The 144,179-nt window shown below is 45.1% G+C and overlaps 1 protein-coding gene across 3 annotated transcripts; it reads left to right on the top strand.

Annotated features, from left to right (window-relative positions):
* The first annotated feature begins 47,817 nt into the window (after positions 1-47,817).
* LOC140722043 (uncharacterized) lies at positions 47,818-117,758 on the top strand. 3 transcript variants are annotated; one of them, XM_073036854.1, is made up of 9 exons: positions 47,818-47,990; positions 97,129-97,203; positions 100,595-100,660; positions 101,162-101,207; positions 105,275-105,386; positions 109,437-109,558; positions 110,145-110,293; positions 112,489-112,521; positions 116,918-117,758. In XM_073036854.1, the coding sequence occupies exons 1-9, from the start codon at positions 47,986-47,988 to the stop codon at positions 116,967-116,969; spliced, it is 660 nt and encodes a 219-aa protein (XP_072892955.1). In that variant the 5' UTR covers positions 47,818-47,985; the 3' UTR covers positions 116,970-117,758. The 3 variants fall into 3 exon arrangements, with proteins under 3 accessions (XP_072892955.1, XP_072892954.1, XP_072892956.1); XM_073036853.1 differs by lacking the exon at positions 97,129-97,203 and adding an exon at positions 60,296-60,385; XM_073036855.1 differs by lacking the exon at positions 97,129-97,203.
* The last annotated feature ends 26,421 nt before the right edge of the window (positions 117,759-144,179 follow it).

The raw sequence follows: 144,179 nt of genomic DNA, 5'->3' as shown, positions 1-144,179 counted from the left end.
CCCACTGCAGAACTCCACACAAATATGCCCTGAACCTGTACCCTGCATAACCTCCCTGTCTCCCTGGAACGCACCAATGCCGATCTCCACTCAAATATGCCCTGAACCTGTACCCTGCATAACCTCCCTGTCCCACTGGAACGTACCATTGCAGAACACCACACAAACATCCCCTGAACCTGTACCCCTCCATAACCACCCTGTCTCACTGGAAAGTACCAATGCAGAACTCCACACAAATATGCCCTGAAACTGTACCCGTCCATAAACTCCCTATCTCACTGGAACGTACCAATGCAGAACTCCACACAAAAATGCCCAGAAACTATACCCGTCCATAACCTCCCTGTCTCATTGGAACGCACCAATGCCGAACTCGCCTCAAATATGCCTGAACCTGTACCCTGCATAACCTCCCTGTCTCAGTGGAACGTACCATTGCAGAACACCACACAAATATGCCCTGAACCTGTACCCCTCCATAACCACCCTGTCTCACTGGAACGTACCAATGCAGAACTCCACACAAATATGCACTGAACCTGAAACCTGCATAAACTCCCTGTCTCACTGGTACGTACCATTGCAGAACATCACACAAATATGCCCTGAACCTGTACCCCTCCATAACCACCTTGTCTCACTGGAACGTACCAATGCAGAACTCCACACAAATATGCCCTGAAACTGTACCCGTCCGTAACCTCTCTGTCTCACTGGAACGCACCAATGCCGAACTCCACTCAAATATGCCCTGAACCTGTACCCTGCAAAACCTCCCTGTCTCACTGGAACGTACCATTGCAGAACTCCACACAAATATGCCCTGAAACTGTACCCGTACATAACCTCCCTGTCTCACTGGAACGTACCAATGCAGAACTCCACACTAATATGCCCTGAACATGTACCCGTCCATATTCTCCCTGTCTCACTGGAACGTACCACTGCAGAACTCCACACAAATATGCCCTGAACATGTACCCGTCCATATTCTCCCTGTCTCAGTGGAACGTCCCACTGCAGAATTCCACAAAAATATGCCCTGAACCTGTACCCTCCATAACCTCCCTGTCTCACTGGAGCGTACCAATACAGAACTCCACACAAATATGCCCTGAACCTGTACACCTCCATAAACACCCTGTCTCACTGGAACGTACCAATGCAGAACTCCACACAAATATGCCCTGAACATGTACCCGTCCATATTCTCCCAGTCTCAGTGGAACGTCCCACTGCAGAACTCCACACAAATATGCATTGAACCTGTACCCTCCATAACCTCCCTGTCTCACTGGAAAGTCCCAATGCAGAACTCCAAACAAATATGCCCTGAACCTGCACCCGTCCATTGCCTCCCTGTCTCACTGAAACGTACCACTGCAGAACTCAACAAAAATATGCCCTGATGCTGTACCCTCCATAACCTCCCGGTCTCACTGGAATGTACCAATGCAGAACTCCACACAAATATGCCCTGAACCTGTACCCCTCCATAACTTCCCTGTCTCACTGGAACGTACCAATGCAGAACTCCACACAAATATGCCCTGAACCTGTACCCGTCCATAACCTCCCTGTCTCCCTGGAACGCACCAATGCCGATCTCCACTCAAATATGCCCTGAACCTGTACCCTGCATAACCTCCCTGTCCCACTGGAACGTACCATTGCAGAACACCACACAAACATCCCCTGAACCTGTACCCCTCCATAACCACCCTGTCTCACTGGAAAGTACCAATGCAGAACTCCACACAAATATGCCCTGAAACTGTACCCGTCCATAAACTCCCTATCTCACTGGAACGTACCAATGCAGAACTCCACACAAAAATGCCCAGAAACTATACCCGTCCATAACCTCCCTGTCTCATTGGAACGCACCAATGCCGAACTCGACTCAAATATGCCTGAACCTGTACCCTGCATAACCTCCCTGTCTCAGTGGAACGTACCATTGCAGAACACCACACAAATATGCCCTGAACCTGTACCCGTCAATAATCGCTCTGTCTCACTGGAACGTACCAATGCAGAACTCCACACAAATATGCCCTGAACATGTACACGTCCATATTCTCCCTGTCTCAGTGGAACGTCCCACTGCAGAACTCCACACAAATATACATTGAACCTGTACCCGTCCATTACCTCCCTGTCTCACTGGAACATACCACTGCAGAACTCAACACAAATATGCCCTGATGCTGTATCCTCCATAACCTCCCTGACTCACTGGAATGTACCAATGCAGAACTACACACAAATATGCCCTAAACCTGTACCCCTCCATAACCGCTCTGTCTCACTGGAACGTACCAATGCAGAACTCCACACTAATATGCCCTGAACATGTACCCGTCAATATTCTCCCTGTCTCACTGGAACGTACCACTGCAGAACTCCACACAAATATGCCCTGAACATGTACCCGTCCATATTCTCCCTGTCTCAGTGGAACGTCCCACTGCAGAATTCCACAAAAATATGCCCTGAACCTGTACCCTCCACAACCTCCCTGTCTCACTGGAGCGTACCAATACAGAACTCCACACAAATATGCCCTGAACCTGTACACCTCCATAAACACCCTGTCTCACTGGAACGTACCAATGCAGAACTCCACACAAATATGCCCTGAACATGTACCCGTCCATATTCTCCCAGTCTCAGTGGAACGTCCCACTGCAGAACTCCACACAAATATGCATTGAACCTGTACCCTCCATAACCTCCCTGTCTCACTGGAAAGTCCCAATGCAGAACTCCAAACAAATATGCCCTGAACCTGCACCCGTCCATTGCCTCCCTGTCTCACTGAAACGTACCACTGCAGAACTCAACAAAAATATGCCCTGATGCTGTACCCTCCATAACCTCCCGGTCTCACTGGAATGTACCAATGCAGAACTCCACACAAATATGCCCTGAACCTGTACCCCTCCATAACTTCCCTGTCTCACTGGAACGTACCAATGCAGAACTCCACACAAATATGCATTGAACCTGTACCCTCCATAACCTCCCTGTCTCACTGGAAAGTCCCAATGCAGAACTCCAAACAAATATGCCCTGAACCTGCACCCGTCCATTGCCTCCCTGTCTCACTGAAACGTACCACTGCAGAACTCAACAAAAATATGCCCTGATGCTGTACCCTCCATAACCTCCCGGTCTCACTGGAATGTACCAATGCAGAACTCCACACAAATATGCCCTGAACCTGTACCCCTCCATAACTTCCCTGTCTCACTGGAACGTACCAATGCAGAACTCCACACAAATATGCCCTGAACCTGTACCCGTCCATAACCTCCCTGTCTCCCTGGAACGCACCAATGCCGATCTCCACTCAAATATGCCCTGAACCTGTACCCTGCATAACCTCCCTGTCCCACTGGAACGTACCATTGCAGAACACCACACAAACATCCCCTGAACCTGTACCCCTCCATAACCACCCTGTCTCACTGGAAAGTACCAATGCAGAACTCCACACAAATATGCCCTGAAACGGTACCCGTCCATAAACTCCCTATCTCACTGGAACGTACCAATGCAGAACTCCACACAAAAATGCCCAGAAACTATACCCGTCCATAACCTCCCTGTCTCATTGGAACGCACCAATGCCGAACTCGACTCAAATATGCCTGAACCTGTACCCTGCATAACCTCCCTGTCTCAGTGGAACGTACCATTGCAGAACACCACACAAATATGCCCTGAACCTGTACCCGTCAATAATCGCTCTGTCTCACTGGAACGTACCAATGCAGAACTCCACACAAATATGCCCTGAACATGTACACGTCCATATTCTCCCTGTCTCAGTGGAACGTCCCACTGCAGAACTCCACACAAATATACATTGAACCTGTACCCGTCCATTACCTCCCTGTCTCACTGGAACATACCACTGCAGAACTCAACACAAATATGCCCTGATGCTGTATCCTCCATAACCTCCCTGACTCACTGGAATGTACCAATGCAGAACTACACACAAATATGCCCTAAACCTGTACCCCTCCATAACCGCTCTGTCTCACTGGAACGTACCAATGCAGAACTCCACACTAATATGCCCTGAACATGTACCCGTCCATATTCTCCCTGTCTCACTGGAACGTACCACTGCAGAACTCCACACAAATATGCCCTGAACATGTACCCGTCCATATTCTCCCTGTCTCAGTGGAACGTCCCACTGCAGAATTCCACAAAAATATGCCCTGAACCTGTACCCTCCACAACCTCCCTGTCTCACTGGAGCGTACCAATACAGAACTCCACACAAATATGCCCTGAACCTGTACACCTCCATAAACACCCTGTCTCACTGGAACGTACCAATGCAGAACTCCACACAAATATGCCCTGAACATGTACCCGTCCATATTCTCCCAGTCTCAGTGGAACGTCCCACTGCAGAACTCCACACAAATATGCATTGAACCTGTACCCTCCATAACCTCCCTGTCTCACTGGAAAGTCCCAATGCAGAACTCCAAACAAATATGCCCTGAACCTGCACCCGTCCATTGCCTCCCTGTCTCACTGAAACGTACCACTGCAGAACTCAACAAAAATATGCCCTGATGCTGTACCCTCCATAACCTCCCGGTCTCACTGGAATGTACCAATGCAGAACTCCACACAAATATGCCCTGAACCTGTACCCCTCCATAACTTCCCTGTCTCACTGGAACGTACCAATGCAGAACTCCACACAAATATGCCCTGAACCTGTACCCGTCCATAACCTCCCTGTCTCACTGGAACGTCCCACTGCAGAACTCCACACAAATATGCCCTGAACCTGTACCCTGCATAACCTCCCTGTCTCCCTGGAACGCACCAATGCCGATCTCCACTCAAATATGCCCTGAACCTGTACCCTGCATAACCTCCCTGTCCCACTGGAACGTACCATTGCAGAACACCACACAAACATCCCCTGAACCTGTACCCCTCCATAACCACCCTGTCTCACTGGAAAGTACCAATGCAGAACTCCACACAAATATGCCCTGAAACTGTACCCGTCCATAAACTCCCTATCTCACTGGAACGTACCAATGCAGAACTCCACACAAAAATGCCCAGAAACTATACCCGTCCATAACCTCCCTGTCTCATTGGAACGCACCAATGCCGAACTCGCCTCAAATATGCCTGAACCTGTACCCTGCATAACCTCCCTGTCTCAGTGGAACGTACCATTGCAGAACACCACACAAATATGCCCTGAACCTGTACCCCTCCATAACCACCCTGTCTCACTGGAACGTACCAATGCAGAACTCCACACAAATATGCACTGAACCTGAAACCTGCATAAACTCCCTGTCTCACTGGTACGTACCATTGCAGAACATCACACAAATATGCCCTGAACCTGTACCCCTCCATAACCACCTTGTCTCACTGGAACGTACCAATGCAGAACTCCACACAAATATGCCCTGAAACTGTACCCGTCCGTAACCTCTCTGTCTCACTGGAACGCACCAATGCCGAACTCCACTCAAATATGCCCTGAACCTGTACCCTGCAAAACCTCCCTGTCTCACTGGAACGTACCATTGCAGAACTCCACACAAATATGCCCTGAAACTGTACCCGTACATAACCTCCCTGTCTCACTGGAACGTACCAATGCAGAACTCCACACTAATATGCCCTGAACATGTACCCGTCCATATTCTCCCTGTCTCACTGGAACGTACCACTGCAGAACTCCACACAAATATGCCCTGAACATGTACCCGTCCATATTCTCCCTGTCTCAGTGGAACGTCCCACTGCAGAATTCCACAAAAATATGCCCTGAACCTGTACACCTCCATAAACACCCTGTCTCACTGGAACGTACCAATGCAGAACTCCACACAAATATGCCCTGAACATGTACCCGTCCATATTCTCCCAGTCTCAGTGGAACGTCCCACTGCAGAACTCCACACAAATATGCATTGAACCTGTACCCTCCATAACCTCCCTGTCTCACTGGAAAGTCCCAATGCAGAACTCCAAACAAATATGCCCTGAACCTGCACCCGTCCATTGCCTCCTTGTCTCACTGAAACGTACCACTGCAGAACTCAACAAAAATATGCCCTGATGCTGTACCCTCCATAACCTCCCGGTCTCACTGGAATGTACCAATGCAGAACTCCACACAAATATGCCCTGAACCTGTACCCCTCCATAACTTCCCTGTCTCACTGGAACGTACCAATGCAGAACTCCACACAAATATGCCCTGAACCTGTACCCGTCCATAACCTCCCTGTCTCCCTGGAACGCACCAATGCCGATCTCCACTCAAATATGCCCTGAACCTGTACCCTGCATAACCTCCCTGTCCCACTGGAACGTACCATTGCAGAACACCACACAAACATCCCCTGAACCTGTACCCCTCCATAACCACCCTGTCTCACTGGAAAGTACCAATGCAGAACTCCACACAAATATGCCCTGAAACTGTACCCGTCCATAAACTCCCTATCTCACTGGAACGTACCAATGCAGAACTCCACACAAAAATGCCCAGAAACTATACCCGTCCATAACCTCCCTGTCTCATTGGAACGCACCAATGCCGAACTCGACTCAAATATGCCTGAACCTGTACCCTGCATAACCTCCCTGTCTCAGTGGAACGTACCATTGCAGAACACCACACAAATATGCCCTGAACCTGTACCCGTCAATAATCGCTCTGTCTCACTGGAACGTACCAATGCAGAACTCCACACAAATATGCCCTGAACATGTACACGTCCATATTCTCCCTGTCTCAGTGGAACGTCCCACTGCAGAACTCCACACAAATATACATTGAACCTGTACCCGTCCATTACCTCCCTGTCTCACTGGAACATACCACTGCAGAACTCAACACAAATATGCCCTGATGCTGTATCCTCCATAACCTCCCTGACTCACTGGAATGTACCAATGCAGAACTACACACAAATATGCCCTAAACCTGTACCCCTCCATAACCGCTCTGTCTCACTGGAACGTACCAATGCAGAACTCCACACTAATATGCCCTGAACATGTACCCGTCAATATTCTCCCTGTCTCACTGGAACGTACCACTGCAGAACTCCACACAAATATGCCCTGAACATGTACCCGTCCATATTCTCCCTGTCTCAGTGGAACGTCCCACTGCAGAATTCCACAAAAATATGCCCTGAACCTGTACCCTCCACAACCTCCCTGTCTCACTGGAGCGTACCAATACAGAACTCCACACAAATATGCCCTGAACCTGTACACCTCCATAAACACCCTGTCTCACTGGAACGTACCAATGCAGAACTCCACACAAATATGCCCTGAACATGTACCCGTCCATATTCTCCCAGTCTCAGTGGAACGTCCCACTGCAGAACTCCACACAAATATGCATTGAACCTGTACCCTCCATAACCTCCCTGTCTCACTGGAAAGTCCCAATGCAGAACTCCAAACAAATATGCCCTGAACCTGCACCCGTCCATTGCCTCCCTGTCTCACTGAAACGTACCACTGCAGAACTCAACAAAAATATGCCCTGATGCTGTACCCTCCATAACCTCCCGGTCTCACTGGAATGTACCAATGCAGAACTCCACACAAATATGCCCTGAACCTGTACCCCTCCATAACTTCCCTGTCTCACTGGAACGTACCAATGCAGAACTCCACACAAATATGCCCTGAACCTGTACCCGTCCATAACCTCCCTGTCTCACTGGAACGTCCCACTGCAGAACTCCACACAAATATGCCCTGAACCTGTACCCTGCATAACCTCCCTGTCTCCCTGGAACGCACCAATGCCGATCTCCACTCAAATATGCCCTGAACCTGTACCCTGCATAACCTCCCTGTCCCACTGGAACGTACCATTGCAGAACACCACACAAACATCCCCTGAACCTGTACCCCTCCATAACCACCCTGTCTCACTGGAAAGTACCAATGCAGAACTCCACACAAATATGCCCTGAAACTGTACCCGTCCATAAACTCCCTATCTCACTGGAACGTACCAATGCAGAACTCCACACAAAAATGCCCAGAAACTATACCCGTCCATAACCTCCCTGTCTCATTGGAACGCACCAATGCCGAACTCGCCTCAAATATGCCTGAACCTGTACCCTGCATAACCTCCCTGTCTCAGTGGAACGTACCATTGCAGAACACCACACAAATATGCCCTGAACCTGTACCCCTCCATAACCACCCTGTCTCACTGGAACGTACCAATGCAGAACTCCACACAAATATGCACTGAACCTGAAACCTGCATAAACTCCCTGTCTCACTGGTACGTACCATTGCAGAACATCACACAAATATGCCCTGAACCTGTACCCCTCCATAACCACCTTGTCTCACTGGAACGTACCAATGCAGAACTCCACACAAATATGCCCTGAAACTGTACCCGTCCGTAACCTCTCTGTCTCACTGGAACGCACCAATGCCGAACTCCACTCAAATATGCCCTGAACCTGTACCCTGCAAAACCTCCCTGTCTCACTGGAACGTACCATTGCAGAACTCCACACAAATATGCCCTGAAACTGTACCCGTCCATAACCTCCCTGTCTCACTGGAACGTACCACTGCAGAACACCACACAAATATGCCCTGAACCTTTACCCGTCCATTACCTCCCTGTCTCACTGGAACGTACCACTGCAGAACTCAACACAAATATGCCCTGATGCTGTATCCTCCATAACCTCCCTGACTCACTGGAATGTACCAATGCAGAACTCCACACAAATATGCCCTGAAACTGTACCCGTCCATAACCTCTCTGTCTCACTGGAACGCACCAATGCCGAACTCCACTCAAATATGCCCTGAACCTGTACCCTGCAAAACCTCCCTGTCTCACTGGAACGTACCATTGCAGAACACCACAAAAATATGCCCTGAACCTGTACCCGTCCATTACCTCCCTGTCTCACTGGAACGTACCACTGCAGAACTCAACACAAATATGCCCTGATGCTGTATCCTCCATAACCTCCCTGACTCACTGGACTGTACCAATGCAGAACTACACACAAATATGCCCTGAACCTGTACCCCTCCATAACCTCCTTGTCTCACTGGAACGTACCATTGCAGAACACCACACAAATATCTCCTGAACCTGTACCCCTCCATAACCACCCTGTCTCACTGGAAAGTACCAATGCAGATCTCCACACAAATATGCCCTGAAACTGTACCCGTCCATTAACTCCCTGTCTCAATGGAACGTACCACTGCAGAACGCCACACAAATATGCCCTGAACCTGTACCCTGCATAACCGCTCTGTCTCACTGGAACGTACCAATGCAGAACTCCACACTAATATGCCCTGAACATGTACCCGTCCATATTCTCCCTGTCTCACTGGAACGTACCACTGCAGAACTCCACACAAATATGCCCTGAACATGTACCCGTCCATATTCTCCCTGTCTCAGTGGAACGTCCCACTGCAGAATTCCACAAAAATATGCCCTGAACCTGTACCCTCCATAACCTCCCTGTCTCACTGGAGCGTACCAATACAGAACTCCACACAAATATGCCCTGAACCTGTACACCTCCATAAACACCCTGTCTCACTGGAACGTACCAATGCAGAACTCCACTCAAATATGCCCTGAACATTTACCCATCCATATTCTCCAAGTCTCAGTGGAACGTCCCACTGCAGAACTCCACACAAATATGCATTGAACCTGTACCCTCCATAACCTCCCTGTCTCACTGGAACGTACCATTGCAGAACTCCACACAAATATGCCCTGAAACTGTACCCGTCCATAACCTCCCTGTCTCACTGGAACGTACCACTGCAGAACACCACACAAATATGCCCTGAACCTTTACCCGTCCATTACCTCCCTGTCTCACTGGAACGTACCACTGCAGAACTCAACACAAATATGCCCTAATGCTGTATCCTCCATAACCTCCCTGACTCACTGGAATGTACCAATGCAGAACTACACACAAATATGCCCTGAACCTGTACCCCTCCATAACCACCTTGTCTCACTGGTACGTACCAATGCAGAACTCCACACAAATATTCCCTGAACCTGTACCCCCCCCATAACCTCCCTGTCTCAGTGGAACGTACCAATGCAGAACTCCACACAAATATGCCCTGAAACTGAACCCGTCCATAACCTCTCTGTCTCACTGGAACGCACCAATGCCTAACTCCACTCAAATATGCCCTGAACCTGTACCATGCATAACATCCCTGTCTCACTGGAACGTACCACTGCAGAACACCACACAAATATGCCCTGAACCTGTACCCGTCAATAATCGCTCTGTCTCACTGGAACGTACCAATGCAGAACTCCACACAAATATGCCCTGAACATGTACACGTCCATATTCTCCCTGTCTCAGTGGAACGTCCCACTGCAGAACTCCACACAAATATACATTGAACCTGTACCCGTCCATTACCTCCCTGTCTCACTGGAACATACCACTGCAGAAATCAACACAAATATGCCCTGATGCTGTATCCTCCATAACCTCCCTGACTCACTGGAATGTACCAATGCAGAACTACACACAAATATGCCCTAAACCTGTACCCCTCCATAACCTCCTTGTCTCACTGGTACGTACCAATGCAGAACTCCACACAAATATGCCCTGAACCTGTACCCCTCCATAACCTCCCTGTCTCAGTGGAACGTACCAATACAGAACTCCACACAAATATGTCCTGAACCTGTACCCCTCCATAGATTCCCTGTCTGACTGGAAAATACCAATGCAGAACTCCACACAAATATGCCCTGAAACTGTACCCCTCCATAACCACCTTGTCTCACTGGAACGTACCAATGCAGAACTCCCCACAAATATGCCCTGAAACTGTAACCGTCCATAACATCTCTGTCTCACTGGAACGCACCAATGCCGAACTCCACTCAAATATGCCCTGAACCTGTACCCTGCATAACCTCCCTGTCTCACTGGAACGTACCACTGCAGAACTCAACACAAATATGCCCTAATGCTGTATCCTCCATAACCTCCCTGACTCACTGGAATGTACCAATGCAGAACTACACACAAATATGCCCTGAACCTGTACCCCTCCATAACCACCTTGTCTCACTGGTACGTACCAATGCAGAACTCCACACAAATATTCCCTGAACCTGTACCCCCTCCATAACCACCTTGTCTCACTGGTACGTACCAATGCAGAACTCCACACAAATATTCCCTGAACCTGTACCCCCCCCATAACCTCCCTGTCTCACTGGAACGTACCATTGCAGAACTCCACACAAATATGCCCTGAAACTGTACCCGTCCATAACTTCCCTGTCTCACTGGAACGTAGCACTGCAGAACTCCACACAAATATGCCCTGAACCTGTACACCTCCATAAACACCCTGTCTCACTGGAACGTACCAATGCAGAACTCCACTCAAATATGCCCTGAACATTTACCCATCCATATTCTCCAAGTCTCAGTGGAACGTCCCACTGCAGAACTCCACACAAATATGCATTGAACCTGTACCCTCCATAACCTCCCTGTCTCACTGGAACGTACCATTGCAGAACTCCACACAAATATGCCCTGAAACTGTACCCGTCCATAACCTCCCTGTCTCACTGGAACGTACCACTGCAGAACACCACACAAATATGCCCTGAACCTTTACCCGTCCATTACCTCCCTGTCTCACTAGAACGTACCACTGCAGAACTCAACACAAATATGCCCTAATGCTGTATCCTCCATAACCTCCCTGACTCACTGGAATGTACCAATGCAGAACTACACACAAATATGCCCTGAACCTGTACCCCTCCATAACCACCTTGTCTCACTGGTACGTACCAATGCAGAACTCCACTCAAATATGCCCTGAACCTGTACCCTGCATAACCTCCCTGTCCCACTGGAACGTACCATTGCAGAACACCACACAAACATCCCCTGAACCTGTACCCCTCCATAACCACCCTGTCTCACTGGAAAGTACCAATGCAGAACTCCACACAAATATGCCCTGAAACTGTACCCGTCCATAAACTCCCTATCTCACTGGAACGTACCAATGCAGAACTCCACACAAAAATGCCCAGAAACTATACCCGTCCATAACCTCCCTGTCTCTTTGGAAGGCACCAATGCCGAACTCGACTCAAATATGCCTGAACCTGTACCCTGCATAACCTCCCTGTCTCAGTGGAACGTACCATTGCAGAACACCACACAAATATGCCCTGAACCTGTACCCCTCCATAACCACCCTGTCTCACTGGAACGTACCAATGCAGAACTCCACACAAATATGCATTGAACCTGAAACCTGCATAAACTCCCTGTCTCACTGGTACGTACCATTGCAGAACATCACACAAATATGCCCTGAACCTGTACCCCTCCATAACCACCTTGTCTCACTGGAACGTACCAATGCAGAACTCCACACAAATATGCCCTGAAACTGTACCCGTCCATAACCTCTCTGTCTCACTGGAACGCACCAATGCCGAACTCCACTCAAATATGCCCTGAACCTGTACCCCTCCATAACTTCCCTGTCTCACTGGAACGTACCAATGCAGAACTCCACACAAATATGCCCTGAACCTGTACCCGTCCATAACCTCCCTGTCTCACTGGAACGTCCCACTGCAGAACTCCACACAAATATGCCCTGAACCTGTACCCTGCATAAACTCCCTGTCTCCCTGGAACGCACCAATGCCGATCTCCACTCAAATATGCCCTGAACCTGTACCCTGCATAACCTCCCTGTCTCACTGGAACGTACCATTGCAGAACTCCACACAAATATGCCCTGAAACTGTAACCGTCCATAACATCTCTGTCTCACAGGAACGCACCAATGCCGAACTCCACTCAAATATGCCCTGAACCTGTACCATGCATAACATCCCTGTCTCACTGGAACGTACCACTGCAGAACACCACACAAATATGCCCTGAACCTGTACCCCCCCCATAACCTCCCTGTCTCACTGGAACGTACCATTGCAGAACTCCACACAAATATGCCCTGAAACTGTAACCGTCCATAACATCTCTGTCTCACTGGAACGCACCAATGCCGAACTCCACTCAAATATGCCCTGAACCTGTACCCTGCATAACCTCCCTGTCTCACTGGAACGTACCATTGCAGAACTCCACACAAATATGCCCTGAAACTGTACCCGTCCATAACTTCCCTGTCTCACTGGAACGTAGCACTGCAGAACTCCACACAAATATGCCCTGAACCTGTACACCTCCATAAACACCCTGTCTCACTGGAACGTACCAATGCAGAACTCCACTCAAATATGCCCTGAACATTTACCCATCCATATTCTCCAAGTCTCAGTGGAACGTCCCACTGCAGAACTCCACACAAATATGCATTGAACCTGTACCCTCCATAACCTCCCTGTCTCACTGGAACGTACCATTGCAGAACTCCACACAAATATGCCCTGAAACTGTACCCCTCCATAACCACCCTGTCTCACTGGAAAGTACCAATGCAGATCTCCACACAAATATGCCCTGAAACTGTACCCGTCCATTAACTCCCTGTCTCAATGGAACGTACCACTGCAGAACGCCACACAAATATGCCCTGAACCTGTACCCTGCATAACCGCTCTGTCTCACTGGAACGTACCAATGCAGAACTCCACACTAATATGCCCTGAACATGTACCCCTCCATAACCACCTTGTCTCACTGGAACGTACCAATGCAGAACTCCCCACAAATATGCCCTGAAACTGTAACCGTCCATAACATCTCTGTCTCACTGGAACGCACCAATGCCGAACTCCACTCAAATATGCCCTGAACCTGTACCCTGCATAACCTCCCTGTCTCACTGGAACGTACCATTGCAGAACTCCACACAAATATGCCCTGAAACTGTACCCGTCCATAACTTCCCTGTCTCACTGGAACGTAGCACTGCAGAACTCCACACAAATATGCCCTGAACCTGTACACCTCCATAAACACCCTGTCTCACTGGAACGTACCAATGCAGAACTCCACTCAAATATGCCCTGAACATTTACCCATCCATATTCTCCAAGTCTCAGTGGAACGTCCCACTGCAGAACTCCACACAAATATGCATTGAACCTGTACCCTCCATAACCTCCCTGTCTCACTGGAACGTACCATTGCAGAACTCCACACAAATATGCCCTGAAACTGTACCCGTCCATAACCTCCCTGTCTCACTGGAACGTACCACTGCAGAACACCACACAAATATGCCCTGAACCTTTACCCGTCCATTACCTCCCTGTCTCACTGGAACGTACCACTGCAGAACTCAACACAAATATGCCCTAATGCTGTATCCTCCATAACCTCCCTGACTCACTGGAATGTACCAATGCAGAACTACACACAAATATGCCCTGAACCTGTACCCCTCCATAACCACCTTGTCTCACTGGTACGTCCCACTGCAGAACTCCACACAAATATGCCCTGAACCTGTACCCTGCATAAACTCCCTGTCTCCCTGGAACGCACCAATGCCGATCTCCACTCAAATATGCCCTGAACCTGTACCCTGCATAACCTCCCTGTCCCACTGGAACGTACCATTGCAGAACACCACACAAACATCCCCTGAACCTGTACCCCTCCATAACCACCCTGTCTCACTGGAAAGTACCAATGCAGAACTCCACACAAATATGCCCTGAAACTGTACCCGTCCATAAACTCCCTATCTCACTGGAACGTACCAATGCAGAACTCCACACAAAAATGCCCAGAAACTATACCCGTCCATAACCTCCCTGTCTCTTTGGAAGGCACCAATGCCGAACTCGACTCAAATATGCCTGAACCTGTACCCTGCATAACCTCCCTGTCTCAGTGGAACGTACCATTGCAGAACACCACACAAATATGCCCTGAACCTGTACCCCTCCATAACCACCCTGTCTCACTGGAACGTACCAATGCAGAACTCCACACAAATATGCATTGAACCTGAAACCTGCATAAACTCCCTGTCTCACTGGTACGTACCATTGCAGAACATCACACAAATATGCCCTGAACCTGTACCCCTCCATAACCACCTTGTCTCACTGGAACGTACCAATGCAGAACTCCACACAAATATGCCCTGAAACTGTACCCGTCCATAACCTCTCTGTCTCACTGGAACGCACCAATGCCGAACTCCACTCAAATATGCCCTGAACCTGTACCCCTCCATAACTTCCCTGTCTCACTGGAACGTACCAATGCAGAACTCCACACAAATATGCCCTGAACCTGTACCCGTCCATAACCTCCCTGTCTCACTGGAACGTCCCACTGCAGAACTCCACACAAATATGCCCTGAACCTGTACCCTGCATAAACTCCCTGTCTCCCTGGAACGCACCAATGCCGATCTCCACTCAAATATGCCCTGAACCTGTACCCTGCATAACCTCCCTGTCCCACTGGAACGTACCATTGCAGAACACCACACAAACATCCCCTGAACCTGTACCCCTCCATAACCACCCTGTCTCACTGGAAAGTACCAATGCAGAACTCCACACAAATATGCCCTGAAACTGTACCCGTCCATAAACTCCCTATCTCACTGGAACGTACCAATGCAGAACTCCACACAAAAATGCCCAGAAACTATACCCGTCCATAACCTCCCTGTCTCTTTGGAAGGCACCAATGCCGAACTCGACTCAAATATGCCTGAACCTGTACCCTGCATAACCTCCCTGTCTCAGTGGAACGTACCATTGCAGAACACCACACAAATATGCCCTGAACCTGTACCCCTCCATAACCACCCTGTCTCACTGGAACGTACCAATGCAGAACTCCACACAAATATGCATTGAACCTGAAACCTGCATAAACTCCCTGTCTCACTGGTACGTACCATTGCAGAACATCACACAAATATGCCCTGAACCTGTACCCCTCCATAACCACCTTGTCTCACTGGAACGTACCAATGCAGAACTCCACACAAATATGCCCTGAAACTGTACCCGTCCATAACCTCTCTGTCTCACTGGAACGCACCAATGCCGAACTCCACTCAAATATGCCCTGAACCTGTACCCTGCAAAACCTCCCTGTCTCACTGGAACGTACCATTGCAGAACTCCACACAAATATGCCCTGAAACTGTACCCGTCCATTACCTCCCTGTCTCACTGGAACGTACCACTGCAGAACTCAACACAAATATGCCCTGATGCTGTATCCTCCATAACCTCCCTGACTCACTGGAATGTACCAATGCAGAACTCCACACAAATATGCCCTGAAACTGTACCCGTCCATAACCTCTCTGTCTCACTGGAACGCACCAATGCCGAACTCCACTCAAATATGCCCTGAACCTGTACCCTGCAAAACCTCCCTGTCTCACTGGAACGTACCATTGCAGAACACCACAAAAATATGCCCTGAACCTGTACCCGTCCATTACCTCCCTGTATCACTGGAACGTACCACTGCAGAACTCAACACAAATATGCCCTGATGCTGTATCCTCCATAACCTCCCTGACTCACTGGACTGTACCAATGCAGAACTACACACAAATATGCCCTGAACCTGTACCCCTCCATAACCTCCTTGTCTCACTGGAACGTACCATTGCAGAACACCACACAAATATCTCCTGAACCTGTACCCCTCCATAACCACCCTGTCTCACTGGAAAGTACCAATGCAGATCTCCACACAAATATGCCCTGAAACTGTACCCGTCCATTAACTCCCTGTCTCAATGGAACGTACCACTGCAGAACGCCACACAAATATGCCCTGAACCTGTACCCTGCATAACCGCTCTGTCTCACTGGAACGTACCAATGCAGAACTCCACACTAATATGCCCTGAACATGTACCCGTCCATATTCTCCCTCTCTCACTGGAACGTACCACTGCAGAACTCCACACAAATATGCCCTGAACATGTACCCGTCCATATTCTCCCTGTCTCAGTGGAACGTCCCACTGCAGAATTCCACAAAAATATGCCCTGAACCTGTACCCTCCATAACCTCCCTGTCTCACTGGAGCGTACCAATACAGAACTCCACACAAATATGCCCTGAACCTGTACACCTCCATAAACACCCTGTCTCACTGGAACGTACCAATGCAGAACTCCACTCAAATATGCCCTGAACATGTACCCATCCATATTCTCCCAGTCTCAGTGGAACGTCCCACTGCAGAACTCCACACAAATATGCATTGAACCTGTACCCTCCATAACCTCCCTGTCTCACTGGAAAGTACCAATGCAGAACTCCAAACAAATATGCCCTGAACCTGTACCCGTCCATTGCCTCCCTGTCTCACTGTAACGTACCACTGCAGAACTCAACAAAAATATGCCCTGATGCTGTACCCTCCATAACCTCCCGGTCTCACTGGAATGTACCAATGCAGAACTCCACACAAATATGCCCTGAACCTGTACCCCTCCATAACTTCCCTGTCTCACTGGAACGTACCAATGCAGAACTCCACACAAATATGCCCTGAACCTGTACCCGTCCATAACCTCCCTGTCTCACTGGAACGTCCCACTGCAGAACTCCACACAAATTTGCCATAAACCTGTACCCTCCATAAACTCCCTGTCTGACTGGAAAGTACCAATGCGGAACTACACACAAATATGCCCTGAAACTGTACCCATCCATAACCACCCGGTCTCACTGGAACGTATTACTGCAGAACTCCACATAAATATGCCCTGAACCTGTACCCTGCATCACCTCCCTGTCTCCCTGGAACGCACCAATGCCGATCTCCACTCAAATATGCCCTGAACCTGTACCCGTCCATAAACTCCCTATCTCAATGGAACGCACCACTGCAGAATTCCACACAAATATGCCCTGAACCTGTACCCTGCATCACCTCCCTGTCTCCCTGGAACGCACCAATGCCGATCTCCACACAAATATGCCCTGAAACTGTACCCGTCCATAAACTCCCTATCTCAATGGAACGTACCACTGCAGAATTCCACACAAATATCCCCTGAACCTGTACCCTGCATAACCTCCCTGTCTCACTGGAATGTACCAATGCAGAACTCCACACAAAAATGCCCAGAAACTATACCCGTCCATAACCTCCCTGTCTCATTGGAACGCACCAATGCCGAACTCGACTCAAATATGCCTGAACCTGTACCCTGCATAACCTCCCTGTCTCAGTGGAACGTACCATTGCAGAACTCCACACAAATATGTCCTGAACCTGTACCTATCCATAGCTTCCCTGTCTGACTGGAAAATACCAATGCAGAACTCCACACAAATATGCCCCGAAACTGTACCCCTCCATAACCACCTTGTCTCACTGGAACGTACCAATGCAGAACTCCCCACAAATATGCCCTGAAACTGTACCCGTCCATAACATCTCTGTCTCACTGGAACGCACCAATGCCGAACTCCACTCAAATATGCCCTGAACCTGTACCCTGCATAACCTCCCTGTCTCACTAGAACGTACCATTGCAGAACTCCACACAAATATGCCCTGAAACTGTACCTGTCCATAACTTCCCTGTCTCACTGGAACGTACCACTGCAGAACTCCACACAAATATGCCCTGAACCTGTACCCTGCATAACCTCCTTGTCTCACTCGAACGTACCACTGCAGAACACCACACAAATATGCCCTGAACCTCTACCCTTCCAGAACCGCTCTGTCTCACTGGAACGTACCAATGCAGAACTCCACACTAATATGCCCTGAACATGTACCCGTCCATATTCTCCCTGTCTCACTGGAACGTACCACTGCAGAACTCCACACAAATATGCCCTGAACATGTACCCGTCCATATTCTCCCTGTCTCAGTGGAACTTCCCACTGCAGAATTCCACAAAAATATGCCCTGAACCTGTACCCTCCATAACCTCCCTGTCTCACTGGAGCGTACCAATACAGAACTCCACACAAATATGCCCTGAATCTGTACACCTCCATAAACACCCTGTCTCACTAGAACGTACCAATGCAGAACTCCACACAAATATGCCCTGAACATGTACCCGTCCATATTCTCCCAGTCTCAGTGGAACGTCCCACTGCAGAACTCCACACAAATATGCATTGAACCTGTACCCTCCATAACCTCCCTGTCTCACTGGAAAGTACCAATGCAGAACTCCAAACAAATATGCCCTGAACCTGCACCCGTCCATTGCCTCCCTGTCTCACTGGAACGTACCACTGCAGAACTCAACAAAAATATGCCGTGATGCTGTACCCTCCATAACCTCCCGGTCTCACTGGAACGTCCCACTGCAGAACTCCACACAAATATGCCCTGAACCTGTACCCTGCATAACCTCCCTGTCTCCCTGGAACGCACCAATGCCGATCTCCACTCAAATATGCCCTGAACCTGTACCCTGCATAACCTCCCTGTCCCACTGGAACGTACCATTGCAGAACACCACACAAACATCCCCTGAACCTGTACCCCTCCATAACCACCCTGTCTCACTGGAAAGTACCAATGCAGAACTCCACACAAATATGCCCTGAAAATGTACCCGTCCATAAACTCCCTATCTCAATGGAACGTACCACTGCAGAATTCCACACAAATATCCCCTGAACCTGTACCCTGCATAACCTCCCTGTCTCACTGGAACGTACCAATGCAGAACTCCAAACAAATATGCCCAGAAACTATACCCGTCCTTAACCTCCCTGTCTCACTGGAGCGTACCAATACAGAACTCCACACAAATATGCCCTGAACCTGTACACCTCCATAAACACCCTGTCTCACTGGAACGTGCCAATGCAGAACTCCACACAAATATGCCCTGAACATGTACCCGTCCATATTCTCCCAGTCTCAGTGGAACGTCCCACTGCAGAACTCCACACAAATATGCATTGAACCTGTACCCTCCATAACCTCCCTGTCTCACTGGAAAGTACCAATGCAGAACTCCAAACAAATATGCACTGAACCTGTACCCGTCCATTGCCTCCCTGTCTCACTGTAACGTACCACTGCAGAACTCAACAAAAATATGCCCTGATGCTGTACCCTCCATAACCTCCCGGTCTCACTGGAATGTACGAATGCAGAACTCCACACAAATATGCCCTGAACCTGTACCCCTCCATAACTTCCCTGTCTCACTGGAACGTACCAATGCAGATCTCCACACAAATATGCCCTGAACCTGTACCCCTCCATAACCTCCCTGTCTGACTGGAAAGTAGCAATGCGGAACTAGACACAAATATGCCCTGAAATTGTACCCATCCATAACCACCCGGTCTCACTGGAACGTATTACTGCAGAACTCCACACAAATATGCCCTGAACCTGTACCCTGCATCACCTCCCTGTCTCCCTGGAACGCACCAATGCAGATCTCCACTCAAATATGCCCTGAACCTGTACCCGTCCATAAACTCCCTATCTCAATGGAACGCACCACTGCAGAATTCCACACAAATATGCCCTGAACCTGTACCCTGCATCACCTCCCTGTCTCCCTGGAACGCACCAATGCCGATCTCCACACAAATATGCCCTGAAACTGTACCCGTCCATAAACTCCCTATCTCAATGGAACGTACCACTGCAGAATTCCACACAAATATCCCCTGAACCTGTACCCTGCATAACCTCCCTGTCTCACTGGAACGTACCAATGCAGAACTCCACACAAAAATGCCCAGAAACTATACCCGTCCATAACCTCCCTGTCTCATTGGAACGCACCAATGCCGAACTCGACTCAAATATGCCTGAACCTGTACCCTGCATAACCTCCCTGTCTCAGTGGAACGTACCATTGCAGAACTACTCACAAATATGCCCTGAACCTGTACCCCTCCATAACCTCCCTGTCTCACTGGAACGTACCAATGCAGAACTCCACACCAATGTGCCCTGAACCTGTACCCCTCCATAACCTCCCTGTCTCACTGCAACGTACCAATGCAGAACTCCACACAAATATGCCCTGAACCTGTAACCGTCCATAATCTCCCTGTCTCACTGGAACTTACCAATGCAGAACTCCACACAAATATGCCCTGAACCGGTACTCTCCATAACCTCCCTGTCTCACTGGAACGTACTAATGCAGAATTCCTCACAAATATGCCCTGAACGTGTACCCGCCCATAACTTCCTTTTCTCACTAGAACGCACCAATGCAGAACTCCACACAAATTTGCCGTGAACCTGTAGCCCTCCATAACCTCCCTGTCACACTGGAACATACCAACGCAGAGCTCCACACAAATATACCCTGAACCGGTACCCTTCCATAACCTCCCTGTCTCACTGGAACGTACCAATGCAGAACTCCACACAAATATGCCCTGAACCTGTACCCCTCCATAACCTCCTTGTCTCACTGGAACGTACCAATGCGGAACTACACACAAATATGCCCTGAACCTGTACCCCTCCATAACCTCCCAGTCTCACTGGAACGTACCAATGCAGAACTCCACACAAATATGCCCTGAACCTGTACCCCTCCATATCCTACCTGTCTCACTGGAACGTACCAATGCAGAACTCCACACAAATATGCCCTGAACCGGTACACTCCATAACCTCCCTGTCTCACTGGAACCTACCAATGCAGAATTCCACACAATTATGCCCTGAACCTGTACCCTCCATAACCTCCTTGTCTCACTGGAACGTACCAATGCAGAACTCCACACCAATGTGCCCTGAACCTGTACCCCTCCATAACCTCCCAGTCTCACTGGAACGTACCAATGCATAACTCCACGCAAATATGCCCTGAACCTGTACCCCTCCATAACCTCCCTGTTTCACTGGAACGTACAAATGCAGAACTCCACACAAATATGCCCTGAACCGGTACACTCCATAACCTCCCTGTCTCACTGGAACGTACCAATGCAGAATTCCACACAAATATGCCCTGAACTTGTACCCGCCCATAACCTCCTTGTCTCACTAGAACGCACCAATGCAGAACTCCACACAAATTTGCCATGAACCTGTACCCCTCCATAACCTCCCAGTCACACTGGAACGTACCAACGCAGAACTCGACACTAATATACCCTGAACGTGTACCCCTCCATAACCTCCCTGTCTCACTAGAACGTACCAATGCAGAACTCCACACAAATATGCACTGAACCGGTACCCTTCCATAACCTCCCTGTCTCACTGGAACGTACCAATGCAGAACTCCACACAAATATGCCCTGAACCTGTACCCCTCCATAATCTCCCTGTCTCACTGGAACGCACCAATGCCGAACTGCACTCAAATATGCCCTGAACCTGTACCCCTCCATAACCTCCCTGTCTCACTGGAACTTACCAATGCAGAACTCCACACAAATATGCCCTGAACCTGTACACCTCCATGACCTCCCTGTCTCACTGGAACGCACCAATGCCGAACTCCACTCAGATATGCCCTGATCCTGTACCGTGCATAACCTCCCTGTCTCACTGGAACGTAACAATGCAGAACTCCTCACAAATATGCCCTGAATCTGTAACCGTCCATATCCTCCCTGTCTCATTGGAACGTCCCACTGCAGAACTCCACACAAATATGCCATGAACCGGTACTCTCCATCACCACCCTGTCTCACTGGAAAGTACCAATGCAGAAGTCCAGACAAATATTCCCTGAACCTATACCCTCCATAACCTCCTTGTCTCACTGGAACGTACCAATGCAGAACTCCTCACAAATATGCCCTGAACCTGTAACCGTCCATAACCTCCCTGTCTCATTGGACCGTCCCTCTGCAGAACTCCACACAAATATGCCATGAACCGGTACCCTCCATAGACTCCCTGTCTCACTGGAAAGTACCAATGCAAATCTCCACACAAATATGCCCTGAACCTGTACCCGTCCATATCATCCCTGTCTCTCTGGAACGTACCACTGCAGAACTCGACACAAATATGCCCTGAACCTGTTCCCTCCATAACCTCCCTGTCTCACTGGAACTTAAAAATGCAGAACTACACACAAATATGCCCTGAACCTGTACCCTCCATAACCTCCCATTCACACTGGAACGTACCAATGCAGAAATCCTCACAAATATGCCCTGAAACTGTAACCGTCCATAACCACCCTGTCTGATTAGAATGTCCCACTGCAGAACTCCACACAAATATGCCATGAACCGGTACCCTCCATAACCTCCCAGACTCACTGGAACGTACCAATGCAGAACTCCTCACAAATATGCCGTGAAACTGTAACCGTCCATAACCTCCCTGTCTCATTGGAATGTCCCACTGCAGAACTCCACACAAATATGCCATGAACCGGTACCCTCCATAACCACCCTGTCTCACTGGAAAGTACCAATGCAGAACTCCACACAAATATGCCCTGAACCTGTACCCATCCATATCCTCCCTGTCTCACTGGAACGTACCACTGCAGAACTCCACACAAATATGCCCTGAACCAGTATCCTCTATAATCTCCTTGTCTCACTGGAACGTCCCAATGCAGAACTACACACAAATATGCGCTGAACCTGTACCCCTCCATAACCTCCTTGTCTCACTGGAACGTACCAATGCAGAACTCCACACAAATATGCCCTGAACCTGTACCCTCCATAACCTCCCTGTCTCACTGGAATGTACCAATGCAGAACTACTCACAAATATGCCCTGAACCTGTACCCCTCCATAACCTCCCTGTCTCACTGGAACGTACCAATGCAGAACTCCACACCAATGTGCCCTGAACCTGTACCCCTCCATAACCTCCCTGTCTCACTGCAACGTACCAATGCAGAACTCCACACAAATATGCCCTGAACCTGTAACCCTCCATAATCTCCCTGTCTCACTGGAACGTACCAATGCAGAACTCCACACAAATATGCCCTGAACCGGTACTCTCCATAACCTCCCTGTCTCACTGGAACGTACTAATGCAGAATTCCTCACAAATATGCCCTGAACGTGTACCCGCCCATAACTTCCTTTTCTCACTAGAACGCACCAATGCAGAACTCCACACAAATTTGCCGTGAACCTGTAGCCCTCCATAACCTCCCAGTCACACTGGAACATACCAACGCAGATCTCCACACAAATATACCCTGAACCTGTACCCGTCCATATCCTCCCTGTCTCACTGGAACGTACCTCTGCAGAACTCCACACAAATATGCCCTGAACCTGTACCCTCTATAACCTCCTTGTCTCACTGGAACGTACCAATGCGGAACTACACACAAATATGCCCTGAACCTGTACCCCTCCATAACCTCCCAGTCTCACTGGAACGTACCAATGCAGAACTCCACACAAATATGCCCTGAACCTGTACCCCTCCATATCCTACCTGTCTCACTGGAACGTACCAATGCAGAACTCCACACAAATATGCCCTGAACCGGTACACTCCATAACCTCCCTGTCTCACTGGAACCTAGCAATGCAGAATTCCACACAATTATGCCCTGAACCTGTACCCTCCATAACCTCCTTGTCTCACTGGAACGTACCAATGCAGAACTCCACACCAATGTGCCCTGAACCTGTACCCCTCCAAAACCTCCCAGTCTCACTGGAACGTACCAATGCATAACTCCACGCAAATATGCCCTGAACCTGTACCCCTCCATAACCTCCCTGTTTCACTGGAACGTACAAATGCAGAACTCCACACAAATATGCCCTGAACCGGTACACTCCATAACCTCCCTGTCTCACTGGAACGTACCAATGCAGAATTCCACACAAATATGACCTGAACTTGTACCCGCCCATAACCTCCTTGTCTCACTAGAACGCACCAATGCAGAACTCCACACAAATTTGCCATGAACCTGTACCCCTCCATAACCTCCCAGTCACACTGGAACGTACCAACGCAGAACTCGACACAAATATACCCTGAACGTGTACCCCTCCATAACCTCCCTGTCTCACTAGAACGTACCAATGCAGAACTCCACACAAATATGCACTGAACCGGTACCCTTCCATAACCTCCCTGTCTCACTGGAACGTACCAATGCAGAACTCCACACAAATATGCCCTGAACCTGTACCCCTCCATAATCTCCCTGTCTCACTGGAACGCACCAATGCCGAACTGCACTCAAATATGCCCTGATCCTGTACCGTGAATAACCACCCTGTCTCACTGGAACGTACCATTGCAGAACACCACACAAATATGCCCTGAACCTGTACCCGACCATAACCTCCCTGTCTCACTGGAACGTACCAATGCAGAACTCCACAAAAATATGCCCTGATCCTGTACCGTGCATAACCACCCTGTCTCACTGGAACGTACCATTGCAGAACACCACACAAATATGCCCTGAACCTGTACCTCTCCATAACCTCCCTGTCTTACTGGAACGTTGCAATGCAGAACTCCACACAAATATGCCCTGAACCTGTACCCCTCCATAACCTCCCTGTCTCACTGGAACTTACCAATGCAGAACTCCACACAAATATGCCCTGAACCTGTACACCTCCATGACCTCCCTGTCTCACTGGAACGCACCAATGCCGAACTCCACTCAGATATGCCCTGATCCTGTACCGTGCATAACCTCCCTGTCTCACTGGAACGTAACAATGCAGAACTCCTCACAAATATGCCCTGAACCTGTAACCGTCCATATCCTCCCTGTCTCATTGGAACGTCCCACTGCAGAACTCCACACAAATATGCCATGAACCGGTACTCTCCATCACCACCCTGTCTCACTGGACAGTACCAATGCAGAAGTCCAGACAAATATTCCCTGAACCTATACCCTCCATAACCTCCTTGTCTCACTGGAACGTACCAATGCAGAACTACACACAAATATGCCCTGAACCTGTACCCCTCCATATCCTCCCTGTCTCACTGGAACGTACCAATGCAGAACTCCTCACAAATATGCCCTGAACCTGTAACCGTCCATGACCTCCCTGTCTCATTGGACCGTCCCTCTGCAGAACTCCACACAAATATGCCATGAACCGGTACCCTCCATAGACTCCCTGTCTCACTGGAAAGTACCAATGCAAATCTCCACACAAATATGCCCTGAACCTGTACCCGTCCATATCATCCCTGTCTCTCTGGAACGTACCACTGCAGAACTCGACACAAATATGCCCTGAACCTGTTCCCTCCATAACCTCCCTGTCTCACTGGAACTTAAAAATGCAGAACTACACACAAATATGCCCTGAACCTGTACCCTCCATAACCTCCCATTCTCACTGGAACGTACCAATGCAGAACTCCTCACAAATATGCCCTGAAACTGTAACCGTCCATAACCACCCTGTCTGATTAGAATGTCCCACTGCAGAACTCCACACAAATATGCCATGAACCGGTACCCTCCATAACCTCCCAGTCTCACTGGAACGTACCAATGCAGAACTCCTCACAAATATGCCGTGAAACTGTAGCCGTCCATAACCTCCCTGTCTCATTGGAATGTCCCACTGCAGAACTCCACACAAATATGCCATGAACCGGTACCCTCCATAACCACCCTGTCTCACTAGAAAGTACCAATGCAGAACTCCACACAAATATGCCCTGAACCTGTATCCTCTATAATCTCCTTGTCTCACTGGAACGTACCAATGCAGAACTACACACAAATATGCGCTGAACCTGTACCCCTCCATAACCTCCTTGTCTCACTGGAACGTACCAATGCAGAACTCCACACAAATATGCCCTGAACCTGTACCCTCCATAACCTCCCTGTCTCACTGGAATGTACCAATGCAGAACTCCACACAAATATGCCCTGAACCTGTACCCCTCCATAATCTCCCTGTCTCACTGGAACGTACCAATGCAGAACTCCACACAAATATGCCCTGAACCGGTACTCTCCATAACCTCCCTGTCTCACTGGAACGTACTAATGCAGAATTCCTCACAAATATGCCCTGAACGTGTACCCGCCCATAACTTCCTTTTCTCACTGGAACCTAGCAATGCAGAATTCCACACAATTATGCCCTGAACCTGTACCCTCCATAACCTCCCAGTCACACTGGAACATACCAACGCAGAGCTCCACACAAATATACCCTGAACCTGTACCCGTCCATATCCTCCCTGTCTCACTGGAACGTACCTCTGCAGAACTCCACACAAATATGCCCTGAACCTGTACCCTCTATAACCTCCTTGTCTCACTGGAACGTACCAATGCGGAACTACACACAAATATGCCCTGAACCTGTACCCCTCCATAACCTCCCAGTCTTACTGGAACATACCAATGCAGAACTCCACACAAATATGCCCTGAACCTGTACCCCTCCATATCCTACCTGTCTCACTGGAACGTACCAATGCAGAACTCCACACAAATATGCCCTGAACCGGTACACTCCATAACCTCCCTGTCTCACTGGAACCTACCAATGCAGAATTCCACACAAATATGCCCTGAACGTGTACCCGCCCATAACCTCCTTGTCTCACTGGAACGCACCAATGCAGAACTCCACACAAATTTGCCATGAACCTGTACCCCTCCATAACCTCCCAGTCACACTGGAACGTACCAACGCAGAGCTCGACACAAATATACCCTGAACCTGTACCTCTCCATAACCTCCCTGTCTCACTAGAACGTACCAATGCAGAACTCCACACAAATATGCACTGAACCTGTACCCTTCCATAACCTCCCTGTCTCACTGGAATGCACCAATGCCTAACTGCACTCAAATATGCCCTGATCCTGTACCGTGCATAACCACCCTGTCTCACTGGAACGTACCATTGCAGAACACCACACAAATATGCCCTGAACCTGTACCCGACCATAACCTCCCTGTCTCACTGGAACGTACCAATGCAGAACTCCACAAAAATATGCCCTGATCCTGTACCGTGCATAACCACCCTGTCTCAATGGAACGTACCATTGCAGAACACCACACAAATATGCCCTGATCCTGTACCTCTCCATAACCTCCCTGTCTTACTGGAACGTTGCAATGAAGAACTCCACACAAATATGCCCTGAACCTGTACCTCTCCATAACCTCCCTGTCTTACTGGAACGCCAATGCAGAACTCCACACAAATTTGCCCTGAACCTGTACCCCTCCATAACCTCCCTGTCTCACTGGAACTTACCAATGCAGAACTCCCCACAAATATGCCCTGAACCTGTACCCCTCCATGACATCCCTGTCTCACTGGAACGCACCAAAGCCGAACTCCGCTCAGATATGCCCTGATCCTGTACCGTGCATAACCTCCCTGTCTCACTGGAACGTAGCATTGCAGAACTCGACACAAATATGCCCTGAACCTGTTCCCTCCATAACCTCCCTGTATCACTGCAACTTAAAAATTCAGAACTACACACAAATATGCCCTGAACCTGTACCCTCCATAACCTCCCAGTCTCACTGGAACGTACCAATGCAGAACTCCTCACAAATATGCCCTGAAACTGTAACCGTCCATAACCTCCCTGTCTCATTGGAATGTCCCACTGCAGAACTCCACACAAATATGCAATGAACCGGTACCCTCCATAACCACCCTGTCACACTGGAAAGTACCAATGCAGAACTCCACACAAATATGCCCTGAACCTGTACCCGTCCATATCCTCCCTGTCTCACTGGAACGTACACTGCAGAACTCCACACAAATATGCCCTGAACCTGTACCCTCTATAACCTCCTTGTCTCACTGGAACGTACCAAAGCAGAACTACACACAAATATGCGCTGATCCTGTACCCCTCCATAACCTCCCTGTCTCACTGGAACGTACCAATGCAGAACTCCACACAAATATGCCCTGAACCTGTACCCTCCATAACCTCCTTGTCTCACTGGAACGTACCAATGCAGAACTCCACACCAATGTGCCCTGAACCTGTACCCCTCCATAACCTCCCAGTCTCACTGGAACGTACCAATGCATAACTCCACGCAAATATGCCCTGAACCTGTACCCCTCCATAACCTCCCTGTTTCACTGGAACGTACAAATGCAGAACTCCACACAAATATGCCCTGAACCGGTACACTCCATAACCTCCCTGTCTCACTGGAACGTACCAATGCAGAATTCCACACAAATATGCCCTGAACTTGTACCCGCCCATAACCTCCTTGTCTCACTAGAACGCACCAATGCAGAACTCCACACAAATTTGCCATGAACCTGTACCCCTCCATAACCTCCCAGTCACACTGGAACGTACCAACGCAGAACCCGACACAAATATACCCTGAACGTGTACCCCCCCATAACCTCCCTGTCTCACTAGAACGTACCAATGCAGAACTCCACACAAATATGCACTGAACCGGTACCCTTCCATAACCTCCCTGTCTCACTGGAACGTACCAATGCAGAACTCCACACAAATATGCCCTGAACCTGTACCCCTCCATAATCTCCCTGTCTCACTGGAACGCACCAATGCCGAACTGCACTCAAATATGCCCTGATCCTGTACCGTGCATAACCACCCTGTCTCACTGGAACGTACCATTGCAGAACACCACACAAATATGCCCTGAACCTGTACCCGACCATAACCTCCCTGTCTCACTGGAACGTACCAATGCAGAACTCCACAAAAATATGCCCTGATCCTGTACCGTGCATAACCACCCTGTCTCACTGGAACGTACCATTGCAGAACACCACACAAATATGCCCTGAACCTGTACCTCTCCATAACCTCCCTGTCTTACTGGAACGTTGCAATGCAGAACTCCACACAAATATGCCCTGAACCTGTACCCCTCCATAACCTCCCTGTCTCACTGGAACGTACCAATGCAGAACTCCACACAAATATGCCCTGAACCTGTACACCTCCATGACCTCCCTGTCTCACTGGAACGCACCAATGCCGAACTCCACTCAGATATGCCCTGATCCTGTACCGTGCATAACCTCCCTGTCTCACTGGAACGTAACAATGCAGAACTCCTCACAAATATGCCCTGAACCTGTAACCGTCCATATCCTCCCTGTCTCATTGGAACGTCCCACTGCAGAACTCCACACAAATATGCCATGAACCGGTACTCTCCATCACCACCCTGTCTCACTGGAAAGTACCAATGCAGAAGTCCAGACAAATATTCCCTGAACCTATACCCTCCATAACCTCCTTGTCTCACTGGAACGTACCAATGCAGAACTACACACAAATATGCCCTGAACCTGTACCCCTCCATATCCTCCCTGTCTCACTGGAACGTACCAATGCAGAACTCCTCACAAATATGCCCTGAACCTGTAACCGTCCATAACCTCCCTGTCTCATTGGACCGTCCCTCTGCAGAACTCCACACAAATATGCCATGAACCGGTACCCTCCATAGACTCCCTGTCTCACTGGAAAGTACCAATGCAAATCTCCACACAAATATGCCCTGAACCTGTACCCGTCCATATCATCCCTGTCTCTCTGGAACGTACCACTGCAGAACTCGACACAAATATGCCCTGAACCTGTTCCCTCCATAACCTCCCTGTCTCACTGGAACTTAAAAATGCAGAACTACACACAAATATGCCCTGAACCTGTACCCTCCATAACCTCCCATTCTCACTGGAACGTACCAATGCAGAACTCCTCACAAATATGCCCTGAAACTGTAACCGTCCATAACCACCCTGTCTGATTAGAATGTCCCACTGCAGAACTCCACACAAATATGCCATGAACCGGTACCCTCCATAACCTCCCAGTCTCACTGGAACGTACCAATGCAGAACTCCTCACAAATATGCCGTGAAACTGTAACCGTCCATAACCTCCCTGTCTCATTGGAATGTCCCACTGCAGAACTCCACACAAATCTGCCATGAACCGGTACCCTCCATAACCACCCTGTCTCACTGGAAAGTACCAATGCAGAACTCCACACAAATATGCCCTGAACCTGTACCCATCCATATCCTCCCTGTCTCACTGGAACGTACCACTGCAGAATTCCACACAAATATGCCCTGAACCTGTATCCTCTATAATCTCCTTGTCTCACAGGAACGTACCAATGCAGAACTACACACAAATATGCGCTGAACCTGTACCCCTCCATAACCTCCTTGTCTCACTGGAACGTACCAATGCAGAAATCCACACAAATATGCCCTGAACCTGTACCCTCCATAACCTCCCTGTCTCACTGGAATGTACCAATGCAGAACTCGACACAAATATACCCTGAACCTGTACCTCTCCATAACCTCCCTGTCTCACTAGAACGTACCAATGCAGAACTCCACACAAATATGCACTGAACCTGTACCCTTCCATAACCTCCCTGTCTCACTGGAACGCACCAATGCCTAACTGCACTCAAATATGCCCTGATCCTGTACCGTGCATAACCACCCTGTCTCACTGGAACGTACCATTGCAGAACACCACACAAATATGCCCTGAACCTGTACCCGACCATAACCTCCCTGTCTCACTGGAACGTACCAATGCAGAACTCCACAAAAATATGCCCTGATCCTGTACCGTGCATAACCACCCTGTCTCAATGGAACGTACCATTGCAGAACACCACACAAATATGCCCTGATCCTGTACCTCTCCATAACCTCCCTGTCTTACTGGAACGTTGCAATGAAGAACTCCACACAAATATGCCCTGAACCTGTACCTCTCCATAACCTCCCTGTCTTACTGGAACGCCAATGCAGAACTCCACACAAATTTGCCCTGAACCTGTACCCCTCCATAACCTCCCTGTCTCACTGGAACTTACCAATGCAGAACTCCCCACAAATATGCCCTGAACCTGTACCCCTCCATGACATCCCTGTCTCACTGGAACGCACCAAAGCCGAACTCCACTCAGATATGCCCTGATCCTGTACCGTGCATAACCTCCCTGTCTCACTGGAACGTAGCATTGCAGAACTCGACACAAATATGCCCTGAACCTGTTCCCTCCATAACCTCCCTGTATCACTGCAACTTAAAAATTCAGAACTACACACAAATATGCCCTGAACCTGTACCCTCCATAACCTCCCAGTCTCACTGGAACGTACCAATGCAGAACGCCTCACAAATATGCCCTGAAACTGTAACCGTCCATAACCTCCCTGTCTCATTGGAATGTCCCACTGCAGAACTCCACACAAATATGCAATGAACCGGTACCCTCCATAACCACCCTGTCACACTGGAAAGTACCAATGCAGAACTCCACACAAATATGCCCTGAACCTGTACCCGTCCATATCCTCCCTGTCTCACTGGAACGTACACTGCAGAACTCCACACAAATATGCCCTGAACCTGTACCCTCTATAACCTCCTTGTCTCACTGGAACGTACCAAAGCAGAACTACACACAAATATGCGCTGATCCTGTACCCCTCCATAACCTCCCTGTCTCACTGGAACGTACCAATGCAGAACTCCACACAAATATGCCCTGAACCTGTACCCTCCATAACCTCCTTGTCTCACTGGAACGTACCAATGCAGAACTCCACACCAATGTGCCCTGAACCTGTACCCCTCCATAACCTCCCAGTCTCACTGGAACGTACCAATGCATAACTCCACGCAAATATGCCCTGAACCTGTACCCCTCCATAACCTCCCTGTTTCACTGGAACGTACAAATGCAGAACTCCACACAAATATGCCCTGAACCTGTACCCCTCCATAATCTCCCTGTCTCACTGGAACGCACCAATGCCGAACTGCACTCAAATATGCCCTGATCCTGTACCGTGAATAACCACCCTGTCTCACTGGAACGTACCATTGCAGAACACCACACAAATATGCCCTGAACCTGTACCCGACCATAACCTCCCTGTCTCACTGGAACGTACCAATGCAGAACTCCACAAAAATATGCCCTGATCCTGTACCGTGCATAACCACCCTGTCTCACTGGAACGTACCATTGCAGAACACCACACAAATATGCCCTGAACCTGTACCTCTCCATAACCTCCCTGTCTTACTGGAACGTTGCAATGCAGAACTCCACACAAATATGCCCTGAACCTGTACCCCTCCATAACCTCCCTGTCTCACTGGAACTTACCAATGCAGAACTCCACACAAATATGCCCTGAACCTGTACACCTCCATGACCTCCCTGTCTCACTGGAACGCACCAATGCCGAACTCCACTCAGATATGCCCTGATCCTGTACCGTGCATAACCTCCCTGTCTCACTGGAACGTAACAATGCAGAACTCCTCACAAATATGCCCTGAACCTGTAACCGTCCATATCCTCCCTGTCTCATTGGAACGTCCCACTGCAGAACTCCACACAAATATGCCATGAACCGGTACTCTCCATCACCACCCTGTCTCACTGGACAGTACCAATGCAGAAGTCCAGACAAATATTCCCTGAACCTATACCCTCCATAACCTCCTTGTCTCACTGGAACGTACCAATGCAGAACTACACACAAATATGCCCTGAACCTGTACCCCTCCATATCCTCCCTGTCTCACTGGAACGTACCAATGCAGAACTCCTCACAAATATGCCCTGAACCTGTAACCGTCCATGACCTCCCTGTCTCATTGGACCGTCCCTCTGCAGAACTCCACACAAATATGCCATGAACCGGTACCCTCCATAGACTCCCTGTCTCACTGGAAAGTACCAATGCAAATCTCCACACAAATATGCCCTGAACCTGTACCCGTCCATATCATCCCTGTCTCTCTGGAACGTACCACTGCAGAACTCGACACAAATATGCCCTGAACCTGTTCCCTCCATAACCTCCCTGTCTCACTGGAACTTAAAAATGCAGAACTACACACAAATATGCCCTGAACCTGTACCCTCCATAACCTCCCATTCTCACTGGAACGTACCAATGCAGAACTCCTCACAAATATGCCCTGAAACTGTAACCGTCCATAACCACCCTGTCTGATTAGAATGTCCCACTGCAGAACTCCACACAAATATGCCATGAACCGGTACCCTCCATAACCTCCCAGTCTCACTGGAACGTACCAATGCAGAACTCCTCACAAATATGCCGTGAAACTGTAGCCGTCCATAACCTCCCTGTCTCATTGGAATGTCCCACTGCAGAACTCCACACAAATATGCCATGAACCGGTACCCTCCATAACCACCCTGTCTCACTAGAAAGTACCAATGCAGAACTCCACACAAATATGCCCTGAACCTGTATCCTCTATAATCTCCTTGTCTCACTGGAACGTACCAATGCAGAACTACACACAAATATGCGCTGAACCTGTACCCCTCCATAACCTCCTTGTCTCACTGGAACGTACCAATGCAGAACTCCACACAAATATGCCCTGAACCTGTACCCTCCATAACCTCCCTGTCTCACTGGAATGTACCAATGCAGAACTCCACACAAATATGCCCTGAACCTGTACCCCTCCATAATCTCCCTGTCTCACTGGAACGTACCAATGCAGAACTCCACACAAATATGCCCTGAACCGGTACTCTCCATAACCTCCCTGTCTCACTGGAACGTACTAATGCAGAATTCCTCACAAATATGCCCTGAACGTGTACCCGCCCATAACTTCCTTTTCTCACTGGAACCTAGCAATGCAGAATTCCACACAATTATGCCCTGAACCTGTACCCTCCATAACCTCCCAGTCACACTGGAACATACCAACGCAGAGCTCCACACAAATATACCCTGAACCTGTACCCGTCCATATCCTCCCTGTCTCACTGGAACGTACCTCTGCAGAACTCCACACAAATATGCCCTGAACCTGTACCCTCTATAACCTCCTTGTCTCACTGGAACGTACCAATGCGGAACTACACACAAATATGCCCTGAACCTGTACCCCTCCATAACCTCCCAGTCTTACTGGAACATACCAATGCAGAACTCCACACAAATATGCCCTGAACCTGTACCCCTCCATATCCTACCTGTCTCACTGGAACGTACCAATGCAGAACTCCACACAAATATGCCCTGAACCGGTACACTCCATAACCTCCCTGTCTCACTGGAACCTACCAATGCAGAATTCCACACAAATATGCCCTGAACGTGTACCCGCCCATAACCTCCTTGTCTCACTGGAACGCACCAATGCAGAACTCCACACAAATTTGCCATGAACCTGTACCCCTCCATAACCTCCCAGTCACACTGGAACGTACCAACGCAGAGCTCGACACAAATATACCCTGAACCTGTACCTCTCCATAACCTCCCTGTCTCACTAGAACGTACCAATGCAGAACTCCACACAAATATGCACTGAACCTGTACCCTTCCATAACCTCCCTGTCTCACTGGAATGCACCAATGCCTAACTGCACTCAAATATGCCCTGATCCTGTACCGTGCATAACCACCCTGTCTCACTGGAACGTACCATTGCAGAACACCACACAAATATGCCCTGAACCTGTACCCGACCATAACCTCCCTGTCTCACTGGAACGTACCAATGCAGAACTCCACAAAAATATGCCCTGATCCTGTACCGTGCATAACCACCCTGTCTCAATGGAACGTACCATTGCAGAACACCACACAAATATGCCCTGATCCTGTACCTCTCCATAACCTCCCTGTCTTACTGGAACGTTGCAATGAAGAACTCCACACAAATATGCCCTGAACCTGTACCTCTCCATAACCTCCCTGTCTTACTGGAACGCCAATGCAGAACTCCACACAAATTTGCCCTGAACCTGTACCCCTCCATAACCTCCCTGTCTCACTGGAACTTACCAATGCAGAACTCCCCACAAATATGCCCTGAACCTGTACCCCTCCATGACATCCCTGTCTCACTGGAACGCACCAAAGCCGAACTCCGCTCAGATATGCCCTGATCCTGTACCGTGCATAACCTCCCTGTCTCACTGGAACGTAGCATTGCAGAACTCGACACAAATATGCCCTGAACCTGTTCCCTCCATAACCTCCCTGTATCACTGCAACTTAAAAATTCAGAACTACACACAAATATGCCCTGAACCTGTACCCTCCATAACCTCCCAGTCTCACTGGAACGTACCAATGCAGAACTCCTCACAAATATGCCCTGAAACTGTAACCGTCCATAACCTCCCTGTCTCATTGGAATGTCCCACTGCAGAACTCCACACAAATATGCAATGAACCGGTACCCTCCATAACCACCCTGTCACACTGGAAAGTACCAATGCAGAACTCCACACAAATATGCCCTGAACCTGTACCCGTCCATATCCTCCCTGTCTCACTGGAACGTACACTGCAGAACTCCACACAAATATGCCCTGAACCTGTACCCTCTATAACCTCCTTGTCTCACTGGAACGTACCAAAGCAGAACTACACACAAATATGCGCTGATCCTGTACCCCTCCATAACCTCCCTGTCTCACTGGAACGTACCAATGCAGAACTCCACACAAATATGCCCTGAACCTGTACCCTCCATAACCTCCTTGTCTCACTGGAACGTACCAATGCAGAACTCCACACCAATGTGCCCTGAACCTGTACCCCTCCATAACCTCCCAGTCTCACTGGAACGTACCAATGCATAACTCCACGCAAATATGCCCTGAACCTGTACCCCTCCATAACCTCCCTGTTTCACTGGAACGTACAAATGCAGAACTCCACACAAATATGCCCTGAACCGGTACACTCCATAACCTCCCTGTCTCACTGGAACGTACCAATGCAGAATTCCACACAAATATGCCCTGAACTTGTACCCGCCCATAACCTCCTTGTCTCACTAGAACGCACCAATGCAGAACTCCACACAAATTTGCCATGAACCTGTACCCCTCCATAACCTCCCAGTCACACTGGAACGTACCAACGCAGAACCCGACACAAATATACCCTGAACGTGTACCCCCCCATAACCTCCCTGTCTCACTAGAACGTACCAATGCAGAACTCCACACAAATATGCACTGAACCGGTACCCTTCCATAACCTCCCTGTCTCACTGGAACGTACCAATGCAGAACTCCACACAAATATGCCCTGAACCTGTACCCCTCCATAATCTCCCTGTCTCACTGGAACGCACCAATGCCGAACTGCACTCAAATATGCCCTGATCCTGTACCGTGCATAACCACCCTGTCTCACTGGAACGTACCATTGCAGAACACCACACAAATATGCCCTGAACCTGTACCCGACCATAACCTCCCTGTCTCACTGGAACGTACCAATGCAGAACTCCACAAAAATATGCCCTGATCCTGTACCGTGCATAACCACCCTGTCTCACTGGAACGTACCATTGCAGAACACCACACAAATATGCCCTGAACCTGTACCTCTCCATAACCTCCCTGTCTTACTGGAACGTTGCAATGCAGAACTCCACACAAATATGCCCTGAACCTGTACCCCTCCATAACCTCCCTGTCTCACTGGAACGTACCAATGCAGAACTCCACACAAATATGCCCTGAACCTGTACACCTCCATGACCTCCCTGTCTCACTGGAACGCACCAATGCCGAACTCCACTCAGATATGCCCTGATCCTGTACCGTGCATAACCTCCCTGTCTCACTGGAACGTAACAATGCAGAACTCCTCACAAATATGCCCTGAACCTGTAACCGTCCATATCCTCCCTGTCTCATTGGAACGTCCCACTGCAGAACTCCACACAAATATGCCATGAACCGGTACTCTCCATCACCACCCTGTCTCACTGGAAAGTACCAATGCAGAAGTCCAGACAAATATTCCCTGAACCTATACCCTCCATAACCTCCTTGTCTCACTGGAACGTACCAATGCAGAACTACACACAAATATGCCCTGAACCTGTACCCCTCCATATCCTCCCTGTCTCACTGGAACGTACCAATGCAGAACTCCTCACAAATATGCCCTGAACCTGTAACCGTCCATAACCTCCCTGTCTCATTGGACCGTCCCTCTGCAGAACTCCACACAAATATGCCATGAACCGGTACCCTCCATAGACTCCCTGTCTCACTGGAAAGTACCAATGCAAATCTCCACACAAATATGCCCTGAACCTGTACCCGTCCATATCATCCCTGTCTCTCTGGAACGTACCACTGCAGAACTCGACACAAATATGCCCTGAACCTGTTCCCTCCATAACCTCCCTGTCTCACTGGAACTTAAAAATGCAGAACTACACACAAATATGCCCTGAACCTGTACCCTCCATAACCTCCCATTCTCACTGGAACGTACCAATGCAGAACTCCTCACAAATATGCCCTGAAACTGTAACCGTCCATAACCACCCTGTCTGATTAGAATGTCCCACTGCAGAACTCCACACAAATATGCCATGAACCGGTACCCTCCATAACCTCCCAGTCTCACTGGAACGTACCAATGCAGAACTCCTCACAAATATGCCGTGAAACTGTAACCGTCCATAACCTCCCTGTCTCATTGGAATGTCCCACTGCAGAACTCCACACAAATCTGCCATGAACCGGTACCCTCCATAACCACCCTGTCTCACTGGAAAGTACCAATGCAGAACTCCACACAAATATGCCCTGAACCTGTACCCATCCATATCCTCCCTGTCTCACTGGAACGTACCACTGCAGAATTCCACACAAATATGCCCTGAACCTGTATCCTCTATAATCTCCTTGTCTCACAGGAACGTACCAATGCAGAACTACACACAAATATGCGCTGAACCTGTACCCCTCCATAACCTCCTTGTCTCACTGGAACGTACCAATGCAGAAATCCACACAAATATGCCCTGAACCTGTACCCTCCATAACCTCCCTGTCTCACTGGAATGTACCAATGCAGAACTCGACACAAATATACCCTGAACCTGTACCTCTCCATAACCTCCCTGTCTCACTAGAACGTACCAATGCAGAACTCCACACAAATATGCACTGAACCTGTACCCTTCCATAACCTCCCTGTCTCACTGGAACGCACCAATGCCTAACTGCACTCAAATATGCCCTGATCCTGTACCGTGCATAACCACCCTGTCTCACTGGAACGTACCATTGCAGAACACCACACAAATATGCCCTGAACCTGTACCCGACCATAACCTCCCTGTCTCACTGGAACGTACCAATGCAGAACTCCACAAAAATATGCCCTGATCCTGTACCGTGCATAACCACCCTGTCTCAATGGAACGTACCATTGCAGAACACCACACAAATATGCCCTGATCCTGTACCTCTCCATAACCTCCCTGTCTTACTGGAACGTTGCAATGAAGAACTCCACACAAATATGCCCTGAACCTGTACCTCTCCATAACCTCCCTGTCTTACTGGAACGCCAATGCAGAACTCCACACAAATTTGCCCTGAACCTGTACCCCTCCATAACCTCCCTGTCTCACTGGAACTTACCAATGCAGAACTCCCCACAAATATGCCCTGAACCTGTACCCCTCCATGACATCCCTGTCTCACTGGAACGCACCAAAGCCGAACTCCACTCAGATATGCCCTGATCCTGTACCGTGCATAACCTCCCTGTCTCACTGGAACGTAGCATTGCAGAACTCGACACAAATATGCCCTGAACCTGTTCCCTCCATAACCTCCCTGTATCACTGCAACTTAAAAATTCAGAACTACACACAAATATGCCCTGAACCTGTACCCTCCATAACCTCCCAGTCTCACTGGAACGTACCAATGCAGAACGCCTCACAAATATGCCCTGAAACTGTAACCGTCCATAACCTCCCTGTCTCATTGGAATGTCCCACTGCAGAACTCCACACAAATATGCAATGAACCGGTACCCTCCATAACCACCCTGTCACACTGGAAAGTACCAATGCAGAACTCCACACAAATATGCCCTGAACCTGTACCCGTCCATATCCTCCCTGTCTCACTGGAACGTACACTGCAGAACTCCACACAAATATGCCCTGAACCTGTACCCTCTATAACCTCCTTGTCTCACTGGAACGTACCAAAGCAGAACTACACACAAATATGCGCTGATCCTGTACCCCTCCATAACCTCCCTGTCTCACTGGAACGTACCAATGCAGAACTCCACACAAATATGCCCTGAACCTGTACCCTCCATAACCTCCTTGTCTCACTGGAACGTACCAATGCAGAACTCCACACCAATGTGCCCTGAACCTGTACCCCTCCATAACCTCCCAGTCTCACTGGAACGTACCAATGCATAACTCCACGCAAATATGCCCTGAACCTGTACCCCTCCATAACCTCCCTGTTTCACTGGAACGTACAAATGCAGAACTCCACACAAATATGCCCTGAACCGGTACACTCCATAACCTCCCTGTCTCACTGGAACGTACCAATGCAGAATTCCACACAAATATGCCCTGAACTTGTACCCGCCCATAACCTCCTTGTCTCACTAGAACGCACCAATGCAGAACTCCACACAAATTTGCCATGAACCTGTACCCCTCCATAACCTCCCAGTCACACTGGAACGTACCAACGCAGAACCCGACACAAATATACCCTGAACGTGTACCCCCCCATAACCTCCCTGTCTCACTAGAACGTACCAATGCAGAACTCCACACAAATATGCACTGAACCGGTACCCTTCCATAACCTCCCTGTCTCACTGGAACGTACCAATGCAGAACTCCACACAAATATGCCCTGAACCTGTACCCCTCCATAATCTCCCTGTCTCACTGGAACGCACCAATGCCGAACTGCACTCAAATATGCCCTGATCCTGTACCGTGCATAACCACCCTGTCTCACTGGAACGTACCATTGCAGAACACCACACAAATATGCCCTGAACCTGTACCCGACCATAACCTCCCTGTCTCACTGGAACGTACCAATGCAGAACTCCACAAAAATATGCCCTGATCCTGTACCGTGCATAACCACCCTGTCTCACTGGAACGTACCATTGCAGAACACCACACAAATATGCCCTGAACCTGTACCTCTCCATAACCTCCCTGTCTTACTGGAACGTTGCAATGCAGAACTCCACACAAATATGCCCTGAACCTGTACCCCTCCATAACCTCCCTGTCTCACTGGAACTTACCAATGCAGAACTCCACACAAATATGCCCTGAACCTGTACCCCTCCATAACCTCCCTGTCTCACTGGAACTTACCAATGCAGAACTCCACACAAATATGCCCTGAACCTGTACACCTCCATGACCTCCCTGTCTCACTGGAACGCACCAATGCCGAACTCCACTCAGATATGCCCTGATCCTGTACCGTGCATAACCTCCCTGTCTCACTGGAACGTAACAATGCAGAACTCCTCACAAATATGCCCTGAACCTGTACCCCTCCATAACCTCCCTGTCTCACTGGAACTTACCAATGCAGAACTCCACACAAATATGCCCTGAACCTGTACCCCTCCATAACCTCCCTGTCTCACTGGAACTTACCAATGCAGAACTCCACACAAATATGCCCTGAACCTGTACACCTCCATGACCTCCCTGTCTCACTGGAACGCACCAATGCCGAACTCCACTCAGATATGCCCTGATCCTGTACCGTGCATAACCTCCCTGTCTCACTGGAACGTAACAATGCAGAACTCCTCACAAATATGCCCTGAACCTGTAACCGTCCATATCCTCCCTGTCTCATTGGAACGTCCCACTGCAGAACTCCACACAAATATGCCATGAACCGGTACTCTCCATCACCACCCTGTCTCACTGGAAAGTACCAATGCAGAAGTCCAGACAAATATTCCCTGAACCTATACCCTCCATAACCTCCTTGTCTCACTGGAACGTACCAATGCAGAACTACACACAAATATGCCCTGAACCTGTACCCCTCCATATCCTCCCTGTCTCACTGGAACGTACCAATGCAGAACTCCTCACAAATATGCCCTGAACCTGTAACCGTCCATAACCTCCCTGTCTCATTGGACCGTCCCTCTGCAGAACTCCACACAAATATGCCATGAACCGGTACCCTCCATAGACTCCCTGTCTCACTGGAAAGTACCAATGCAAATCTCCACACAAATATGCCCTGAACCTGTACCCATCCATATCATCCCTGTCTCTCTGGAACGTACCACTGCAGAACTCGACACAAATATGCCCTGAACCTGTTCCCTCCATAACCTCCCTGTCTCACTGGAACTTAAAAATGCAGAACTACACACAAATATGCCCTGAACCTGTACCCTCCATAACCTCCCATTCTCACTGGAACGTACCAATGCAGAACTCCTCACAAATATGCCCTGAAACTGTAACCGTCCATAACCACCCTGTCTGATTAGAATGTCCCACTGCAGAACTCCACACAAATATGCCATGAACCGGTACCCTCCATAACCTCCCAGTCTCACTGGAACGTACCAATGCAGAACTCCTCACAAATATGCCGTGAAACTGTAACCGTCCATAACCCCCCTGTCTCATTGGAATGTCCCACTGCAGAACTCCACACAAATCTGCCATGAACCGGTACCCTCCATAACCACCCTGTCTCACTGGAAAGTACCAATGCAGAACTCCACAGAAATATGCCCTGAACCTGTACCCATCCATATCCTCCCTGTCTCACTGGAACGTACCACTGCAGAATTCCACACAAATATGCCCTGAACCTGTATCCTCTATAATCTCCTTGTCTCACTGGAACGTACCAATGCAGAACTCCACACCAATGTGCCCTGAACCTGTACCCCTCCATAACCTCCCTGTCTCACTGCAACGTACCAATGCAGAACTCCACACAAATATGCCCTGAACCTGTACCCCTCCATAATCTCCCTGTCTCACTGGAACGTACCAATGCAGAACTCCACACAAATATGCCCTGAACCGGTACTCTCCATAACCTCCCTGTCTCACTGGAACGTACTAATGCAGAATTCCTCACAAATATGCCCTGAACGTGTACCCGCCCATAACTTCCTTTTCTCACTAGAACGCACCAATGCAGAACTCCACACAAATTTGCCGTGAACCTGTAGCCCTCCATAACCTCCCAGTCACACTGGAACATACCAACGCAGAGCTCCACACAAATATACCCTGAACCTGTACCCGTCCATATCCTCCCTGTCTCACTGGAACGTACCTCTGCAGAACTCCACACAAATATGCCCTGAACCTGTACCCTCTATAACCTCCTTGTCTCACTGGAACGTACCAATGCGGAACTACACACAAATATGCCCTGAACCTGTACCCCTCCATAACCTTCCTGTCTCACTGGAACGTACCAATGCAGAACTCCACACAAATATGCCCTGAACCTGTACCCTCCATAACCTCCCTGTCTCACTGGAATGTACCAATGCAGAACTACACACAAATTTGCCCTGAACCTTTACCCCTCCATAACCTCCCTGTCTCACTGGAACGTACCAATGCAGAACTCCACACCAAGGTGCCCTGAACCTGTACCCCTCCATAACCTCCCTGTCTCACTGGAACGTACCAATGCAGAACTCCACACAAATATGCCCTGAACCTGTACCCCTCCATAACCTCCCAGTCTCACTGGAACGTACCAATGCAGAACTCCTCACAAATATGCCCTGAAACTGTAACCGTCCATAACCTCCCTGTCTCATTGGAATGTCCCACTGCAGAACTCCACACAAATATGCCATGAACCGGTACCCTCCATAACCACCCTGTCTCACTGGAAAGTACCAATGCAGAACTCCTCACAAATATGCCCTGAACCTGTACCCTCTATAACCTCCTTGTCTCACTGGAACATACCAATGCAGAACTACACACAAATATGCGCTGAACCTGTACCCCTCCATAACCTCCCTGTCTCACTGGAACGTACCAATGCAGAACTCCACACAAATATGCCCTGAACCTGTACCCTCCATAACCTCCCTGTCTCTCAGGAACGTACCAATGCAGAACTACACACAAATTTGCCCTGAACCTGTACCCTCCATAACCTCCCTGTCTCACTGGAACGTACCAATGCAGAACTCCACACAAATATGCCCTGTTCCTGTACCCCTCCATAACATCCCTGTCTCACTGGAACGTACCAATGCCGAACTCCACACAAATATGCCCTGCTCCTGTACCCCACCATAACGTCCCTGTCTCACTGGAACGTACCAATGCAGAAATCCACACAAATATGCCCTGAACCTGTACCCTCCATAACCTCCCTGTCTCACTGGAACGTCCCAACGCAGAACTCCACACAAATATGCCCTGTTCCTGTACCCCTCCATGAACTCCCTGTCTCATTGGAATATACCAATGCAGAACTCCACACAAATATGCCCTGTTCCTGTACCCTCCATAACCAACCTGTCTCACTGGAACGTACCAATGCAGAACTCCACACAAATATGCAATGAACCTGTACCCCTCCATAACCTCCCTGTCTCACTGGAACGTACCAATGCAGAACTCCACACAAATATGCCCTGAAAATTTGCACATTTCTTCCCTACTTTTCACTGAGAAAATCTGTTTCAAGTTTAAGCTTCCAATTTCCTGCCCGATAGCCTCATAATCCCCTTAATCCAATTAAACGCTGTTCTAACTTAACTGTTCCTATCTTTCTCCAATGATATCGTAAAGGAGATAGAATTTTGATCACTATCTCCAAAATGCTCTCCCACTGACAGTTCTGACACTTGACCTGGTTGATTTCCTAATGCCAGTCGAGTACAGCCTCTCCTCTTGTAGTTTTATCTACATATTTTGTCAGGAAACCTTCCTGAACACACCTAACAAACTCCTTCGCGTCCAAACGCTTTGTGAGATACCAATCGATATTTGGGATATTAGAAACTCCAATCACGACAATTCTGTTATTATTACACCTTTACAGGATCTGTTTCCCTGTCTGCTCCTCGATATCGCTGTTACTATTAGGCGGTGTATAAAAACACCCAGTAATGCTATTACCCAGTAACACCCCTTCCTGATCCTGCCGACCACCCACAGAAACTTCACAGACAATCCCTTAATGGCGTCCACCCTTACTGCAGCAGTAACTCTATCTCCGATCAACAGTGCCACACCACCACCACTTTAACCTTCCTCCCGGACCTTTCTGAAGCATCTAAAATCTGAAGTAAACATTCCTGTGCCCTGGCACATCCAAGTCTCTGTAACAGCCAGCACATCATATCTCCAAGTAGTGATCCACGCTGTAAGCTCATCCGCTTTACTCATAACACTCCTTGCGTTCAAATAGACACATCTCAAACCTTCGGTCTGAGAGCGTCCCTTCTCTGTCACCTATTATCCTCACTCTTGCACTATCTGCAAGCTCTCTCTATTTGTGAACCAACCTCCTCTTCTCCAGTCTCTTCAGTTCGGTTCCCAACCCCCAACAATTCTAGTTTAATCTCCCCAAACATTCCTGCCAGGATATTGCTCCCCCTGGGATTCAGAGCAGCCCTTTTTTTTTGTGCACGTCATACCTGCCCTTAAAGAGGTCCCAATGATCCAGAAATCAGAATCCCTGCCTATCGGCAGCGAGGGGGGAGGGTGTCGTTGGAGGTTGAGGACCGAGTCTGAGTGAATCTGGTTCACATCCCAGTAAATGACAGTACTCGGACGGTGCAAGCATGGCCGCCGCAAACAGCAACCACGGGGTTTGCGCGAAGCTATTACAGGTCAGGGGTGTTCCAGAGTTCAAAGTTCAATTGCGGTGTTGTTCTGCCGGGAAGTCCTCGGCGTGGAATGTTTGGGCTTTCCGGTTTCCTACCACAGTCCAAAAAACTGCCGGGAATGTTAACTGGAGACCTGGGATGGGAGAAGGGTATTTCCAGCCCGCTCTCACGTTCTGGCAGGATCGGCGATACCGTGGAGCAGGCCCGACAGCAAAGTGGGACCGGGGAAGGACTGAATGGAGATCAAACAGAGAAGCGAATGTTATGGCCTCATGGAACCTGACTTAGACAGAGGGACATTTCCGTTTTTACTTCTGTCGTCTATATTGTCGTATCTTTTCGGTGTCAAGGCAACCTCTCAGTCTTTTCCCTGTTTAGCACTCCCAGGTTCCGAGCTGACAAGCTGATCCTCCCCGTTTGCCTGGGAGGCGCTGAGCTCCCTGCGTGAATGAGCGGTGCCGTTAGGTGCAGGGCGAGTCTCAGCGCAAACAGTCGCCAGTAGCCCAGGGGAAAAGGAGCTGTCTCTCCTGTGAAAACAAGTCAGTGCGGCTTCATAGTTGCATATGAATATATAAGACCATATGATATGGGAGCAGAAGTAGGCCATTTGGCCCATCGAGTCTGCTCCGTCAATTCATCATGGCGGATCCAATTTTCCCTCTCAGCCCCAATCTCTTGACTTGTTTGGTCGAGTGAACTTTTGCCTTTTCTCCTTCGAGGATGAAAGGTGACCTGAAAAAGGCGTATAAGGTGATCAGGGGCATTAAACGTGTGCATAGACAGAGGCTTTCCCCCGCCCTCCCCAGTGTTGAAATAGCTAACAGAAGGGGAAGGCGATGGTGGGAGGTGTTCCATAGTTATAACGTGCTTGCAGGTAGGTACGGAAGGGATGTCTTTCACACAGAAACTGGTGAGTGAGTGGACTGAACTGCTAGCGACGGTGGAAAAGTCGGATAAAATAGGGTCTTCTAAGAGAGCCTTAGACAGGAACATGGAGCTTAGGAAAAGATAGAAGGCTATTTCGTAGGGAAATTCTAGTCATTTTCCAGAGGCGGTTACATGGTCGGCTCAGCATTGTGGGCCGAAGGACCTGTAATGTGCTGTAGATTTCCATGTTCTCTGTTCTCCGGTATCACTTCATGTCCGACTTAGCCCATCAAGAATCTATCAAACTCTGCCTTAAATATACATAAAGCCTTGGCAAAGAGTTCCATTGCCCCCGCTAATGACCACTGGATTTAAATACATGTGAAATGGGGCATGGTCTATCCGCTGGGAATTCGAGCGGAAATTTACCTGAGCTACATCAGTCAGCATCCCCGATCTTGCAGGACGTTTCCCGCCAGGAACGATTCTGCAAGCGGGATCTCTGGAAAGCAAGCGTTATTCAAAAAAAAATCCTACCATGAAAGCATTTTGAATAAGCCTTGAGGAGCCTGGCAGTGGATGGGCTACAGCAGCAGAAGACCACGAGCACATACACTCAGTGGCCACTTTATTAGTTGCAGGAGATACCCAATATTGAATACCCATGGAGGCCGGCGAGTATTTGAGAGACTCATGCCGCTGAGCAGTTAGACAGCCAACATCAGACTCCCGAAACCCGACTGGAAGTGATCCGGCGAGAGGAGCAAATACCCAGCGAGCCAGAAAAGGAACCTTCCCGATTCGTCGTTTTGGACAGTTCCTCTTCCGTATGACTTATCTTACACGGGGGTGACTTAAGGGGCGGGGATTCCGCGACCACTTTTACAAAAAAAAATGCATGCAAAATAACATGAATTTTATAGCCAAACTTCTGTAATTAAACACAAAATGAAACAAGGAAATTGATTTACAGATTAGTTTTTGCTGAATTCCCTGCAATTATTTAGCAAAGGGCTTGACATATCTTGTTCACAGTTGAAGTGGGAGGGAGCTGGGGAAGGGCTTTGATTTGATTCCGAATGAGCAGGTGACTCTGTGCTGGGACGTTTAAGGTGAAACTCGTCTTGCCCCGGGCAGGACGGGACCTGCTGGGCGGAGCTTCGTATCTCGCAGAGCGTGGGCGGCTCGAATTCACAGCCTGGGACTTGCAGACTTTAACGAGAGGACGTCCGTCCCACGTTTGGGGGTCGAGCAAGCTTTCCCGACCGATTAGATGCGATGGACCCTTACCATTATCCGTGGGCGCCAGGTCGGGGACAGCTGGGATTGAATAATAAGGAGAGAACTTGTGAGATCGGCCCAGAAATCAACTGAGAAGATAAATGCGGACATGAGGTAAGGTTAACACAGCTTTTTATATTTCTGCAAGTGTTTCACCTTGTGCCCCTCAGGGATTCCCCTGTTCGTTGTTCTCCTCCTCCTCAGCCCACGGTCCGACCCGCTCCGGTCGAAGATAAGAAGTAACAACACAGGTAATAGGAGCAGAAGTCGGCCATCTGCCCCGTCGAGCCGGCTCTGCCATTCAGTAAGGTCATGGCTGATCTGACCATGAACTCATCTCCACCTGCCTGCCTTCTCCCCATCACCCTGAATTCCCCTAGTATTTAAAAACCTATCCAACCTTGTCTTAAGTATATTTACTGAGGTATGCTCAACTGCTTTATCGGGCGGAGAATTCTCCACTCTCTGGGAAAGAAGATCTCCATCCTAAATCTACTCCCCGAATCTTGAGACTATGCATCCTCGTTCTAGTCTTTCCTACCACTGGGAAAAAAACTTTCCTGCCTCTATTTTTCCATCCCTGTTATATTTTTATATGTACCTATCAGATCTCTTCTCAATCTTCTGAATTCCAGCGAGTACAGTCCCAGGTGAATCAATAGTTCCCCGTAGTCTAATCACCCCCCCCCCCCATCTCAGGAATCAACCCGGTGAAGCTCCTCTGCACCGCCACCAAAGCCAGACCCGACAGCTGTGTCAGGTGGGTGGCACCATGGCTGCGGTGTCCACCTCTTCCCCAGGCCGAGGATGTCAGTGTTTCTACCAGTCCTGCTGCATCCCTCTCCCACAGACGCGGTGTGGGGTCAGTCAAGGGTCACGGGGCACAATCTGACACTCGACTATTTGGGTCCCTTTCGTAGGGCAGTGTGAGGTGAGGGCCTCTGTCGGCCAGATTTGAGCATCGATGTTGTGCCCTAGCTGTCTAGATACGCAAACCAGGTCAGTACGATACGGAGAGCAAGCTGTTGCCCATGTAGCAGGCTGCCCCGCTCCACGCGCATAATGAGCAGCAAGGATCGGCAGAGATCCATACAGTTTGGCACCGGCAGCGTCTCAGGAGTTGCCAGTCAGGGTTGAAATCCATTTAGGAACTGCAGCTCCCTCCCTAAATTTTCCCTCTGTGTTTACTATCGAATCCTTTCTCATGAGTAGATCCAGCCATAAGGTAGCGGAGGTTTGAGATCAGAGTATTCCTTCCAATCGAACTGTCAACCGCGGCTGACGAGCCACATCTGTCCGAAACGGCAATTATTAAGACTCTTGCCCCGTCTCCTGTCAGTAGAAACTGTTCCGTCGGGGTCAGTAGCTAAGCGACACGTGCAGGCCAGGAGCCGGACTTGGTTGTCAGAGGCTATTTAGGTGAACGCCATTGGGAGCATTTAATAGGCAGAGGGACCTTGTTCCCATTAACACCCTTGGCTGTAACAACCTGGAGGAATCAGGGCAGTGCACCGACCACGAAAAAAAAGAAAAAAAAGATTATAAACCCTCAGCATTTCGGGCAGCAACTCTAACGGTACTAATTCACTCTCAGATTCGATATCACATAAATATTATCTCTATCGATTTTGCTGCCATTCCGTGGAGAAGGAATGGTTAAACAATATATTAAACCAAGTTCCTTCAGTATTGATTGACAGCAAGCTACCGAGCCGGCTGCTCCGATTTCAGCAGAGAGGCCGCTCCCTCTCCTGAGGAATGTGTGAGTTGGAATTCGCCCTGCGGGCAGGCAGCTGCTTGCACAGAGATTCTGAGGTCTGAGCCCCACAGGATAACAGCCTGCACCGCCCAAGTCAGCCAAAGGCCCCTCAGCTGTTTGGCTGCATGAATCGATTCGGAAAATATATCGAACAAGTGATAGAAATTTGAAGTGGGATCTCGGCGAGAATACTGCCGCTTCTGATGTTTGTTTCACGGTATTCATTCACGCAGCACTTTTGTTAAAGTGTCTTTGTTTTGGAGTCAGGGATCCAGGAGTCACCGGCTCTCTTCTGCCGGCGATATTATGTGTTCGGCCGCTGTTTTTGTTTTGAAATCATTGGCACGGTTAGGATTTCCCATTGGTTTATCCAAGATCGAAGCTGCATTGTGGTGTGTCGGGGAGGTTTTAAAATCATCCCTGTGAGAGAGTAGGAACACAAGTTGTTTGTTGTCTTTGAATGACCGCGTGCAAACCACGAAAAGCTTTAGAAACAATTAAATTTACAAACAAGAGAAAATCTGCCCCTCCCCCTTTTTCCCGTGGCCCTCTGTCTCTTTCATCAATCAACCTCCCAGCATCTGTACTTCATCCCTCCCCCTTCAGGATTCACCTATCATCTGGATTTTCTCTCCTTCCTCACACCGCTCCAATTTATAAATCTACTCCTCAGTTTTTTTTCTCTCCGAAGGGTCTCGCTCGATCTGTCGACTGTATTTTTTCCCACAGTTGCTGGCTGGCCTGCTGAGTTCCTCCAGCATTTTGTATGTGAAACAATATACCCGTCAATTTAGTGTTTTGGTGAACCCCTTTGGTCGCATCCATTAAAGGAAAGATTCATTTCTTATCAGAAACGCGAGAAAATCTGCAGATGCTGGAAATCCGCATGCAGCAAGCACAAATTGCAGTAGGAACTCTGGAGGCCGGGCATCACCTATGGAAATTCGTAAACAGTTAGCAATTCGACCTGAAAACTTTAATCAGACTCATTTTCTTATGTCTGTTCGCCTTCGTAACTTTTTGCTCAAATTTAAAACATGTATTCCTTTGGAAAACAGGAGGGTAGATACTAGCCCGCTGATAATCCACACCACGAATGACACAACAGGTGTCATAAGGAAATAGATTCCAAAAGCATTAGAAATCTAAATAAGCGAGAAAGAGATGATAAAATTTACAACTGTGAGATTAATACTACAGAACTCGACTCTTCAGAGCTGATAAACCCCAGGGACCTAATGGTAATCAGTCCACCGATGTCTTGGAAATTTATTTTATTTGAAAAATCACTCGACCATGTGCCTAGGTCCCGGCTGCTTTCCTGGGCTGCGTAAGTTCAGGAAAGACACACTCTGGTCCCGCCAAACTCGCGAGACTGATGCGGCGCACCCACCCCAGACCCGGTTTGTGTGAATGCTGTGTAATTTGCTACCCTGTTACAGCTCAATGCCCAGAAATAACAGACAGCACACTGAATACGATTAAAGATATTTGTGAATATTAGCTGAAAGATTAGTAAAGATAAGAAAGATTAAAAAAACAAAGGTCCCCTTATAATTAAACAGTCAATGTGCACAAGTTGGAGCTCAGTTCATCGACCCTCCATCGATCTCGGTGCCTGTCTCCATCTAATTACAATTTCCCCAATGTGTCCAGTCCTACCACCGCTTCTCTCCAGCGTCTTCCCTCTTCACCTCCCTCCAAACAAAGGAGCCACCTCACATTCCAAAGCACCTGTTATTTTTCCCCATAACTCAAACACTGCTTCTACAGAGAGAACATTACGTTAGCGGTGGAGAGAGAATCTGGACCATAGCCCTTCACAGTCTCAGATCCACACACCTATCTATAAGCCCATAAGACACAGCAGCAGAATTTGGCCATCTGGCCCCATCAACTCTGCTCCGGAATTCAATCCTGGCTGATCTTTCCCCCTTCTGCCTCAGCCCCGACTCCACGGCCTTCCCCCCGTAACCTGTGAACAAGGAGAAGGAGACTAGTTTGTGGCCTAAGGTAGAAGGAGATCAGTTATACAGCTGTCTTTACATGCACATGCAGTACAACTCTTTGAGTGGTAGTGCAGAATGATTGAAGTAAATAACCCATCTCTTTCTATTGTCACGTACCCAGTGACCGGGTTAAAGAACCAGCAGAAATGGAAAACACTTTGGGGTCTGGTATTGCTATAAACTAATAATGTTTATTGGTAAATTACTCAATACAGTAATATAAATGCAAATATATCAAACAAGTTAGCAATGATACAGATATAGATATATATGTATGTGTGGAAATAGGAACAAAACTAGGCTCTTTCAAACCTAGGGGTAATTGGATACAGTCTTAAGATGATGAAGAGAGTTCAGTTCAGTTCATGGTATTTAGTTGAGTAATGTTTGAGAGAGAGAGAGGTGATGTCGTCGATCTTCCCGTTGTCTTCCGAAGTCCTGTTGTGATCACTGACTATGACCATGATACATACGACCGTTATCACCTAGGCAAGGGTGGGCACACAAATAATTCAAATAATTCCCCACCATTTGCACCTTTTCACACTGTGAGCCCCTGATCGATTTCCCCCAATTGATCCTCCAAAACCCCAACTTCACGTGGGTGCACAATTATCGTTCAGTGTCTGACACTGTGTGTGTCTCCTGGTGTATCTCTCTGTGTAACAGTGGATCTGCTCTTTATCTCCACATGCTGGACACCAGTTGGCCATCAACCTGCTCCTCCCACCGCTTTTTGCAGAAACCATACAAGCAATCAAGTAACCTTGTGAAAGGTGAACAATCAGCAGAGGAACCATAACATCAGTCTTTCGAGCAGTTTCGCTCTCTCTCTCATTGCTCTGGAAGCCTCTTCCTCTCACTCTTAAAAGCAGCACCGTTTATAGTGTCTGTTCTGGACCCCTAGGGTGATCCCCAACACCCCCTCCTTTTAAGAAATTTTTATGGGGGGAAAAATTTCAGGTTAAATGTGAATTACAGAGTTTATAACAATACATGAGTAATCATCAGATAACAGAGTAAAGCGGGTACAGTTTCAAACTTAACATCTAGATAAATAATTGGCTATGATGTTGTCAGTACCTTTGACATGTCTAATTTCGAGGTCATATTCTTGCAATATCAGACTCCAATTCAACAACATTCTGTTCTTATTTTTCATATTAGCCAGAAACACTAAGGGATTATGATCTGTGTAAGCTATCTGTGGCTTGTGGGCAGGACAAATATAAACTTTGAAATGTTGCAAAGACAGAATAAGTGGCAGTAACTCTTTTTCCATAGTGGAATAGTTTTTTTCTGGTGTACATTAAATTTCTTGGAGAAATAAGTCACTGGGTGTTCAATGTCATCCGCACATTTCTGCAATAATACGGCTCCAGCAGCCTTGTCACTAGCATCTGTTGCTATGGAGAATGGTTTGGAAAAGTCAGGTGCTCTGAATATGGGATGATAACACAATATAGTTTACAGTTGCTCAAACAATTTCCCCACAGCCATAGTGTGCTCTTCCCACGTGTCACTCCGGACCACTAAATCATTGATATAAGCCCCTGTGTTTTCTAAACCTCTAATTACCGAGTCAATCATCCTTTTAAATGTTCCTGGAGCATTTTTCATTCCAAAAGGTTAAACATTATATTCATATAGCCCTGATGGTGTGACAAACGCTGTGATTTCTCTAGCCCTTTCAGTCAAAGGAAATCACCAATATCCTTTCAGCAAGTCAATTTTTGTAAGGTACTTAGCCGACACCACTTTATCAATGCAATCATCTACTCTCGGGATAGGATCAGCATCTGTGTTTGTGATGGCATTGACTTTCCTGTAGTCAGTACAGGATATCACTTTACCGTCCGATTTTGGCACAAGAACACAAGACGCTGCCCAGTCTGAGGTAGATCGCCAATTGATACCGGGTGCAAGCATGTACTCAATTTCTTTTTCCACCTGCTTGCTTTTCTCCAAGTTCATTCTGTTGGGATGCTTTTTAATGGGCTGGGCTGACTTGACTGTGCTGTCGTGCACAGTCTGAGAATATCAGGGAATAAACCTTTATGCCGGCTATTTAAAATCTTCAATTTTTTTGCTGCTTTGACTGCAAATGTTGAATTTTCCCACAATATTTTTCAAAAAACATCAGACTTTCTGAGTCTTGTGAAAACTACAGGGAGTTCAGTAAAATGATTTTGTCCTCCAGTACTAGTCACGACAAACTCCTCCGTTGTCATGACAGTACTCACTAGTGCGAGGTCGGAGTCATGATAACACCTGATCACATTTACATTCTGACTTGACCATTGCTCTCTGAGTAAGGTCAAAGGTGACACAATATGCTTAACTCTCAACTCTTTAACTATCCCCTGGAATGTTCTCGATGTAAAGTTACTACCCTGGTCAGATTGAATCTCTTTAGTTAGATCTACCAGTGTGGAGAATTTGATAAGTGTTTTTACCTTGATGTTCCAGAGGGGCACCATTCCATGGAACCTAGACACAGCACACATCATGGTTAACACATACTCGTAGCCAGCTGCAGTCTTTGGCAATAGACCCGTTCAATCCATTATGACCCTGGAAAATGGTTCACCAAAAACAGGTATCGGCCTAAATGGTGCTTTTGGGATCACCTGATTAGGTTTTCCTGCACCGTGAAAGATATGGCAAGTCCTGGACAAGTTCACAACCTTCTTCCTTAAATTAGGCCAGTAGAATTCCTTCAACAATTTCACTTATTGGCTTTTCCACTTCAAAGTGTCCACCTAAAGACAGACTATGAGCCACATTTAAAATTTCAACCCTGTAAACTTCCGGGACCACCACTTGATGTTCAATAGCCCAGTCCTCATCTGCAAGCACAGTAGGTGGTCTCCACTTCCTCATCAACACCCCATCTCTAAGATAAATTACTACTGACTCTCTCTGAACCTCCTCTTCTGTGAGAGCTCTCTCCTTTAAAGTCACAATTTCCAGATTTTTATTTTGCTCCTCTCTCTGCCTTTCTGCTTCCTCAGCCACCAGTTTCTGTTTTTTTCACTCAGAACTCATGTTCTTACTTCATTTTATCTGCTTGAAGCTGAACCTTAGCCTCAGTAAGTGCTTTACCCTCAAAAAACATCTCCAATGCCTCCTCTTCGAATATCCCCTCGGCTACATTATGTTGTGCTTTTAACAGCTGTACCTGAGCCCTCCTCGTGCGAGCGGTCACTTTAATCTTTACCTTACGAGCAATTCCCATCACTACATCCCTCTTAGCCTCATCCAAAGCATCACCATAAACATAGTAACCTCAAACTCCATTTCTGCTGTTTTTCCACACAACCAAATCAAAATAAGGGAATGTACCCCATTCAATTCAAACAATCCCCCACACAATTTTGTTCAAAGCCCCGGACATCCGCCCCAATTTTGGACGCGTCCACAGGGACGGGGTAAAGAACCAGCAGATATGAAAAACACACTGGAGTGTGGTATCGCGATAAACGAATAATGTTTACTAGTAAATTACGCAATACAGTAATATAAATGCAAATATATCAAACAGGTTAGCAATGATATAGATATATATGTATGTGTGGAAATAGGAACAAAACTAGGCTCTTTCAAACCCAAGGGTAATTGGATACAATCTTACGATGATGAAGAAAGTTCATATTTAGTTCAGTAACGTTGGAGGGAGGGAGAAAGAGACAGAGAGAGAGAGAGAGAGAGAGAGAGAGAGAGAGAGAGAGAGGGAGGGGTGAGAGGTGATGCCGTCGATCTTCCCGTTGTCTTCCGAAGTCCTGTTGCGGTTACCAACTATGACCATGATACGTACGACCATTCTTCAGTGGTGGAATTATCACACAGGCAAGGGTGTACACAAAAATAATTCCCCACCAGTCGCACCTTTTCACACTGTGAGCCACTGATCGATTTCCCAGAAATGATCCTCCAAAACTCCACCTTCACGTGGGTGCACAAAGCTCATTCAGTGTCCGACAGAGTGTCTGTCTCGTGGTGTGTCTGTCTGTGGCCCAGCGGATCTGCTTTTTATTTCCACATGCTGGACATCAGCTGTCCATCAACCTGCTCCTCCCATCACTTTCTGCAGAAACCGTACAAGCTGGCAAGTACGGTTGAAAGGTGGAAGGTGAACCATCAGCAGAGGAACCTTAACATCATCATTCTTTCGGGCAATCTCTCTCTCTCTCTCTCTCTCTCTCTCTCTCTCTCTCTCTCTCTCTCTCTCTCTCTCTCTCCCTATCTCTCTATCTCTCTCTATCTCTCTCTATCTCTCTCTATCTCTCTCTTTATCTCTCTCTCTATCTCTCTCTATCTCTCTCTATCTCTCTCTCTCTCTCTCTCTCTCTCTCTCTCTCTCTCTCTCTCTCTCTCTCTCTCTCTCTCTCTCTCTCTCTCTCGCTCTCTCTCTCTTTTTTCAAAATAGCCCAGTTCATACGGTCTCTTCTGGACCCCTTTCCAAACCCCTAACACTAACTTCAATAATAAGTATACCGTCTTGGATACTGTTGCTGGGGACGCTTGCGTTTCCGACACCGAAACTGGTCCCTCAGCTCAGAGGGGAAGGTGGGAAAGTACATGGTACATAGAACAATACAGCACAGTACAGGACAATCGGCCCACAATGCTGTGCCGACCCTTAAACCCTACCTCCATATAACCCTCCACCTTAAATTCCTCAATATACCTGTCTAGTAGTCTCTTAAATTTCACTCGTGTATCTGCCTCCACCACTGACTCAGGCTGTGCATTCCATGCAACAACCACTCTCTGAGTGAAACATCTTCCTCTAATATCCCCCTTGAACTTTCCTCCCCTTACCTTAAAACCATGTCCTCTTGTATTGTGCAGTGGTGCCCTGGGGAAGAGGCGCTGGCTGTCCACTCTATCTATTCTGCTTAATATCTTGTATATCTTTATCATGTCTCCTCTCATGCTCCTTCTCTTCAAAGAGTAAAGCCCTAGCTCCCTTAATCTGTGATCATAATGAATACCCTCTAAACCAGACAGCATTCTGGTAAATCATACCTGTACCCTTTCCAATGCTTCCACTTCTTTCCTATAGTGCGGAGACCAGAACTGGACACAATACTCCAACTGTGGTCTAACTAGAGTTTTATACAGCTGCATCACTACCCCACAACTCTTAAGCTCTATCCCTCGACTTATGAAGGCTAACACTCCATACACTTTCTTAAGTACCCAATCTACCTGTGAGTCAACTTTCAGGGATCTGTGGACATGTAGCCCCAGATCCCTCTGCTCCTCCACACTCCCCTGTATCCTACCATTTACTTTGTACTCTGCTTTGGAGTTTGTCTTTCCAAGGTGTACCACCTCAGACTTCTCTGGATGGAACTCCATCTGCCACTTCTCAGCCCACTTCTGCATCCTATTAATGTGTCTCTGCAATCATCGACAATCCTCAATACTATCCACGACACCACCAACCTTTGTTTCGTCTGCAAACTTGCCAACCCAACCTTCTACCCATATATCCAGGTCGGTAACAAAAATCACGAAGGTAGAGGTCCCAGAATCGATCCTTGTGGGACACTACTAGTCACAACCAGCCAATCTGAATGTATTCCATCCACCACAACACTCTGCTATCTGCAGGCAAGCCAATTCTGAATGCACCTGGCCAAACTTCCCTGGATCCCATGCCTTCTGACTTTTGGAATAAGCTACCATGTGGTATCTTGTCAAATGCCTCATTAAAACAATGTAAATCACATCCACTGCACTACCCTCATCTATGTGCCTGGTCACCTCCTCAAAGAACTCTATCAGGCTTGTTAGACACGATCTGCCCTTCACAAAGCCATGCTGACTGTCTCTGAGCAGAACATGATTCTTTAAATGCCCTTAGATTCTAAAAATCTTTTACATACATAAGACTCACTGGTCTATAATTACCCAGACTATCTCTACTAACTTTTTTGAACAAGGGGATAACGAGGACATAAGAATCCTAGCCAGAGGCTCAGCAATCTCTTCCCTCACCACGTGGAGCAGCCTGGGGAATATTCCGTCAGGCCCCGGGGACTTCTCCATCCTAATGCATTTTAACAACTCCAACACCTCTTCTCCCTTGATATCAACATGCTCCAGAACATCAACCTCACTCATATTGTCCTCACCGTCATCAAATTCCCTCTCATTGGTGAAAACCGAAGAGAAGTATTCATTGAGGATCTTGCTCACTTCCACAGCTTCCAGGCACATCTTCCCACTTTTATCTCTAGTCGGTCCTGACATCACATAATTGAAGAATGCATTGGGGTTTAGAAGGGGCAGATTTTATTGAGTGTGTCCAGAACGGGTTTCTGTCACAGTATGTTGACAGGCCGACTAGAGGGAATGCCATACTAGATCTAGTATTAGGAAACGAACCGGGACAGGTCACAGATCTTTCAGTGGATGAGCATCTGGGAGACACTGACCACTGCTCCCTGGCCATTAACATTATCATGGAAAAGGATAGAATCAGACAGGACAGGAAAATTTTTAATTGGGGAAGGACAAATTATCTCTATAAGGCTAGAACTTGCAGGTGTGAATTGGGATGATGTTTTTGCAGGGAAATGTACTATGGATATGTGGTCGATGGTTAGGGAGCTCTTGCAGGATGTTAGGGATTAATTTGTCCTGGTGAAGAAGTTAAAGAATTGTAGAGTGAAGGAACCACGATTAACAAGAGAGGTGGAAAATCTAGTCAGTTGGGAGATGGCAGCATATGTGAGGTTCAGGAAGCGAGGATCAGATGAGTCTATTGAGGAATATATGGTAGCAAGAAAGGAGCTTAAGAAGGGGCTGAGGAGAGCAAGAACGGTGTATGAAAAGGCCTTGGTGAGTAGTCTAGAGGAAAACCGCAAGGCATTCTTCAATTATCCAAAGAAGAAAAGGTTTACAGGAGTGAAGATAGGACGGAATAGAGATAAAGTTGGGAAGATGTTCCTGGAGGCTGTGGAAATGAGTGAGGTGCTCAATGAATACTTCTCTTCGGTATTCACCAATGAGAGGAAACTTAATGATGGTGAGGACAATATTAGTGAGGATGATGTTCTGGAGCATGTTAATATTAAGGGAGAAGAGCTGTTGGATTTGTTAAAAAAGAAGGACAGATAAGTCCCCGAGGTCTGGAGGTTTATTCCCCAGGCTGCTCCATGAGGCGAGAGAAGAGATTGATGAGCCTGGATATTTGTGTCCTCGTTGTCCACTAGAATGGTACCGGAAGATTGGGGGGAGGGGTGAATGTTGTCCCCATGTTCAAAAAAGTTCATAGAATTAGTCCAGGTAATTATAGACCAGTGAGCCTTATGCCTGTGGTGGGAAAGCTGTTCGTAAAGCTTCTTAGAGATAGAGTCTATGGGCATTTAGAGATTCATGGTCTGATCAGGGACAGTCAGCATGGCTTTGTGAAGGGGAGATCGAGTCTAACAAGCCTGATAGAGTTCTTTGAGTAGGTGACCAGGCATATAGATGAGGGTAATGCAGTGGATATTATCTACATGGATTTTAGTAAGGCATTTGACAAGGTACCACACGGTAGGCTTATTCAGAGAGTCAGAAGGTATGGTATCCAGTGAAGTTTGACCAGGTTTCAGAATTGGCTTGCCTACAGAAAGCAGAGAGTCGTGGTGGAGAGAGTCGGATTGGAGGATTGTGACTAGTGTTGTTCCACAATGATTTTTATTAACAACCTGGATGTTGGGGCAGAAGGGTGGGTTGACAAGTTTCAGATGCACAAAGGATGGTGGTGTTGTGGATAGTGCTGAGGATTGTCGAAGATTGCAGAGAGACATTGATAGGATGCAGAAGTGGTCTGAGAAGTGGCAGATGGAGTTCAAACCAGAGAAGTGTGTGGTGGTACACTTCGCAAAGCCAAACTCCAAGGCAGAGTACAAAAGAAAGGGCAGGATTCCTGGGAGTTTGGAGGAGCAGAGGTATCTGGAGTGCATGTCCACAGATCCCTGAAAGCTGTCTCACAGGTAGATAGGGTAGTTAAGAAAGCTTATGCAGTGTTAGCTTTCATAAGTTGAGGGATAAAGTTTAAGAGTCGTGGGGTAATTATGATCAGAGATTAGGGGAGACTGGGCTTTACTCTCTGGAGAGATGGAGGATGAGAGGAGACATGATAGAGGTACACAAGATATTAAGAGGAATAAATAGAGTGGACAGCCAGTGCCTCTTCCCCAGGGCACCACTCAATTCAAGAGGACATGGCATTCAGGTAAGGGGTGAAAAGTTCAAGGGGGATATTAGATTAAGGCTTTTTACACAGAGAGTGGTTGGTGCGTGGAATGCACTGCCTGAGTCAATGGCGGAGGCAGATACCCTAGTGAAATTTAAGAGACTACTAGACAGGTACATGGAGGAATTTAATATGTGTGTGTGTGTATTTGTGTGTGGGGTGGTTTATATGGGAGTCAGGGTTTATGGGTCGGCACAGCATTGTGGGCCGAAAGGCCTGTATTCTGCTGTATTGTTCTATGTTTCTTAGGCGACAAACCTATCAATCACCCCTGCAGATGTGCAAGATCCGTATGCTCCACGGCCGCTGGGCAAAGTGTGTAAATGTAGGACGGGACTATGTTGAAAATTAAATGTGTTCGGTTCTCTAAAATTGACTCTTTCTACATCAGGCCAGGAACTTATCAATCACCCCCCGCCCCCACCGTACAGCACATCGCCGGATACTGCTGCAGGTTAACTCAATCTGACAATTTACACAGGTACAATTAAGTGGCAATTATCAATCATCAAAATCTTGTCCTAAGAAATAAAGTCATGTAAGTGTAACACCCTGATTAACATTCTGTCTGCTATGCTGTAGGCATTTCAGTTTATCAATTTTGTGAGAGAAGTCTGTTTTATTATAAGCTTGTAGGGTTTGATCTGAGATAAGGGGATTTACTGTACAACTTCAGAATGTAGTGTCATCCAGTCAGGATGGGAGAATTGACAAAAGCTTCTACAGAATGCTGTGACGGCAGCTCTTTGTTGGTGGGAGCTGGGAGAATGCAGGAGGGAAGATGGATGAAGATGCCGTCCCTCTTGCACAAGGTGCTTTATGCAAATGAATGTCTTCAGGAGGAAGGACCAATACTCTGGAAGTAGAGCCCTTTTGTTTGTCGTGGTTTCAAGCGGAAACAAATGTTTCTGGATGATTTGATCTCCACTGTGCACAGGTGACTGCTTAAGTATAATAGGTCATTTTTTTCCAGCCCTTCCTTTGGTAACTAGGTGCTTAAGTTAACATTCGTAAATATACTTCTTTATAATTTGTATTCAGTGTGAGAAATGTTATGTGTTGCCAAAGGGCGATTGCCGGGGTAGAACATCACACAGCATTCACACAAACCGGGGTGTGGGTGGGCGAGCAAGCCATCCCAACCTCATGGACTTCGCGGTACCACAGTTGTATCACGCTATACGTGTGAAGCCTGACAAAGGTGAGTTTCTCCCCACAGTGTCCAGTGGTTGTTAGCAAGTATTTTAGTTGACAACCCAAATCTCCTCAAACTCGGAATGTAATAAAGTCCCTGAATTGCATTCTTTATACCTATACAATATTTTGTGTCCATGTTAGGGCGTCAGAGATATTGGCACCCAGGAACTTTAAATTGCTCGCTCTTTCCACTCCTGACCTCTCGATGCTGTTTGACTTTGCTCCCTCTTTTTAGCCCTTCCTGAACTTCACAATCAGCTCTTTGGTCATGCTGAAATTGAGTCCAAGGTTGTTGTTGTGGGACCACTCAACTGACTCGTATATCTTGCTTTTGTACGCCCTTTCCTCACAGACCTAAATTCTGCCAACAATGATTACATTCACAGCAGTTTTTAGTTGATATTTGAGATGTCCCTAGCCACATAGTCATGGGCTTAGAGAAGGTAGAGCAGTGTTAAGCACACACAGTTGTGCTGTGCTGGCCATTACCCTATATTTGCCATAGGTATAGGGTGATTCACAGGTTGTTGATCAAGCTCCCCTTCGGGCCACCATGCCCATTCTAGTACACAATACCATTCTTTTTTTTCCCCCAGTCTTTTTATTAGTTATTAATGTCAACAAAATAAAATGATACATAGATAATGGGATTACAAACATACACTTTACAACTAAACATGAGAGAATACATAAGCAATGATTACAGTATAAATGACTATTCGCAAATCATGAACAATACAATATACAAATAAACAAGTCAAACCTAGGTATATCATAATATATATTTTTTTTAAAAAAAGAAAAAAGAAAAAATGTTATGAAAAAAAACCTAATCTAATAATCTAATAACTAATAGAGAAAAAAAAACAAAAAAGAAAAAAGAGATAAAGAAAAAATAGAAAAAAAGGGCTGTTTATAATATCTCACAACAATAGAAAATCATCAGTGTCGCCAACTCCGATCCTCTCAACATATATACAATCAAAACTGGAAAAACAAATAGGCTTGGAACAGGGTCATATTACATCATATGAAAATATTGAAAAAATGGTCTCCATATCTTTTCAAATTTGATAGAAGTATCAAATACAACACTTCTATTTTTTTCTAAATTTAAACATAACAGAGTTTGAGAAAACCAATGAAATATGGTAGGAGGATTAATTTATTTCCAATTCAACAAAATAGATCTTCTAGCCATTAATGTAAGAAATGCAATCATTCGACAAGCGGAAGAGGAAAAATGGAATGAGTCCATCATCGGTAAACCAAAAATTGCAGTAATAGGATGAGGTTGTAAATCAATGTTCAATACCGCAGAAATAATATCAAAAATATCTTTCCAATATTTTTTCAAAAGCAGACACGACCAAAACATATGAGTTAAAGACGCTATCTCAGAATTACATCTGTCACAAATAGGATTTATATAGGAATAAAAAGGAGCCAATTTATCCTTGGACATATGAGCCCTGTGCACAACTTTAAACTGTATTAATGAATGTTTAGCAAATATAGATGATGTATTAACTAATTGAAGACTTTTATCCCAATTCTCAATAGGGATAATAAGGTTAAGTTCTCTTTCCCAATCATTTTTAGTCTTATAAAAGGGCTCTGAACGTATCTTCATAATTATATTGTAAAGTTTTGATATTAGCCCTTTCTGAAAAGGATTTATATAACCATATAACATATAACCATATAACAATCACAGCACGGAAACAGGCCATTCCGGCCCTCCTAGTCCATGCCGAACTCTTAATCTCACCTAGTCCCACCTACCCGCACTCAGCCCATAACCCTCCACTCCTTTCCTGTCCATATACCTATCCAATTTTACCTTAAATGACACAACTGAACTGGCCTCTACTACTTCTACAGGAAGCTCATTCCACACAGCTATCACTCTCTGAGTAAAGAAATACCCCTTCGTGTTTCCCTTAAACTTTTGCCCCCTAACTCTCAAATCATGTCCTCTCGTTTGAATCTCCAAATTCTCCAACTCTCCAAGTTCTAACAAATTCTCCAAAATACCTGAAAACACAAAATTTGGAAAAGTAGGAAGTACAGTATTTAAGAAATTCCTAATCTGTAAATATCTAAAAAAATGAAATCTAGGCAAATTATATTTATTAGATAATTGCTCAAAAGACATTAAACAATTATCCAAAAATAAATCAGAAAATCGTAATAAACCTTTACTCTTCCAAGCTGAATAAGCTTGGTCTATAATAGAAGGATAAAAAAGGCAATTGGATACAATAGGAATATTTAAAACAAACTGAGTCAACCCAAAAAATTTCTGAAATTGAAACCATATACGTAAAGTGTGTTTAACTATCGGGTTATCAATTCGTTTCGGCAATTTAGAAAGAGCAAAGGGAAGAGAAGTCCCTAAAATAGAACCCAATGCAAATCCTTGTACAGATTTAATTTCCAAGTTCACCCAATGAGGGCTAAAAGATATATCCCAATACTTTAAGCAACATATCAAATATCGGATATTAACTGCCCAACAATAAAATCTAAAATTAGGCAATGCCAATCCACCTTCCTTCTTTGCCTTCTGTAAATATATTTTTCCTAACCTAGGATTTTTATTCTGCCATATATATGAGGAAATTTTTGAAATCAAAAAAGATTTCGGAATAAAAATTGGTGCCGCTTGAAATATATATAAAAACTTGGGTAAAATAACCATCTTAATAGCATTAATCCGACCTATCAGAGATAAAGATAGTGGTGACCAATTAGTAAACAAACATTTAATTTGATCAATTAAGGGTAAAAAATTAACCTTAAATAAGTCTTTATAGTTTTTTGTGATTTTAATCCCTAAGTAAATAAAAGAGTCATTAACTAATTTAAAAGGTAAATTTCCATAAATTTGAACCTGTCTATTTAAAGGAAACAATTCACTCTTATTAAGATTTAATTTATACCCGGAAAAATCACTAAATTGAACCAATAATGATAAAACTGCAGGAATGGATTTCTCAGGATCAGAAATAAATAATAATAAATCATCTGCATATAATGATAACTTATGCATATCTGTTCCACGATTAATGCCAAAAATGTTCTGTGATTCTCTGATAGCAATTGCCAAGGGTTCTAAAGCAATATCAAATAATAATGGACTAAGAGGACAGCCTTGTCTAGTACCCCAAAATAAACGAAAAAAGGGAGATCTTAAATTGTTAGTAAGCACCGAGGCTACTGGAGTATGATATATCAGTTTAATCCAGGAAATGAATGTCAGACTAAAATTAAACTTCTCAAGCACATAAAATAATTATGACCATTCAACTCTATCAAATGCTTTCTCTGCATCTAATGAAATAATACATTCTGAAGTGCTATGTGAAGGAGTATGAACAATATTCAACAATCTCCTAACATTGAAAAAAGAATAGCGATTTTTAATAAAACCGGTTTGATCTTCCGAAATAATTTGGGGTAATACCTTCTCCAGCCTGGATGCCAGTAACTTGGAAAAGATCTTGGAATCTACATTCAATAAAGATATTGGTCTATAGGATGCACAGTCAGTAGGGTCTTTATCTTTCTTCAGTATTAAAGAACTGGAAGCTATATAAAATGATTGTGGCAGATTGCCCAATCCAATTGCTTCTTCAAAAACTCCGCTTAACCAAGGAGAAAGAGTAGCGAAAAAACATTTTTAAAATTCTACTGTATACACATCTGGACCTGGTGCTTTCCCAGAATTCATAGAGGAAATAACCCCTTTAATTTCTGCATCTGTAATAGGAGTTTCTAATATTGAAAGATCGTCTGATGATAAATTTGGAAAATTCAATTTCCCAAGAAAATCACATATGGTATTACGATCATTAGGGAATTCGGAATGATACAGGGAGGGATAAAAATCTTGAAATGATTTATTTATCTCATCACGGTTAACTGTCAGATCCCCATTCTGCTGACGGATCTTAGTAATTTGACGTTTAACCAAAGCATTCTTCAATTGACTAGCTAACAGTTTACCTGATTTATCACTATGTATATAAAAATCAGATCTGGTTTTCATTAATTGATTTTCAATCGAAGATATAAGTAATAAACTATGTTCCATTTGAAGTTCAACCCTTTGTTTGTAAAGCTCCTTGCTAGGAGTAATCGAATATTTCTTGTCAATCTCCTTAATTTTATCAACCAATAAAAGTTTCCATCTTAATGCGTTTTCTCAGACCAACAGAATAGGAGATAATCTGTCCACGTATATATGCTTTAAAAGTGTCCCAAAGTGTTCCGCAAGAAATATCATTCATGGAATTAGTTGAAAAGAAGAAATTGATCTGTTCTTTCATAAATTTAATAAAATCAGGATCTTGCAATAAGGTAGAATCAAATCACCATTGTCTAGCACTAGAAGCTGTATCTGTAAATTTAATAGAAAGATTTAATGGAGCATTGTCAGAGATGGCTATAATATCATAATTACAACTAATTACCAATGGAATAAAACAAGAGTCAATAAAAAAATAATCAATTCTCGAGTAGGAATGATAAACATGTGAGAAAAATGAAAACTCTTTTGTCCTTAGAATGCCGAAATCTCCAAATATCAAAAATTCCATTATCAGTCAAAAAAGAGTTAATACAAGTGGCCGACTTATTAGATAAAGTCTGAATAGATATAGATTTGTCCATCAAAGGATTTAATCAACAATTAAAGTCACCACCCATTATTAACTTATTGTGGCGACCCAATTACTAGCACACTCGAACCGGCTGACAATTAGCCAGAGCCAGAGACAAAGATACATAGCCTCAGGGAGTTTCAGTTACGTGCCTCTCCAAGTTTCGAGTGGGGGGAGACAGGCTTTTGAGCAAGACTGTGTTTGTGAAATAAACTTCTTCCGTGGTTGCAGTTTACCGACTCCGTGTCGTAATTTCAGCGCTGCGCGTAGCACACCGCTACATTATATTCATTTAGATTAGGTAAAGAAGTAAATAAGGACTTAAAAAAATCGGGACAACCCACACTTGGAGCATAAACATTAACCATAGCACGCACACAATACTATTCTATTTAGAAACACTTCGTCCGCAGGCAGCAATGCCAATGTTTCTCTATGTTCACCTGGATAATGGGGATGGACAGTCAGAATCACTGCATACATCCACTGTCTATGCCCCATGACAGCGTTTTCCTGGTCTCAATACCCCTCATCACAATACCACCACGTCTGGGTGACATTGCTCACAGTCCCTCTGAACCTCTTGCACGGCCACGTCAATCTGTCCTCTGTACTATTGAGAACTGTGTTACAAGGGTGACCGTTCACACTGTGTAACCCATCCATACTCCTCCACACCTATCGGTCGGAACACCCCAGTTAGTCTATTCCGGACTACGAGGATCAATCCAGCCTGAGCAGTCTGCCTTAAAAAGAAGGGAAATGGATGATTTCGAAAGAGGTTCTGGAGAGGAAGAGGAAGAGTGTGGAATGGGGAGAAGCTGATCGGGAGTAAAGGAGGTGGAGGGGAAAGAGCTGGTGTGAGAGACCGTGCAGGAAGGGGACCATGTTCTGTACGGTATTCAAAACAAACTTTTCACTCACCCTCCATACGACGGGAACTGGAAATGTGCCCCCCTCAGTTCAATGGCTGTCATCGCTGGGAACTAAGCACAACCGCCGTGATTTCCCACTACTCTCAGCCTGTCACCTTTCCAGAAATTAAATTAATCCCACTGTCTGTTGTGTAATCATTAACCGAGTCTCCGCTTTTAACCTCACCAACATCTCCAGCACAGTGTTTTGTCAAATACTGCATTCCTGTGGGTGACATGAAGGTGATGTGGAGGTCAAAGAGCGCGACAGATATCCATATTAACAGACTAATGCCGAGGGATATGTGTGAGAGATAGACAGAATGAGAGAGAGAGAGAGAGAGAGAGGGAGAGAGAGAGAGAGAGAGAGAGAGGGGGGGAGAGAGAGAGAATAGGGAAAAGCGAGGCAGCATTGATGAAATAGAGGTTGGAGGGACAGTGGGAAAGAGAAGGGAGGAGGAGCTGAGAGCAAGATATTGCAGTGTGCGTTAGACAGATACAGTGAAGCGCGAAACCCAGAGAGAAAGGGGAAAAGAACAATAGATGTAGTATGATTTCTTGTCTCTCATACCAAATGATTACAATTTCTCTGAGCTCTCATATCCAGAGTTCACAGTTTCACTGCAAAGAACATGAGTGGTCCGCATTCCCTCTGTGTCGCCTTGATGTACAAGGTGTGTGCTTGTCCGGCGCCTGTACATACCGAGAGATGACACGGGATATTGATATAAATGAGAAGAAAAACAACTCATGATTTTAGTGTCTCCAGCCACAGGTTTTGCATCATCCAATGGAGCTACCTTGTGCAAACAGAAGCTCATTAATTTACCGGGAGACACTGCATCATTAGCACCTATACTAGTGGATCCAGAGAACAGCTGAAGCCACCACCTACTTTGCCTATTGGGAAGACTGTTTCTGAAGCAGCTGGCCATTCTGCTCAAAGCTTCCAACTCAGCATGAATCACATATGCAAAGCTGGCAAGGCATCTGCTAACTCGGTGATTCAATCACCCGCCCATTTATGAGATGACGGAGAGCTGCACCTGGCTTTCTGGCAACGAAATGGCAGTCACTGTGTGGTACATTAAGACAGTCCATTCAGCCCATCAAAGCTGCTTCATCAATCAATTATGTTTAATCCCAGATCACCTTTGATGCCCTGACGAATCAGGAAATTATCTTTTTTTTTTGCTTTCAATATTTCCACGGACTTGGCTTGCACACCTGTCCGTGGCCAAGCATTCCGCAGATTCACCGCTCTCTGGTAAAACAATATCCTACTTAACTTTGTTCTAAAGTGATCCCTCTCAAATTTGAGGTTGTGCCTGCAATTTCTGGAGACTTTGTATATGAAACATCGTCTCCACATCCGCCTAAACAAGTCTTTTTAACATTTGGTAGATTTCAATGCGACCTACCCATATTCTCCTAAATGCCAGTGCGTACAGGGCCAAAGCTCTTACATCTTAACCCTTCTTTCCCAGAATCATCCTCGTAATCTGGACTCCCCCCGATGTGAACGCATGCTTTCTGAGATACGGGGTATAAAACTGTTGACAGTACGCCAAGTGCAAACAGTGCGGACTGTTGCTTATAAGTATTCAGCTACTCTCGCTGTTTTTATATTATATTCCACTTTGAAATGAATACCAACATCTGCCTTCTTTACGACCAGCTCATTTCTGAACATTGTATTCAACCTGCCAATTTTTTCCCATTGTTCCAATTTTTATATCCTTAGACCATAAAACCATTAGGCAAAGGAGTAGAATTAAGCCATTCAAACCAGTAAGTCCTTCTACAATTTAATAATGGCTGATCCCGGATCAATTCAACCCCATACACCTGCCCTCTCATCATTTCCCTTGATGCCCCAGTTTCTTTTTGTAATCCCATTGCTTCTTCAGAGCTACATACCCCTCCAACTATCTTCATAACTTCTGACAACGTTGCTGCAAAGCCATCAATTTCTTTATCTACATCATTGACAAAAGTATAAAAAGTTGGTTTCTAGTACTGGCCTCTGGAGAACACTACTAGTCATTGGCAGACAACCAGGAAATGCCCCGCTTTATTCCAGTCGCTGGTCCCTGCCTGTTAGCCATCCCTCTAACCATGTCAGCATCTTTCCTGTATTTCCATGTGATTTTATCATGTTAAGCGGCCTCATGCGTGGCACCTTGTGAAATGCCTTCTGGAAATACAAGTAAAGGATTGGAGGGTTGTGAATGTTGTTCCTTTATTAAAGGAAGGGAGTAGAGATAGACGAGGAAATTATAGACCAGTGAGTCTCCATTCAGTGGTTGGCAAGTTGATAGAAAACATCCTTGTAGACAGGATTCATGAATATTTGGAGACGTATAATATGATTAGGAAGAGTCAGCATGACTTTGTCAAAGGCAGGTCGTGTCTTATGAACCAGATTGAAATTTTTGACCATGTGACATTGATGAAAGCAAGGCAGTAGATGTAGTGTATATGGATTTCAGCAAGATACCCCGTGCAAGGCTTATTGAGAGAATAACAATGCATGAGATCCAAGGGGACATTGCTTTGTGCATCCAGAGTTGGCTTGTCCACAGAAGGCAATGAGTGGTTGCAGGTGGGTCACATTCTACAAGGAGGCCGGTGACCAGTGGTGTGTCTCAGGGATCTGTTGTGGGACCACTACTCTTCATGATCTTTATAGATGATCTGGATGAGGAAGTGGAAGGTTGGGTTAGTAAATTTGCTGATAATACAAAGTTTGGTGGTGTTGTGGATAGTTTGGAGTGCCATCAAAGATTACAGTGGGAGATTGATAGTATGCAAAACTGAGCTGCAAAATGACAGATGGAGTTCATCCCAGATAAGTGTGACGTGGTTCATTTTGGTGGGTCAAATAGGATGGCAGTATATAGTATTAATCGTAAGATTCTTGGCAGTGTGGAGGATCAGAGAGATCTTGGGGTCCGAGTCCACAGGGAACTCAAAGCTGCTCCGCAGGTTTACTCTGTGGTTAAGAAGGCAGACTGTGTATTGGCCTTCACCAATCGTGGGATCAAGTTTAGGAACCGAGAGGTAATGCTGCAGCTATATAGGAACCTGTTCAAACTCCACTTGGAGTACTGTGCACAGTTCTGCTAGACTCACTGCAGGAAGGATGTGGAAACCATAGAAAGGGTGCAGAGGAGCTGTACAGGGATGTCACCTGGATTGGAGAGCATGCCTTATGAGAATTGTTTGAGTGAACTTGGCCTTTTTTCCTTGGAGGGACGGAGGATGAGAGGTGATCTGATAGAGGTGTATAAGATGATGAAGGGCATTTATTGTGTGGATAGCCAAGGCTTTTTCCCTGGGCTGAAATGGCCAACACGAGAGGACACAGTTGTAATGTGTTTGGAGGTAGGTACAGAGGAGATACCAGGTGTACGTTTATTTACACAGTGAAGGTGAGTTTGCGGAATGGGCAGTCGACGACAGTCATGGAGGCGAAAGCGATAGTGTCGTTTAAGAGACTTCTGGATAGGTATATGGAGTTTAGAAAATTAGAGGGCTATGGGTAACCCCAGGTAGATTCTAAGGTAATGACATGTTCAGTGCAGCGTTTTAGGCTGGAGGACCTGTATTGTGCTATAGGCTTTCTATCTTTCTATGTAATGGCTTCTTTGAAATGTTTCACTGCTAAGGCAAAAGTAATGGCTTCTAAGTAATGTTCCCTGCTGAGGTAATTGTTTCTCTGTAGCAGCAATGTTTGGGTTATGCCTGTTAGCCCATCGGAGATTGTTGCTTTGTCTTGTGTATCAGGAAGGACGTTGTCTTCACGGTTTTTTGTCGAGGAGAGATGAAGAGGGAGGATGCGTGTGGAGAGAGTGGGTAGACCACCAGGCGGAGTGGACTGGGATGTGGAAGTCCGAAGTTCGGCGACGCTCGGAGGAGACCGATGGTGGAAGAATGACTACTGAGTGAGCTCAAACGTGACTTTGACTTGACTTGGACACTTTTTTTATTTTCAGTACTATATTCAGATTAAGATTCATAATGTTCTATCATTTAATTGCATATAGTGTATGCAATCTGGTATTTTGCGTTGTGGGTTTGTAGCTGGGGTTACATTGCACAACATCCACACAATGTGATTACCCAGTTTCGTGGGGCCGAAGGCCGACTCCCCTAGACGAACAGGAGCTGGGCGAGCCCGAGGGTTACATTTGTGCCAAAGACATCCACCTCCCTTCATTTTATTTCATGCTAATTGTTACGTCCTCGAGGAACCCTGTCAGATTTGTCAGGCAGGTTAGCCGAACGGGCCTGTAATTTCCTTCTTTATTTGCCTTCCTCCCTTTTTAAAGAGTGCAGAGACATTTGCAATTTGACATTCCTCCGGAACCATAACAGAATTCAGTGATTCTTGAAAAATGATAACCACTGCATCTACTATCTCTTCGGCAACCTCTTTCAGAACTGTGGGATGTCAGCCATAAGGTCCACTTGTCCTAGTTAAGACCTTAGCGTTTCTTTGGCGCTTTTTCCTTTGTAATAGAAAAGGCACTCACTCATGTTCCCTGGCAATCATGGTCTTCAGGAACACTGTTAAAGTTTTTCACAGGGAGAGCTGATGTAAAGTACTCATGAGCTTCATATACCATTTCTTTATCCCCATTACTACTTCACCAGCATTATTTCCAGTAGTCCAGTTTCAACTCTCACCGCCCTTTTACACTTTATATAACTGTAAAACAAACTTTTAGCATTCCACTTTATATTATTGGCCAGTTTGCCCTCATGTTTATTCTTTTGGATTCGTATGGCTTTCATAGTGGCCTTATGTTGGATTTAAAAAAAATTCTCAAACATGCAGAGACCCTTCCTGCAGAATGAGAACCAAGTTCCTCGCCCAGAACGTCGACTGTACACTATTTCTAATTTCTGATGTAAAATCATGTAGTAACATGATGCAAACAACTTTGTTTTATGTATTTATTTGATTGTACAATTTGAGCCTAAGAAGGTAGAGTCATTTTTATCACATAAGGTCCAAATTATCTAAAGCAGTGTTAACAGCAAAATAAAAATACAATGCGTTTCCCTTCCCACTCAACGCACTGATGTCCCCTTCTCCCTTCCGCAAACCTCCTCCTTCGACATATCGTTCTGGTTTGCTGCCCTGCTCTGGATGTTTTAATCTTGAAGTCCCGACGAGACATCAATCAGCCACACTGGCACAGCTCAATCCTCCTCAAACCTTACCGACTCTGAACTCCGCTCTCTCTGTGCGTATCCCAAATTTACAATCAAACCCCCAGACAAAGGATGTGCTGTTGGACTGTTTCTGAGTGAACTTGTGAAATCCAATATCTCCTTATCCGTACCACATGAGGAGGACCCCACTCCAGAGCTACATAAAACTGTCTCTGATACCATTACTGACCTCATCAGTTCTGGAGATCTCCCATCCACTCACGGATCCTTCGTCCACAACTGCTTACCTTGACCCAATACCCAAGATCCACAATCCCGACTGTGCTGGGTAGGCATATTATCTCTGCCTGCTCCTGACCCACTGCACTCTTACGCTCATAGCTCGACTCGATTCTGTCTTTCTCGATCTGTCCCTTCCAATCTGTATCGGTGAAACTTCTCATGCTCGCGATCTTCTCTCTAACATTCAACTCCCTGGCCACGATTACCTCATTTACACCATGAATGATCATTCCCAATACACTTCTACCCCTAATCTACTAACACTTTCCTCTGATAGAATTGGCCCTCACCCTCAACAGTGTTTCCTTTGGCTCCGTCCGCATTATCCAAGCTCGTGTGTTGACCATTGGCTACGTCCCTATTCCAAGCCTTCGCCAGAAATGTTCCCTGTCTTGTTCCTCCAGAACATTGAAGTGTTATGTTAACGGTCTGGAGCCGGCGTTCCGGTTCTTGGTCCGGGCCGCGGACTCCGGGTCTTGTAGCTGTCCGCCTTTCACCCTTGAGCCTAATTAGTCACGCCTGTGGATCAACTTGGCTTGTTGGGGCTCAAGGTGGCGACCCTGATGCCCATTGGCTGGCGGTGTATAGAGGGGCCTCTGGGACTGAGTGGAGTTGGGGGGTTGTCTTGCCTATCCTGCTCACCCCTGGTTGTCCTGCCTATCCTGCTCACCCCTGGTTGTCCTGCTTATCCTGCTCACCCCTGGTTGTCTTGCCTATCCTGCTCACCCCTGGTTGTCTTGCTTATCCTGCTCACCCCCGGTTGTCCTGTTTATCCTGCTCACCCCTGGTTGTCCTGCTTATCCTGCTCACCCCTGGTTGTCCTGCTTATCCTGCTCACCCCTGGTTGTCCTGCGTATCCTCCTCACCCCTGGTTGTCCTGCCTATCCTGCTCACCCCTGGTTGTCCTGATTATCCTGCTCACCCCTGGTTGTCCTGCTTATCCTCCTCACCCCTGGTTGTCCTGCTTATCCTGCTCACCCCTGGTTGTCCTGTTTATCCTGCTCACCCCTGGTTGTCCTGCCTATCCTGCTCACCCCTGGTTGTCCTGCCTATCCTGCTCACCCCTGGTTGTCCTGCCTATCCTGCTTACCCCTGGTTGTCCTGCTTATCCTGCTCACCCCTGGTTGTCCTGCGTATCCTGCTCCTCCAGTTTGCCCTGGCTTGGAGTACCATCATTAAAGACGAGTTTTTCGAGTAAGTCTGGCAATCACCCTGGATGAAGTTTCCTTTCTATCCCTTGCCTCTGTTGGGCAAGCCTGGCCGGACTGTCATTGCCGGACGGGGGACTCTACCCATTCCTACCCCTTGCTGCCGTCGAGTTGTGCTCCACAAGCTTCCCATGTGCCCTGCGACTTGCGCAGGCCTCCGTGTTCCTTCCTCGGAGGTCTGGGCCCTGCCTTGAAGTTATGCGGCTCCCCCAGAGAACTCCTAGATCCTGCCGGACCTCCATGAACCTCCTCTGAACTCCGGAATCCTCCTTGCCTGAACTCTAAGCCTCTCTTGGAACCCCAGAATCACCTTGAACGCCATGTCCCTCATGCATACCACGGTCCCCACATCTTGTCTATCGTTTAGTTGTTCCCATCCTGCCCCTAGTACTTCAGTGTCTGCGTCCTGAACTTGTGTCCAGCTGCCTGTCCCCTTATGACATTGATGACTGCATCGATGCTGTTTCAGGCACCTGCTCTGAGGCCGTGAAGTTAATCACATTGGCCACCAACGTCCACACTGACCTTAAGTACACTTGGTCCGTTTTAACAACTGCATTACCTTGCTCGATCTCTTTGTCTCAATCAAAGGAAATAAATTGCCGACCCTCTTCATTAGAAACATACCGGCTCCAAAAGTTACCTGGTCCATACCTCTTCACTCCCAGTTTCCTGTAAAAATGCTATTCCCTTTTCCCCTTTCCTTCATCTCATCAGTATCTGCTCCAAGAATGTGGCCTCCATTCCAGGCGATCAGAGCTGCCTTCTCTCCGTGGCCCTAAACATCGATTGCACTCTTTTCCACAGTTGCTGCCTGATCTTCTGAGTTCTTCCTGCATTTCAATCTATCAAAAATGATTAAAATATGTTCCCTTATTCGTCAATTGATATTGCGCTCATCTCCTCCGATGTTAACACATCCCCTCTTAGTGGGACCAAATGGCTCACAGTACTCCAAAATTGGCCTGCCCAGCGCTTTAAAAAGTTTCATTCAGCCTTACTTCTTGTTTTATATTATATTCCTCTTGAAATGAATGCTAACATCGCATTGACATTTTACAACACTGACTCAACCTGCCAATAAACGTTTAGGGGATTCTGCACAGATCGCAAACGTCACCTTGCTCCTCAGATTTTTTTTATTTTGTTTTCACTCCATTGAGAATATATTCTATGCCTTTATTTAATCTAACAAAATGCATGGCCATACAGGGGAAGACACTGCATTCAATTAGCTACCTCTTTGCCATTCTCCACATCCGTTCAATTCATTATGGAGTCTGTCTACTTTCTAAAAACTATCTACCCCTCTACGTATCTTCGCATCATCTGAAGACATTGTCACAAAGCCATCTATTCCACTTTCACAGATAGTTCTTACGTATAACGTAAGTGGACCCAACACAGACCGCTGGGGAACATCACTAGTCACCGACAGCCTACCAGAAAAGGCTCTCTTTATTCTCACCCTTTCCTTCCTGCTATACAGTCATTGCTTTCTCTATGCTAGCTTCGGTCATGCAATACCGTGGATCTTTACTTTTTAAGCAGCCTCATGTCTGATGCCCTATCAGAGGTCTTCGAAAAATCCAAGTGCACACCAGCTACCGATTCTACATTGTCTATTCTGCTTGATAATCTCTCAAGGAATTCCAGTAGTTTTGTCAAGCAAAACCGATCCCCGAGAAAAAAAACATGCTGACGTTTGTCAGAAATCATGTTGACTCTAATAATCGAGTTAAACATCTTCTTAGACACTGAGATCAGCCTAATTGTCCTGTCCTTTCTTCTGGCTCTCTCGCTTCATGAAGCTTTGAGTGACATTTGCAATTTTCCATTTCTCCGGAAGCATGCCGGAATCAAATGACACATGAAAGATGACTAGTGTTGCTTCCATAATCACGTGCTCCACATATTAGGACCCTGGAGGGCATAATATCTTGTCCAGGAGACTTTTAAAAATTCGGACTTCGATATCGAAAGAACATTATCCCTTCCAATGGCAACTTCACACACATTGTCCCTGACACTCTCGAGTTTCTGACATATTTCTCGGTCGTTTATACTGTATTTTTGATATTTCTGTATTCACCAGGTGGCCCTGTAATGCTACAGGGGACCCCTCTGTTTCTGGGATGAGGTCTCCCGATCTGCGCCAGGCTTTCGAAGCTTCCTTGTAGACATCTAGTCTGCTCAGATGACAGGGTATTGTTCCAGAGATGTTCATGTTCCCACATTTGTTAAATGCTTCTCCTGTAGTGATTATTTCATAAACTTACTGGGCTGTACTTTCCTATAGGTATTACGGCATGTGCTTCTTGTCAGAATGCATATGCTCACATGGGCTATGAATTCCGCTTTCTTTGATGAAATTATATTATTAGAAGGGTTACCTAACCTCTCAGTATGTAACACCCCGGGAAAGGTTCCACTGCTAAAGTAATGTAGCAGCTTCCTGCAGCAACCTCCTGTAGCAGCTGGGTTTGAATTATGGTTAGCGATAACGGGAGTTTTCTAATGTGAACTGGATCTTTTGTTAGGAGTCACCGTGATTACATGGAGCAAGGGTTCGTAGTTGACATAGGATAGGTTAATATGCCTCTTGCAAGAGTTAAGTTTAATTATAATGGGCCACTTTTGTTTTCTGCTATCGTTATTTTCTTTTCTAAACCTTTAGTTAAGATCCATAAATATAAATCCTTTTAGCTTAAGCCACGTGATATTATTCCTTGGCACTGACTTTGTAAAGGGCAGCAAAGTGCATAGCATCCACACAAAACGGGGTTTGCGGTGGCAGAGCCCTTTCAATATCACGGGTTAGGCCAGACCAAAGTGTATATTAACCTAGACTTATTCAGCCAGGGAAACAAGCGGGGTTTCATGTTATTGTTTAATGTCTATTATTATTCTTCCCCCTTTGGTCCTCGGGAATATTAATCTAACTGTGCTGGAGTGTATTTTTTTTTTTAGAAAGTTTGTCCTGTAACACCTTATTTTTCTTTGTAAATTTTCCAGATTGATATTGAGCCAAAATATTTTGTCAAATGAAGATGTTAATTCGAATATAACCATAGAATCATATAACAATTAGAGGATGGAAACAAGCCATCTCGGCCCTTCTAGTCCGTGTCGAAAGCCTACTCTCACCTAGTCCCACAGACTTGCACTCAGACCATCACCCTCCATTCCTTTCCTGTCCACATACTGATCCATTTTTTAAAATGCCATAATCGAACCTGCCTCTACGGCTTCTACTAGAAGCTCGTTCCACACAGCTACCACTCTCTGAGTAAAGAAGTCCCCCCTCGTGTTACCCTTAAACGTTTGCACCCTAACTCTGAAATCATGTCCTCTTGCTTGAATCTCCCCTTCTCACAATGAAAAAAAGCCTATCCACGTCAACTCTATCTATCTTTCCCCCACATAATTTTAATTACCTCTATCAAGTCCCCCCTCAACCTTCTACGCTCCAAAAAATAAAGAACTAACTTGTTCTTCCCTGTAACTTAGGTGCTGAAACCCAGGTAACATTCTACTAAATCTCCTCTGTACCCTCTCTATTTTGTTGACATTTTTCCTTTAGTTCGGTGACCAGAACTGTAGACAATACTCCAAATTTGCCCTCGCCAATGTCTTGTTCAATTTTAACATTACATTCCAAATCCTATACCTAATCCTCTGATTTATAAAGCCCAGCACACCAAACGCTTCCTTCACCACCCTATCCACATGAAATTGCACATTCAGGGAACTATGCACCATTATTCCTGGATCACTCTGTTCTACTGCATTCATCAATGCCTTACCATTTACCATGTATCTCCTATTTTGAATAGTCCTACCAAAATGTAGCACCTCACACTGATCAACATTAAACTCCACCTGCTATCTGTCAGCCCACTCTTCTAACTGGCCTAAATCTCTCTGCAAGGTTTGAAAACGTACTTCACTATTCACAACACCACATATCTTAGGGTCTCCTGCATACTGACTAATCCAATTTACCACCCCATCATCCAGATCATTAATTTATATGAAAAACAACATTCGACCCAGTACAGATCCCTAAGGCACACCACTGGTCACTGGCCTCCAACCTGAAAAACAGTTATCAACCACTGCTCTCTGGAATCTCCCATCTGGCCACTGTTGAATCCATTTTACCAATTCAATATTAATACCTAACGATTGAACCTTCCTAACTATCCTTCCATGTGCAACCTTGTCAAAGGCCTTACTGAAGTCCAAACAGACAACAACCATTGCTTTACCGTCGTCAACTTTCCTAGTAACCACTTCAAAAAATTCGATAGGATTTGTCAAACATGCCCTTCCTCGCACAAATCCATGTAGTCTGTTCCTAATCAGACCCTGTCTATCCAGATAATTATATATTCCGTTTCCAAGAATACTTTCCATTAATTTACCCACCACTGCCATCAAACTTACAGTGATTACTAGCTATATTATAGCTTGGATTACTCTTAGAAACCTTTTTAAACAATAGGACCACATGAGCAATTCTCCAATCCTACGGCACCATCCCCGTTTCTAATGAAATTTGAAATATTTCTGTCCGAGCCCCTGCTGTTTCTACACTAACTTCCCTCAAGATCCTAGGGAATATCCTGTCAGGACCCAGAGATCTATCCACTTTTATATTCTTTAGAAGTGCCAGTACTTCCTCTTCTTTAATCATCATAGTTTCCATAACTACCATACTTGTTTCCCTTATCGTACACAATTCAATATCCTTCTCCTTAGTGAATACCGAAGAAATGAAATTGTTCAAAATCTCCCCCATCTCTTTTGGCTCCACACATAGCTGTCCACTCTGATTCTCTAAGGGACCACTTTTATCCCTCACTATCCTTTTGCTATTAATATAATTGTAGAAACCCTTTGGATTTATTTTCACCTTACTTGCCAAAGCAACCTCATATCTTCTTTTAGCTTTTCTAATGTCTTTCTTAATATTCTTTTTACTTTCTCTATATTCCTCGAGCACCTCATTTAGTCCATGCTACCTGTACATATTGTAGATCTTTCTCATTTTCCGAACCAGGTTTCGAATATCCCTTGAAAACCATGGCTCCCTCAACGTTTTAACCTTTCCTTTCAACCTAACAGGAACATAAAGAAACTGTACCCTCAAAATTTTACCTTTAAATGACCTCAATTTCTCTATTACATCCTTCCCATAAAACAAATTGTCCCAATCCACTCCTTCTAAATCCTCAAAGTTAGCCTTTCTCCAATCAAAAATCTCAACCCTGGGTCCAGACCTATCCTTCTCTATAATTATATAGAAACTAATGGCATTGTGATACATTGGTTATATCGGAAGTCTTCATTGCACATTTTGTTATGTTTACTAAAGAGCATAATTTGGCAGATTTTCTTAAGCCTGAATTAAATTATTTGGAAAGTTTGCTTTGTAGTAGTCTGATCTGTCTTTGCTTTGACACCTAAATACCTATATAGTTCATAGTCATCTATCAGTTGTATTGCATCATGCTAATCGGTTTGAAACTCGACGAACTCTATAACATCTTTCTCTCTGCTTAATGCTCTGTACTTATTCGTCTAGATCATATGTTCCTAATTTTGGAAAAGAGTACAACTATTGTTTTAATTGCTTTAGCTTTACTGGTGAAGTAGCGTTTAATTTCAAATCATCCAGGAAGATTTGTTAAGGTATAAATTGTTTGGTTGATTCTGATCTGAAACCCTATGTTTCTCTGATTCAGTCAATTACAGACCGTGTTCAAAGAAAGTCCAAACCCGAGCAAGCATTGAGTGCCGTCGGGAAAATGCCTTGGTTTAATTTCAAATGCATGGGGAACCTGCGCCATCGTCTCTTGTGGGGTCGAACGTGCCGGGGAAATTCTTTACCATGAGTCTACATGAGCGCAGAGTTTTTCTGTAGTCATTACTCTATGGAGGGTTGTAACCTGAGGTCGGTTCCTCACCTCTTGCCACTGGATGGAAAGTTCTACCCTGGACTCTTCTCGAATAACACTCACTGAGCGTCTTTACCGGAACAACAGAACAGGTGCAGCTCCGTGTAACCGCGGAAAAGCAATGACGACCAACCTAGGACTCTAACGATGCTGATACCATATAGTGATGATGTGGTGAGTGCCCATGCGGGTGAAACCAATGCTTTGACGTGCAGGAGTTACACATGTTTTGACTTGGTTTTCGAGAGAGAATATATTTTGTGAAAGGAGCTCGCTTCGTAGCTCTTATATTGGCTGTTGCCGAGTGTCTACCGTTACTGACGTGGCTGAATACATTTGTGTAAACCGACTATTCCGTTGTCGTCCTCGCCCCGGTCTACATAGCAGGGAGAATCAGGGTTTACGCGCTGTGTATTGGAGATGCGAGTTGGTGCAGGGAAGCAGGGTTGAGGAGGCAGGCTGGTGCAGGAAGACGGAATGGAAGGAGGGAGGCGAGTCAGGCAGGGTCGTGTCGGAGGCGGTACAGGGCAGAGAGGCCGGGCTAGGCAGGGATCGGGACTGAGCGGCAGATGTGGGACTGCAGAAGGAAAAGCCAGCTTCGAAGACCAGTGAGGCCGTAAACAGAAACACGGGCAGCATGGTCACCCTGTGAAAACAGAAGCAGTCACTACCCAGTATTTGCCATCAGCATAGGGTCATTGATCGGGTCATACAGCAGGCAGCCCTTCGGCCGGTTGGGTCAATTCTGGTACCCAACAGCTTCGTATTGATTTTGTATAGTGGCAAATAAGCACAATTTTTGTTTGTTCATCACGATATTAGGGATTGCAGGCAAGAGTATATCCATCCTGCCCCACCAGGGCACCGCAATCTGGCTCGAGAAACCCCAGCACCACCACAGCTAGCCCTACGGCTAGTGAACCTGTGAACCTCTCACCCCACATCTTAAATCTGTATGGTGTACTTTTGAAACATATCTGCAACATAGGATAACGTTCCCGCTGTGTGAACTATCCATGCCCTCCAACGGTTCGAACAGCCCAACCAGCCTCCTCCATTCCAGAAAAAGACAGAAAACCTGCACGGAACTCTCTTAGAGAGAAAGGGAAGGAGGGTTCCTAGAGATTAGGCGGGAGAGGAAGAGTGACTGGGTGAAATCTGCCGAGGAGGATTTGCAAGGTTTAAGGGCGGATAGAGGGATGGGGTGGTCGGACAGAAGTTGCGGAGTGTTTGGTACAGTGCTTAAAACAATCTTTGCACTCTACCTCGTACATCAGATAAATCAACTTATCTACAACATGGAGTGCTCAAATCTCACCCGAACAGGGATATTTATTTGATTACTACAGCACCTTCCCAACTTCTCTGCCCAGACCAACTTACTTTTCTCTCTCTCCTCAGTTCTAAGGAAATGTACTTAATCGAAACTAGTTTCCCCTTCTCTGGTAAAGTGAGAGGGGTGAAAGGGGATGGGAAATTGTGAAAGGGAGAGGGTGCGTGGGATATTACAGGAAGATTTTCGTGGTGTAAGGTTGCATGTAATCATACAGAATATAAGGTGTTGTTTTCCACCCTCAGCGTGGCCTCCTCACGACAGTTGAGGTGGCCATGGATGGACATATCAGAATGGGAATGAGAAATGGAATTAAACTCGGTTGCCAGTTTCCGACCCCGCTTGTTCTGGCGGACGGAACATAGATGCTTGGCAAATCCGTCTCCCAATATATGTCGAGTCTCGTTGATATACAACAGGCCACACCGGGACCACCGAATGTCAGTGAGGGGGGAGGTGCAGGGGCAGGTGTAGCAACTGTTCCATTTGCCAGGAGGAAGATCGGTGGGCAGAGACGAATATACGATCCGTATGGAAAGCGGCAAAGGGCGAGAGTAACTATAACTTGTTCAACCCTGCTGCATGTTAAAACACCATCCCCTGCTCTCAAGTCCTCAGTCGCCGCCGCATATGCTCTCAGGGTGAGGCTTTTCATTCTAGTGGTCTTCCACTTCCATTCCCATTGAGGTATGTCCATCCCTGATCTCCACTCTGTCATGATGAAGCCACACTTAGGATGGAGAAAGAGCGTCTGATGTTCTGATTGGCTTGCCTCCAACCCGATGGCATGAACAGTGATCTTTGAAACTTCCAGTAATGCTCTCCAACACACACAAACCTTTATATTTCCCATTTCGGAAACATCTATGGAAACAAATACACTGGAGTTTTCCGAATGAAATACTTCGGCAGGACTGGAAAACAGAAAACTGAGTAAAAAGTTGGGTGGAGGGGAGATAGAAACGCCGTGTGATAGGTGAATGCTGGAGGGGGAGTGATGAGGTAAATAGATGGGAAGTGATTGGCGAAAGAGGATGGAGGCCATGGTAGAAAGAAGAATAAAAGTTGGGGGGAACACCAGAGGGAGGCGACGGGCGGACAAGCAAATGAAGTCAGAGAGGGAAAAGGCAATGGGAATTGGAGAAAAGGGGAAAGGGCCTGGGCACATTGCTGGAAGTTTTAGCCATCGATGTTCACGCCATCAGGTTGCAGGATATCCAAATGGAATATAAGGTGTTGTTCTAGTGGAGGAGTCCATGGATGGACAAATCTGAATGGGAATGGGAATTGGAATTAAAGTCGGTGGCCACTGCAAGATCCCGCTGGTTCTGGCAGATGGATAGTAGATGCATGGCGATGCGGTCTCCCAATCTACGTCGAGTCTCATCGATATACAGCAGGCCACACCGGGAGCAACGGGCACAATAAGTGACCCCAACAGACTCACAGGGGAAGTGTCGGCTCACATGGAAGGACTGTTTAGGTAAGGATCTGTGGCACTTCTTCTGCTTGCAAAGATAAGAAAGTGGCACACTGGGAGATCCGTATGGAGAGCAGAACGTGAATAAGGAGATAGGGAGAGGTCTGCTTGGTTGTGGATGTCCGAGGAACTGAGAGAAGGGGATGGCGTTCTACGCTGGTACTTGTTCTATACCTCGTCTGACACTGGTACTTGTAAAACACCATTCCATTCTCTCAATTCCTCCAGCAGCGCCGCATATTCTCTCAGGATGAGGCTTTGCATTCTATGGTCAGACATTTTAATTCCACTTCCCATTCCCACTGCGGTGTATCCACCCACAGCCTCCTCCACTGTCGTAATGAGGCCACACGTAGGATGGAGTAATTACATCTTATAGTCCTCTTGGGTTGCATCCAACTGATGGCACAAACATTGACTTTACATACTTCCAGTAATGCCCTCCAGCAACACCCCCTATCTATTTCTCATCCCGTTTTCCCTCTCTCACCTTATCTATTTGACTGCCCATCGCCTCCCTCTGGTGCTACTCCTCATTATTTGTTTCTTCTATGTCCTTCTGTCTCTTTCACCAACCAACTTCCCAGCTATTTACTTCATCCCTCCCCTCAGGTTTCACCTATCACCTGGCGTTTTACTCTAACCTCAGGACCCTACCACCACACCACGATTTAGGTCGATGCCTCAGCTTTTGCTTTTTCTCCAGTCTTAGAGTAGTGTTTCGTCCCGAAACTACGACTGTACTTTTTTTTCATAGATACTGCCTGGCCTGCTGAGTTCCTCAAGCATTTTGTGTTATTCTGATTCTGATTGTTAATATCTACTCCAGAGGACAGACCAGTACCCCTCCCTAGGTAATCTTCACTGCCCTCTCCGAGACTAAGACTGTCCACAATACACTCGGTACATCTGCAAAAACGTCGCGCACAATTCGAACGAACTTTTCCCCCTTCACTGAGCAAGCTCTTTGGGGAGAAAGCCCAGCGCCATCAGTGCAGTGAGGTAGCGACTGTTCTCCCAGGCTGGTTTTCAGTCTCTGGTGTGGTGGCCCTGCTCCACAAACTGGGCATCAGCACCGACAGATCACTTTCTATTTAATAAAGACATTGTCTTCAGCACCACGGTAGATGCCCTTACAGCCATCCACACAATATTCCATTCCCACCTTCCCACACACTTACCCGGCCGCTGCATATTCCATTCATCATCCCAAGCCCTGCTCTGCGCTCACACCTACACATGGTGAATGTCGTCAGAAACTTTGGTCCTTGGATCTGTGGCACTCCTCAGTTCATGGGTTACGTCGCTGAGTCCTGAACACCATTGACCATGATTTCCCGCTCTTACAGACTGCCAACATGCTGGAGGTGCATTTAAACCCAGTGTTTCTTGTGTGATCAATAACCCAGACCCAGGCTTAACTTCAACAACATCTCCGGCACGGTGTTTTGTCTGATACTGAGTCTCTGCGGGTGGGTTGAAGATGATATGGCAGGGTAGAGAGCAAGGTGGATGCACATATTCCAGACGGAGACAGAGGGAATGGGACGGAACATGGCGAAATGTGGACAGAGGTGGGGGACGGATGGGGGAGAGAGATGAAATTGCTCAATAGAGACTGCAGGAGTTGCGAGAGAGAGCAGCTGGAACAGAGATGGAGATGTAAGAGTGTGTGAATTAGAGAGAGAAAGCATAGTTGAAGAGGCAGCGAGGCAAGGGCAGGGAGAGAGACTGACAGAAAGAGAGAGAGAGCGAGAGAGAGAAGGAGAAAGAGTGAGAGAGATGGAATTGAGAGAGAGGAGTGAGAGAAAATGAGAGAGTGAGTGAGAGAGAGAGAGAGAGGTGGAAATTGGGGGTGGTAAGTACTGAATAACCCCTTGTTTCTAACATCCACTAACTACTGTTCCAATGCTGAGACACTAAGTACTACGGCTTAGCTCAGTGTTGTCTTGCTGCAGTGGTTGTGTGTTTGCCCAGAGCCTCTATATACGGCGAGATAACACAGGCTGTTGCTGTGCAGAACAGCCAGTGCAGGAGACGGAAAAAAAAAGAAACTCGTTATTTTAAGTAGTTCGCCCTCAAATATTGCATCGGGATGAAGGGGTTAACCTATGAGGAGAGATTGAGTAGCCTGGGATTATATTCTCTGCAGTTCAGAAGAATGAGAGGGGATCTTATAGAAACATGCAACATTTTGAAAGGGATAGATAAGATAGAAGTAGGAAAGTAGTATCCATTGGTAGGTGAGACTCAAACTTGGGGACATTGCCTCAAGATTCAGGGGAGAAGATTTAGCACGGACATGAGGAGAATCTGTGGAATTCTCTGCCCAGGGAAGCAGTTGAGGCATCTTCACTAACTATATTTAAGAAACAGTTAGATAGTTTTTTTTTACATTGTAAGACAATTAAGGGTTATGGGGAAGAGGCAGGTTGATGGAGCTGAGTTTACAGACAGATCGTCCATGAACTTATTGAATAGCGAGACAGGTTGGATGGGCCGGATGGCCTACTCCTGCTCCTATTTCTTATTTTTTTAATGTTCTTATGATTGTATGGAGCTACTTTGTGCAAACAGATGTTCATTGATTAACTAGGACACCGCCGCAATGTCACAAACATGAGTGGATCCAGACAGCAACTGACCTACTTTGCCTACGAGGAGGACAGTATGTGAGACACCTCACCGTTCTCCACAATGCTTCCAAATGAACCTCAGCCACTTATGCAAATGGATGAAGACATCTGTGTAGTTAGAATCCTAGTTTGATCATCATCACATTTTGGACGTTACACAGAACTGCACCTATTCTGTTGTCGAGCTACTGACCATCATTGTCTATAATCCGAGCAGGGTGAATCTGGAATACAACAGTAAAATCACGGGTCAAATCCAGTGGCAGCAGTTCTGGGCACCGACCTCAGGTTAAATCACTTCGTACAGCAACCCATACTGCAGAACTGTGCGCTCATGTAGAGTGACTGTAAGAGATCGTCCCAGCACCTTATTCCGCCCCCTAAGACGGCAGTGCAGGTTACCCATGCAATTCCTAGCGACACTCTCAGACTACTGGGGTTTTGACAGTCTTCAAACCCGCTCTCTAATTCAACTGAAACAGAGGAATATAGGGATTCAGACCAGAAGGAACCAATCCAATTACATCTTAAAACACCTTCCTGATGATTTGAAATTTAATGCTAGTTCACCTTTAAAGCTAAAGCTATGAATGCAAATAGTAGAACTTTTTTCGAAAAAAAGTCTGACATATAGATTGGACTAGATAACCACAGAACATTAAGCAGAGGGGAAGATGTAGTAGAGTTAGTTGAATTCAAAAATGAGTACCATGAGATGATACAACAGATGGATGAACATGAAATATATACAATAGGAGTATATATACAATATATACAAAGAACAGTAAGAACTGAAAAGGATCACATTCCAAAACACCCGTTATCTCTAACCATATCCCATACCCAGCTTCTACGGAATGGCCATTACATTAGCAGTGGAACCTTCATTTCAGAAGGAATAGAATATCAAAGCAAGGCGTAATTTTGAATGAAGCTTTATCGAGCGCTGGGGAAGCCGCTCATGCAGTACAGTGAGCCGTTTTGGTCCCACTATGAACGGATGTGCTATCATCAGACAAGGGCAGTGCAGCATCAATCGCAGAGGAAGGGAAAACATATCTTTGAAGGATTAAAATACTTGAAGAACTTAAAAGGCCAAACTTATTGGCAATATTTCCAAAAACAGAAGAGTATCTTATAAAACCTCAGCAACATCTTGTTGTTTTTATATTATATTCCACTTTGAAATGAATCAAAACATTGCACTTTCCTTCTTTATGACAACTCAATCTGTAAGTCAACCTTCACGGAGTCTAGCAAGTCGTCTCTTCAGGCCCTCTGCTCCTCTCATGTTTGAATTGTCTTAGATAACATTCTGCACGTTTGTTCCTTTTGCCAAAATGAATTTTCATTCCTTTCTGAAAACTGTATTCCATCTGCTATTTTTTTCGACCATTCTGCCAATTTGTATAAGTCCTTAGACCATGAAGGCATTAGACAAAGGAGTAGAATTAATCCATTCAAACCAATGATCCCGTCTATCATTTTATAATGGCTGATCCCGGATCGATTCAACCCCACACACTTGCCCTCTCACCATATACCCTGATGCTCAAATTTCCTTCCTCAATCGTATTGCTTCCTCGGCACTACCGACCCATCCAACTATCTTCAGAACATCTCTGAACGTTGCAAGAAAGCTATCAATTCCATTATCTCAATCATTGACAAGCAATATGAGAGGTAGCATTCTAAATACAGGTCCCTGAGGAAGATTGCCAGTTACTGGCAGCCAACCAGATAATGCCTCCTTTATTTCACTTGCTGACTCCTGCTATTCTACAATCCCTCCAACCACGTCAGTATCTTTTCTTGAATGCCATGTGATGTTATCTTGTTATGAAGCATCATGAGTAGCACCATATCAACTGCTTTTCAAAAATCCAAGTAAAGGACATCCACTGCCTTTCCTTTTCTCCATACTACTTGTTACGTCCTTAAGGAACTGTTTCAGATTTGTCAGGCACGATGTCCGTTGACAGAGATCATGCTGTTTTTGACAGCTTTATCATTCATCTCCAATTACCGGAAACATCATTGTTATTACTGGACACCAAAACGTTCAAAGCTACCTAGGTTAGTCTATAAGTCTTAAAATGTTTTTCTTTATTTGTCTTCCTCCCTTCTTAAAGTGTGCAGTAACATTTGAAATTATACTGTCCTCCGAACCCATACCAGAATCGAGTGATTCTTGAAAGATCATAACCAATGCATCTGCTATCTCTTCGGCAACATCTTTAAGAGCTTCGTGTTGTACAATGTATGCCTTTTCGTTTCCCTGGCACTTTTTCGTTTGTAATAGCAAAGGCTCTCACTCGTTCTCCCTGGCACGCACGGTCCTTAGCCACAGTGGTAATGTCTTCCACAGTAAGGTCTAATGCGAAGTTTTCATTCGGCTCATATGCCATTTCTTTTCCCCCTATTACTACTTCACCAGCATCACTTCCAGTGGTCTATTTTCAGCTCTCACCTCCCTTTTACTCTTTACGTAACTGAAAAACAGACTTTTAGCATCCTACTTCATGTCATTGGCTAGTTTGCCCACATATTTAATTTTTTTTGATTATTTTGAGTTTCCTGGCCACGTTTTTGGATTTAAAAAAAACACAATAACTTATTAAACATGATGCGACCCTTCCTACAGTCAACACCTCGGTCCGAGAACCAAGTGACTCTGCTATAAACGTCGACTGTGCAATATTGCTTGTTTCTAAATTAAAATTTTCCCATAGAATGCTGCAAACAGACTTTGCTTTTCGTATTTATTTGTTTGTGCAATTTGAGCCTGAGAAGGGAGAGTCATACTTTTTTTCACACAAAGTCCAAATTTTCTAAGTCAGTGTTAACAGTAATAAATACAAGGTGTTGCTCTTTCTAGCCGACACACAGATTTCTACTTCTCCCTTCTGCAAAACTCCTTCCACATATCGCATTGGTTCGCTGCCCTGATTTGGATCTTTTAATCCCTAATTCCCGACGATACATCAGTCAGGTACACTACCACGCCTCATTCCTCCTCATGTCTTACCCACTCTAAACTCCACTCTCTCTGCGCCTATCCCAAACTTACCAACAAACCCTCAGACAATGATTGTGCTGTTGTAATGTTTCGGACTGAATTTGTGGAGTCCAACACCACCTTATCCCGACCACATAAAGAAAGACCAGCTCCGCAGCATCGCAAAACTGTTACTGACCTCATCAGTTCTGCAGAACTCCCATCCACTGTCACCAAATTCATAGATCCTTCGCCCAGATCTGTTTATTTTGACCCAATACCCAAGATCCACAATCCCGACTTTTCCAGATAGGCCCATTTGCTGCCTGTTCCTGACCCACTGTACTCCAATGCTCGTATCTCAACCCATTCTGTCTTCCCAGATTCAGTCTCTTCCCAGCTATATCGGCGAAGCTTATCATGCTTGTGATCTCCTCTCTAATGATCAATTTCCTGACCACGATTGCCTCTTTTTGAGCGTGAATAACCACTCTCAATACGCCTCTACCTTGATCCGCCATCACTTTCCTCCGTCTGGCAGAATTCATCCTCACCCTCAATATTTTTCCTTCTGCTCCTTCAACTTTATCCAGGCTCGAAAGCTGTCTATGGGCTTCGTCCCTGTGCCAAACTTACCCCAGGAATGTTCCCCATCTTGTCCTCCAGAACACTGATGACAGCATTGATGCTTTTCATGCACCTACTCTGAGGCCGTGAATTTCATCACATTTGCCACCATCGTCCACACTGACCTTAAGTACACTTGGTCCATTTTAACAACTCCCTTCCCTTGCTCGATCTCTGTGTCTCCATCACTGGAGATAAATAGTCGACCCTCTTCATTAGAAACATACCGGCTCCAACTGTTACCTGGTCCATATCTCTTCCCTGGCAGTTTCCTGTAAAAATACCATTCCCTTTTCTCCTTTCCTTCATCTCATCTGCATCTGCTCCAAGAATGTGGCCTCCATTCCAGATCAGAGCTGCTTACTCTCCGCGGCCCTAAATACAGATTGCACTCTTTTTCACAGTTGCTGCCTGATCTTCTGAGCTCTCCCTGCATTTTAATCCTTCAAATTAATTAATTAAATATAATTCCCCTCCAGTACAAATGATACCACACTCACCTTCTAGCACATCCCTTCTTAGTGAGACCAAAACGGGTAACAGTACGCCAAAAGCAGCCAGCCCAGCGTTTTCTGAAGTTTCATTCATTCTTGCTTTTATATTCTATTCCTCTTGAAATGAATGCTAATATCGCATTGGCATTTTGCAGCAGCGACTCAACCAGCAAATAAACATTTAAGGAATTCTAAAATATTCCGTGCTTTTATTTAATCATACAGGAGAAGACACCGCATTCAATTCCTTACCTCTTTGCCCATTCTCCCAATCCGTCTAAATCATTGTGGAACCTGTCTGCTTTTTCAAAACTATCTGCCCCTCTACCTATTTTCGCATCATCTGAAGATTATGCCACAAAGCTATCTATTCCACTTCCGCAGAATGCTAGAACATAGAATATAGAACATAGAACAACACAGCACATTACAGGCCATTCGGCCCACAATGCTGAGCCGAACCTTAAACCCTGCCTCCAATGTAACCCTCCACCTTAAATTCCTCCATATGTCTGTCTAGTGGTCTCTTAACGTTCACTAGTGTATCTGACTCCACCACTGACTCAGGCTGTGCAATCCACGCAACAACCACTCTCTGAGTGAAACATCTTCCTCTAATATCCCCCTTGAACTTTCCTCCCCTTACCTTAAAACCATGTCCTCTTGTATTTGGCAGTGGTACCCTGGGGAAGAGGCGCTGGCTGTCCACTCTATCTATTCCTCTTAATATCTTGTATACCCCTATCATGTCTCCTCTCATCCTCCTTCTCTCAAGAGAGTAAAGCCCTAGCTCCCTTAATCTCTGATCATAATGCATACTCTCTAAACCAGGCAGCATCCTGGTAAATCTACTCTGTACTCTTTCCAATGCTTCCACATCCTTCCTACAGTGAGGCGATCAGAAATGGACACAGTACAGCAAGTGTGGCGTAACCAGAATTTTATAGAGTGCATGATTCCCCAGCGACTCGTAAACTCTATCCCTCGACTTATGAAAGCTAACACTTCATAAGCTTTTGTAACTACACTATTTACCTGTTAGGCAACTTTCAGGTATCTGAGGACTTGTACCCCCATATCCCTCTGCTCATCCACACTCCCAAGTACCCTGCCATTTACTTTGTACTCTGTCTTGGAGTTTGTCCTTCCAAAGTGTACCACCTCATACTTCACCGGTCTGAACTCCATCTGCCACTTTGCAGCCCAATTCTGCATCCTATCAATGTCTCTCTGCAATCTTTGACAATTCTCAATGCGATCTACAACACCAGCAACATTTGTGTCGTCTGCAAACTTGCCAACCCACCCTTCTACACCCACTTCCAGGTCGTTAATAAAAATCCCAAAACCGATCCATGTGGGTCACCACTAGTCACAACCCTCCAATCAGAATGTACTCCCTCCACCATGACCCTCTGCCTTCTGCAGGCAAGCCAATTCTGAATCCATCTGGCCAAACTTCCCTGGATCCCATGCCTTCAGACCTTCTGAATAAGCCTACCTTGTCAAATGCGTTACTAAAATCCCTGTAGATCAGATCCACTGCACTTCACTTATGTATATGCATGGTCACCTCCTCAAAGAACTCTATCAGGCTTGTTAGGCACGATCTGCCCTTCACAACACCATGTTGACTGTCCCTGATCAGTCCATGATTCTCTAAATGCCCATAAATTCTATTTCTAAGAATTGTTTTCTAACAGCTTTCCCACCACAGGCGTAAGGTCTCAATGGTCTATCCCTACCAGCTTTTTTTGAACAAGGGGACAACATTCGCCTCCCTCCAATCCTCCGGTACCATTCCCGTGGACAACGAGCACATAAAGATTCTAGCCAGAGGCTCAGCATTCTCTTCCCTCACCTCGTGGAGCAGCTTGCGGAATATTCCATCAGGCCTCGGAGACTGATATGTCCTAATGTATTTTAACAACTCCAAACCCTCTTCTGCCATAATATCAACATGCTCCAGAACATCAACTTCACTCATATTGTCCTCACCGTCATCAAATTCCCTCTCATTGGTGAATACCAAAAAAAAATATTCGTTGAGGACCTCCCTCACTTCCACAGCCTCCAGGCACATCTTCCCAACTTTATCCCTAACCGGCCTTATCTTCACTCCTATCAACCTTTTCTTCTTCACATAACTGAAGAATGTCTTGTGGTTTTTCTTTACAAAACTCGCTAAGTCCTTCTCATGCCCCTTTCTTGCTCTCCTCAGCCCTTTCTTAACCTCCTTTCTTGCTACCCTATTTCCTGAATCGACTCATCTGAACCTTGCTTCCTAAACTGCACGTATGCTGCCTTCTTCCATCTGACTAGATTCTCCACCTAACTTGTCACCCATGGTTCCTTCACCCTACCATTCTTTATCTTCCTCACCGGGACACATTTATCCCTAACATCCTGCAAGAGATCCCTAACCCTCGACCACATTTCCACAGTACATTTCCCTGCAAAAACATCATCCCAATTCACACCCGCAATTTCTAGACTTATAGCCTCATAATTTGCCTTTCCCATATTAAAAATCTTCCTGTCCTCTCTGATTCTATCCTTTTCCATGATAATGCTAAAGGCCAGGGAGCGGTGGTCACTGTCCCCCAGATGTTCGCACACTGAGAGATCTCTGACCTGACCCGTTTCGTTACCTAATACTAGATCTACTATGGCATTACCCCTAGTAGGAATGTCAACATACTGTGACAGAAATCCGTCCAGGACGCACTTAACAATCTCTGCCCTGTCTAAACCGCTGGAACTAATCAGTTGCCTATCAATATTAGGGAAGTTACAGTCACACATGGTAGCAACCCTGTTATTTTTACACCTTTCCAAAATCTGGCTCCCAATCTGCTCCCCTGTATCTCTGCTGCTATCAATAGAATGTATAGAATACTACGAATAGCGGAACTGCTACTTTCCTGTTCCTGACTTCTACCCATATTGACGCAAAAGAGGATCCTGCTTCATTACCCACCATTTCTGTAACTGTAATAGTATCCCTGACCAGTAATGCCCACCCCTCCTTTCCATTTCCCCTTCTCTATCTCTTTTAAAACATTGAAATCCAGGAAAATTGAGAATCCATTCCTGCCCTGGTTCCAGCCAAGTCTCTGTAATGGCCATCACATCATAATTCCATGTATGTATCCAAGCTCTCTGTTGATCACCTTTGTTCCTGTTGCTTCTTGCAATGAAGTACATGCACTTTAGCCCTTCTACCTTATTACCTTTACACCCTTTATTCTGTTTCTCTTTCCTCAAAGCCTCTTCGTAAGCTAGATCTGGCTTTATTCCAAGCACTATACTTGCAGCTCTCGCATGACATTTATCCTCCTCCACCTCACTATCTGCTCTAACACTTTGTATCCCTTCTCCCTGCAAATCTGTTTTAAACCCCACGGAGCAGCAGTAGCAAAACTTCCCGCAAGATGCTAGTCCCCTTCCAGTTCAGTTCAGGGTAGTTAAGAAAGCTTATGAAGTATTAGGTTTCATAAGTCGAGGGATAGAGTCTAAGAGTCGCGATGTAATGATGCAGCTATATAAAACTCTGGTTAGGCCACACTTGGAGTACCGTGTCCAGTTCTGGTTGCCTCACTATAGGAAGGATGTGGATGCATTGGAAAGGGTACAGAGGAGATTTACCAGGATGCTGCCTGGTTTAGAGAGTATGCATTATGATCAGAGATTAGGGGAGGCTGGGCTTTACTCTCTGGAGAGATGGAGGATGAGAGGAGACATGATAGAGGTATACAAGATATTAAGAGGAATAGATATAGTGGACAACCAACGCCTCTTCCCAAGGGTAGCACTGCTCGGTACAAGAGAACATGGCTTTAAGGTAAAGGGAGGGAAGTTCAAAGAGGATATGAGAGGATAGCTTTTTACTCAGAGAGTGGTTGGTGCGTGGAGTGCACTGCCTGAGTCAGTGTTGGAGGCGGATTCAGTAGTGAAATTTAGGAGACTACTAGACAGGTATATGGAGGAATTTAAGGTGGGGCGTTATATGGGAGGCAGGGTTTAAGGGTCGGCACAACATTGTAGGCCGAATTTCCTGTACTGTGTTGTATTGTTCTATGTTTTATGAACTATTGGATCTAATCAGGTGCCAGTCAATATTAGGGAAGTTAAAGTCACCCGTGATAACAACCCTGCTATTTTTGCACCTTCCCAAAATCCCAATCTGCTCGTCCGTATCTTTGCTGCTCCCAGGGGGCCCATTGGATACTCCCAGTAGTGTAACTGCTCCCTTCCTGTTCCTGACTTCTACTGATACTGACAGAGAAGATGATCCTGCTACATTACCCACCCTCTCTGTAGCTGTAATAGTATCCCTGACCTGTAATGCCACCCTTCATCCCTCCCTCCCCCCCATCCCTTTTAAAGCACTGAAATCCAGGAATATTGAGAATCCCTTCCTGCCCTGGTGCCAGCCAAGTCTCTGTAATGGCCACCACATCATAATTCCATGTATGTATCCAAGCTCTCAGTTCATCACCTTTGTTCCTGATGCTTCTTGCATTGAAGTAAGCCACTTTCCCCTCTTCTACCTTACTACATTTACACGTTTTATTCTGCTTCTCTTTCTTCAAAGCCTCTTTATATGTCAGAGCTGGCTTTACTCCATGCACTATACTTGCAGATTTCGCATGACCTTTATCCTGCTCCACCTCACTATCTGCTCTAATATTCTGGTTCCCCTCCCCCTGCATATCTAGATTAAACCCCCCGGGGATTCACTAGCAATCCTTCCCACAAGGATGTTAGTCCCCCTCCAGTTCAGCTGCAACCCATCCATCAGAACAGGTCTCACATTCCCTGGAACAAAGCCCAATTGTCAAGAAACATGAAGCCCTCCCTCCTGCACCAACTCCTTAGCCACGTATTTAGCTGCATTATCTTCCTATTTCTGGCCTTACTAGCATGTAGCAGGTCCTGCCCTTCAACTTTGCACCTGACTCTCTAAATCTACTTTGTAGGACCTCTTCCTTCTTCCTATCCACGTCATTGGTCCCTAAATAGACCACGACATCCGGCTGCTCACCCTCCCTCTTGACAATACTGAGAACTCGATTCGAAATATCGTGGGCCCTGGCACCTGGGAGGCAACAGACCATCTGGGATTCTCGATCTCTTCCACAGAACCTCTCATCTGTCCCCCTAACTATCGAATCCCCAATCACGACTGCTCTCCTCTTTTCCCTCCTTCGTTTCTGAGCCGAGGGTCTTGTCTCGGTGCCAGAGATGCAACCACTGCAACTTGTCCCTGGTAGGTCGTCCCGACCAACAGTATCCAAAACGTTCTTACGTATAACGTAAGCGATCCCAACGCAGACCACTGTGGAATACCACTAGTCACCGACAGCCTACCGGAAAAGGCTCTCTTTATTCTCACTCTTTCCTACCTGCTAAACAGTCATTGCTTTTTCAATGCTAGCATCTATCATGTAATACCGTGGATCTTGACGTTTTTAGCAGCCTCATGTCTGATGCCTTATCAGAGGTCTTCTAAGAATCCTAGAACAGAACAGCTACCGATTCCACATTATCTATTCTGCTTGATAACCTCTGAAGGAATTCCAAAAGCTTTGTCAAGCAAAACCTTCCCCTGAGGAAAACTTGCTGACACATGTCAGAAAATATGTTAACTGTAATATTCGATTTAAGCATCTTCCTTGACACTGAAATCAGCCTAATTGTCCTGTCCTTTCTTCTGGCTCTCTCCCTTCCTGACAGTTTGAGTGACGTTTGCAATTTTCCATTTTCCCGGATCCATGCCAGATTCAAATGACACTTGAAAGATCACTATCGTTGCTTCCACAATCACGTGCTCCACATATTAGGACCCTGGGGAGTATAATATCTTGTCCAGGAGACTTTTAAAACTTCAGGCTTCGATATCTAAAGAACCTTCTCTCTTCCAATGGCAACTTGACACGCATTGTCCTTGACACTCTCCAATTTCTGACATATTTCTTTTTCGTTTATTCTGTATTTTTGATATTTTTGTATTCACCAGGTGCCCTGTAATGCCACAAGGGGCCCCTCTGTTTCTGGGATGAGGTCTCCCGATGTGAGCCAGGCTTTGGAAGCTTCATTGTAGACATCTAGTCTGCTCAGATGATGGACTAGTGTTCCAGGGAGGGTCATTTGCCCCATTTGTTAACTTCTTCTCCTGTAGTGACTATGTCATAAGCTTTCTGAGTTGTTCTTTCCTTTAGGTATAATGGCGGGTACTTCTTTTCAGAATGTATATGTGCACATCAGGTATAAATTCCGTTTTTTTTTATGAAACTATATTATTAGAAGTGTTATCTGAACTGTTTAGTATTTAACACCCCGGAAGAGGTTCCACTGCTAATGTAATGGTCTTTCTGTAGCAGCTGAATTTGGATTATGGTTCGCGATAACGGGTGTTTTCGAAAGTGAACTGGATCTTTTGTTATGGTAATCATGATTAGATGGAGCAAGGGCTTCACAGTTGACAGAGGATTGGTCAATATGTCACTTGGAAGAGTTAAGTTTAATTATAATTGGCACTTTTGTTTTTTTTTAATCCTTATTTTCTTTTCTAAACCTTTAGTTAAGATTCCTGAATATAATTCCTTTTATCTTATGCCGCGTGCTGTCTATTATTTCTTGGCACTGACTTTGTAACGGGGCAGCAAAGTACACAGCATCCACACAAAACGGTGTATCGGGTGGGAGAGCTCTCTCAGTATCACGGGTTAGGCCAGACCGGAGTGTATATTAAACTAGACTTACACAGCCAGGGAAACTAGTGGGGTTTCATGTTATTGTTTAATGTCTGTTATTATTCTTCCCCTTCTGTCCTCGGTAATGTTAATCTAAGTGTGCTGGAGTGTACATTTATCTTTCTAAAATTTCCTCCTTTGAGGTCTTATTTTTCTTTGTAATTTTTCCAGATTGATATCGAGCCGAAATTTGTTGTCAAACGAAGACGTAATTTAGAATATACCGGAAGTGTTTATTGCACTTGTTTTATGTTTACTATTGAGCTTTGTTTGCCAGATTTTCTTAAGCCTGAAGTAAATTCTGTGGAAATGTTTGACTCTGTAGCAGTCGGATTTTTTTGCTTTGACACCTAGATACCTATATATTTCATTGTGATCTATCTGTTGTATGGTATCATACTAATCGGTTTTAAATTCGACTAACTCTGTTACTTCTTTCTCGCTGTTTAATGTTCTGTACTTACCTTGTCCAGAGTAACATAGAAACATAGAAAACCTACAGCACAATACAGGCCCTGCGGCCAACAAAGTTGTGCCGAATATGTCCCTACCTGAGAAATTACTAGGCTTACCTATAGCCCTCTATTTTCCTAAGATCCATGAACCTACCTAAATATCTTAATAGACCCTACCGTATCCGCCTCCACCACCATTGCCGGCAGCGCATTGCACGCACTCACGCATATGTTCCTAATTTTCGAAAAGGGATCTGCTATTGTATTAATTTCTTCAGCTTTATTGGTGATGTAGCATTTAATTTCAAATCGTCCAGGAAGGTGTGTTAAGGTAAAATCGCTTGGTTGTTTCTGATCTGAAACCCTATGCTTCTCTGATTCAGTCAATTACAGAGCGTGTTCGCAGACAGTCCAAACCCTAATCAGCATTGAGTGTCGCCCGGAAAAATGCTTTGGTTTAATTTGAAACGCATGGGGAACCTGCGCCACCGTCTCTTGTGCGGTCGAACATGCCGGGGTCATTCTTCACCGTGAGTCTACATGAGCGCACAGTTTCGCAGTCGGCATTGCTGCACGGAGGGTTTTTATCTGAGGTCGTTTCCTCAACTCCTGCCACTGGATCCGACCTGTGGGTGGACAGTTCTACCCTGGACTCTACTCCAATAACAGACACTGAGCGTCATTACCTGGCCAACAGAACAGGTGCAGCAGAAAAGCAATGACGACCAACCTGGGACTCTAACGATGTTGATGCCTTCTCTCATTTGCTTAAGTGATTCAGGTTAATTTGGAAGCTTTGTGGAAAACTGTGAGGGGTCTCACATACTGTCCTCACAGTAGGCAAAGTAGGTGGCGGGTTCAGCTGCTGTCTGGATCCGCTCATGTTTGTGATATTGATGTGGTGTCCTAGTTAAATAATGAGCTTCGGTTTGCACAATGTCGCTCCATTCGATGATGCAATACTTGCGGTTAGAATACTTAAAATCACGAGTTGTTTTTTATCCTCCTGCATTGGCTGTTCTGGATAGCAACAGCACGTGTCATCCCTCCATATATAGAGGCTCTGGACAAGCGTACACCCAATACAGCAAGTCGACACTGAGGTAAGCCGTAGCACTTAGCGTCTGGCAGTAGACAAGTGATTATGCTGTACGTATCGTGTTTTCTCTCTCTCTCTCTCTCACCCCCTCTCCCTCTCCCTCCCTCTCTCTCTCTCTCTATGTCTCTCTGTCCTCTCTTTCTCTCTCTTACTCACAATGTCTCCTACCTCTCTATCTCTGTTCCGGCTCCTTTCTCTCCTACTTCCTCCAGTATCCGTCTTACAATTTCATCTCTCTTTCTTTCTGTCTCCCTCTGCCATTCGTCCCTCCGTCTCGTCCCCATTATGCAATATTCCGCACCCCAGCCGCCCGTTTCTACTAGAATATATGTATCCAGCTGGAACTTTACCCTCCAATATCGTCTTCATCCCAGGCAAAGAGACTCTGTATCAGACAAATCAGCATGCCGGAGATGTTTGTGAGGTTAAACCTGGGGCTCGGTTAATAATTACACCAGGATCACTGGGTCTACATGCATCTCTGTCATGTGCGCAGTTTATGGGAAGAGGGAAATCACGGTCAGTGGTGCTCAGGTCACAGCGACGTCAGCCCATGAACTGAGGGGTGTCACAGCTTCTATTACCAAGGTTTCTGACCACACTAGCCAGAGTGACGGTGTGAGCGAAGGGCAGGGCGTGGGATGATGAAAGGGGATACGGAGCGGCTGACTGAGTGTGTGGGAAGGTGGCAATGGAAAATCCTGTGGATTATTATAAGGGTATCTACTTTCGTACAGAAGACAGAGTCATTATTAAATGAAAAGAGATTTGTTGGTGGTGATGCCCAGTTTGGGGAACTGTTGCACCATACGCAGAGATGAAACATAATCCTAGGGGAACAGACGCTGGCCCAGTCTATGGCTGGTACTTTCCTCCAGCAGGTTGACAACACTAGCATCCAATTTTGCGCGTTTTTTTTTTGCTAATGTATCCGCTGTATTCTGGACAGCTTTGGCGAAGATTCCAGAGGGAGGAAAACGGGTCTCTCTTTTGTTGGTAATCAGAATCAAAATCACAAAAAAATGCTTGAGGATCTCAGCAGGCCAAACAGCATCTATGAAAAAAGAAGTACAGTCTGAGTTTCGGGCTGAAACACTTCAGCAGGACTGGAGAAAAATAACAGCTGAGGAGTAGATTTAAAAGGCGCCGGGTGAGAGAGGGAAACAGGTGTTAGGTGAAACCTGTAGGGGGTGGGGATGAAGTAAATAGCTTGGAAGGTGAAAGAGAAAGAGGACCATATCAGACAGAAAAAATAGAGAGAAGCACCAGACGAAGGCGATGGGGGGTCAAGGAGATATGTTGAGAGAGGAAAAAGGAGATTGGTCATAGAAAGGAGATCGTGGGGTCGGCGGATTGGAAGGCAATACTGGAAGTCTGAAAAATCGATGTTGAGCTCATCAGTTTGGAGGCCACCTAAAAAGAATATAAGATGCTGTTCCTACATCCTAAATGTGCCCTCATCACGACAGAGCTGGAGGCCATGAATGGACTCCGCAATGGGAATGTGAAGTGCAATTAAAATGGATGACCACTCGAATTAAAAGGCTCATTCTGAGAGTATATGCGGCAGTGAGGGAGATATCCAGAGAAGGGGATGGCGCTTTTGCATCCAGAAGGGTTGAACGAGGTATAGCTCCTCTCTCCCTCCCCACCCCCGCTCCTATCCATACGGATCAGGCAGATAGACCAACAGATTGGTAAAACAATGAATCGATAGGTCAGTGGATAGGCAGATAGACACGCACCAATGGGCAAAGTCTCAGCAGCATGGAGTCAGCAAGGATGTTTTCCCTGTCTCAGATGTTTTGAATCAGGGACTTGCTCCATCATCCGGGGATGACATTGGCAATCAATCTCAGAATGAAGTGTATCATCGTTGACATATTCAGTGCAATTCCTTGTTCTGTTCCAACTGCACAGCCTGAGACTGAAAAATTGTAAATTGTAGTGAATGAATACTTAGGGCAGACATGAGCTGTCGGGGAAGGAAGGGGAGCGACAATAGATGAAGTACATTTCATTAGAACTGAGGAAGGAGAGAAACGCAAGTTGGTCTGGGCTGCTGAGAAGGTGGGAAGGCGCTTTAGAAATGAAATATCTCTGCTCGGTTGAGATTTGACTGAATTGGTTTATCTCATGTACGAGGTACAGTGCAAAGCTTATGTTTACACTCAGCACCAAACTCTCTCCTTGTGTCCGACCAGCCCGGCCCTCAACCCGCTCTTACACCTTTCTTACCGCGTTCGTCCACTTCCACTTAATCACTTTTCCTCTCCCGCTTATTCTATCGCATCTCCTCCTTCAGCATCTCTCTAGCAGAAACTCTGCAGGCTTTCTGTATTTTCGTAGCGCGGAGGAGTCTACCTGATGTGTTCTAAGCAATGGAGGGTATGGATAGCTCACACAGTGGGAACGTTATCCCATGTTTCAATTTGAACTAATATAGATTTAAGAGGCGGGTTGAGAGGCTCACCAGGATAGTAAAGTGACCGGAAACAACTAGGGCTAGCTCTGCTGGTGGCGAGGATGCAAACTAGACTGCGCTGCGGCGGAGTGGGAGGGATAGTGGTTGGATAGAGATACTCTGGCACTGCATCCTCAGTCGAGGTGAACCAACTAAAACTGTGGCATTATAGCCAATTTACGAAATCTTTATCAATACAATACAATACAATACAATACAATACAGGGTGAGAAGGCACTTCAAACGAAACATCTCTGCTCGTTTCAGGTTTGACTGAATTGGTTTATATCATGTACGATATACTTTTACACTCCGCACGAAACACTCTACTTCTCTCTGACCAGCCCGACCCTCAACCTGCTATTACACCTTTCTTACCGTGTTCGTCCACTTCCAGCCAATCACTCTTTCTCTCCCGCCTATTCTCTCACACTCCCTCCTTCCACACCTCTCTAACAGAAACATGGCAGGCTTTCTGTCTTTCCCCGGCATGGAGGAGGCTGCCTGAGGTGTTCAAACGGATGGAGGACAAGGATGGTTCACACAGTGGGAACGATATCCCATGTAGCAGAGGTATCAATAGCACATGATATAAATTTAAGAGACGCGGAGAGAGGCTCACCAGGATTGTAAAGTGACCGGAATCAACTAGGGCTCGCTCTGCTGGTGGCGAGGATGCAAACTAGACTGCGCTGCAGCGGACTGGGAGGGATAGTGGTTGGATAGAGATACTCTGGCACTCCATCCCCAGTATCGAGGTGAACCAATTAAAATTGTGGCATTGTAGCCAATGTACGAATTATTCCTCAATACAATGATGTTGAGTACTAGAACTGGCTCGGCGGGCCGTTGGGCTGTTTGCAGTATAACCCTGTGAATGGCCTTATGTCTGTGGCAAATACTGGATAGTGACTGTTTCTGTTTCTCATAGGGTAACTATGCTGCCTGTGTTTCTGCTTGTCGCCTCGCTGACCAGCGTGGAAGGCTTGAGCAAAGGGTAAGACATGAGCAAAATTCCTTTCCTTCTGCAGTCGCACATCTGCCGCTGTGTCTCAATTCCTTGTATCCCTGCTCAGTGCTGCCTCCGTGCCCTGCCCCGCCTCCGACCAGGAGCTGCCTGCCTTGCCTCCATCCTTCTTCAGTTTTTCTGGACGAACCTCCCTGAGTAGTTGGATTAAACATGTGTACCAATCAGTAACGGTAGACACTCGGCAATATACAATATGAGAGCTACGAACCGAGCTCCTTTCAAAAAATACATTACGCTCCTCTCCAACATGGCGTCCTTCTGCAAACCAGCTTCCCACCAGATAGCATCCCACATGTTTAGCACACGGCTCTCTTAACGTCGCACCTTGTTACACTATCGGGTTGGATCTGAGAGCCCTTCTCTTCTGATGGCACACATCAGAGAATCCACAGTTTTGTGGAATGTGTGGGATGCTTGTTTGCATTGTCTATTGTGTTTCTGATTCTCTCATTGTGTTTTTGCTTCCAGTCGTTGCTTGGGATATGACGTCCTCTGCACCACTGCGGATTATGAGGTAATGTGATCGCTGACTATGACTTTTTGCTTCCTGCTTCCCCCGGACGTCCCTTATCTCCTTCAACCACATCCTTTCCGCCACGTGCAGATCCCCGTCCACGTCATCCTTCCTCAGGCCGTAGGGACGAATTGTCTCCGCTCCTCCGTCATTGGTTCTGAACTATGGAGCTGATTATCCCTCAGCACCGGGGAGTCAGAGGTAGCTGGAGAATGGCAGCCAGCTGACTTCCCACCCTGGCCCCTCCACCCCCTGGGAGGGAAGGCTGAAGGGTAAATTAAAGACGATATGTACGATGTGCCATTTGGAGAGATTACAAAGGAGCTTTACAAGGATGTTTACTGAATTAGTGGGCCCGTGCTCTGGTAAGAACCTGCGCACACTCGGAATGTTTTCTTTGCAGCGGCGGTAGCTGAGGCGATGTCAGTAAAGGTTTAAAGTTTTGAGAAGGAACCCTGGCATGTGTTTTACTTGAGAGGCGGTAATAGCAAAGAAGTATGTAGGAGGCCGTCAATTGCGATGTTTTTTGTTTGTACGTGGAAGGACTTCAAAAACAACATGTTAAGAATACAAAACTTCTGTGTGCTTGTCAGCACAATAGGGAAGGGCAACAAGTGTAGGGAAACTTCATTTTCAAAAGTTATTGATGCCTTGATTAAGAAAAAGAAAAGGATGTACGTCACAGGTATGGCCAGGTAGGAACCAGTGAGGTGATTATGGAGCATAGGAATTGTAAGAAAACATTTGAGAAATGATTCAGGAGGGCTAAACGTAGGCAGAACGAGCAGACAAGGTGAATCCTAAGCGATTATACAGAAATGTTAAGAACAAAGAGATTGCCAAGGGCCAAAATTTTACCCTGGAAGATTAGAATCCATGTGTGGACCCAAGACAGATGGGGGAGATCTTAAGTAGCTTTTTATGCATTTATTTTTTCCTAAAGCTGTGTACACGGATTCTATGGAAGTGAGGTAAAGCTGCTGAAACATCATGAATTCTGCACAGATTACATATGAAGAAGTATTTTCTAACCTGAGGCATACCAGTGTGGATAAATACCCAGGACCTAACAATGTGTTCCCTTGGACGCCACAGGCAGATAGCTCAGATATTGCTTGGGCCTGAGCAGAAACATTTAAAACATCCTTTGCAAATGGAGAGATATCAGAGGATGGGAGGATAGCCAATGTTATTCCGCTGTTTTTAAGGCTTTTAACATAAACCACAAAATTATAGGCCGGAATTTCTGACATTACTTGATGAAACGTTACTGGAAATTATTCCAAGGGACCTGATGTAGAAGTAGTTGGATAGACGTTGACTAATTAAGTACCATCGGCATGGCCTTGTGCCTGGTACATTATTTCTAATGAGGTTATAGAGTTTTTCGAGGAAGTTACCAGGGAAATGGATGAAGGCAAGGCATTATAGGAGAAGCTCTGTGGGAGAAACCAGTAGTGGCAGTAGATGGTTGTCTCTCAGACTGGGACCGTGGAGTATCGATGTGTTATAGACTGTGCTGTGTTCTTTGTTGTTTTCATCCATATATATCAACGTGACTGATGATAATGTGGTTAACTGGATCAGCAAAATACCGATGACACCATGTCGGGGGATATAGTGGACAGCGAGAAAGACTGTCTTGGCTTCCAGTGGGATATACACCTGCTGGCAAAATTGTCTAAATATGTCAGGAAGAACTTAATGCAGAGAAGTGCGAGGCTTTACACTTTGACAGGACTAAACACAATACGTCTCACATGGCGAACGTCAGAACACTGAAGAGTGTGGTAGAACAAAGTGATCTGGAATACGGTGAATAATTCGCTGGAAGTGTCGCCATGTGTTGATGGGGTCGTGGTGGAACCGATCAGCACATTGACCTTCATTAATTAACGTATTGAGTACAGGAGATGAGATGTTGTGTCAAATAGACTGAGAAACAGCTTCTACCAGAGCTGTGGCCTCCATCACACCACTCCCACAGAACAATGATTGAAAATGTGAGCACACACATGCATACACAAGGACTCAAATACTTGCACATTGTGCATTACTATGATATTCTGGTGCTGCTGCGACTTATTTTTTGCTACTTATCTATTTAATACTTTTTTTTATTACTGTCTTGTTTTTACCTACCACTTTATTTAATTGCCTGAGAGGAAGCTAAACAGAGTTTCTTTGTACCTCTGTATAATGACAATAAAGATCATTCAGAGGTGTTTCAGACGTTTGTAAATCCCAACTTAGAGTATAGGCTGTAATTGTGTTCACCTACATACAGGAAAGGTGTAAATAAGATTGAAAGAGTACAGTGAAAATTTGCAAAGACATTGCACTATAAGGAAATATTGAAAAGGTTTGGTCAGTACTTCTTAGAAGATAGAAGATTGAGAGTGGTGTTGAAAGATGTTTACAACATTACGAGTGATGTACATTGGAGCAATACAAGCAGGCTTTTCCCACTGGGGTTGCGTGGGACTACAACCAGTATCCTGGGTCGAGTGTGAAAGTTGAAAAGTTTAAAAGGAACATGAGGGGAAACCTCTTCACTCAGAGGATCGTGAGAGTGCGGAATGAGCGACCAGCACAAGTGAGGCATGAAAACTCAATCTGAACGTTTAAAAGAAGTTTGGATTGTTACATGGCTGATCGGGGTATGGAAGTCATTAGTCTCGGTGCAGGTCGATTGGAGTAGCAGTTTAAATGGTCATTGCATGGATTAGATGTGCTGAAGTGCTTGTGATGTATTTCTCTAGGTCTTCATGAGATTGTAGGGACAAGGTTTTTCACCCCGAGTGTGCTGAATGCTTGGAGTGTCCGACCTGTGTTGTTAGACCATAAGGCCATAAAATATAGGAGCAAAAGTAGTCCATTCCATCGAAACTGCTCCGCCATTCAAACATTGGCTGATCCAATTCTTCCAGTCATCCCCACTCCCGTACTTTCACCCTATAATCTTCGATGCGCTGGCTAATCAAGAACCTATCTATCTGTGCCCTAAATACACCCAATAACTTTGCCTCCACAGCTGCTTCTGGCAACAGATTCCACAGATTTACCACCATTGGCTCAAGTAGTTCCCCACACTATATTTCAAAAAATACGTCCTACAATTCTGAAGTCGTGCCAAACTTTCCAAGAATCCTCTATCGAGGGAAATAACTTTGCCATATCTTCTCTGTTCTGGCCTTTTAACATTCTAAATATTTCTACGAGATCTCCCTTCATACTCCTGAACTCCAGGGAATACAGCCCAAGAGCAGTCGGACCTGTCTCACATGTTAACCCTTTCATCCCTTTCATGTTGGTGGAGACAGATACATTAGAGATTTTTCTGAGGTGTTCAGATAGGCAAATGAAGGAAAATGGTAGGGTCTGGGCAATGTGAAGAGAGAGGGAATTACTTTGATTTGCCAGTCGATTACCAATTTAATTGACCCTGCACAGTACTGTAGGCCGAAATGCCTGTTCCTCTACTTCTCTATGTTCTCCGTTCTATGTTTGATTTGACACAGGTACATTGTTACATACAGTAAATCCGTCATTTTCATTTGCGTCCAAAACATTCTGAGGATGTGCTACGGTAGTTCGGAAGAATCGGCACGCTTCGGGTGCCAACATATCTTGCCCACAAATGACTATCCATGACAATGCGTCCTTGTATGATGGGAGGGCACGAGAGTACCCGGAGGAAACCCACAAGATCACAGGGAGAACGGAGAATTCTTTACAACCGAGAATGATGATGTGGATGGCGGGGAATTGAACACATTTGCGAGTGTTATAAAACTCTACGTTGGTTGTAACAGCAGGCTGCCGCCTTGCCAGGGTAGCTTCCGTCGATTAAGGGACTATTGATGCTTGTGCAGAGGACCGAGTGTAATTGTTCAGACGTACTGGTGCCACTTTAAGCCCTTACTTGTGCCATGATATTCTATCTGTTGCTATACTCTCATTGTTCTGCCTCGTCGCATACTATCCTTGCTCCTCCATCCCGAAACGCACATCACCAAACTCTTCATACAACTCCTTACAGTAAGAACTCCATCCTCTGTCAACAGTTCCGCCGTTACAAAGAATCAGTCTGGGTTGGAATAAACGCCAGCAAGTTCCATGTTGCTGTAGTGGATATGGTACCCCTGCACTACTATTTCAGCCTGGAGAATTCAGAAGGTAGGAGAATGCACAATTTTAACTGTATAACCATATAGCAATTACAGCACAGAAACAGGCCACCTCGGCCCTTCTAGTCCGTGCCGAACGCTTATTACCACCTAGTACCACTGCCCCGCACTCAGTCCGTAACCCTCCATTCCTTTCCTGTCCATATACCTATCCAATTGTACTTTAAATGATAATACCCAACCTGCCTCTACCACTTCTACTGGAAACTCATTCCACATAGCTAACACCCTCTGAGTAAAGAAATTCTCCCTCGTGTTACGCTTAAACGTTTGCCCCCTAACTCTCCTCATGTCCTGTTGTTTGAACCTCCCCTACTCGAAATGTAAAAAGTTTATCCACGTCAACTCTATCTATCCCCCTCATAATTTTAATTACCTCTATCAAGTACCCCCTCAACCTGCTACGCTGCAAAGAATAAAGACCTAACTTGTTCAAACTTTCCCTGTAACTTAGGTGCTGAAACCCAGGCAACATTCTAGTAAATCTTCTCTGTACTCTCTCTATTTTGTTGATATGTTTCCTATAATTCAGTGACCAGAACTGTACACAATACTACAAATTCGGCCTTACCAATGCCTTGTACAATTTTAACATTACATCCCAAATCCTATACTCAATGCTCTGATTTATAAAGGCCAGCATACAATAAGCTTTCTTCACCACCCTATCCACATGAGATTCCACCTTCAGGGTACTATGCACCATTATTCCTAGATCATTCTGTTCTACTGCATTCTTCAATGCCCTACCATTTACCATGTCTGTCCTATTTTGATTATTCCTACCAAAATGTAGAACCTCACCCTTCTCAGCATTAAACTCCATCTGCCATCTTTCAGCCCACTCTTCTAACTGGCCTAAATTCTGCAAGCTTTGAAAACCTACTTCATTATCCACAACACCACCTACTTTAGTATCATCTGCATACTTACTAATCCAATTTACCACCCCATCATCCAGATCATTAACGTATATGACAAACAACTTTTGATCTAGTACAGATCCCTGAGGCACACCACTAGTCACCGGCCTCCAACCTGACAAACAGTTATCCACCACTATTCTCTGGCATCTCCCATCCAGCCACTGTTGAATCCATTTTACTACTTCAATATTAATCCCTAACGATTGAACCTTCCTAACTCACCTTCCATGCGGATCCTTGTCAAAGGGCTTACTCAAGTCCATATAGACAACATCCACTGGTTTACCTTCGTCAACCTTCCTCGTAACCTCTTCAAAAAAAATCAATAAGTTTTGTCAAACATGACCTTTCACGCACAAATCCATGCTGACTGTTCCTAATTAGACCCTGTCTATCCAGGTAATTATATTTACCATCTCTAAGAATACGTTCTATTAATTTACCCACCACTGACGTCAAACTGACAGGACTATAATTGCTAGGTTTACTCTTAGAACCCTTTATAAAAAATGGAACCACTTGAGAAACACGCCAATCCTTCGGCACCATCCCCGTTTCTAATGACATTTCAAATATTTCTGTTAGAGCCCCTGCTATTTCTGCATGAACTTCCCTCCTGGTCCTAGGTAATATCCTGCCAGGAACTGGAGATTTATCCACTTTTATATTCCTTAAATGCGCCAGTACTTCCTCTTTAATCATCCTAATTTTGATGGAATCAGCAAGAATATGCCGACTGTTAACTGGGACAGGCTGTTTCAGACACATATGTATTTGATAAGTTGGATGCTTTGAAAATTGTCATTATGAGAGTGCAATACTTGTAAGTAAAAGGTAAAGATGGCAAGTGTAGAAAACCGTGGCTATCTAGTGATGTGGAGTCACTGGGTAAGAACAACTGGAGATGTATATCACATATAAGCAAGTAGGAAAAACATATGTATTTATGGAATGACCTTAATGCAATGGAACACTTAAAAAGGAATCAGGAGCGCCAATGGAAGGCATGAGTTTTCTCAACAGACAAGTAAAGGGGAATGACCGGGGATACTACATATATGTTAAGGGTAAAAGCATTGTAAAGGACGAAGCTTAGTCCTCTGGAAAAAAATCTTATTGTTATTCCATGTGTGGAGTCAAGAGAAGTGGGGAGGTCATAAATGAATTCTCTTTTTCATCTGTATTTAGTCAGCAGATGGCTGCAGAGTCAAGAGCACAGAGGCAAAGCGGCAACATCTTCACAGAGGAGGACGTGTGCGTTGCCCTGTCGCAACTTAGGGATGCAAGTGGAAACATTACCGGCGTGTTAGAAGAGATAGTCAGCAGTAGCAGATGATCTGGAGGACTGGAGTATAGGTTATGTTATTGCTGTCATCATAAAGCAGGAAACTATCAGTATTAATAGTGGTAAAATTAGTTGAAGGTATTCAAATGATAATGGATACTGGATGCTTAAGTATTTGTTTTGACATCGAGGCCATTACCACTAAAGCTGATGAAAGCAAGGCTATGTACATTGTATACATGGATTTCAGTATTCCAATTGAGAAGGGCCCGCGTGGGCATTTGGCTAAGAAGTTTTGATGCATTCAATATTAGGTAGTAATTTGAATTAGACACTGGCTTTGCGGAGAAGCGAAGTACATTGTCGCCTCTCTGGCTGGAGACCTGTGACTAGTAGAGAGCCGTAGGGATTGATGCCGTGTCCGTTATATTTTGCCATCTATCTAAGGGATCTGAATGATAATGTGGTTCACTCGATTAGTAAAATTCAGGAGGCACACTAAGATCGGGAATGTTGTAGACAGTGAGGAATACTGTCATGGCCTACAGCGGGATTTGAGCGAGCTGGAAAATTGTGTTTAAAACAGCAGATGGAATTTAATTCAGTCAAGTGCAAGGTTTTTCACTTCGGCCAGACCAACCACGGTAGATCTTAAACAGTGAAAGACAGGGTACTGAGGAGTGCTGCAAAATAAAGGGATCTGGGAGTGCAGGTCAATAATTGATTGAAAGTAGCGTCACAGGTTGATTTGGTAGTAATGAAAGATATTTGTACGTTGGTCTTAATAAATGGAAGTATTGAGTAAATGAGATGGGGAGTTATGTTTGAGTTGCTGAAACTGAGACATAAACAAGTTTCAAAGAAGACAGAAGAAATTTTAAGGGAATTCCTGGGTCTTGAGGACCGTAGCTATAAGGGAATATTGAATTAGTTAGGACTTTAAACCCTGGCATAGAGAATATTTAGAGGAAATTTCATAAAAGTTTAAAAATTATGATGGGTGTAGATAAGTTGAACCATTCAGGCATTTTCCACTGAGGTTAGGTGGGAATACAAGCAGAGGTTAAGGGTGAAAGGTGAAAAGTTTGATGGGATCCACCTTCACTCAAAGGTTATCGCAATGTTTATTGACCTGGCAGCAGAAGTGGTGCATGCGAGCTTGTCTTCAAAGTTTAAGCGAAGTTTGGATACTTACATAGAATGGAGAGGTATAAAGGGTTAAGGTCACATTGCTACTCGATGATAGCAGGCAATTGAACACATTCAGCACGGAGCAGATAGGCCGAATGGCCACTTCTGCGCTGTTCTCTTTCTATGACTCGATGACTCCATGACTAAGAATGAACTGGGTGAGGCAGTGTAAGTTGCGATATTAAGCTTGCAGATGACAAGAAGCTTTGCTGACTTGGAGATAATGTAGAGGATTGCTGTAGGCTGCAATAGAACAATGACAGGATATGACGGTGGGCTGTCAAATGACAGGTGTTGTTCAAGCCCGACAACAGTGAAGTTAGCTTGCAGAAGGAAATTTGGGATCCACACCATAGATACATTAAACCTGCAGCAGAAATTGACATGGTTATTGAGAAGGCGTGTGGTGTATTTCCCGGGGTGCTGTCAGAGGCAGACACAATGGATCACTTAGGAAACTCCTCGATAAGCATATGGAGGTCTGTGTGGGAGTGAGGATTCAGATTGATCTTAAAATAGGTTCTAATGTCGTCTCAACATCGCAGAACGTAGTGTTTTAAATTGAAACTAACGCTTAAGTATATTAGTGTTTCCAAGGAAATGTATGAAGTAATATAATATTCTACAACACTCTTAGGGATGAAGATCCAATTGACTGGACAACTTCTCGTTTCACTGTCCGGGATTAGAGTGCTTGCAATCTACCTGATGCTTCCCGAAGAGCTCTGGGACAATCCTCCAACACCAACCAACCCACGAGTGAGTACCAGATGAAAGCTGACAATACGTTGTATTGTGGCCAACCAATCCCCCCCCCCCCAATCTTTAGATGGGCAGGTGTTCAGGAATGAGTCCTGTAGAACCGTCTGATGGTTGTTTTCCAGGAGGGTATGGATTCAGCACTTCAAGACGCTGTTGGTGTCGATTATGAAGGAAGAGTTTTGGGGGTAATTAAATGCACACGGTACAAAAGGACTAGCATAGCATGCTGAACTTAACGGGAAATCATGCCTAACAAATGTGTAGGTATTCTTTGAGGAAACGACAGGCCGGTCTGAAAGAAGGTGAGGAAGTTTATGATACATCAATGTAAGTGAATCTGAACAGTTAGCCATGGTGGGTGTGTTTCCAACCAATTGTTTATGTCGCTGGATATTAAAGGGACAGGAGGTGTAGAGACTGCAGGGGAAAATATCGCGGGTCCGGAAGCTGGGCGGCGAGTGGAACTGCAAAATGATCTCAGATATGAACTGACACCTGATTGAATGGAAGAACAGGATCGAGAGAGGGGGGCTGGTGAATCGGAAATTCCCTGTTCCCATTTTACGGTGTTTGCATCTTTCAGCTGTTCATCACTCGTTTCCCAATGATGGATGTGTTCGCCAGGTTTATCCGTGGGTTTCTCTTTACCGACGCAGGTGATTTCAACCGCACACTCACGGAGCAGAATGTTCATGTCAACAATTCCAACTTCTTTGTGTATTCCTGCTTGGGGTAGGTCATAAAGCGACAGGTTTATTTGCTCTTTTGTGTGATCAGTGGCCAAAGGGCTGAGGATCTTCTCCCTCAAGTGTTTTCTAGAAGGAAGATTACCCGGCAGCCTATTCGACACTTTTCGAGAATGTGCTGGGGACAGCCCGCAGGTGTCACCATGTTTCCGGAGCCAACATATCATGCGCACAGCTTCCTCATCTGAACCCACAGTTTCCCGAAATCCAATGACAGCAGAATGTCTCCATAGACGACAACAACACTCACGTGGTGTAAGGAACACTTACTCCGAGGGTGAATCCATCACTCCCACCACGTCACCAATAGCAAACGTCTTAAACCCCATGTAGATACAGCACCGGAAAATGAAACACAAAATTTCACCCAGGTTAGCCACCAGCCTCTCTTCCCGAGAAAAAAATCTGAATATAATTGCTGGTCTTCCGAGCCAACGGAATGTGTAAAGCAAAGCCACCATGCAGTGTCCCGTTTTGTACGCCCAGACACAGGTAGCCCGCATCGTTGTCCCGCCTTCCTGCAAAATTACATTATGTAATGTTAGATTCAGACCATTATCACAGTCCCATCTAAAGACAGCACCTCGCATGAAGGCACCATGAATCTCCGTGTTGTGCGAGGCGGCATTGTGTACGTCCTGCTGAGCGAGCAGTGAACCACGTCTCTGGGTTCACCTCGCTGCACACCACTGAGGCTTCTTCAGATTCTGGCACCAAAAAACAATCAGCGGCCAAAGGCTCGGAATTGGCGAGTACGTGCATGTGGAACATTGTCTCAGTGAACGAGGCGAAAAACAAATCAGAGGGAATTTATCATTAGGGCGCTCACGCCGACAGAGGGGTGGAAACTGTCCGGAGGTGATGTCCCTCTCCTCACGCTGCTCTTCCATAGGGAAGAGACCGTTTGAACAGCGGTGGTCGAATCTAAAAGTGAATGCCCGAACACGGTTTGATTACAGAACCCTGCAATAAATTCTTAAGCTTTTCAAATTTTCCGGACAGATTTCTCAGTCAAGATCTCCCCTGTACAAAACACTGCTGGCCTGAGACTGTTTTATCACAAGATACTCCAAAGTTTCACCCTCAATAATGATTCAAAAATCTCATCAGCAGGTAGTGGTACACGGATGATTTATAATTAGTTTTCGATAAGATCATGAGATGTGGGAGAAGTATTGAACCATTCGGCCCATCGAGACTCTCCACCATATTATCTTGCCTCATTTGTTATCCCGCTCGCCTCATTTCTCCTGTTTTAATCTCTGTACTTTGTTACCTTTACGAATCAAAAGCCCATCAAACTCCTGCTTAAATAAAATCACAAACATGGCCTCCACATCCATGGCAATGAATTCTTCAAATTCAGCATCTTCTGATCCTCATGTGCTGTGCTGTACTACAGCATGTTCTATTAAGGTCGGGGTTATATGGGAGGCAGGGTTTAAGAGTCGACAACAACATTGCGGCCGAAGGGCCTGCACTGTTCTGTACTATTCTATCTTCAATGTTCTAGCAAAAGGAATTCTTCATCCACTCTTAGGCTAAGCACTCTGCTCCAATCCCCAATCCCCCATAGGAAATGTCCTCTCTCCAGCTACTCTAACCAGGCCGTTCAATGGTCCATGATTTTCCAACTCATTCTTCAAAACTACATCTATCGTTGAGCGGAGAGTCTCTCGTTAATTTTATACCTTCATCTTGTCCTTGAAACAGGTCTGTAGCTTTAGGTAAAAGAGTGTAAATGGATGTGGAATGTTCTGTGTGCGAGTGGGGCGGTAAATGAACCAGAGCCGCTGCAGTATCGGATGGGTGTCCGTCCCTACGGAATGGTGGGAACGCTCTGGCGCTGTCAGATAGAAGGCTCGCTTATCACACTGCTCCTCCGAGGGGTGAAACGGTGTGAAAGGAGATTTCACAGAGATGCTCGGTCAGTGTTCCAGAGAACTCTCCGGTTCTGGCATCAAGAGGGAAGGAATTTGGTGGGATTGTTGAACTTGATGTTGACTCCTCAGGGGTCAGTGTGCCCAGAAGGAAGGTAGGCTGGTATCCCGGTGCTGCCACTGAGCATCTTTGGGAGGGTTCAGGCGTCGGGTGGCAGTGATAAGGGAAGAGTTGGTCACAGTTAAATGGTTGATGTGCGGTCTCTAATTCTTTATTTGTTTTTTCCACATCCACGATTAGGGAGCGAGTGGCGTTCAGTAGTTTGCTGCATGGGTAAGTACAGGGGAATGTTGTGACTGTGATCGGGTCAGTTAATGAATCAGAGACGCTGCGGTATCATTTGGGTGCTCATGCTGACGGTCGGTCAGGAACAGAAAATATAGAACACTAGACCTCTATGCTCGCCCTTTATCCTTGATTGTTGCCGACTCAAGACCTTCGTTCCTACAGAGCCGTCTTTTTTTTTTCTATCATCCATTTGTCTAAGAGTTTCTTAAATGTACCTGATAGATATGTCTCTTACCGGACTCCTGACACCGCGTTCCAGACACCCACCATTATGTGCAAATACATACGCCAGGCAGCCCCTGTACCTCCGTCTAAATAGATAGATAGATAGATAGATAGATACTTTATTCATCCCCATGGGGAAATTCAACATTTTTTCCAATGTCCCATACACTTGTTGTAGCAAAACTAATTACAACAATACTTAACTCAGTAAAAATATGATATGCATCTAAATCACTCTCTCAAAAAGCATTAATAATAGCTTTTAAAAAGTTCTTAAGTAGTTTACTTAAATACATTAAATACAATCAACCCCGGCACTTTAACATATCTTACTCCTGGCGGTTGAATTGTAAAGCCTAAAGGCATTGGGGAGTATTGACCTCTTCATCCTGTCTGAGGAGCATTGCATCGATAGGAACCTGTCGCTGAAACTGCTTCTCTGTCTCTGGATGGTACTATGTAGAGGATGTTCAGGGTTTTCCATAATTGACCGTAGCCTACTCAGCGCCCTTCGCTCAGCTACCGATATTATACTCTCCAGTACTTTGCCCACGACAGAGTCCACCTTCCTTACCAGCTTATTAAGACGTGAGGCGTCCCTCTTCTTAATGTTGCCTCCCCAACACGCCACCACAAAGAAGAGGGCGCTCTCCACAACTGACCTATAGAACATCTTCAGCATCTCACTGCAGACATTGAATGACGCCAACCTTCTAAGGAAGTACAGTCGACTCTGTGCCTTCCTGCACAAGGCATCTGTGTTGGCAGTCCAGTCTAGCTTCTCGTCTAACTGTACTCCCAGATACTTGTAGGTCTTAACCTGCTCCACACATTCTCGATTAATGATCACTGGCTCCATATGAGGCCTAGATCTCCTAAAGTCCACCACTATCTCCTTGGTCTTGGTGATATTGAGACGCAGGTAGTTTGAGATGCACCACATCACAAAGTCCTGTATCAGTTTCCTATACTCCTCCTCCTGTTTAAAATTATATCTCTTGGTAGTTATTTCCACACTGGGAAAAATGTCTTTGGCCATCCACATGATCTATGCCGTTTATCTTGTACAACCCTATGCAGTCGCCTTTCACCCACTTCGCTCTAAAAGGAAAAGCCATAGCTCGCTAAAACTATCCTCATATGAATATCCCTCTCGTCTAGGCGACATACTGGTAAATCTCAGTTTTTCAGCTTCGAAAGCTGTACATACTTCCTGTAATGAGGCGACCAGAATTGAACACAATATCCCAAGTTTAAATGAGCGGCAACATTACTCGCGGCTTTGAACTCAACCCCTCGACGACTGAGGCCAACATCACATACAGTTTCATAACAACCTGGTCAACTTGCGTGTCAACTTTGATGAGTCTATGAGCGTGAAACTAAAGATGACTCTGTTCTTGCACACTGATAATGAACCTGTCATAAACCCTGCATCTTGCATTCAAATTCGACTTTGCAAAGTGTATCACTTCACACTTTTCCACATTGAGCTCAGAGTTTGCCAATTCTCAGCCCAACTTTGCATTCCTCATTGCCCTGTTGTAACCTACATCACAATCCACACTATCCCGAAATGTCATCTGGAAATGGAACAGCCTAATCACCCGCTTCCCGAACAGATTTCTGCGGAACACCACTGGTCACCGACCTCCAAGCGAAATATCCTCCACCTGCTACCACACTCTGTTTTCTGTGGGTAAGCTAGTTCTATCTACAGTAGCCACGTTTGTCTGCCGCCCATCGCTGAGAAAGTTTTCCTAAATTCTTCATCAGTGTGCTTTGTCTAATAATTAAGAAATTGATTCCGTTCCTGGGACATGTCCTGCCCCTCTCACAGCCGTGATCAGACTATGGTTCTTCAACTGTCCAGAGATACTGACGAAATATATCCTCCAACAGTTTGACCGCACGTACGTTGGGCCTACTGGTCTGTAATTCCCAGAGTTTTCCCTGTTTCTTTCCTTGGTCAAAGGAATAACAGCTGGCAACGTCCAATCCTCTGATACTATTGCAATAGCCAGATGACACAGAAAGGTCATTACCAAAGGCGCAGCAGTATCTTCCGTCCCTTCCTGTAGAAAACTGGGATACAGACCCTCCAGCAATAGGAATTTATGTACCCTAATGTTCTCGAAAATCTCAGCTCATCCTCCTTCAAAACATCGATATGTTCAAGCATATCAGCCTCTTCTACATCATACTCACATTTGAAAAATTCTCTCTCAATTGTGAACGCTGAAAGAAAATATACATTAAGGACCTTCACTATCTGGGCTGACCTCAGGCGCATATTTCCTCTGTTATTCCTGATCGGTCCTACGCATTCATCCGTCTGATCTTCACATCGGTGTAAATGGCCTTTGGGTTTCTAAGCTCCTGCCTGGCTAACTTGTAGTTCATTTGAAACCTCTCTGATCCCTGCTTCCAAAATCTTAAGTCTGCTTCTTCCTCTCTCTGGACTATCTCTTATCAACCATGACTCCTTTACTCTACCATCGCCGACCCTGTCTCAATGGGACAAACCTATCCAGGAGAACATGCTAGCTCTTCCTTAAAAAAAAAATCCACAGTTCAGTTGTGCATTACCCTGTGTATATCTCTTCCCAATTTACGTTTTCAACTTCCTGACTAATAGCATCGTAATTCGCTCTCCCACCAATCAACTGATTTATAATACCGTCTCTTCCTATCCTCATTCAATGCCAGGGTAAAGAATAGGAGTTGTGGTCACTGTCTGTGATAGGAGGTCTGGCAGTATCACATCGGGAAATATGGCAGGTGACCTGGTTCATTGGTCTGTTATGGCCAGGTGACCTGGTTCATTGGTCTAATATGGCGTTTCCTTCAGATGTACTGCCACTAATGAGTCGAAATCACTTATGTGTTCCTCGAACAGATTCTGCCAATCTAAACCTTTTTCTCTAAGGAGGTTCCAGTCAATATAAGGGAAGTTAATGTCACAATAATAAACGTCTTTATGCTTACATATTTCCAAAATCAATCTCCTGAATTGTTCCTCAGTCGTTATTTGGCTATTTAACTGGTCCGTCTACTTCATACTTCCAATAGCATATCTACTCTTCCGGATTCTGCCTCCATTCACATTGACTCACTGAATGATCCGATCACGACTCCTCCATTTGTGCTGCTGTGAGATTACCCGACTCTTGCACTTTTCCCCCAGTCCCGTTTGAAACATAGAAGCACTGGAACATCCAGAAGCGATTCCTGCCCTTGTGATAACAAAGCCTCAGTTATGTCCATAACTCCGTAGTTCCATGTACTGAGCTGCTCTCGAAATACAGCTCCCTTGTTCCCACACTTCTCGCATTAAAATAGGCGCAGTACAATCCAACCTACTGTTTGTAGGTTCACCGCCTCTCCTTCCTCACAATGTCCCAATACGCCACTGTTTTTTTCCTCTGACATATCCCATTCCCCTCCCGAATTATGTTTCCGTTCCCCGCCACCTCTATCAAACCTGTCTGCAAGATTTCCCTCCAGTTCATGAGGCGAAGTAGTTACCGAAGCGGGTTTTGGGATACAGGATCCACCTCTATTTGGAAAGGATGGAGTGATTAGGCATAGCCAGGGTGTCTTTGTAGAAGGAAAATCACGATCCATAAATTTGATCAGTTGTTTTGAACAGGTAAACAAGAGGTCTGACACGGTCCCAAATTGTAAGATAGCTGAAAGGTGACATACAATGTATCCCTCTGGATAAATGTAGGTGGATCGGTGGGATTGGAGACACAGACAGAGAGATGGTGAAGATATCTGACCTGTTGCCCTGCAGCTGTAAAATCATTGGCACCCAGAGTTGGGAGGTCACCTTACAACTGTTCATCATGTTGATTAGACTTCACCTGCAGGATTGTGTGCACCTGTGGTCACTACAATATTGAAGGGATATGATTTTGCTTGTGAGGGCGGAAACAAAGAATCCCATGGGCGTAGGAAGTCAGACAACAGACACGGGAGTTTCTAGCTTAGAAAATTCTAGCAATAAGTCACCCGTTGCTACTGTGACGCCGCTGTTTTTTTTTCTTTGGAGGGGGACCGGTTTAATGATGAAGAGAACAATACCTTCAGTAAAGGGACTGCTCTTCCACACTCAGGAAGATTCCCCTCAACTCTCTGTTATATCTTTCAGTCAGGAGATATGGTTCGTTTCCACCGGCGGATTCGACTGCCCGGCCACGTGAGGCCAACGAGGACGCTTTGGATCCTCCGCTTGCTTCCTGTTAAACGCCGCTTTCTACATGCTCTCCACTGTTAATTCACTCCCAACACCGCCACTCAGTAATCTCAGCACTGGCCTGTTCACACGTGGGGTAATGCCAGACATCGAATTCCCGTGACCAACCCGTGTGGGATCATCACCTACTCTCACAAGGGCCGCAGGGTGGCTGTATTCGGAGCCCAGTTCTGTAACGTTGACAACTGTGGTCCTTCGGCTGACACAGGACTATCTGACCTTTGTATGCGATGTGGCCCAGAAATGATATTACTTTGTCGGCCTGGTTCGATTTGTCACGATTACCAGACAGATTGGACGTTTCCTAGGATCTCTTTCATTCCCGGCGTAACAGTACGATAGTGAACACGTCCAAAACCGCGAGGAATCCCAGACTGACGTTTGAGGTTCGAGTGGATGTCTGTGTCTCTTATGCGAGTGCACGGCGGAAAGTCAAGAGACACGGGCCACTTTTGTCGGACCGCACGGGTTTTCGGCACCAGAGCTGCGTAAATACTGGGCAGAACAGCCGGCGGATGTTTGATATGATCCACTTCCTGTGTTGATGTAACTGTAAACACTCTCGTGTACTCTGATGGTAGCAGGGGTTCTAATATTTCTTTTTCCACAGCATGTGGCAGCTCCTTCTCGGAGCTCACTACTGACCACACTGCCTTTCTGACATCTGTCCCGCGGTGGTATAACCATTTCCCAAATTAACTGCATGAATCAATAAAGCCAACGCTGTTTGCATTAACTTGGTCTGCATCTCTTGTCAAACGCTCGATGCTGTCAAATCCGACTGTTCATTGGGAAGGTACATTCAGCCCCACCGGGAATAACCAGCTCCTTGGGCAGTGAAAACAGCATGCTGACCCACCCACACTAACAGCTCACCCCTCTTCCCTTCCAACACTGAGCCACTCTGTGGAAAACTGTCAGCTGATAGTGACGCCCCCTGGGGTGCGGGGAGGGTCGTGTGGAACCGGAGCGGTACACCGTCAGGGAAAATGCGAGCAGTCACATTACTAACGTGGACCTACAGGCCAAATGGTCTCTCCCACCATATTGGTATCACATGCCGTGAGGTTAGATAGGTCTGAGTTGATGGCTCGGATAGTCGGAGCACAGGAGGATAACCTGTCCGTGGGGTAATGCCAGACTTACCAGCTATCACTGGACAGACGCCATACCCACAACATTCCCCCTCTTAACCACCTCCATCCTTTCGCACGGCTGTCAATCTACTCGGGGCGAAGCACCAAGCCCATAACGGTATCTTGCAGAGAGACAGTGACATCTGGAATGGGAGGTGTGAGAATCAGAGAACAGTGATATATTTAGAATCAGCGTGTGGAGAGGGGACATTCGATGACGGGCCAGGGAGGGGCGTGGTGTGGATACCGTTGGAGGCGATATTGCTTTCGGAGGGGGTGATAATTGTTTAGAGAGAAAGGATTGGGGTGGACGAGGAGCTCGGAGACGTAATCAGTAACAGATCTGAGAAGGGAGCTGTGGCTGGGCGTGACTGTGGAAGTGATGGGGGGCTGGGGATGTGAATGAGTTCGGAGAGTCTTATGACCGAGGGTCCCGGGACGGAGCGCCGTGTGTTTGACGGTGGGGATGTGAGAATCAGGTTTAATATCACTGGCGCATATCTAGACATTTGTTGTCTTATGGCACTGACAGAAAATACAAAGTTATAAAAGAATAAATTACATTGAGAAATATATATTAATATTAATTACGTATTTTTCAATGTATACTTAGTTCATAAAGGGAGGGAAATTATGTGGGCGTATATATGGACTCATTTTCTATTCAGAAATTTGATGGCGGAGGGTAAGAAACTGTTGAATGTGGGTGCTCAGGCACCGTTAACTCCCTCTTGACGGTAGCAATGAGAAGAGTGCGTGTCCTGGGTGAGGGAGATCCTTAGTGATCGATGCCCTATCTCTGATCATCGGCTGTCGAAGATGCATTTGCAGCGAGAGAGGACAATGCCCGACAACAATTTAGCTGAGACTGCAACTTTCTGTAGCCTTTCCGATCCTGCGCAGTGGCCCCCTGAGGAATGGGTGGAGCGTCGGAGGGTTGATCACTGAGAGTTCAGGGAGGAGTAGCACTTCTGGGAGATTGACTGTCCACCCATCTCGTTAACACAGTGAGGGACGCGGAGCACACAGGCTGCCTGCGAACTGCAATGGACCGACCCTGTGGTTGTTCCGGTATTCGCAGCAGAGCAAAGCACAGGAGGCCAAACGGCCCCTAAAATTAGCGCTGGCAATCTGTATAACCATGGTTAATCCTCCCATGTCTCAGCTCCTCTCCTATGCCGGACCCCATCGCCCACAGCTCCTCCATCATTTAAGTATGCACCCGTCTCACCGAACAAATGACCCCGTGTCGCGCTCAAGCGTGAAGATTGTTCTGCTCCCTCCCCGTCAAATACCTTTCGCCGAATCCCTCCGGTTTCCATGCTCTGCTGACACTCTGTGATCAGAGGCGTCCTGTCGGGTTATCTCCCAACTGACCCTTCCGGTCTAGCTCTGTTTTAGACAATAAGACCGTAACATATCCGAAAAAAGCTCTAAGCCAGTTGGATCATCGAGTCTGCTCAGATCTCTCTCAGCCCAATCTTGTCTTCTCGTAACCCTTCATGCCCCGATTAATCAAGTATCTATCAATTTCTGCCTTTTATATATCAAATAGCCCGGCCTCCACAGATGTCTCCCTAAAAATAAAGGTCCCGATAATCCAACCCTCCCTCCTACACCAGTTCTTCAGCCACACATGCACCTGTCAGATCATCCTATCCTTACCTTCACTGGCGAGTGCACAGGCAGTGGTCTAGATATAACTACATTGAATGTCCTGTTTGTCCATTTTCTGTCTCGCTCCATAAAATCTCTCTTCAGTGTCTCCTTATTTCCCCGTGTATGTTATCGGTGGTCAGATGTATCTCGGCTTCTGGTTGCTCACACTCCCCCGTGAGAATGCCGTGGAGCGATCAGAGATTTCCCTGACCCTTGTGCCTCGGAGAAACATACCGTCCAGGTGCCACTGTCGAGTCGACAGAATCTAGCCTCTGTTCCTCTGACTATTTCATCTTCCATCACCACCGCAGTCCTCTTCATCTCTCCGTTCTTCCATGCTACCAGAGTGCCAGAGACCAGATCACTGCGACCACCTGCTCCCCACCCTGGAGCAGATGTGTATATTAGGAACGCAGGAGATATCCTGGGATTCCCACATCTAACGCACAGACCAACTCCGGAGAGATGCTGCTGACATTAAGTTGCTGCACAAACACTTTTATTTACGTGGTAACGAAGACCAAGTTCAAGCAACAGTTCATCAGTGTAAAGAAATGTCCGTTTCTGTCAATTATTCCATTAATTGATCAACATAATATCAAAGTTCTTCCCGGAGGCAGTCGCAGTGTTTTCCATCTTGACACTATAGAATTGGCGCTCATCAGAGAACATGGCAGCAGGTAGAATAAAACTAGTTTAGAATCCGGGAGTGACAGAGCACGGCAACAGAACCTTCGGCGAACGCAGCTCCTGACCTTCACCTCCTACCGATTACAAGTGTATGGGACATTGGAAAAAAAGTTGAATTTCCCCATGGGGATGAATAAAGTATCTATCTATCTATCTATCTATCTATCTATCTATCTATCTATCTATCTATCTATCTATCTATCTATCTATCTATCTAAACTCTTCTTCCCTTTTATTTTTCTTTTTTCATTATATCTCCGGTATCGTCAGAACCACAGCATGTTCAATAATGAATCCCATACCCCAGTGTAAATTTCCATCGGTCCAGTGACCGACAAAGCCGTAGCTTCCTGTGACATGTAGGGAAAGGAGATGCTAGCGGAAATACTGCCGTCTCGAGGCGAACTGGCGGAATTCGCGCTGAGCACTCCTGAGAACAGATCGGGCCTGGTTCCTGCTCGGATTGAGTGGGCAGCACGGCAAAGAGATTTAGCTGACTGCACTCTACATCGGCACGCCCTTCAACACGCTATGAGCAGACAACATCCACGTGCACAGAGAACCCCTAACTTCAACGTTGGGGTTTACTTGTCTCCACTGAGTTGGTATCAACTTTCCAATGTGTTTACCTGAACAGGTAATGACTCAACTAGGTCCTGTTACCATCTATTACCACCTGCTCTCACCGACGCAGAGGTCAGACCGCCAATCTACAACAGCAACCACTTTGACAGTGGGATCGATTGTAACTTTGACACTGATGTTGGCAGATTGGAGGGGAGGTGCATTCACACCGGGTAAGGTTCGATTTGAAGTGAGTATTCCTGATGTTGAGGCGGAGATGCCCCGTCGGCAATTAGTGATGAAGATACCCAGAGCAGGCAGAGAAACAGCGCGCTGAGTCCAAGAATAGGTGGAGGGTTGGACACAGGAGAATGTACCGTCGGTACTGGGTGGGGAATTCTCGCCGAAAAGGTGTGCTCGGAGACAGAGCTGAATGTGAAATAAACTTACCGTCCCAGCAGCAGCTCCACCCGAAAATCTGAGAAGCTCCAGTGAATTGTTTATGAAAGTGTTTGCAGAAATACCTCACAGACTAGACGTATAATATTATGTGATGCGTATAACAATGACGTGGCATTACATTTTCCACTGAGGTGGTATACTTCGATTAATCCCCACGCGGAACTGAGACAACCATGTTGCAGAATGAGAGACAGAAAGGAACCAAAATCACCAATTTGGCAAAACGACTGTGACAGGACTCGAACCTGCAATCTTATGATGACTTCGATTCAAGCACCGAAGTCAGACGCCTTATCCATTAGGCCACACGGCCGCATTCTGTGGGAAATTCCAATGGAAAAAATGGGGAACATGCTGACTGCTGCCAGGAGTTTCCACGTGTAGAATGGTTTCCTGACCGAACTAAAAGTACTGGTATGCAGTGTTGTTATCCCAGGTGAACATTCGATCATTGTTCTTAATATCTCTCCATTCATTCCTGCTTTAGACTGTACATTTAAATTCAATATTCTCTTTCTGTCACACAGAAAGGAATTGTAAAATGCCCACACCACAGTCTTTTACGGTCGCGTTATATTCTAGGACTGGGATTATTGAATATGGTCCACCACATTTAATACATTATTGATAGAGTGAACTCGATTTCTTTTTGATATTTCAGCCATTGGTTCGGTAATCCAGAACCGAACAGCCTTGTGTTTGTGTCGTGTAAGCATTGGGTGTTCGGATCTGCGGCTGCGCACAGCCGGAGGTGCCCTTCAGCGTGTCTGTAATGCAGTATCTATCGAGTTATTGCATTTGTCCAATACATGGAAAGTCGTCATTCTAGAGCCAGGTGGCAAATTCCCTTAACATCTGTTCACTTGAAAACGAGCAATATGACAACAAAGCTACTGAAATTTTATTTAATTCAACATAGATTCATCTCATTGTACAACAGAAAACAGTCACGGGTTCTCCGAGTTGCGGAGCACGGAATGGAGCCTTTTGCCACAGCATGTCCATAGCGCCGAAGGTACCTGCATTAGGTATTTCCAAGTTTCCTGTGGTTGGCACAAATCTCTCTACACTTTCCCTATCCACGTCCATGAATTCTAGTAATCACAGAGAGCAAAGGAAATCGACATAGAATCTGAAAACAAATGTGTGAATCAGAAGCAGAGTCTGTAATGCTCTGAAGAGATTCAGAAGCTCCAATCACAAGAGCAAGAAGTGGCTGAGCGGTTAAGGCAATTGACTGCTAATCCATTGTGCGCTGCACGCGTGGGTTCGACTCCCATCTTCGTCGCGCCATGTTTATCTGGGAGACCATCTTTGAAGCAATCACTTCCGAGCCACCGCCTTTTGTCCCAGATACGCCAGACAGGTTGGTATGTGAGTCATTAAAAACAATATTCACCATTAGTTCGTAACCGAACTTGGCCACAATGCCACAAGACATAGAAACAGATTATACTATTCGGCTCATCGATGTTTCTCCGCCATTCCATCATGACAGATACATTATCACTCTCAACGCAATTCTCCTAGCGTTTTCTCGTCACCTTTGACAACCTTACTAATCAAGAACCTGTCACCCTCCGCTTTAAATAAACCCAATAAGATGGGCTCCACAACGAGCCATGACAATGAATTCCACAGATGCTTTATACCCGCTGCAGAATGTCCTCCTCATCCCTGTTCTAAAGGGACGTTCTTATCTGTGTCTGTGCCCTTAGCACTGAAACTGAACGGATTGTCACATGAAGAGAGTCTGTTGGCACTGGGTATCTATTCACCGGACCTCAGCAGAATTAGGGGTGACCTCGTTGAAATCAATCGAAGGCAAGGGATTGGGAGGCCTGGAAGAGTACGATCAGCCCATGATTTAATTTATTTCTCCCGTTCTTTTGTCTTCGACGCCTCCTCAACTTCCGTTTGCCTATTTCGTCCAGGAGCTTCGCTTGGCTCCCTTGTTTTAAATTCTGCAACTGCGCTTGGCCGCTGTTCCTTCACACTTTGTTAAGGTAACCGATCAGAAATTTTTAAATTTCGCTTTTTAAGATTTTGCCTGACCCGCCGAATGTTTCGGGTATTCTGGACTTTAGTGCTCAAAACATCCGATTTCCAAGGGAGACTAATATAGGTCCTTCAAAACATTTGTTGTTGTTGGGTTTTTTTTCCCCCTGGGATTACTGTAAGCCACTGCATCATTATTCTAAATACATTGATGCTCATTGTTCCAGAGCGGAGTATGGCATGAAGCTTATCTGGTCTGATCCCCATCGTGCGTCTCTGTGTTTTCTCAACCCCCTCTTCAATCATGGTATGGAAGCAAACCTTGGTTCACGAAACTGCACACAGCCCATTATATCAATTTTCAAAACTCCCGATGGTTCGGATACTAACTCACAAGTGCTGTCTGCCGCTCTCGTCTGAATCTCACCGGCGATCCGCTTCCAGCATCGCCTGTAAACCTGCAGCAATTTCGTGAATTTAAAATATGTTGCACTGTAGAAATGGAATAACACCAAGGACCCCGAAAAGGCTCCGAGCCCGCTGCAGTATCCGAGTTTACTCTGAGAACGCCTTTGCATTGAAAAGTCAAAACTGCCTGCCATGATTTCACAACATGAATCCATCTCCCCCATCTTCACTGTACATCCGTTTCAATTGCGAGCTTAGTTTCAGCCTAGGCAACTGATTAAACTGCAAGGGCACTTCTGACCGAGCGTAGAGTTTTCTCAGCAGTATGCACCGCACTGACTGATACACCGGCATCACAACGCTGTCGGTAACTGAACGAGTCCAAAGACCACTCACACAGACCTGCAAATGTTAGTTCACCTGTGTTCTTACCAGGAACACCAATAACGGCAATGAGCATGTAATATATCTTTCTCACACGGTAAAATGTTTCACGTATTCTGTGTGAGATTCAGTCTGTCTTCCAGCTGCCCACGATCTCTCTGAAGAAACACTGAGCTGATGAATCTCCACGGTCATTCATTTATACCCGATCCAGCACGCTGAATATTAAATACTACACAAGACTGAAGTGTCTTCCGACAGCTGGGATAAAAAATAAACATGATGTAATTCAAGTAAAATTCCAGTTGTAATCATGTATGGATAGCTTGACACGAAATTGCAAAATCTCAAAGGCGAAGAAATGACGATGCGAGAATTCAGTGAATGTTGTTGCGCAACACTCTCAGTCTCACCTCTCGGTTTCATGATTACTATCTTTGATCTTGTCCATTACTAAGCTCCACAGAATTTTTCATCATCGATCAATGATCTCCTGCTATTGGGAAGCTCAGTTTCACGCTGGAAATTATCTCAGCTATAGATCCTGCAATAGAAATATTTTAAAAATAATATGATGTTTGTAAGTTAATATAGTGAAGAGTTTTAAACTAATATAGCATCCAGACTTACAAAGGTACTGAACGTATTGAACCCGTTAATTAAATTAATAGCAGCCTACACAAAATGCTGGAAGGCCTCAACAGGTCAGCAACTGGGCATGAATAAGCAGTCGATATTTCTGGTCGCGTCTCTTCTTCAGAAGAATTGAGGGTTCGTCGATCACCTGAGCTCCAGCCACAAAATAAAGCACAATTTCCCAGTGACTAAATTCTTCAATTCCTGTCTCTATTCCCGGTCCGATATGTCGGCCCATGACCGCCTTTTCTGCAGTGGAAGCTCTCTGGCAGGACGAGTAACGATAAGACCACAAAATGTAGGGGCAGAATTAGGCTACTTGGCCCATCAATCCTGCTCCGCCATTCCATCATGACTGATCCTTTTTACCCCTCCGCAACCCCATTCCCTGGCCGTCTCCCGGTAATCTTTGAAGCCGGTTTCGATCACTAAATTATCAATCTTGATGTAGTTGTGCATTAAATTGTCTGAACTGGATTGCACGTGAGAAAAAACGTTCACTGTGTCTAGAGAGACTTGTTACCACGTTCGGATATCGCCCAAGTGCGGAGTGAGAGACACTGAAGCAGGTCGAGATTCCACAGACTTTAATATGAACAGCGTTAAAGGGAAAGTATTTTCATTTTTAGAATCTTTTTATTCATACATAATCTTCCACACCTATAGAGTAATACAAAATATCAACAAATCAATATGTATACAATTAATAGAGCTGAAGAAAAAAAACTAATCATAATTAATAAAAATGAAATATATATATATATAAAAAGAATGGAAAAAAGAACCTCATCTAACTGAGAGAAAAAAACTACAAAAAAAACATTAGGAATCATTATGCAACCTACGGAAGCAGTACGTTTAACCACCATCTAAAAATATTTTTAAAAATGTGAGTTGGCGTTTAAAGGGAAAATAAACAATAAACGCTGGGCCAAAGAGGGCCGTTAACTGAAGCTCTCAAAAGGAGTTGATTTGTAAGTCCAATATCTCAGGGAAGGCCAATGCAAAACGGCAGCGAAACGTTGCTATGCTCTGTCCAAGTCTGGACAGGTACTACGATGGCAAGTATGATGTTAAATACAATGACGAATAAGTAATATTTAGATGACACGTGCAAATTCGCAATCGCAATTGTCCTAACTGCACTGCCGAATCCGTGGTTTTGACAGGACTATGTAGTAGCAAGTGATTCCTTCGTCAGTTTTAGAAAGAAATTGATCAGTTTGCCAGACGACCATTGAAGGGAAGACGAGGGTCAGTTTTGAGGTATGTGTCGATTACCTTCCATGATTGAGTAGGGCCGGGATATTCATAATGAGTGATCAGGCTCTCTAGAGGGCTGATGTAGACAAAAACAAGGAAATTGAAGTTCAAACATCATTGGAGGCAGTTAGGCAGATTGATAACGTAGTGTTCAATACATTCCGAATACCTACCTTCGCTGACTGCAAAAATCATGATGGAATGGTATATAATATTGGTCTGACTAGAGTACCATAGCGAAATGTGTTGAATTTCTCCGGTTAAATCTGATAGAAGAGATTGACACAGCAGTTTAGTTGCATACCTGCCGACCTCGGCTACTGCACTTTCAGTGTTCACAATGATGTCTCCAGTGCATTGGAGAACAAACATAGCCACAGGGTTCAGGTACTCGGACTGTGGAATACTTGCGCTCGGCTAACGTTATTTCACCACACATGAATGTTTAATCCACTGATATTCCAACTACTTTTCTATGTTTCTGGCCTTCTCTAACGACATCGTGAGGAGGAAAATAAACTAGGAGACGGCGTCATTTCGTCGAGCACCATCGCTCCAGCAGGTCTATGGATTATTCTTATGCCATCGGTGAGGATAAACTCAAGACGTAGGAGCAACAATCTGATGTCATGAATGTCGGTTAAAAACATCCCTCCTCCTCCTCTCTACTTCTATTCACCGCTCTGGCCTCATGTTTATTCTCACCCGTCTATCACCTCACACGTCGTCCCCGTCCTGCTCCGTCTTCCCTGTTCTCCACTGTCCTCACTTACCAGATTGCTTCCGCTCCAGCGATTTGTCTTTTATACGCATTTCGCTTCTTCTTTTCCCTCCCTACGCCATTTATTCTGGCGTCTCCCCGCTTACTTGCCAGACGTGACGAAAGGTCTCGGGTCGATGATGGAATAATCGTCAACTGTTTATTCATGTCCACAGATGCCGCCTGACCTACTGAGTTTCTCCAGCGTTTAGTGTGTTTCTTTGGATTACATCATGTGCGGAATTTCACATGTTTAAAATATTAAAATATATGTATTTTGAAACGGTGAAATGGATGGAGACGCACGAATCAGAGAATCATTCACAAATGATTCACAGTACATGTGATTTCGGAGAATGACTTGTTGGGGGAAATGTGAAAGGAAGAAAATGCGGCAGGAATAAATTTCAGCGCAAAAATAACCAAAATACCGTGGCATGCAGAAATTGGGGCACCCCTAGTCAAAATGTGTGTCACTGTGAACAGCTAAGCGAGTAAAAGATGACCTGATATCCAAAAGACAAAAAATTAAAGATGACACGTTTCTTTAATATTTTAAGCAAGATTACTTTTAATTTTTTTTATTTCCATCTTTTAGAGCTTCAAAATGACAAATTGTAGCGGTGTGCTACACATAGCGCGGGATTAACGACACGCAGTCGGTGAGTTGAATTTGCAAAATAAATTTATTCAAACTTCTCGGCCTTGCTTTGAAGCCTTCTTGTTCTCGCCCTGCCCGTGCGCATATTCAGGGACCTGTCCCGCGCGCGGGCTTTTCCCCTTGCTGGTGAAGAAGGCCTGGCGCCCATTTTGGGTCCGTCCTCAATGCCGGCGCGCCACTTTGTGAGCCGGTTCGAGTGCGCTGGTAAGTTGGTCGCCACATAATCCCCCACCCCCTCAGAACTGGCGATAAACCCCCCAGTGTTCTCAGTCTGGGAGGTCTGCCTCTGCGCCGCGGTGCCTGAATCTCGACCGGCTGCGCCAAGTACACTTGAGCCGGTTTGAGTCGGTCCACTGTGAAAACCTCCTCTCTCCCCTCAATGCCCAGCACGAACGTAGACCCGTTGTTTCTGATCACCGTAAACGGCCCCTCGTAGGGCCGTTGTAGCGGTGTCCGGTGTCCGCCCCGTCGTACAAACACAAACTTACAGTTCTGCATGTCTTTGGGAACGCAGGTCGGGTTCTGCCCATGCTGTGAAGTGCGTATGGGGGCCAGGTTACCGAGCCTTTCACTTAGCCTGTCCAGGACTGCTGCGGGTTCTTCCTCTTGCCCTCTTGGGGCTGGTATGAACTCTCCTGGGACGACCAAGGGTGCGCCATACACCAAGTCGGCCGACGAGGTGTGCAGATCCTCTTTGGGCGCTGTGCGGATTCCGAGAAGGACCCAGGGAAGCTCGTCCACCCAGTTCGGCCCTTTGAGGCGGGCCATGAGAGCCGACTTCAGGTGCCGGTGGAAACGCTCCACTACTCCGTTCGACTGTGAGTGGTAGGCAGTTGTGTGGTGCAGCTATGTGCCCAAACGGCTGGCTATAGCTGACCACAGGCTGGAGGTGAACTGGGCGCCTCTGTCGGAGGTAATGTGGGCCGGTACACCAAAGCGAGACACCCAGGTTGCAATCGGTGCTCGGGCACAGGATAAGTGTTGTCCACAAAAGGGAGAGGTTTACAGCGATAAGGAGGAATGTGGGGGCTGGAAGCCAACAGCAACTGATTGAAATGCCAGACCTGCCCCAAACCACTCTTCTCACTAGTCAGGGTCGCGAACAGTCCTTCCATATGAGGCAACTTTTCAACATCGTGCCTGTTGGGGTCATCTGCTGTTTCCAGTTTTCCAGGTGTGGCCTCCTCGACATTAATGATACCCGATGTAGCCTCTGCATTCTGCACTCTGTCCCGATGAGATTCTGCAGATGTTGGATATGCAGAGTAACAAACACAAAATGTTGGAGGAAGTCAGTAGGTCAGGTAGCTTCTATAGAGGGGATAAAGCAAAACAGAGATTTCCTGCCGAGACCCTTCATCGGGTCTGGAAGTGGGGAGAAGCCGGAATAAGATGATGTGGGGAGTGGAAAGAGTCCAAGCTGGTAGATGATCGGTGAAGCCAGATAAGAGTGAAAGTGAGTGTTGTTGTTTGAATTTCCAGTATCTGCAGATTTCCTTGTGTTTGCTCTGAAAAGAAGGAATCTGATAGGATAGGAGAGTGGACAATGGGAAAAAAAATGGAAGTAAAAGAGGAACCAGAGGGTGACGATCAGCAGTGGAGAAGACAGAAGTGGGAGACAGAAAGGAGGAGACGGGCGTGTGGGTTGAAGAAAAGGAAAGGTGGAGATAAGGTTAAAGATATCGAGTTCAAGCCATCGGGTTGTAAACTACCCGGATGTAATATGAGGTGTTGCTCCTCCAATCTGCGAGTGTTAGTTAAACAATGAACCGGAAGGGAACGTGGATTAATAATTTTCCCCTGGGATCCCTAGTAACCCATTCCTCTCTGACCTTAAACCAGTGCCGTCTGGTTGTTGTTTTCACAAAAGTGGGGAAAAGGATAGCACACATTCCCCATTTCTCCAGGACTCAGTCCTTCCAGTAACGGCAGTAATCTCGTAAATCTCTGCACTCATTCCAGCTTGACGGCCTCACTCCGAAAGCAGAACGACCAAAACTGAATACAATAATCCCGGCGTGGATACCCTAACAATAATCTAACCCTAATGCTACCTCAATAGCCTCTTCTTCAGACCATAGACCATGAGATATGAGACAGAGGCTGCTCACACATTCGAGTCTGCTCTGCCATTCCCTTGTATCCAATTGATTATCCCTCTCTACCCCATTCTCCTGCCTTCTCCACATAATCTTTGAACATCCATTTAAAATACACTCAATGACTTGGCCTCTACTCCGTCCGTGGTAATGAATTCCAAAGATTTCCCACTCCCTGACTACAGAAATTCCTCCTCATCTCTGCGCTCAGTGGATGACCTGTGTATTGAGCCGGTAGCCTCTGGTCCCAGCCTCACAGTGTGTGGGGTGAATCTTCTTCACAGCCACTCTGTCGAGGCCTTTCCATATTTAATAGGTTTCAATGAGATCTCTCTCTTTGTTCCAGACTAACGAGTACAGGGTCAAAGCCATCTAACGCCTCTCATACGTTAACCCTTTCATTCCTGGAATCACTCTCATGAGCCTTCTCCGGAACCGCTCCAGTACAAGCAGATCTTTTTCTCCGATAAGAGGACGGAAACTGCTCACAATACACCAAGAGTGATCTGATCAGCGCGTTATAAAGCGACAGTATCACATCCTTGCTCTTATCTGCTAGCATTACAGTTGTCATCCTTAATCAACTCAATCTGCAAGCAAACCTATAGGGACTTCTACTCAAGGACTCCCAAATACCTACGCACCTCTGTTTTTTTGAATTTTCTCCCATTTATTTTTTTTCTACATCCTTATTCCTTCTACCATTTGTACATCACCGTACACTTGAATACACTGTATTTCATCTGCTACTTCGTTGCCTGTTCTCCAAACTTATCAAAGTCCGTCTGCAGACTTCTGCTTTGCTCTAAAGTACATTTCCCATACCTATCTTTGTATCAACTGCAAAGCTCTTCACCAAGGTATCAATTCCTTCATCCATATCGTTCAGATTTAAAATGAAAAGATGCCGTCTCAATACCCACCGCTATGGAACACCATTAGTTACCGACAGCAAAACAGAATTGCCCACATTATTCTGACTCTTTCTCCCTTGTCAGTCAGACAATCTTCGATCCATACAAGTATCTTTCCCGTAATTCCATGAGCTGTGATCTTGTTAAGCAGCCTCACGTGCAGCACCTTAGAAACATAGAAAACCTGCAACACAATACTGGCCCTTCGGCCCACAAAGCTGTGTTGAACATCTCCTTACCTTAGAACTACCTAGGCTTACCCATAGCCCTCGATTTTTCTAAGCTCCATGTACCTATCCAGGTGACTCTTAGAAGACCCTATCGTTTACGCTTCAACCACCGACGCTGGAAGCCCATTCCACGCACTCACTACTCTGCCTAAAAAAAATCTTACTCCTGATATCTCCTCGGATCAATGCCTCTCATCATCCTGTACACCTCTATCAGGTGTCCTTTCATCCTCCGTCACTCCAACGAGAAAAGTCCGACTTCACTCAACGTATTCTCATTAGTCATGCTCCCAAATACAGGGAACATCCTTGCTTATACTCTCTGCACACTTTCTGTGGTTTTCATATCCTTCCTCCAGAGAGGTGATCAGAATTTAGCAAATTACTCCAAGTGGGGTCTGATCAGGGTCCACAATAGCTGCAGCATTACTTCTCGGCTCCGAAACTCATTCCCACGGAAGTCCAAAGCACCGTACGCCTCCTTAACCACAGAGTCAACCTGCGTAGCAGCTTTGAGTGTCCAATGGACTCGGACCCCAAGACCCCTCTGATCGTCCACACTGCCAAGAGTCTTACCATTAATCCTTCCTTCTGTCATCATATTTGACCTAACAAAATGAACCACCTCACACTTATTTGGGTTGAACGCCATCTGCCAGCTCTTAGCCCAGTTTTCTTCCTATCAATATATCGCTGTAACCTCTGACAACCCTCCACATTATCGACAACACCCCCCAATCTTTGTGCCATCAGCAAATTTACTAACCATTCCTCCAGTTCCTCATTCATGTCATTTATAAATATCACGAAAAGCAGGGTTCCCAGAACAGATCCCGAAGGCACACCACTGGTCAACGAACTCCACGCAGAATATGACCTGTCTATAACCACGCTTTTTCTTCTGTGGGCAAGCCAGTTCTGGATGCACAAAGCAATGTCCTCTTCTATTCCATGCTTCTTTACTATCTCAATGAGCCTTGCATTGGGTACCTTGTTAAAGGTCATCTGAAAATCGAAACAAAGAACATCCTCTGCCTCTGCTTTATCTATCCCGACTGTTATTTCCTGAAGAATTTCCAAGAGATTTGTCAGACAAGATTTCCTCGAAAGGATTCCTGCTGGCTTTGGCCTACTTCATCATGTGTCCCCAATTACAGTACCCAAAAAAACTCACCGTTATTACACTCGAATATCTTCCTGGCCACTGAGATCAGACTAGCTGTCATATAAGATTATTTCCTCTGCCTCCTTCACTTCTTAAAGTGTGCAGTGACATTTGCAACTTTCTAGTCGGCCAGAACCATTGCAAAATCTATTCATTCTTGATAGAAATTACTCATTACATTAAGAGGAAGCTAAGGAGAACCTTCTTCATTCTGAGGGAGGGAGGATGCGCAACGAGCTGCCAGAGCAAGTGGCAGGGACGATTTCAATATTTAAAAGACGTTTACTTAGGTCCACGGATGAAAAGGACATAGAGGGGTATTTCTGTACCCTGGGGCGGGTTTCACCTTTGGTCCAGGAGCCTTATCTACCTTCAGGCCTTTTAGCTTCCAAAACACCTTCTTTCCTTGGTAAAAACATTTATCCTCACTTCTGCGCCAGATACTTCTGAATTTTTGGCATTTATGTAATAAATTCAATGACATAATTATAGTGGGTGACTCAATCTGCAGGACAATTTGGAGAGTCAGAATGTGTCAGATTGCAAGAGAGTGGATGCTTTCAATATGGTGTTTTAGAGCAGCTGATGGTTGAGCCTAATCGGGAACTGCTATCTTACATTGGGTGTTGTGTAACGACCTAGATCTTATTCGGGACCATTAAAAGGCAGTGATCATAATATAATTGAATTCCTGCTCCGCCTCACGTTTATGGACATGTAAGACAAAGTCGCTTCTTGACCACCCTTTTCCGTTTTAAACTTTGAAATTTCAATTTTATTCAGTCAGATCTGTAGAGGAACAGTTATAATTATGGATGCTCTCAGAAGCGCCAAAAGAAATCCGGATCTAGGCAATGGGAAGCACAAAAAAGCTGACAAATTCTCGGAGGAATCCCCCTGGGTAAAGAGACTAGAATCTCAAATCAACAATATCGGCATTGAGAAAACTCAATTAACAGAGGAATTCGAAGGAAAAGTTGACTCTCTGAGCCTTGATCTTAAAGAAGTTAGTGGAAATGCTGCTGACCTTTCTTCTCGTTTGGAAAAAAGTCCAACAATGGATCGTCGATCTCGAAGCTCGATCACGTCGGAATAATATCGGAATTGTTGGATTAAAAGAGAAATCAGAATCGGCCGACACACTGGATTTTTTCGCAAAAATGTTTCAGTCTTTATTTCCGGAGGTTTGTTTACAGCCTTCAGATATCGAAATGGCTCACAGAATCGGCACTTAGATACATCTTATGGAAATGCTTGTTTGATGAACTTCAATAACAAAGAATAAATTGCAAAAAAAATAAGTAAATTAAATTTTTGGATCAAGATAAAAACAGACATATTGTTGTGTGTTTTCTCCTTTTCAGAGACAAAGACCGTATTATTAAGCTTGCGAGGAAAAAAAAAAGACTATTTCAGTATCAGGATTCAGACATTCGCCTTTTTGAAGATTTTCCACGTGAAATGGTTAAGAGGCGTACTGGATTTGCATCGGTTATGACATTAGCGTATGATAAAAAAGCTCTTTCCACTGCTTCAGTATCCAGCGAAATTTAGGTTTTTTTTGTCAAAATGTCTGGCTTTCATATTTTTGATGATCCAGTCGAAGCACTGAGTTTTATTAATTCTTTATCCGACGCATCGGATGACGAGTCTGAAACCTGAAGCTTGAATGATTTATACTGGCTTGATTGTCTCGGGTGTAAAGAGTGATGAGATTGGAAGATCTGATGGTTACAGAAGTCTTTTCCCCAAAATACATTTTTATCTCTGAAACAGACTGGTTTGGATGGCTTCAATTTCAGAAGACATAGAGGGAGAACTGTTGAAAGACTGTAATAAGTTTGAACCATTTAGATTTTTTTTTTCTGCAGATTTAAATTAATTAATTGTTTTTTTGTATCGTATGCTTTTGTAAGGAACTTTTCAGTAATTATTTGGATTCCCTTATGTTCTAAAGATAGATCGGACAATTTAAAGTTGGCGATAGTTTTTCTTTTGTGCAAATATTTAAAGAATTGTTTTAGATGTGTTTTTCATCCCGCATCTAATTTTGTGAAGGTTACTTTCAAATTGAAGTTCGTTTGTTTCACAAGAAAAACACTTTCCGTCCAAGTTAATTCTATTGAGATATATGTCGACTGTAATGAGTTTTATGTTCGGTAGAGGGAGACAGAGATGTTTGTTTTTTTTTTACTTTGGTAGACGGTGCTTGGATTTGCATCTATGCTTTTCTTGGTGCTGGCGTCGATTGATATTGACTTGTTTCTTGGCTTTGTAGTTTGGGTGGGATTTTTTTCCCCCCGTTATGGAATACCGGAGCATACGCCAATTATTTTTATCGTTGTTCATCTCCGCCATTTTCGACTACCCTATCCTGACATGCGTCTATTGTATTTATATGCAAAGATCCATGATGATATCTAAACAGGTAAATGCTTTAAGTTGGAATGTCCGGGGTTGGAATCATCCTATTAAGCGTAAGAAAACGTTGAAAGTTATTAACCGTTTCCAGCCTGACATAATCTTTGCTCAAGAGACGCATATCAGGTTATGTGATAAAAAGCGATTTTTTAAATATTAGAGGGTCCTCAGTTTCACGCAAAATCCCAGAGTAAAACTAGAGGTGTTTCTATTTTTATTGATTCCAATATTCCTTTTAATCAAGAGGATATTATAGCTGATATTAATGTTAAACTTTTGATTGTTAAAGGAATAATTTGTAATAGGAATATTACTTTGTTAATATTTATGGACCAAATGTTCATGATCCCTGATTTTTAAAACAGTTTTTGCTCTATTACCTGATTTAAATCAATATATGTTATTAATGGGCAGTGATTTTAGTACTTGTCTAAATCTTTTAATGGATAAGTCATCATCCAAGTATCAACTCCCTAATCGTTCTGCGTCACCTATTCCTTTTTAATTGATTACAGTTTAATTGAGATCTGGAGGCATATGCACCCTAGTGATAGAGAATATTCTTTTTCCTCACATTTTTATAATAAATATTCGAGAATCGACTATTTTATAGTTGACCCTCGAATTTTATTCAATGTTTAGAAATGTGATTATGATGCGATTGCTATTTCTGATCATGCTCCTTTAAACTTAATATTTGAACTGAAAGTTGTTGTTTCTACCAGACCATTTTGTCGTTTTCCAGAACATTTATTACAAAGTTCGGAATTTGTTGAGTTTATCGAAGCTCAGATAAAAGAGCTTTTTCTCTTTAATAATATAGGAAAAGTCTCTAAGTTAGTAATTTGGGATACATTAGAAGCTTATCTACACGGTCAAATTATTTCGTATATAGCTAAACCGAAGAAACAAGCAAGAATGGAATTAGATAAAATCTCTAAACAAATTAAAGAATTAGATAACATCAATGCTATCTCTCCAAATGTTGTTTCATTTTAAAAAAGAGTAGAATTACAATCACAGTATAATTTATTACTAATATATCCTATTGAAGGATATTTGTTTAAATTGAAAAGTCAATTTTATATTTTTAGAGATAAAAATAATAAGCTCTGAGCTTCTCAATTCAGAACAGCTAGAGCTGAAAGACAAGTCCTAAAGATTCGTAAAAATAATGGAGATATAGTAAGTAATCATGAGGACATTAAGATTTCAAGATTTTTTACTCTGATCTTTATAGATCTCAATTTTCTGCAGATTCCTCCAAAATGAAGGCTTTTTTTTTACATAAGATTAAATTTCCAAAAAATTTCTCCTGAAGGTCAACAGATGCTTGATGCTCCAATTACCGAGCATGCAATTCAGAAAGCTATTTTCTCAATGCAATCTGGTAAAGCTCCTGGACTTGATGATTATTCAGTGTGATTTTACCAAAAAATTGAAAAATTACATTCTCCGTACCTTTTGGAAATATTTCATGAATCCTTTGAGAAGGGTAATTTACCTTCTTCTTTTTATGAAGCATCTATTTCCTTAATTCTTAAAAAAGAGAAAGATCCTGTTGAATGTTCATCATATAGACCTATTTCGCCATTAAATGTGGATGCAAAAATTCTCTCTAAAATAATGTCTAATCGCTGGAAATTTTTGACTAAAATAATTTCTATGGATCAAACGGGCTTTATTAAAGTCCGTTATTCTTTCTGTAACATTCGGAGATCGATGAACATTATATATTTATCGTTATCGAAGCAACCTCAATGCGTTATCTCTTTCGATGCTGAAAATGGATTTGATAGAGTTCTGTGGCCATTTCCAAAGTATTAGAAAAATTTGGTTTTGGTAATAATTTCAATAGATGGATTCAAATGATTTATAAGAATCCTATTGCCACGGTCATTACTAATAAATGCAGGTCTTCTCTTTTCTCCCTTTCTCGTGGCATTAGACAGGGATGTCCATTAAATCCTTCATTATTTATTCTTGTATTGGTGCCTTTAGCTATAATATTACGAGAAGCTAACACATTCGTGGTATCTCTATGAATGGAACTATGCATAAGATTTCTCTTTATACAGATGATCTTTCGTTTTTTTTTTCATTTCAAATCTTGAGGAATCAATTCCTAATCTTTTGGAAACACTTAAAGATTTTGGGAAATATTAAGGATATAAACTTAACTTGAATAAAAGTGAATTGTTCCCGTTAAATGTCCATGTTAGTATATATAATGATATTCCTTTTAGACTTGTTAATACATTTAGATATTTAGGTATTATAACTACTAAAAATATAAAGATCTCTATAAAGCGAATGTAGTTCCTTCAATGGACTCCATGAAACAACAATTTTCTAGATGGAATCCACTTAGTATTCTTAAATAGGTCGTATTCATGCTGTGAAAATGATTATTTTACCTAGATTTTTATATATTTTCCAAAATATACCTATCTTTTTAACTGAGAAAAATCGATCAATTTGACTCTATTATTTATTCTTTTATTTGGAACAATAATAGACTAAGAATTAATAAGTATCATTTACAAAAAAAAATTGAAAAGATGGTGGACTTGCACTTCCTAATTTAAGACTGTATTATTGGGCTGTGAATATTAGACAATTATGGTTTTGCTTATATTGGCTTGATAAGAACCAAAAACCATTATGTGTTGATTTGGAATTAAAAGCTGTTAAACAATTCCATTTAACTTCAATTTCAGGAGCTCCATTAAAATTCCAAATTTAGATCTTTATCCGGTTATTAAACAATCCCTACGGATCTGGGATCAGTTTCGTATTTTTTTTAAATTTTAAACAATTTACGTTGTCTAGTTTTATATCGAAACTTTTCATTTAAATCTTCAACAACTGACCCCATTTTACTTCTATTGAAAAATAAAGGAATTCATTTTTTACACATTTATTTTGTGATGGTCGATTGATGACGTTTGAGCAGTTAATTAATAAATATTCTCTCGCTCATACACATTTTTTGCAATATTTTCAGGTTAAACATTTATTACAGCAATATTTACATAAGTTTCCATATTTACAAGAATCTGATTTGTTGGATATCATTTTGAAATTGAATCCCTTAGTGAAAGGTTCCATTGGCAGAATTTATAATTTATTTTGGTTACAAAAAGAGAACCTATCACTAAAGGTTAAACAAGATTAGGGGTGACTACTTAATATGACCTTTGTTAATGAAGATTGCCTTCGAGTTTTGAAACACGTAGATTCTTCTTCTGTATGTGCCAACCATTGTTTAATTAATTTTAAAATTGTTCACCGTTATTATTTAACACATAACACAGGAGAGACTAAAATATTTCCTAATATAGACAACTATTGCGATAGATGTAAAACTGAAGTAGCTACTTTGTCACATATGTTCTGATAATGTTTTTCATTAAAATCGTTTTAGAAATCTTTATTCTCCACAATTCCTAAAGCTTTGAAATTAATTTACAACCTATTAGATTGACTGTTCTATTAGGAATTGTTCTGCATCATATTCAGGGTATCTCTTCCTCAGATCAACATGTAATTGCATTTGTTACACTACTGGTAAGAAGGGCTATTTTATTTAAACGGAACGATATTTCTACCCCTACATTAATTGAATGGTTTTCTCAAGTAATGTTATGTCTTAGATTGGAAAACAAATTTGAAGTAGAACTTTAGATCCTCGATTTGATTTTGAGAGAAGATGGGGCTCTTTTGCCAATTATTATCATTTAATTTGAATTAAGTTATATGGTTTCCTTCCAATTTTTTTTTTATTTAAATAGGAACTGGCGGTTGATGACTTTTTTAAAAATATTTAGATGATGTTCAAACGTATTGCTCCGGGGGGGGGGGTGTTGATTCCTAATGTTTTTTTTTCCCTTTGTGTGTGTGTGTGTGTGTGTGTGTGTGTGTGTGTGTGTGTGTGTGTGTGTGTGTGTGTGTGTGTGTGTGTGTGTGTGTGTGTGTGTGTGTGTGTGTGTATCAATTTTTATATTTTACAGTCAGTTTTTTTCTTCGGCGTTATTAATTCTATACATATTAATCTGCTGAAGTTTTGTATCACTTTATAGCTGTTACAGATTTCGCAACAAAAAAAAAATTCTAAAAATGAAAATGAAGACTGTCCTAATGTTCCGATTAGATGAGTATCGATTTCAGTGAATTCTGTGTAAATACTGCTAATATACGATTATCGGTGGCCAAGAAATGACAGATCGTACAACAGCATAAAGTTACAAAGTACGAATATTTAACAATCTTCAACTTTTTCAAACAGTTAACATGAATGAAAAGAACACGAAAAAAGTGTCAATTAGAGTTAAACTCCTTCTGCAGAAGAGACTGAAACGCTGAGTGCGTTTAGGATGTTAAGGACTGAGGTGCAGTGAGTAGGGAGGGAGGTCAAATGTATATTTTATTTTCAAGAATATTTACTGGGTATAACAGTGAGAATAACCTCACACGCTTATTTGAACTTTATTGTGACTATCCCTGCAATACTGAGTGCAATTATATTCCGTTTACACACGTAGGTTATTTGTGCAAGAAATAAAAATCTGGAGCACTTCAAGCAACAGACAGAAACGATGGAGGATCTCAGCACGCCAGACAGCTTCTATGGAAAAGAGGAAATCGTCGATGCTTCATGCCAAATCTCTTCATCAGAATTGATAAAAGGAGAATAAGTCAGAGCATGAAGATGTGGGTGGGGGCGGCGGGGGTGTGGAGGGGACGAACCAGTGCAAAGTGGTCAGCAGGCCGGTAGGTGGAGCCGTTTGGCAAATGTAGTCTATAGACCTCGCCTCCTTGCTCACTGCCTGCCTCAGAACATTTCCTCAGATCCCAGACACACCGTGCGAGAAAAGGGAAGGTGAGTACGGCTAGGACCAACAACAGCAACTCGCTGAGCTCCGACATGCAGTTGGAGTGGCACCAACAGAAGAGGAGAGGCTGACCATGGGGCACCTTTCCAACAACCTGTGCGCCCTGCTCTTACCGGCTGAGGCGCCTGTCGATCAATTTAGAATTGACATGATAATTAGATAATATGAATGTCAGTCATGGAGAAGGGCCTTGGACAAGGAATTCCGAATATTGATAATGTGCTGCCAGTCATAGTACAGACTGTGAAGCCAGTGGATATATGTCGGAAACAGAGATCTCTAACTGAAGATGTTTTACAAACTTGTAATCTTTATAACCGATGCCGTCAATTGCACTGCCCAACCATCTAGACCCACTGTGGAAATTTACATCAAAGTGGAAGCGCAAAGGAGTATTTTGTTATAACTCGTGTTACGTTGGAAGCAATGAACGAAGCTGTGAGGTGTGGAGTATCTGTATCCCAGTCTACTTGTGAAGGCACTTAATGGAATTCAAATATGGCAGTGAAATGCGAAAAGCCTGTTTTCTGATGGTCAACATTTTAAGAAGTTTATTTCAGATTTGTTCTTTTATTCCCGATATTTTATGTATTCAGGAAACCTGTTTGTCACCACGAGATGTAATGTTCATTATCGTTCTGGAACTGCTGTAGATTTAACTTTGGTTTCAAATTATTTGTCGGGAGTGAGAAGGTTGTTGAGTGAGCATTACCCCATCGTTGTGATTTTGGATGTGCATTTGTATCGAAGAATGTAAGCCGTTTTTGCAGGCGTATTTTTGCTAAAGCAAATTGGGAGAAGATTCAGCTTTTACTTGATGAACGACTGTTAGGGCTCAAGTTTGAGATTTATGTGAGGTTATGTCACACTATTTATCAAACAGCATTTTAAGTGATTCAGGTAAATTGGGATTAATAGGGGAAGGCCTGCATCAGGCTGGACTGAGAGGTGTGCAGAGGCAATTCGAGAGATTACTAGGCCGTTTGGGAAAGTTAAGAATATCAGTTCCAGAGTGACCTTATAAGTAGTAAAGGGAACAGTCCGCGCTGAGGGACGTCGTAAACGTTGCAAATACGGATTACTGAAGATTATATTGTGATAATATTAGAACAGAAAGTCGACCTAGATATTTTTGGGGAATGATTAAGACAAAGAGGGAGGGGAATGTGTTTGCAGGGATAATAACATTCCAGTATCGATTAATGAGGGTAACAATATTGTTACTGAAACAGGGTAGATTGACATAGTAGAAGGGTCACTTTCTGCGATTCATTTTCAAGATAACTTAAGCGAAAAAAGTTAAACTGAGTGAGGATAAGGAGTTGGAAGTCACATGTAGCAATGAATATATCACTAATGTAGAATTTGCTTAGTGTGACTTTAAGAAGGCTCTCAATAGTGCAAGTCAGCCGTGCCCAGGAATGGATTATAAATGATATTTTTATTATTAGATAACACTTTTGAGATGCTATTAAATTGTATAAATCGTAATTGCAGGTTAGGCCTCCTTCCATGCTCATGGAAAATAGCAGTTCTGTTCTAAAGCTGGGATGTCCCCGTCTGATTCTTCTAGTGATATGACTGTTTCGCTAAAGTCCCATTTATATATGTTTATAGAACGTACGATAATCGAACGTTTGTATTATATTTCGGAAGGGAGAAGTGATATAGCGTTTTATCAAAATGGATTTCGGAAGGGAGAAGTGATATAGCGTTTTATCAAAATGGATTTCGGAAGGGAGAAGTGATGTAGCGTTTTATCAAAATGGATTTCGTAAGGGAGAAGTGACATAGCGTTTTATCAAAATGGATTTCTGAAGGGAGAAGTGACATAGCGTTTTATCAAAATGGATTTCTGAAGGGAGAAGTGACATAGCGTTTTATCAAAATGGATTTCTGAAGGGAGAAGTGACATAGCGTTTTATCAAAATGGATTTCGGAAGGGAGAAGTGACATAGCGTTTAATCAAAATGGATTTCGGAAGGGAGAAGTGACATAGTGTTTTATGAAAATGGATTTCGGAAAGGAGAAGTGATATAGCGTTTTATCAAAATGGATTTCGGAAGGGAGAAGTGACATAGCGTTTTATCAAAATGGATTTCGGAAGGGAGAAGTGATATAGCGTTTTATCAAAATGGATTTCGGAATGGAGAAGTGATGTTGCGTTTTATCAAAATGGATTTCGGAATGGTAGACTGACGATGGATTCTGTATCAGTGATAATATCTCCAGGATGGATAATAATCTGATCTGGAAGCACGTAGTACGTTATGGAAAGAAGGGCTTTTGATTAAGTTAAGGACATTATGACTGAGGCAGAGATTGTGCTCTTTTTTCTGTTTTTTTAAAAAATTTGGACGGTCTATGCAAGTAACGGTGGACAAGTGGTGCTTTTATTTCTGTGGGATTTCTGTCAGCTTTTAATACCGTCATCCCCAGCAAGCTCATCTCCGAACTCCAGCAGCTCATCACTCTGCATCTGGGTCCTGAATTTCTTGTCAGAGGGTTCGCAGGCATTGAGACGGGACGCTCGCCTGTTCTCCACTAATACCCTGAACACTGGTACACCACAGGGTTGTGGATTGAGTTACATACACTGCTCCCTTCTCACTGTACCTGCATTTAACTCCAACGCCATTGTCAAATTCGCAAACGACACAATAGTAATCGGGTTGATCTCCAACAGAGACGAATTAGCGTACAGAGCGGATCTCGGACTTCCAGAATGAAGAATATCTTTTTCTGCAGACCTATAATTGCTCTGAACCAATTGATCAAGCATCATCCATAAATTATTTATGTTCCTACTTTTAATACTGGTTTTATGGCTGTCATGCATCTGTGTTGCGCTTTTGTACTGCTGGATATTGATTGCCCTGGCTGTTTACTTGATTTTATTTATTGTTTATTTATTTTATTTGTTTATTATAGCATTGCGTACGAGTGTTGCAAACTCATTTTCTTAATACACCAAAGACTAAGGAGCTAATTATCAGCTTTGGGAAGTCACGGGATGAGAAGAACGCTCCAGTCTATGTTAACGGAGACACAGTGGAGGAAGTGTCCAGTTTCCGGTTTCTGGGAATACACATCTCAGAGGACCTTACATGGTCCACTAACACCACAACAATAGTTACGAAAGCACAGCAGCGCTTGTCTTTTCCCTCAGGACGCTGAAGAAAGCTGGTCTACCTGAACAGATGTTGGTGACCTTTTACCGCTGCACCGTAGAGAGCTTCTTAACGTACTGCATCTCTGTGTGGTATCTCAGTTCTACAGCAGCTGATAGGAAAGCACTTCAGCGGGTCGTCTCGAGCGCACACAAGATCATCCGGACACAGCTGCCAGCCCTGGAGGACACCTACAGCTTACGCTGCCTACGGAAAGCTACAAGCATTTGTAAGGACAATACACACTCATGTAATCATCAGTTTGAACTTCTTCAATCTGGCAGACGCTATAATAGTTTCTATGCTCGGACTTCCAGAATGAAAAATATATTTTTTTCCGCAGAGCTATAATTGCACTGAGCCAATTAATCAAGCATCATCCATAAATTAGTTATATTGCTACTTTTAATACTGGTTTTATGGCTGTTATGCATCTGAGTTGCGTTTTTGTACTGCTGGACATTGCTTGCACTGGCTGTTTACATGATTTTATTTATTGTTTATTTATTTTATTTGTTGTTTTATAGCATTGAGTACGAGGGTTGCAAACTCATTTTCGCTGTATTGGTGCATGACAAATTGTACTATGCAATGACAATAAAGATATTTCATTTCACCAGGAGACCTAAAAGACAACGCAGAGATAGGGAGCCGAGTTTTCGAGATGAATCCTATTATTGTCCGCGAAAAGAATATGGAGCAGATGAAATCCCTGTGTACAGTTCACTGGGTTAATTCCGTGGCGGAAAGGGATTCTCTCCCCAATAAAAGTGAGCCTTTTATTTGCTCATCTTTGTTCTTCTGATTTAGATGATCATAACTGTTATCGCCTTGGTAACCTTGACTTTTGCTCATCCAATCAACGTCGACTTACACTGCCGACTGTCGGAAACTGGAGGAATGTTGTGCGGAGCAGCACCCGTTCCTGTCCTTTGTCCTTCACGCCCTTGGTCTAACTTTTCTGAAGATTTTATTACCAGTCTGACTCTGTCACTTTCCTTTCCACTATTTCAGTTGCGGTCCATAGGTTTTCCAAGGCTTGCTTATTCCTTCCACTAAACAATCTGCCATCATCCGGTCAAACCACAGAGCATCTTATGCAGCGGGTTTTCCCTATCCACTTTGCTGGTGTCCAATTCAGTATCCTTAGAATTTTGACTCTTACCACAGTGGTTACCTGTAGTCTTGCCACAAGTTGGGGATTTTAATTAGCTGGACACAGATTCCCTAGTACCCTGGGGTGTATTTAAAGTGGCAGTGCTGTCCCCTTGGGTCTCAGTCGACCTGGTCCTGACTAATGTCATTATGGCCGAGTTATTTCGAATTATACAAGAATGTATAATTTCTATGTTTGTTGTTTTATTTCTGATAGGTTACTAAAATTTAAAGTATAAAAAAAATATTTCGGTGTTCAGCGTGTCAATGTCATGCATAAATTCCAAAGCTCTAGCAGTTCGCATCTAAGCCTCCTCTGTTGTGATATAAGACCATTAGAGCATAAGATATAGGAGCAGAAGTAAGCCATTCCTCCCAACAAGTCTGCTCCGCCATTCAATCATGGGCAGATACACTTCATCCAGTTATCCCACTCCCCTGCTTTTAGCGCATACCCTTTGATACCCTGGCTAATCGAAAAACTGCA

The sequence above is a fragment of the Hemitrygon akajei genome, unplaced genomic scaffold (genome assembly GCF_048418815.1).
Source record: "Hemitrygon akajei unplaced genomic scaffold, sHemAka1.3 Scf000068, whole genome shotgun sequence".
NCBI lineage: Eukaryota > Metazoa > Chordata > Chondrichthyes > Myliobatiformes > Dasyatidae > Hemitrygon > Hemitrygon akajei.
This window is presented reverse-complemented; position numbering and strand designations above follow the sequence as displayed.

Excerpts from the sequence above, each read along its gene's own strand:
- LOC140722043 (XM_073036853.1), top strand. Across the intron at positions 105,387-109,436 it reads CAGCCTGGAGAATTCAGAAG|GGATGAAGATCCAATTGACT; the intron begins GTAGGAGAATGC and ends CAACACTCTTAG. Across the intron at positions 109,559-110,144 it reads CAACACCAACCAACCCACGA|CTGTTCATCACTCGTTTCCC; the intron begins GTGAGTACCAGA and ends TGCATCTTTCAG.